The sequence below is a fragment of the Diceros bicornis genome, chromosome 7 (genome assembly GCF_020826845.1).
Source record: "Diceros bicornis minor isolate mBicDic1 chromosome 7, mDicBic1.mat.cur, whole genome shotgun sequence".
NCBI classification, from domain to species: Eukaryota; Metazoa; Chordata; class Mammalia; order Perissodactyla; family Rhinocerotidae; genus Diceros; species Diceros bicornis.
This window is the reverse complement of record NC_080746.1, coordinates 1,933,781-2,038,113: the sequence shown is the minus strand read 5'-3', so window position 1 is coordinate 2,038,113 and position 104,333 is coordinate 1,933,781. Positions and strand designations below refer to the sequence as shown.

At 39.5% G+C, this 104,333-nt stretch overlaps 1 protein-coding gene and 1 pseudogene across 1 annotated transcript; one reads left to right on the top strand and one right to left on the bottom strand.

Moving 5' to 3' along the window:
• Positions 1 to 11,403: 11,403 nt before the first annotated feature.
• LOC131408157 (ribose-phosphate pyrophosphokinase 2-like) lies at positions 11,404 to 13,057 on the bottom strand (annotated as a pseudogene).
• Positions 13,058 to 40,343: 27,286 nt separating this feature from the next.
• LOC131408156 (beta-galactosidase-1-like protein 3) lies at positions 40,344 to 103,716 on the top strand. The gene is made up of 22 exons (XM_058544712.1): positions 40,344 to 40,404; positions 50,624 to 50,702; positions 50,905 to 51,009; positions 51,786 to 51,911; positions 52,086 to 52,298; positions 58,593 to 58,661; positions 59,308 to 59,403; positions 60,687 to 60,795; positions 65,073 to 65,165; positions 66,624 to 66,705; positions 67,647 to 67,711; positions 92,917 to 93,001; positions 94,597 to 94,734; positions 95,324 to 95,404; positions 96,063 to 96,169; positions 97,003 to 97,143; positions 97,480 to 97,551; positions 98,047 to 98,125; positions 98,586 to 98,673; positions 98,981 to 99,092; positions 103,127 to 103,243; positions 103,358 to 103,716. Exons 1-22 carry the CDS (start codon positions 40,344 to 40,346, stop codon positions 103,421 to 103,423), a joined length of 2,184 nt encoding a protein of 727 aa, XP_058400695.1. The 3' UTR covers positions 103,424 to 103,716.
• The last annotated feature ends 617 nt before the right edge of the window (positions 103,717 to 104,333 follow it).

Here is a 104,333-nt window from a genome sequence, read left to right as displayed (position 1 = left end):
GTGGCTCGCTTCTCTTTACTTAAAAGATCAAATCTAAACTGCAAGCTTAGTCTAGGCACTCTGCTTCTGTAACCTCAGCTGCCAAGCCCATCTCCTTTTATGTTCTGCTTTAGGAATTCCAAGGACCTGTATCTCTCTACTTCTGGAAAATCTCTTTTAATTTCTTGGCGTTGTATTTTTGCACCTTTTGCTATGGCCTAAATGTCCATCTACATTTACACACCTGGAGGATTTCTCCCCCTTTTAGGAGCCTGTTGAGGGGAATGAGCGCTTTCCTGACTAAATGAATCCCTCTCTCCACGTAACCTCTGGGGCAGAGCTCTCTCTACTGTGGCGCTTGACACAGTACACCGAGGCTTGAACTTCTCTTTATACGATGTCACCCCGTCACCTCCTCGAGGCTGAAATGCTAGAGGACAGGAAACAAGCCATTGATCTTTGACTCTCCACAGTCTAGCACACAGTGTCACCCAGGAGACACATATTTTTGAACAAATAAAAAAATGGATTATTTCTATATCTTGTACATACTTCTCTAATTGTGTATTTCAGAAAGTAAGGTGATTTTTAGAAAACATATCTATTTCCTCTCGTTAAAGGTAATCTTGTTGAGGACCCGTGCCAGATCTCATTTGTTGCTGCTTCCTCATTGTCTTGCACAGTACCCGACACATGATAGACAATGAAAAAGCGACAATAGGCCTACATTTTCACCATGAGGAGAAGCATCTCAGAGAATTAAGTCAATTCTCTAAAGTCGTGCATTTAGCCAGCTGAGGAGCTGGGGCGAGAGTCCTGGTCTTTGGGGTCCTGGGAAAGACTTTTGGTTCTCTTTGCAAACATCATCTCCTCAGACCCCAGCTCCCTGCAGGCCATTTGATGAGCTTCTCCTCTGTCACTTACAGGTTTCTTCAGTTCTTTACTTATTCTCAGGTAGTATTTTAGTTTTAAAAGGAACTTTGTTTCACTTTTTTTAAGTCAACCTGAATGTCTCTGAAAGCAGGTTGCTAGCTGGGGTTTGTTTTCTGTAGTAGTTACATCAAGGAGCGTGTGCAACATCTCTGCGATTGCTCGGTAATGAGAGAAAGCAGCCACAGGAATCTGGCAAGACAGTCCAGAGTCTTCTGTGGGATTTGTACTCACCGCAGAGTCTGACTCCCACATTGTTGACAGGCCTGCTGTACAGGTTGGAGGAGGGCCTGTGAAGAAAAGAGCAGGGAATTGAAGTCTCCTTTAGTTTTCTCTTTCCTCATTTTCTCTAGATATATTTAAACCAGGGCTGGGGGCCACTGGAGTTAGGGATGGCCAGCAGAGAGTCTCCTCTGTCCTCACTCTGCCTTTCTACAAGCCAGGAACCTGTGCCCGTGTGGATGTTGTCCCTTCCCTCCCCTTCTCAATTTCACCACCCATCAGTTCCAGCGGCCCTTGGGCTTGTCTCCCCGCTCAGCCCCGCCTAACCCCGGCACTGAAACCTGAGACTAGCTTCACTTGTTTACATCCTCACCCTCCAGTGTATTTTCCCTCCTGGTGGGATCATGTACCACGTTTTTATTAAAAAACTTTCTGGACCCCAATCCTAGTGCTGATCTACTTGAAAGGCTTCTTGGGGGAAAATCAGACTGTTCTTTTTCATTATCAGTGTCTTAGGGTCACAACAGTTCAGGTTCTTCCCCGGGCTGCAGTGATTTGTCTCTAGCCAGAATCGTTTCCCAATCTACCATAGATTAAGACACTTTTTTAGAGTGACTGAACAGGAACCTCTGTCATCAAGGACAGCCATCAGACATGTTCTTAACTCTGAGTGTCCCCTTCCGTATGTTGTTGGAAAGCCAGTTTATGGATCATGCTTAAAAAATACCCACTCCCCTCTCCAGTGACAGCCTCTGTTCCTGAAACACGTTCTCACCCTGGCCACACACTCTTTGATGGGTTTCCCTGGGCTACACTCCTCCTTCCTGATAAAATAGACCTGAATCCCATTTGTGCGGAGAGCTGCCAGTGTGCACCGGCTCCCACTGAGTTAAATTTGGATTTTAGAATGCACTAACCTCGGATCACAGAATTAGTTATGGAGACATGAGAACTTACAGTTTTTTGTTTTATAGATATTTTTATTAATTTCAATCTCCATAGTAAAATTAGAGTGCACATTAGTTTCAGTGTGGGAGAACTGTTGCAAAACCAAGAATACCTTTGACCACTCAATGCTAATAGTATTCCTATTAAATCATGGATTTTTTTCCTAGGGTAAGGGTGGTTCACATAATTTGACTAAAGTAGTTTCACAAGACTAATGACTTGCTGTCTTTTTATCTCAAAGTGTAGCCAGTGCTGTCCTCTACTTTTTGCTGCCAAAACTCTTTTCCCGAGACTCCAGAGGCTTTCCTCATTCTGAGTGCTGTACTTCACATCTCAGGACCCGAGCCTCGTCCTGCAGCTGCCTGTGTCACTGCGTCACATCTCAGGACCCGAGCCTCGTCCTGCAGCTGCCTGCGTCACTGCGTCACATCTCAGGACCCGAGCCTCGTCCTGCACCTGCCTGCGTCACTGCGTCACATCTCAGGACCCGAGCCTCGTCCTGCACCTGCCTGCGTCACTGCTAAAGTCAGCAAGCACTGATGGATGGCATGTGGGACGCCAAGCAGTTGTGTAGGTGGTAGGATCCAACAGTGAACTAGACACTCTCTCTGCCCTCACAGAGCACAGATTGGTGGGAATTGAGAGATTTTTTTTAAAGAAAGAGGTAGACAGCATGATTTTATTGAAATGTTTTAGTAATGTTGGAAGATCTTAAAATCCTATTTTCTAAACAAATGCAAGCACTGCAAATGATATGTTCCTGAACCTAGTTGGCATCATATCTAACTAAGGAAAGTTATAATATGAATATTTGGTAGTACTAGTAGACTAATATAATTTAAGTTTGAGGCTGAATAATTTTGGTATATTCATATTTCTCTGGCTCCTGTTTATGGCTAAACTTACTGTGAGTCTACCTCCGTTCGGCAGAGCTGGACAGGACCAATATATTTGGTGTTCTCCCTTAAGTTTCCACACCATGAGCAGCAAAGAATGCGCAAGTTCTGGGATTAAGATATAGTCAGTCTGTACTGCACAACTGGCTTTACTAGGCTACAATACCATTCCTTCTCAAAAGCCATTTTAAGATACAGCAAAATGCTTATTTCTGTAACAACTAAAGTGATTCTTTCTAACTTCACTTCAACCTCTATTGTGGTGAAGTTTGAAACCTTAAAGATTGCTGTTCCGGTTTGTTAATGATGTAAATGGATTTGATTTTCCACCCAGAGTGTAGATCAGGGACTGTGTTCTCTATGAGTTTTAGGATTGAGCAGAAGGAAGAGATTGTTGTTTATTATTCCTAGGCTTTGTCTACACAGATGACTCTTCCTCTTCGGGGGCTGAAGAATTCAGTTGGCTGTCCACTAACGTGCATATAATAAACTTCACAGAGTGCTTGGCTTCTGCCCCAGAGGCAGTGAGCCATCTCACTCAGGAGAATGGTCTAGAGGGCCATCTTGTGATAATGCAATCCTCAGTGAATTTCCCATCCACAATCACTTTTGGGCCACTCTTTGAACATTATCCTAATGGAGCAACTAATGTCTACTTCTTTGTACTTTTTTTCTTAGGCCTCTCCTACCCACAGTCTTCATGTAATAGCTTTAGTTAAAATAATCAGTTGCCTTGAGACTTGCTACTTTCGCTTACAAAAGGCAAAAGAACATTTAATCAAAACTAATGAAATAACGTTTAAATATGCATTTGGTGCCACTTGTAAAAATTCACCCTTTTATTTATGTCAAAAGCAAAATAATGATCAGACTAGTAAATTTGAGGAGATTTAGTGGAGTTTTTATTTTGATGGAAATACACAGTATGAAATTGTTGGAGAAAATGCAGAGTAGGCCAGTCTCTGGGGGGCCCTGGGTTCGAGGACGTGGCTCCCCTCGGGCAGCAAGCCTGTCCCGGCTCCAGAAAACGCACGGACGCGGCAGGGGTGTGGAGGCGCAGGGCTGTCACCCACCCCGAGCGGAAGGTCTTTATATAATAAGGAAAAGAGACCTCTACTAAAATAACTTGCAGTCTGACCTCGCCTAGCTGGAGAACAATTGTCCCAGGAGACTCATTTGAGCACTGACCTATCAAGACTGTTCCATGGATTTAAAAACACTCTGCTGAGCATGTAAAATCAATTTCCATTACTGGCCTTCACCTTTGCAGTTTTATAAACATGTTTTTTCCCTGGGTTTGGAATGTGGTTCATTTGCAATCATAGAAGACTAGAGAATGAGACAGCTGACTTCCACAAGCATTTTAAATTTCTACTGATTGAAACTGAATCAGGATAATTGAATAGCCTTCCCATAACAATTCAAATATAAGTCTTCAACACATTTCTGTCAAGAGCCTTCCAGAATGTTCATGACATTTTCTAAAGGATGAAGAGGATGTTTCCCAGAGTGACGTCAGCATCATGGCGGAGTGAGCTTTCCCGTGAACTCTTCCCCTGACAAGATACAGCAAAAGCAACAGTCACAGACCAACAACGGAATCCCAGACAGTGAAAAGCTAGAGCGGAGGGATCCACACTGCCGCACATCTGAGAGCGGAACGTGCTGGGCCCCCGGAGGAAGTGGGGAGAGGTAAGGAGAACTCTGCTCCCTCCCCATCAGATCAGCGATCCCCATCCGCGTGGCTCCCAGAGAGGGGGGAGGGGCGGCCCTCGGCGGGGAAACCGTGGCTCTTCGGACTCTCTCAGCCAGTGGGAAACTCCCGCACAGAGGACTCAGAGGAGTCACAGGGCTACCATCAACATCTGAGCACCCCAGAGAGCGGATAAAGAGGGGCAAACGAGAAGCCTCCCACGTCAGGGACCCAGAGGGCAAAAGAGAGAGCTCCCCGCTCCCCACAAACCGGACTCTGCAGCTCAACCGACCAGACCAGACCTAGCGATCCGCGGCAGACCAGACCAAGCGATCCACGGCAGACCTGATCAAACGACTGGACCCGTGGATCGCAGCGGGGAAAAAAAAACAAAACAAAACTGCGGATCGCAGCAGAAAAACCGGGGCAGAGCACAGGGGTCTTAGACTACACAGCCCTTTACCACCAGACAGTGGCGGCAGGTGGAAATTGCAACCAGAGATTTCCAGGATGAGGAAAAACAAAACCAACACAGGAACCACAATGCAAAAATATATGAAATCACCAGACCAGAAACAAAATGACAAGCACCCAGAAATCAACCCTGAAGACACAGAAATCCATAAACTAAATGACAGAGATTTCAAAATAGCTATCATAAAAACACTCAACGAAATACGAGACAACACAGACAAACAATTCAATGAGATTAGGAGTTTCTTCACAAAAGAGATTGAAATCATAAAGAAAAACCAATCAGTGCTGATGGAGATGAAGAACACAATGGAGGAGATAAAGGAGAATCTGGAATCTTTAAAGAACAGAGCTGACAATATGGAGGAAAGAATTAGTACTTTAGAGGATAGGAATACAGATATACTCCAGATGGAAGAGGAGAGAGAACTAAGACTAACAAGAAAGGAAGAAAGACTCCGAGAAATATCTGACTCTATTAGAAAATGTAACATAGGAATTATAGGTATTCCTGAGAGAGAGGAGAGGGAAAGAGGAACAGAGAGCCTGTTCAAGGAAATAATAGCTGAGAATTTCCCAAATCTGGGGAAGGAGCAGGAAATACCAGTAAGCGAAGCCAACAGGACACCTATATATATTAACAGACAAAGGCCTTCACCACGACACCTAGTGGTAAGGCTAGCCAGGGTCAATGACAAAGAAACAATATTAAGGGCAGCTAGACAAAAACAAAAAATAACGTACAAAGGAACTCCCATCAGGCTCTCAGCGGATTTCTCAACAGAAACTTTACAGGCTAGAAGAGACTGGAATGATATATTCAAAATACTGAAAGACAAAAACTTTCAGCCAAGAATACTCTATCCAGCAAAAATATCCTTCAAATATGATGGAGAAATAGTAACTCTCCCAGATAAACAAAAGCTAAGAGAGTTCATGGCCACGAGACCCCCACTACAAGAAATACTCAAGAAGGCCCTCAGGCCTGAAAAAAAGAAGAGAAAGGGAACACAAAGCTTGGAGGAAGGAGAAAAGTAGGTAGACAAACTCAGAAAAATAGTAGATCTTTACCGGAATAGGTTAGCAACCACTTAAATACTAAATTCAAAGATCAAAGGAAGAAATTCACCAAAAATAAATTTAACCTCATCACTGTAAACACACAGCCACAACACAAGATAGAATAAGGTATAACAAAGACAACTTAGAAGGGGAAGAGGAAAGTGACTGAAGTGACTTAGTATAAGGAAATAGGAGGCCATCAGATAATGGACTATCTCATACACAAGATTTTTTGCCCAAACCTCAAGGTAACCACTAAACAAATAATCAAAGCAAAACCACATATGATAAACAAAGAGAAAACTAGAAGAGTCATAAGACAGAACAACCAAACTGAATTGGCAGTCTAAAACAAATGGGACAAGAAACAAAGGAAATGCAAAAGAACCAGAAAATAAGTGACAAAACAGCAACATTAAGCCCTCATATATCAATAATCACCCTAAATGTAAATGGATTGAACTCTCCAATCAAAAGATACAGAGTGGCAGGATGGATTTAAAAGCAAGACCCAACAATATGCTGCCTTCGGGAAACACATCTTAGCACTAAAGACAAGCACAGGCTCAGAGTGAAAGGATGCAAGACAATACTCCAAGCTAATGGCAAACAAAAGAAAGCAGGTGTTGCCATACTCATATCAGACAGTGTAGACTTCAAGATAAAACAGGTTAAGAAAGACAAAGAAGGGAAATATATAATGATAAAAGGGACACTCCATCAAGAAGACATATCACTTATAAATATATATGCACCCAACATAGGAGCACCAATGTACATAAAGCAACTATTAACAAACCTAAAAGGAGAAATCAACAACAACACAATAATAGTAGGGGATCTTAACACCCCACTTACAGCAATGGATAGATCATCCAGACAAAAAGTTAATAAAGAAATAGTAGACTTAAATGAAAAACTGGACGAGATGGACCTAGTAGACATATACAGAGCACTCCATCCAAAAACAGCTGACTACACATTCTTCTCAAGCATGCATGGAACATTCTCTAGGATAGAACATATGTTGGGAAACAAAGCAAGCCTCAATAAATTTAAGAAGACTGAAATCATAACAAGCATCTTTTCAGACCATAAGGCTATGAAACTGGAAATGAACCATGAAAAAAAAGCTGGGAAAGTGACAAAAATGTGGAGATTAAACAACATGCTACTGAACAACCAATGGATCATTGATGAAATTAAAGGAGAAATCAAAAACTATCTGGAAACAAACGAAAATGATAACATGCCATATCAAACCATATGGGATGCAGCAAAAGCGGTCCTGAGAGGGAAACTCATAGCGATACAAGCCCACCTTAACAAACAAGAAAAAGCCCTAATAGGCAACCTTAAATTACACCTAACAGAACTAGAAAAAGAAGGACAAACAAAGCCCAAAGCCAGCAGAAGGAGAGAAATAATAAAAATCAGAGCAGAAATAAATGAAATTGAGACCAAAAAAACAGTAGAAAGGATTAATGAAACAAAGAGTTGGTTCTTCGAGAAGATAAACAAAATCGACAAACCCTTAGCCAGGCTTACTAAGAAAAAAAGAGAAAAGGCTCAAGTAAATAAAATTAGAAATGAAAGAGGAGAAATTACAATGGATACCATGGAAATACAGAGGATTATAAGAGAATACGATGAGAAATTATATGCCAACAAATTGGACAATCTAGAAGAAATGGATAAATTCTTAGACTTATACAACCTCCCAAAATTGAACCAAGAAGAAATGGAGAATCTGAATAGACCAATAACAAGTAAAGAGATTGAAATAGTAATCAAAAACCTCCCAAAAAATAAAAGTCCAGGACCAGATGGCTTCTCCAGTGAATTTTACCAAACATTCAAAGAAGATTTAATACCCATCCTTCTCAAACTATTCCAAAAAATAGAGGAAGATGGAACACTTCCTAAATCATTCTATGAGGCCAACATCACCCTGATACCAAAACCAGACAAAGACAGTACAAAGAAAGAAAATTACAGGCCAATATCGCTGATGAACATTGATGCAAAAATCCTCAACAAAATATTGGCAAACCGAATACAACAATACACTAAAAAGATCATACACCATGATCAAGTGGGATTTATACCAGGGACGCAGGAATGGTTCAACATCTGCAAATCAATCAACGTGATACATCACATCAACAAAACAAAGAATAAAAACCACATGATCATCTCAATAGATGCAGAGAAAGCATTTGACAAGATACAACATCCATTTATGATAAAAACTCTCAATAAAATGGGAATAGAAGGAAAGTACCTCAACATAATAAAGGCCATATATGACAAACCCACAGCCAACATCATACTCAACGGGGAAAGACTGAAAGCCATTCCTCTGAGAACAGGAACGAGGCAGGGCTGCCCACTCTCACCACTCCTGTTCAACATAGTACTGGAGGTTTTGGCCAGAGCAATTAGGCAAGAAAAAGGAATAAAAGGAATCCAAATAGGTAACGAAGAAGTGAAACTCTCACTATTTGCAGATGACATGATTGTATATATAGAAAACCCTAAGGAATCTGTTGGAAAACTATTAGAAACAATCAACAACTACAGCAAAGTTGCAGGGTACAAAATCAATCTACAAAAATCAGTTGCATTTCTATATGCTAATAATGAACTAACAGAAAGAGAGCTCAAAAAGATAATAGCATTTACAATTGCATCAAAAAGAATAAAATACCTAGGAATAAATCTTACCCAGGAGGTGAAGGACCTATACAATGAGAACTACAAGACATTATTGAAAGAAATCCATGATGACATAAAGAAATGGAAAGATATCCCATGCACGTGGATTGGAAGAATAAACATAGTTAAAATGTCTATATTACCTAAAGCAATCTACAGATTCAATGCAATCCCAATCAGAATCCCAATGACATTCTTCACAGAAATAGAAAAAAGAATACTAAAATTTATATGGGGCGACAAAAGACCCCGAATAGCTAAAGAAATCCTGAAGAAAAAGAACAAAGCAGGAGGCATCACAATCCCTGACTTCAAAACATACTACAAAGCAATAGTAATCAAAACAGCATGGCACTGGTACAAAAACAGACACACAGATCAATGGAACAGAGTTGAAAGCCCAGAAATAAAACCACACATATACGGACAGCTAATTTTCGACAAAGGTGCTAAGAACATGCAATGGAGAAAGGAAAGTCTCTTCAATAAATGGTGTTGGGAAAACTGGACAGCCACATGCAAAAGAATGAAAGTGGACCATGTGCTATCGCCATTCACAAAAATTAACTCAAAATGGATCAAAGACCTGCAGGTGAGACCTGAAACTATAAAACTCATAGAAGAAAATATAGGCAACACACTATTTGACATTGGGTTTAAAGGAATCTTTTCGGATGACATGCCTACCCAGACTAGGGAAACTAAAGAAAAAATAAACAAGTGGGACTTTATCAGATTAAAGAGCTTTTATAAGACAAATGAAACCAGAATCAAGATGAACAGACAACCAACCAGCTGGGAGAGAATATTTGCAAAACATACATCTGACAAGGGGTTGATCTCCATAATATATAAAGAACTCACACAATTGAACAACAGAAAAACAAACAACCCGATCAAAAAATGGGCAGAGGAAATGAACAGACACTTCTCCAACGAAGATATACAGATGGCCAATAGGCACATGAAAAGATGCTCAACATCACTAATCATCAGGGAAATGCAAATCAAAACAACACTAAGATACCACCTCACGCCCGTTAGAATGGCTATAATCACCAAGACAAAAAACAACAAATGTTGGAGAGGATGTGGAGAAACAGGAACCCTCATACACAGCTGGTGGGAATGCAAATTGGTGCAGCCTCTATGGAAAACGGTATGGAGATTCCTCAAAGAATTAAAAATAGAGATGCCCTATGATCCAGCCATCCCACTACTGGGAATCTATCCAACGCACCTGAAATCAACAATCCAAAGAGGCTTATGCACCCCTATGTTCATTGCAGCATTATTCACCATAGCCAAGAAGTGGAAGCAACCTAAGTGTCCCTCGACTGACGATTGGATTAAGAAAATGTGGTATATATATACAATGGAATACTACTCAGCCATAAAAAAGACAAAATCGTCCCATTTGCAACAACATGGATGGGCCTGGAGCGTATTATGTTAAGTGAAATAAGCCAGAAAGAGAAAGACAAACACTGTATGATCTCACTCATATGTGGAATATAAACCAACACATGGACAGAGAAAACTGGACTGTGGTTACCAGGGGCAGTGGGGGTGGGGGGTGGGCACAAGGGGTGAAGGGAGTCATATATATGGTGATGGACAAACAAAAATGTACAACCCAAAATTTCACAATGTTAGAAACCATTAAAACATCAATAAAAAATGCAGAGTAAAAGCTATTGCTAAAAATGTGATATAAAAGAACACGATGATAGGACATGAGTTGCATCTCAAAGAACTGTCCATCTGGGATGGACAGAGGAGAGCATCAGTGCGATAGTGAACTCAGAGACTATATCTCAAAATGGTTTCTAAATCAGATCTTTTGCTGAACATAATTTTGGAATTTTAGAACATGGCATTTCAGTTGTAACATGTTTTTTAGAAGTGGTAATAAAAAAAATACTGAGCTATATTGCCTCTGATATGTGTAACATCTGCCAAAAAATAAATGTGTCAGTGGCCATCTTAGGCTAAATAAAATTTGGTTTAAATTAAGTACAATAACCAAGATGGTTTATTTGAACCCTGGTTACTAAAAGAAAAAAAAATCAAATTTCACAATATTGTGAATTTTCTAAGGTTCACTCAGAAGTAAAGGGCTAATTCTATACAGGGTTTTATCCAAATGTCTGTAGACATGATCATTATATATCTGCGTAGAAAGCTTTATCCCGAAATCACCTTTGGCAACCCCAAAATATATGAACTATGAACTTCCACCATGGAATTATATATTTGAAAGTTGTAGCCTCAAAGTACTGAAGGAAGAAAGGGAAAAGTTATCTATCAGAACAAGTCAGGATGGCAAAAACATTTCTCACTTAAGACCTTTCACTTATGGTTATAAATAACTACCACCCTCCTCCCTAAAACACTGGAAATAAATGGTCTTGAGCTTTAGAAGGAGAAAAAATAAATCTCAGAGTATACAGAGATCTGATGCTTCTGCCATTCACTATCTTATAAATGCTGAGTCCTGAAGCTAAAAACAACACAAGTCAGACAAACCAGCACAAGTCGGAAACCAGAGTAGGCTTGCTGGACAGTCACATCATGGCTCTGCAGTGGGCCGTGGCTGAAAAGGAAAGACGTGGAATCCCCACCCTGTGTGTGCGTTGGCTGACCTCTGCCAAGATCATGAGAACATCAACAACCTGAATCGTGGAGCAGTGCTTCATTTTGTCCTCTTTCAGAATTGTGTTTGTGACAACAGCCTCAGGGGCTGCATTATTTATTCTGGAAATGTCTGACCCAGAGAAGATCCCAGCGGTAAGGCTAGCATAAACTTTGGTAGCCTTCGCAGAGAGTGGCAGATGGTGCCCCATGTATGGGCCATGTGGTCCAGGAGGACAGCTACTGTGGACCTTCCTGTCACCCACCAGCACCATAGGTCGACTTCATTCATTCATTTCCTTTCTGCTGATGAAAGCCAATGCCATATTTAACCTGTCTGCAATCCATGCGACCCTTTTGGATCCCCCAGTATCGGGTGAAATGATGACACAGTTCCTCCATGCCTCGATGTTGCTGAATCCACTGCAGGACTGTGGGCTTCCAGTACAAATTATCCACAGGAATATCAAAGAATCCCTTATCGGTGGGGCATGAAGGTCCATCATGATGACGTGATCCACCACAGCCACCAAGAGCATATTAGTCACAAGTTTTGCAGAAATCGGAGCGTGATTCTTGTCCTTTTCACCTTGTTAGGAGTTTGGAAAACACGGGGTCACCGTGCCCACCTTGGATGACGATCCAGTCTTGCAGACTGCCGTTAATCTCTGCGCAGCCACTCTGGATAATGTAGACACTTGCCCCTCTCCCACTCTCGCCACTCTCGGCGCAGTTCTCCCGGTTACTGAGCCCTCGCCCAGCGGGCGGCCAAGCGCCTGCGCGGGTTGGGTGCCAGCTGCGCTGAAGCGCAGTGTTGCGCAGGCCAGGCGCGCACTCCAAGGCACAGGGTGTCGAGGGCGGCTGCGGCAGCACCGGCAGCTGCGGCGAGGGAATTCAGTATTATAAACTCCAAGTACTTTCGTTCAGACTTGTTCAAAACGTGTAAAATCCAGCTTACAATTCACCAGGCATTTGAGTTACTTGAGAGAAAATGATGATTGTTGACCTGAGTGCTCTTGAGAATGCACAGCACTGAGCTGGTGTTTCCCTTTGTTACAGAGATAAGGGAGAAGGTTGGGCAAGTTTCTGTGTCATTTCTCATAAAGGCAGGAGAAGGGTGTTAGCTGTATGGGTGGTGGTACTGCTTAAGTTAATGATGGACATTCTCTGTATCTTGTCACCATAAAATGAATTTTCTGGCTTATTTATTTACTGAGGAGGGCAAGAAGCTCTCCTGTGCTATTTTGCATTTTAAAGACTGACTTTTTTTCCTCTGGAGTGTAATTTTTAAATTCCTTAACTTGAAATTTCATTTTTCCTGGTGATTGTAGGAAAGTGAATGCCTCTTGGGTAACCACATTTGTTTCCCAGGATTCTATTGAGTATATTTATTGTAAGAGACTGAAATGGCTCCTCTAAGTGTTACTGTGCCCATCACCTCTACGATGATAACTATGTCATAATCCACGATGTCATTCATTATATTCTGTAACTCTACCATTCTGTAAGTGAATGCTTCACTTGCCAGTCATAAAGCACTAAGGTGCTTTCTTTTCACTTTCTTCCCATGGGATCAATTACATGATTTTTGAAAATTAATTTTTGAATGCAAGGAGCAGCTTGCTTATCTATCCAGTATAGTGGGAAACACACCAAAACAACAAAACAAGAAGTGAGCAGACAAGTAAACAAAATAATTAAACATTCTGATAAGTGCTGTAAAGGAAATACACAAGAAATGATCCAGGAAAGAATGTAATTGAAAGGGTCATGTTCCTTTTTAGATTTAGGATGGTCAGAGGAGGCCACCCTGAGGAGGTGACATTGAATGTTGTACTTAAAGGATGAAAAGGAGTCAGTCATGCAAGTTGGGGTGGAGCAATCATTCTGACCCTGGGAACAGTGTGTGCAAAAGCTCTCGGCCAAGAGGGAAATTGGTAGCTTGAGAAAGTGAACAAAAGCCTAAGTAGCTGGCAGGCAGTGAGCCCTAGTGCGACATCTCCTGACCACGCAGTCCTCATGTGCCGCAGAAAGGACCTTTGGTTTTCTTTTCAGTGATATGAGAAACCACTCACTGGGGACTTATATGGTCTGATTTCTGTTTCAAGACAGTAATTCTTAATGCAAATGAAAACCACAATGAGATACCACCTCACCCCTGTTAGAATGGCTATTATCACAAAGACAAGAAATAAGAAGTGTTGGTGAGGATGTGGAGAAAAGGGAACCCTTGTGCACTCTTGGTGGGAATGTAAATTGGTGCAGCCATCGTGGAAAACGATATGGAGGTTCCTCAAAAAATTAAAAATAGAGCTATCATATGATCCAGCAATTCTGCTTCTGGGTATTTATCCAAAGGAAATGAAAACACTAACTCAAAAATATATATGCACCTCCGTGTTCATTGCAGCATCATTTACAATAGCCAAGCTATGGAAACAACCTAAGTGTCCATCAATGGATGGATGGATAAAGAAAATTGGTGTATGTATACAATGAAATATTATTCAGCCATAAAAAAGAAGGAAATCTTGCCATTTGCGACAACGTGGATGGACCTTGAGGGCATTATGCTAAGTGAAATAAATCAGATAGAGAAAGACAAATACCATATGATCTCACTTATATGTGGAATCTAAAAAAACAAACAAAAAAATCCAGGCTCATAGATAGAGAGAACAGATTGGTGGTTACCAGGGGTGGGGAGTGGGGGATGGGCAAGATGGGTGAAGGGTGTCAAAGGTACAAACTTCCAGTTATAAAATAAATGTCATGGTGATATAATGTATAGCATGGTAACCATAATTAATAATACTGTATTGCATATTTGAAAGTTGCTAACAGTGTAGATGTTAAAAGTTCTTATCACAAGAAAAAAAATTTTGTAACTATGTATGGTGACGGTAACTAGACTTATTGTGGTTATCATTTCACAATATGTACAAATATAAAATCATTATGTTGTACACCTGAAACTAATATAATGTTTTATGTCAATTATACCTCAATTTAAAAAAAAATCACTTTCACTCAAAAAAAAAAAGTTAGTAATTCTTGCTACTCTGTAAAGGAATGATGGGGAAAAGAATAGAAATAGGAAAGAAGAGATAGGAGACTGTTGCAGAGGTTGGTTAGGTGGATGGTAGGAGAACTGGACTGATTCAAAATATATTCAGGAGGTAGAATGGACACGATGTATTGATGGGTTGTGTATTAGTTATCTATTGCTGTGTAACAAATTGTCCCAAAACTTAGTGACTTAAGATAACACATTTGTTGTCTTGAAGTTTTGGTGGGTCAGGAATTTGGGCATGACTTAGCTGGGTCCTATACCTCAGAGTCTCTCATGAAGTCACAATCAAGATGTCAGGCTGTGTCTTATCTCGAGGTTTGACTGAGGAAGGACCCACTTCTAAGTTCACTCACTGGTCTTTGGAAGGATTCAGTTCCTTGCTGGAAGTTGCCCAAGGTTACCCTCAGTTCTTTGCCAGGTGGCCCTCTCTACCAGAGCAACCATGCAGGAGGAGCTAGTGAGAGGAGACCCAGAGAGGGGAGTCATGGTCGTTCGTATCCTAATCATAGACGTGATAGCTCATCATCTTTGCTGTGTTCTGTTCATTAGAAGCAAGTCATTAGGTCTGGCCCACGTCTAAGAGGAGGGGATTATGAAAGATATGAACTCAGGGGGTGAGGATCATTAGAAGCCATGTCACAGGCTGCCTACCACTGGCTAGATACGAGAGGGAGAGAAAGGGACGAGTAAAGGAAGAAACTCAAAGTTCTGGATGGAGAAATTGGGGGATCAGTGGTACTAATACTGAAATAGAAAAGAATGGGAGAGAAAAATAGGTGTGCAGGGTAAAGTTGAGTTTCCCCTGGGAGTTCTAAGTCAATATTATTGAGTTACTGAGTTGTTCATGTGCAATAGGTGAGCCCTTTCCTAACTCCTTGCTGGTTGATGTACCATCAGACAGTTGAATGTGTCACTAATTAGGAATAAAAAGGAGACAACATGTCAAAAGCCATCCTTCTTGCCTTGAGGGATTTTCCTACATACAGAATGACTGTAGGGTACGTGTTTGTTTCTTAGAGATTGGCTTTCTCTCTTTATATTTTTGGGAAAAAAGAACATAAATATTCTATTTTTTTAAGTACCCCAAACCTTATCTGATTATCATTTTCCCTCAGGTCGAGCCCTTGTCAGTGCTCTTACAATAGTGGGTACTCTAGTTCATGGTTAGGAGCGCAGGCTCCCAAGTCAGACCTCCTGGGTTCAAATCTCTGATCTATTGCTCACTTGTGAGATTTTGGGTAAGTTACTTAATAACTCTGTGCCTCAGTTTCCTCATCTGTAAAATGAGGACAATAATAGTTCCCGCTTCATAAAGTTGTTAAACAGTTTGAGTTAATTCCTGTAAAGCACCTGGAACAGTGTTTGGTACAGAATAAGCACTCAGTAATGTTAGCTATTATTATATTCATATATTTACTCAACAAATATTTATTGAGCAGTTACTCTGTACTAGGGTCTGTGCATGTGTGTATGTGTGTTCCTGCTCTCTTGGAGCTTGTATTAGCAATGGGAGGAGACGGACGATAAACAAAACAACTAAAATGTGTGGCATATCATGAAATAGTATGTTAGAGGATGATTTATCTGTACAGCATGTCAACCTTGGAGTTTTGGATCCATTATCAGCGTTATTTGCAGAAGTTCCCAAATACCCACAGTCCATCCAAACAAATATTAATCCTCATTTTCTGTGCTTCTCTGAGTCACAGTGAGAAGTCGTGCTAATGCCGCCTCTTCTGCAGCCTTGGCAACCTTGCTTGGTGATGTATTGTACTTCAGTTTGATCTTTTGCAGTTTTTTCTTTTTCTTTTGTTCAAACAGCTTTATTTAGGTACACTTTATGTATAAAAAATTTGTTCCTACCAAATGAATGATTCAGTGATTTTAGTAAATTTACTGAGTAGTGCAACAACCAGCATTAATGTAATTTTGGACATTTTTATCACCACAATAAGAACCCTCATGCCCAATATTTCAGTCAAGTTGACACTTTGTTCTGCATCTCCTTTTGTTTCTGACTTTGGCAGACCCTGTTCCTCCTGGGGAAGGAGACTTCAGGTTGAGGCAGGAGTAAGGGAGGTGGAAGCACAACCAAAGTTTGGTCCAAGACAGATCACAAAGTCAAGCTCTCTTGCCATCCACTGGTGCCTACTGTCTCCACACTGTCATCTCCACAGAGGAAAATGTGTTTGGTCTTTACATGAGATGTGGTTTTGTTTGGAGCCAGGGCTAGTCACAACACTCAAATCAGGTGCCTGATCTGGTTGCTTGGCAGAACTGAGCTGGTTCCAGGCAGGGGATGTGGAAATCCACATGACATTGGATCTCCTGCACCCAGCGGCTAAGCCAAGGGTAAGTGACTCCGCACCCAGGACGCAATGCCCCAGCTGCACCAATGTCACACTGTGAGTGCAAGTGCGTCACACTGCCACCTATTCCAAAGATGAGTAAATGGCAAAGCAGGCGTGAAAGTGGGGAATGGAAGCATGGACTCCACCCTCTACTGCACTTGGGGACTTGAGTGGCTGGGGTGAGTTTGTACCAGTGCTGTCTCTGAATGAAGGAGGAATGGTGGGGCTTTCAGAGTCCCAGGCTGGTGGGGACATAACTGCCAGCCCCTGGCTTCACCCCTCACTAGGCATTCTGACTTCAGACAATGCATACAATGTTTTACTGCAGACTGTTTTCTAGGAATGCAAAATATATATGGATGAAGTCAAATTTGTTAAATTAAAAAAATATTTTATACTCTTTGTGTTGTATTGAAGCAATCTTGTCAACCCCAAGATCACTAAGATTTTCTCTTATGTTTTCTTCTAGAACTTTTATAGATGTTGCTCCTGAATTGGTGTATGATACAACTTGAGTTAATTTTTGTATATGGTGTGAGGTAAGGGTAGAGGTTTATTCACATATTTTATTGTTTCGGTACCATTTCTTGAAAGATTATCCTTTCCCCATCAAACGATCTTGGTACTTTGGTGGAAAATCAATTTATATGTATGAGTCTATTTCTGCACTCACTATTCTTTTTTTTTAATTATTCTTTTTATTTTTTCCTTTTGTTTTTTTATTGCGGTAACATTGGTTTATAACATTATGTAAATTTCAGGTGTACATCATTATATTTCAATTTCTGTGTAGATTACATCATATTCATCACCAAAGACTAATTACAGTCCATCACCATACACATGTGCCTAATCACCCCTTTCCCTCCTCCCTCCGCCCTTCCCCTCTGGTAACCACCAATCCAATCTCTGTCTCTATGTGATTGTTTGTTGTTGTTTTTATCTTCTACTTATGAGTGAGATCATATGATATCTGACTTTGTCCCTCTGACTTATTTTGCTTATCATGATACCCTCAAGGTCCATCCATGTTGTAACAAATGGCCAGATTTCTTCATTTATTATGGCTGAGTAGTATTCCATTTTGTATATATACTACATCTTCTTTATCCATTCGTCCCTTGATGGGCACCTAGGTTGCTTCCAAGTCTTGGCTATTGTGAATAATGCTGCAATGAACACAGGGGTGCAGGTATCTTTATGCACTGGTGTTTTCACATTCTTTGGATAAATACCCACCAGTGGAATAGTTGGATCGTATGGTAGTTCTATCTTTAATTTTTTGAGGAATCTCCATACTGTTTTTCATAGTGGCTGCACCAGTTTGCACTCCCACCAGCAGTGTATGAGAGTTCCCTTCTCTCCACTTTCTCTTCAACACTTGTTATTTCCTGTCCTGTTAATTATAGCCATTCTGATGGGAGTGAGGTGATATCTCATTGTAGTTTTGATTTGCATTTCCCTTATAGTTAATGATGTTGAACATCTTTTCATGTGCCTGTTGGCCATCTGTATATCTTCTTTGGAGGAATGGCTGTTCATATCTTTTGCCCATTTTTTAATTGGGTTGTTAGTTTTTTGTGGTTGAGATGTATGAATTCTTTATATATTTTGGATATTAACCCCTTATCAGATATATGGTTTGCAAATATTTTCTGTCAATTGTTAGGTTATCTTTTCCTTTTGTTGGTGGTTTCCTTTGCTGTGCAGAAGCTTTTTAGTTTGATGTAGTCCCATTTGTTTATTTTTTCTATTGTTTCCCTTGCTCGGTCAGACATGGTACTTGAAAATGTGCTGCTAAGACTGACGTCAAAGAGCGTGCTTCCTGTGTTTTCTTCTAGATATTTCATGGTTTCAGATCTTACATTTGAGTCTTTAATCCATTTTAAGTTAATTTTTGTGTATGGTGTAAGGTAAGGGTCTGCTTTCATTTTTTTGCATGTGGCTGTCCAATTTTCCCAACACCATTTATTGAGGAGACCTTCCTCTCTCCATTGTATGTTCTTAGCTCCCTTGTCGAAAATTAGCTGTCCATAGACGTGTGGGTTTATTTCCGGGTTCTTGATTCTGTTCAATTGATCTGTGTATCTTTTTGTGCCAGTACCATGCTGTTTTGGTTATATAGCTTTGTAGTATATTTTGGAATCAGGGATTGTGATACCTCCAGCTTTGTTCTTTTTTCTCAGGATTCCTTTGGCTATTCGGGGTCTTTTGTTGTTCCATATAAATTTTAGGATTCTTTGTTCTATTTCTGTGAAAAATGTTGTTGGAACTTTGATAGGGATTTCATTGAATATGTAGATTGCTTTAGGAAGTATGGATATTTTAACTATGTTAATTCTTCCAATCCAAGAGCATGGAATATCTTTCCATTTCTTCCTGTCTTCTTCAATTTCTTTCAACAATGTTTTATAGTTTTCAATGTACAGATCTTTCACCTGTTTGGTTAAGTTTATTCCTAGTTATTTTATTCTTTTTGTTGCAATTGTAAATGGGATTGTATTCTTTTTTTTTTTATATAATTTTACTTATTTATTTTTCCCCCAAAGCCCCAGTGGATAGTTGTATGTCATAGCTGCACATCCTTCTAGTTGCTGTATGTGGGATGCGGCCCCAGCATGGCCGGAGAAGCAGTGCGTCGGTGCGCGCCCGGGATCTGAACCCGGGCCGCCAGTAGCAGAGCACGCGCACTTAACCGCTAAGCCACGAGGCCGGCCCTGGGATTATATTCTTAATTTCTCTCTGCTACTTCATTGTTAGTGTATAGAAATGCAACTGATTTTTGTATGTTGATTTTGTATCTTGCAACTTTACCATATTCCTTTATTATTTCTAAGTTTTTTGGTGGATTCTTGAGGATTTCCTATATATAAAATCATGTCATCTGCAAATAGTGACAGTTACACTTCTTGCTCTCCAATTAGGGTACCTTTTATTCCTTTTTCTTGCCTGATTGCTCTGGCTAGGATTTCCAATACTATGTTAAATAAAAGTGGTGAAAGTGGGCTTCCTTGTCTTGTTCCTGTTCTTAGAGGGATAGATTTCAGTTTTCCTCCATTGAGAATGATATTAGCTGTGGGCTTGTCATATATGGCCTTTATTATGTTGAGGAACTTTCCTTCTATACCCATTTTATTCAAAGTTTTTATCGTAAATGGATGCTGTATCTTTTTTCGTATGTGTGTGAGGAAGATCAGCCCTGAGCTAACATCCGTCACCAATCCTCCTCTTTCTGCTGAGGAAGATTGGCCTTGGGCTAACATCTGTGCCCATCTTCCTCTACTTTATATGTGGGATGCCTGCCACAGCATGGCTTGACAAGTGGTGCATCGGTGTGCACCGGGATCGGAACCCGCGAACCCTGGGCTGCTGAAGCGGAGCGTGCGCACTGTCACCGGGCCAGCCCCTGCTGTATCTTGTTAAATGCTTTCTCTGCATCTGTCAAGATGACCATGTGATTTTTAGTCTTCATTTTGTTAATGTGGTGTATCACACTGATTGATTTGTGGATGTTGAACTATCCCTGCATCCCTGGAAAAAATTCCACTTGGTCATGGTGTATGATCTTTTTTTTTTTTTTTTTGTGAGGAAGATCAGCCCCGAGCTAACATCCATGCCAATCCTCCTCTTTTTGCTGCGGAAGACCGGCCCTGAACTAACAGCTATTGCCAATCGTCCTCCTTTTTTTTCCCTTTATCTCCCCAAAGCCCCAGTAGATAGTTGTATGTCATAGTTGCACATCCTTCTAATTGCTGTATGTGGGACGCCGCATCAGCATGGCCAGACAAGTGGTGCGTGGGTGCGCACCAGGGATCTGAACCTGGTCTGCCAGTAGTGGAGTGTGTGTACTTAACCGCTAAGCCACGGGGCCAGCCCTTGGTGTATGATCTTTTTAATGTATTGTTGTATTTGATTTGCTAGTATTTTGTTGAGGATTTTTGCATCGATGTTCATCAGTGATATTGGCCTGTAATTTTCTCTTTTTGTGTTGTCCTTGTCTGGTTTTGGTATCAGGATAATGTTGGCTTCATAGAATGAGTTAGGGAGCTTCCTCCCCTCCCTCAATTTTTTGGAAGAGTTTGAGAAGGATAGATATTAAGTCTTCTCTGAATGTTTGGTAGAATTCACCAGGGGTGCCGTCTGGTCTTGGACTTTGGGGAGATTTTTGATTACTGTTTCTATCTCCTTACTGGTGATTGGTCTATCCAAATTCTCTGTTTCTTCTTGATTCAGTTTTGAAAGGTTGTATGAGTCTAAGAATTTATCCATTTCTTCTAGATTATCCAATTTGTTGGATATAGCTTTTCATAGTATTCTTTTATTATCTTTTGTATTTCCGAGATATCCATCATAATTTCTCTTCTTTCATCTGATTTTATTTATTTGAGCCTTCCTCTTTTGTTTCTTGGTGAGTCTAGCTAAAGTTTTGTCAATTTTGTTCATCTTTTCAAAGAACTAGCCCTTAGTTTCATTGATTTTTTTCTACTATTTTTTTAGTCTCTATTTCATTTATTTCTGCTCTGATTTTTATTATTTCCTTCCTTCTACTGATTTTGGGTTTTGTTCTTCTTTTTCCAGTTCCTCTAGGTGCACTGTTAGATTGTTTATTTGAGATTTTTCTTGTTTGTTGAGGTAGGCTTGGATTGCTATAAACTTCCATCTTAGAACCACTTTTCTGGTGTCCCATAAATTTTGGCATGTCATATTTTCATTTTCATTTCTCTCCAGGTATTTTTTTTATTTCTCCTTTGATTTCTTCATTGACCCAATCATTGTTCAGTAGCTTTTTGTTTAATCTGCACATATTTGTGGCTTTCTGAGTTTCTTCCTATAGTTGATTTCTAGGTTCATACTGTTGTGTTCAGAAAAGATGCTTGGTATTATTTCAATTTTCTTAAATTTATTGAGACTTGTTATGTGGCCTAATACATGATCTATACTGGAGAGTGTTCCTTGTGCGTTTGAAAAGAATATGCATTCTGTCGTTTTTGGATGGAATGTTCTGTATATATTTACTAAGTCCAACTGGTCTAAAGTGTGATTTAAGGCCAATATTTCCTTATTGATCTTCTGTTTGGATGATCTATCCATTGGTGTAACTGGAATGCTAAAGTCTCCCGCTGTTATTATGTTACTGTCTGTTTCTCCTTTTATGTCTGTCAATATTTGATTTATGTATTTAGGTGCTCCTATGATGGGCACATAGGTATTTACAAATATTATATCCTCTTCTTGTTGGATTGTTCCCTTATCATTATGTAATGCTGTTCTTATCTCTTGTCACATTTTTTGTTTTAAAGTCTATTTTGTCTGATATCAGTATTGCTACCCCAGCTTTCTTTTCATTTCCGTTTGTGTGGAGTATCTTTTTCCATCCCTGAACTTTCATTTTGTGCGTGTCTTTAGGTCTGAGGTGTGTCTCTTGTATTCAGCGTATATATGAGTTTTTTATGATTTTTTTATCCAATCAGACACCTTATGCCTTTTGGTTGAAATATTTAGTCCATTGGCATTTAAAACAGCTGTTGATAAGTATGTACTTATGGCCATTTTGTTACTTTTTTCTGGGTGTTTTAGTAGTTCTGCTCTGTTCCTTTCTTCTTCTCTCATTCTTTTCTCTTGTGGTTTGATGGCTTTCTTTAGTACTATGTTTGGGTTCCTTTCTCTTAATTTTTGGTTTATTCATCATAGGTTTCTGGTTTGTGATTACCCTAAGGTTCATATATTAAAAACCTACCTACATAGCAATCTATATTAAGTTGATGTTCTCTTTAGTTCAACCTCTTTCTAAAAGCTCTACTCTTTTACTCCTCTCCTCTCACATTTTATGTTTTTGATATCATATCTAACCTCTTTGTTTGTCCATGTGTATTCATTACACTTTTATCGTGGAAATAGATAATTTTAGTACTATTGTCTTTTGACCTTCATTATCTTCATAGGTGGTTGATCTGCTACCTTTACTGTATTTTTGCTTTTACCAGTGATTTTATTGCTTTTTTTTTTGATAATTTTCTTATCCCTATTTGTGGTCTTCTCTTCCCTACTTAAATAAGTCCCTTTAGCATTTCTTGTAAGACTGGTTTCTTGGTGATAAACTCCTTTAGTTTTTGCTTGTCTGGGAAATTCTTTATCTCTCCTTCCATTCTGAATGATAACCTTGCCAGGTAGAGTATTCTTGAGTGTAGGTTTTTTCCTTTTAGCACTTTAAATATATCATGCCACTCTCTTCTAGCCTGTAAGGTTTCTGCTGAAAAATAAGCTGATAGCCTTATGGGGTTCCCTTTGTATATAACTTGTTGCCTTTCTCTTGTGGCTTTTAGGATTCTCTCTTTGTATTTGATTCTTGGCATTTTAATTATAATGTGTCTTGGAGTGGGCCTCTTTGGGTTTATCTTGTTTGGTGCTCTCTGCACTTCCTGTACCTGGATGTCTGTTTTCTTCCTTAGGTTGGGAAAGTTTTCAGCTATTATTTCTTCAAATAGATTCTCTGCCCCTTTGGGTCTCTCTTCCCCTTCTGGGTCATGTATAACACAGATGTTGGTGTGCTTGATGTTGTCCCAGAAGTCCCTTAGACTGTCCTCGTTCTTTTTAATTCTTTTTTCTTTTATCTGTTCAGCTTGGGTATTTCTTCTAGTCTTTCATCCAGCTCGCTGATCCGTTCTTCTGTATCATCTACTCTGCTGTTGAGTCCCTCTAGTCAATTTTTCATTTCCAGTATTGTATTCTTCATTTCTGATTGGTTCTTTTTTATATTTTCAGATTCTTTGTTGAAGTTCTCACTGAGTTCATCCATTCTTCTCCCAAGATTAGTAAGCATCCCTATGACTTTTTGTTTGAATTCTATGTCAGGTAGATTATTTATTTCTGTTTCATTTAGTTCTTTTTCTGGGGTTTTGTCCTGTTCCCTTACTTGGAACATATTCCTTTATCCCCTCATTTTGCCTCTTTCTCTGTGCTTATATCTATGTATTAGGTAGGTCAGCTGTATCTCCTGATCTTGGAGAGGTGGCCTTATGTAAGAGATGCCTTATGAGGCCAGCAGTGTGCTTCCCTCCTGTCACCAGTTCCAAATGTTCCAGGAGTGTCCTCTATGCAGGCTGCATGTGTCCTGTTTTGACAGGGTTGCTCTTGCTGCAGGTGCCCAGGGAGGCTAGGCTGTCTCCCTGGCTGGCTGGTTGTAATGCTCAGCTGCATATGGCTAATAGCACATTTCTGTTGCAGTTTTTCTGTTAAGTGAGTAGGCCCCCAGTATAGCTGGTTGCTAAGCTCAGGGGTTTACAATTGCTGTAGACCTCTGGCCTGCAAGGCTGTTGTCAGCTCTCTCAGGATTGCAGCTGAGTGGGGCCATCCTCAGGCATGGGATCACCCAATTTTTTCAGGCTTTGGAAGGTGGGGACCATCCCCTATGTGACCGTTTGAGAAACACAAGTCTGCTGCAGCTGACAAGCCCCACTGCCCACAAGGCCACACACACCGTCAACGTGGTCCTGCCCTATGTGCATGCCCTGACTCACTGAAGTGGATCTAGTCACCCCACTGCAGAGGCCCCACACACTGCACCAATGCCCCAGACACTCCACCCACTCCTCATGCAGGCCTTGCCCCACAGAGGTGGACCCACTTGCCCAGCTGCAGAGGATCCAGGCACCCCCCCATGCGGGCCCACAAGTTGCCCGAGGGCTTGCTGTTTGGTGGGGCAAGTCTCTAGGGTGGGCTGCCTGCCCTGGATAAGCTGGATTAAATCAGTGCTCTAGTGGGTGGGGCAGATCCTGGACTAACAGGCCAGGGGAAGAATTCCAATGGCGTCTACCAGCATCTGTGTCAGCAAGCCTGTACTAGGTCACAATAATGGCTGCCACCAATGTCTCAGTCCCTGAAGAGGTCTCACCTCTCACCAAGATGCACCCAGAGCCTATCAGGGGAGTCTCTTCACCAAAGGACTGTGCATCTTTCTTTTTGGTGATTTTAGGTTGCTTTCCAAATTGGGTGAATTTGGGTGTGGGGCCTTTAAGAGCAGGCCTTTTCCCTGTTATGTAAGATAGCTTTTCTGGGGGCATTCCCTATTGTTGTTAGTAGCCAGTGAAGCTAGATATTATGACACTCATCTCGGTTGTGCTTGGGCCGAATGATGCTTATAGCCGTAATTCTCCCCTCCTCAGGTCCCCCACTCCTCCAGGGAAGGCTTCATACCTTAGGACTGCTCCCAGCCAGCTGTGAAGCACCATGGCTTGTGAAGGTGGCTTTTTTCTCTCCAGAAAGGAATTTCTCCCCCTTCCACTTCAGTCAGCACTGTCCTTTGTTGTGGGGGTTCTTTTTATCCAGTTTTCAGTTCTCTCTCAGGAGTAAATTTCCAAAAATAGTTGTAAATTTGTTGTGCCCATGGGATGAGGTGAGTTCAGGGTCCACCTATGCCAGCATTTTGACACCATCCTCCTCTTTTGTCATATTTATGTGTCCTACTTACATGTACCATGATATAGGGTGTTAAAAGATAAACTGAGGCATATTAAAAGTTATGACTTTATTTGAGCAAAAATCAATTTGAATCAGGCAGCATCCAATCTAGCAGACAGAAAGGAGCTCCAAGACTTTTATGAAAGACTTTTATAAGCATAAGGGAGCTGGAAAAAGGAAGTTATACTGGCAAAAAACAAGTTGGTTGTGGCAAAGTTACCTTCTTAGGGGAGGGCAGGGGTCTATGAGGCAGATGGCCTCACTAGTGCTGACCAGGTGGTTCCTGATTGGCTGGTTTAAGATTCCATTTCTAGGAAAGCCAAAACTGTAATTAAGTCTCAGTTTGGTGATGTGGAGCTTAGCATAAGTGACTTCATTTGGGCCTGTTGTCTTGTTTTTAACAGGGGGCGTTGATACCTGTTAGTTTCAAAGAACATGCAAATTTGCATGTTTCTCTCTCATTTCATTGTTGATTTGGGGTGATTTCCAAGGGGAAAAGGGCAAAACCACAGCCTTTGCTCCATTATTAAACAATGGAAATTCCCCTTAATTCATTTGTTAATCCAACTTTTGCAATTGCTTCTTTCTTTTAGCATTTAGATTGAATTAAACATTTGGCAAGTTATTGGGAAAGACAATGAGAAACATCTTTCTGAACAATATTGTTTACAAAATGAGCATCTTTTTAGTATTACCAGATAGGAAGACTTGAATATCAAATTTGCTTTTTAACTGCAATAAGTTTTATTTTGAGTGAATTCTGCATTCAAGGAACTCAGATTCTGGAAGGGGACAGGATAAAAGGTGTCAACCTACAAAAACAGAAACCAGTTTAAAAGGCAAAAGATTTATTTGGGATCAAAGAATTGTAACTCTGGAAGAACAGATTTAGGTAGAAACCCAAACAGTGTTCTAATTACAAGAGAAGGGCTCAGGGTTTTTATGGGAAAAAGGGAGGGTCAGGTAAGTTGTATTATAGAAGAGTTCATTGGTGCTAGATGAAGTAAGGCTAGGTTTGTACTCCATAGATGGGCTTGAGATTCAGTCATCAGGCAAAATGCTAGACTTGTGCTTCATTGATTAGTTAGTGATTTAGTCATCAGCAAAGTCCAGTTTCATCAGTACCTACAAACAAGATATACTTGCCCTTACTGACTTCTTGGAATGTTGGCGGTTTGGTCCAGTTTGGAAGATAAAGAAAACAAGATGTGCAAGGTAATTTCTCTGAAATGGCTGCTCTGTCTCTATTTTAATGTGGCTCCACTCATATCATCTTTCACAAAAGCATATTTAAAACATATTTTATGCCTTCAAAAGGCTTATAATTTACTAGAGAAATTATAAGACATTTAATATATAGTGTTAGGTCATGATTTATCCATGTTAGAGAAAGAAAGCACATCTGGCTGGAGGGATTTGAAAAGAAAGGATTCATGAAGGAGGGGTAGATTCGAGTTAAATCTTTACAAATAGGCAGAATATTTGAAGTGAATGAGGGAAGTAGATCCCAGCTAGAGCAGGGGTGGGAGGAGAGTTTCAGGGAAAGTTTGGGGAGGCAGCTCATTTTTCAGCTTATGGTGGTCTGGGGCAAGTATGGGGAAGAAAGTCAAATAAAATTGGAAAGGTAAGTTGAGCTTGAATTTAGAGGGTTATATTTGCCAGGCTAAGAAGTTTGAATTTTACTTGGTAGGCAAAATACACTTTTTTTTTTTAATCAGGAGCTATGTTGAGGGTAATGTATTTGAAGGAGAATTGGAAGACTGACTATGAATAGGGAGAGGCAATAGATGAACCCAGTCAGGAGGTGATGATGGTAGTCAAATGTCTAGTAATTTGAGTCTGAACTTGACTTGAGGCGAGAAAGGGTGGATATGAGGAAGGAGGAAGGCTGGTGCTTAAAATGTCCTGCAATGTGACTGTCTCTTGGGAATGTAAACGTAGAAGGCAAATTCACCAGTTATTTTACCCTCCAAACAAGTTTATTTGGGAATAGCCAGAAGAATTGCAATGTGGGATGTGCATGCTGTGGTGAACCATAGAGAAATCCAAAGAACAAAGAAGGGGAGCTTCCTCTTATAGAGAAAGAGGGGGACTATGGAGAGACTATTCTAAACAAATGTCCATTGGGGGAAATAACAGTTGAGGGTGGCAACAGCTTCTCATTGGCTGAGCCACAACGTTTCTCATTGGCTGAGCTGTTGCGAGTTGGGGAGAGAAATCTTCCTTCAGTAGTAAAGTAGTTGTTTACTCCCTGCTGAAGATGCAAGTATACATCTCTTCCTGTTTGGAGTAATTGACAATGTATGATAGGGCATGAGAGCTCCCCCTGCAGACCTTCCTGACTCCAATTTAGTTGAGTTTCTCTTATTAATTTCATGTTTACCTCTTTTGATCAAGATCTTTCTCTGAAGCATCACTGATCGACAGTCAGGTTCTCTGTACATAGTGGTCATGTCCCTCGGTGCCAGAAAAGACCTTTCCTGGTTGATGTGGCCCATGTTGGAGGGAAGGTACATAGTGGTTGGAAACCATTTAGGCCACATTTGAGTAACAAGGAAGGTTAGGAAGGAGAACTCTCAGACATTTTCCATCTAAAGTCTATATTTCTCCAAGGTCATAGGTGTTGGAGATCATCCAAAGTGCTGAGCCAGCATCACCTTGTGGGGCGTGTCATTTTACAGAGGTTCAACAGTCAACAAAACGTTACAACAAGTATACAGAGTAAGATTAAGAGCAATATTATAAGCTCAGTTTGCAGGATAGTTCTAAACCAGGAGCCCAGACCTGAAGGTAACCAGCTGAGCAAAATCAACAGACAGTGGAATGTTAGGTGAAATTTGTTGTAGCCAATATGCTTGCTCTCTAATCTTACTTCCTCAGAGGCATTTATCCATGTGCAACAGGAGATGTTCGCCATTGCACAGACACCTCCTTGCTAAGCAAGTAGGTGTTCAAGGGCTATGTTAGAAGAAGTTATCCAAAACCACTTGGCCAATGACTTAAGTGAGTGTTGCTGAGCTGAAGCTGTCTTGGCTGTGGAGTTGACTAATTTTTCCAGTGTCAGGGAGAGTTTCCTGGTTATTTGTTCATTGGCATTCACTCTGATCCACAGGAAGAAAGCTCTCCTGTGGAGGCATACCCAGAGTCATGTATGCCTCCTGGATATTCTCGTTTAAGGTACTATGGTGATTCAATGGTCGAGACCAATGAGACGTCTCTGTTTGGTGATGCAGAAAGACAAGACAGTGAATACAGCAAAGGCACATTGCCCTTGTACTCTCCAGCTGCCAAGGCAATGAGTCACCCAAGCAGAAAGGCAATTCCAAAACCTTCATAGATGAAGATGTAACCAGAGGTGTACATAATGCTCCTGCATAAGCGATAGTATCTATAGACTCAGTCGTGAGCATAGGGGCATTAGCACAATATAACCAAGGCTCAGATACTATGTTGTTACATACCAAGAGGTTGCCTAAATACATGAGCATGTTAAGAAATATACGAACAATTCAACTTACACTGATAGCCTCATAAAATTTTTTGTAAAAATATTCAAAAGATCTTGTTTTCTCCTCCCCAGGCTGGGTTAAATTAAAGTGAGGAACAAGTTTAGGTGGGCTTAGTAACCTGACTTGGTAAAAAGGACCAGCAGAGCAATTTAGACAAACAACAGCATCTGGAATCCCAGTGAAATTACTTTTAGGGTGAACTAAGGGGTCATTACTGTTTTGGACAGACTGAGGTTTCTGATGGCAAATCCAGCAATCAGAGAGGTTTCCCCCTTTTGCAAGAGGTTGGGAAGTGCAGACAAGAGCATTATCCTTCCAGAAAAGAGAGGGAAAAAATAAAGCAAGAAACAACAATGAAAGAGAGGTATACAAGTTTGGTTCAGTCATCTTGAGAAAGCTGTCTGCCTAAGATATCAGCTGCTTCTGTTTCTAGTCAATTTGATTGGAGGTCCTGACTCTAGACTAGAGGTCAGGTGGAGTCTTCTTTAGCTGTGAGGTGTGTACCTGAGGCTCAAGTCACCGAATTTTGGTTGCCATCTTGGCAGTGAGGAGGGCCTAATATAGTTCCTTCCAAGGATATTTCAAGGGCAGTAAAATTGAAAATATCAGTTTGGAGTATCGTAGCCAGACATTTAAGGAAACTAGAAGAATTTAGGATCCAGTCCAGCTTAGAGGTATATAACAAAATCTTAAAAACAATAGGACTAGAATTTAATATTTACCAAGGTGCAAACATAATTTCTCTCTCCAAAATTACCTCCATTTTTATTAAATATAAACATAGTAAAACTATTTTTTTTGTATTAAGCTTGCCTGATTATTTATATAAATCCATCAAAAATAGTGACCACATAAGCTCTTTTTTAAGATTGCTTTGCTGAAATCTTGTAAACAAGGTACTAGGCTGATTTTTCCAAGCAGTTCCTCAAAGATATCTGTTCATTTCTGAGTCTATGTACGTTTTTCTTGAATATAACATTCTAGTGAAAGCCTTGATAATGTAGCCAATATTTCCAGTTGTGCCTTGTAACAAAGAGAGCAGACCTTCACTGAACCCATGCAAATACATACATTGTCATGAAAAGAACACTTAAGAGTTTCTAATTTCTGGAGGGCTCAGGCGGAGAGAAAAACATAAATGCTTCAACTTTTGTTGCAAAGATATGCTTTACCAAATTGCTGTAATTTATAGATAGCTTAAAGGAGAGGAGAATAAGGGGTCCTTTACCTCTGGAAAACAAACCCTCAAAGTAATCAGTCTTCCACTTGAGTTCCAGAAACTCCCACCCAGTTCAGTGTTATGATCTTAAAGTTATCAAAGCCTGTATTCCAGAGTACTTGTTAGAGTCTTTTCCATGAATCTCTTTGAAAATGAAACATATTTATAAAAGCATCAGAGTAAAACAATAACTGTCTGTAACTGACAAAAGTCTTTAAAAAAAAGTCAATGGGAAATGGAATTGACAAGAAAATTTGGGTAGTTTTGTGACATACATTTTAGATAGTAACTAGAATTACAGGTAATAAAGTTATATTAGGGCATATCAGATTTTTAGGAATTTTATACAATTTCTAGAACACTTTTTAGTAACGTTCACACATACAATATAACCTCAAAAAGTTTATTATTGCTTATTTGACCATGCTTCTCATGTACCATATCAAATAAGCTTAATTAGTGTAATATCTCTCTTTTTATAAAGAGAGGGAACAAATATTTTGAGATGTCCCAGGTACCCTCTGGAAAAATCCCAAAGTTACATCCAAGTTGAAAAGACATCATTTAGAGTTTGAATATTTTGGGAAGCTTGTAAAAATATCCAAAGGGTTGGACACTTGATCAAATAGAATCACAGATCATTACAAAATAATACTTAAGTATCTATTTGACCAAAGTAAAAATAAAGACTTTCAAGGGCCAATACAAAAGGTTACATATACAGTTGTAAGCAAAAATTAACTCCTTCAATATTAAGAAGATTCAGTTTTCATAAATAATTAAAGACCTGGTTGAAAAAAAACACAGGAAATTATTTTGATAAAACATAAAATCTCTATTTTCTTGCCATGTTACTTAAAACGTAAAGAAGCTTTCACAATCTGTTATCAAAAGCAGACCAGTACCCCAAGAAAACCTGGTCCTTTTAACAGAAAAGGAAGCCAAATTTTAATTTTGCATCAGCTTATTTTGGTATTAAAACTCATTTTAATCTTAGCCAGCTTGACCACACATTAAAATTCCTTTCCACAAACCTTCTATACTTTCTTTTTACATTTAGATTTTGTCCTATTTTCTTCTTTTTCCCATTCTGAAATAACCAGCGTCTCTTTAAGACAAAATTATTTTCTTTTCCCTCAACAAAATGCATTTCCATTCTCATACCTTCTTTTATCAAAACACACATCTTACTTTCCCTACATACAGAGATGTTTCCCTTATTACATATAATGATTAGAATTCAATTATAGATCCTTAGAATCCTTAATTCCAAGTGAAAAATAAGAAGTAAACAATTGTGAACTATATTAGCATTTTGTGGCTTGGTGAACTTACAAATACCTTTTATAAATTTCTAGAAACATGTGCCTTTTTTAATAGAAAATTTCTCAGAGTGGCGTAAAACAAGTTCACTAATAGACTCAAATATCCTTAGCCTGCCAAAAGTATATGAATCCATGTTCAGTAATTAATGTTTATCTTATTTGGAAATGATTTATGTATTCAATGACTAACCATTATTTAATTTAACTTAGTATAAAGTTTGATCTTATTTACATTTATTTAAATTACTTGCCTTTAGCAATCTGCTTGGATCAGACATTAAATAGCCAACCATCATCTTAAGTTACTTTCTTGCTGACAAATTTTGTAACAGAGATAACATGAGCTTAATTTAATAAACCTAGGTAGAATCAAAGTTGTATGCATGTGTTATATTCAGTTTTGATAATTCTGAAGACATGCCTGTTTCAGTTAAACCAACGATCTTAATCTAGCATTTATCTACTAAGGATTAATCCCAGATCATGTAAACTTGAAAACATTTGGGTTAGCTTTTATTATTTTTCTGAGGTTTAGGAATACTTAATTTATAAGTGCTTGATTTCAAGCCACTTAGACAGAGCTCTTTACAAATTAGTTTTGGCAATACCATCCAAAGATAGAAAAATATCACATCTCTATAACATATATACAGAGACACGTAGACAGACATAAACAGATCTCATAGCTTTCATTTAAAAACTTTAGCTATACCTCAGGTACAACAATATAAAACTCAAAAGAAAAGTTGGATCCAAGTGGCATTTCTGGCAGATGGACTAAGTTAAGGTTGTTTGTTCAGATGGTCAAAGTCATTTACTAAAGACTTTTTAAATTTGCATGCTGTAAGGATCCTTTTAAAGCTGTTTTTGGAGTCATTTTATCTATTATAAAAAGTCTAGAATAATTTCTATTTAAATTTTTCCTTCTAGTTTGTTTATTTGCTCCAGTTAACTTAGAAATAGTAGCTAGGGGTTTAGCATTTGAATCCTCAGAGGGTCTGATTTTAAAGGGGCAGGTTTTCACAGAATGGAAGAGAAGATAATGTTGGGGGCAGAGCCTGAGCACAAGATGGCTGCTGGGGTGGAGTCTGAGACAAAAGAGTCTGGGAAGACAAACAAGAAGGTGCCTGAGGCAAAGAAGATGAAAGAGGGGAACATGAGGCTTCAGAAGCCATTATGTTCTCAGTTTTTTAGTTGTTTTGGTCAATTTAGACAAGGTATCTTACAGTGAGGCAATTTTAGTGTTTTCTGTGCATTCAGAAATCTCTAGGCACCAATAAAAAGAGTCATACCACTTGTTTTACTTAATTTTAGAGCCATGGTCTTCCAATTTGGTTTTGTTACTGAACACAAACACTGGTTTGTTTACCCACTGCACAGTAAGGCCAATAACTGGAAATACCAAGCTTGTGGCAAGGAAAGAGGTTTACTGTTATCAAAAGGCAGCCAGACAAGGAGATGGGGGTTAGAACACAGATCCACCTCCACAAAGAGAAAAAGTTAGGGGTTTTTATCTGGGGTTTTAGGTAGGAGAGGGGGAGTGTTGCTGGGGCTTTAGGTAGGGGAGGATGTGCATGTGTTGGGGTTTTAGGTAGGGGAGGGAGAGCATGTGACTTTGCTGGTTGGCCTTTTCCCATCAGCCTGCATTTGGCCTTGAAGACTGAATTTCTTTTCCCTTGACATTCTGCACTTTTCAGGTTAGTTTTCATCTTCAGCCTGTGTTTGGCCCTGAAGACTGAATTTCTTTTCCCTTGACTGTCTGGACTTTTCTGCTTAGTTTTCATCTTCAGCCTGCATTTGGCCCTGTGAGGCTGAATCTTGATGTCTGCATGTTGACTTCCTGGGAAAGATGACTCACTCATATACTAAGGAGGGACAGAAAGACCTGGTTAGTTTTAAACAACAGTTGATTGTGCTGAATATGCACAGCTGCAGTTAGCAAAGCTTATCTCAAAGTTTTAGAAAGATTTAGGAAGATTTTTTAACCTCTTCATTTTTGGTTTCAGTTTTGAGAAAAGTGAGTTTGGGGATACCAAAAATTATCCTTAGTGGCCATTGCAATTCTGGATTGCTTTGGTCTGCATGGCCCACTCAGTTTAAAATGTGCATGTAGGGGGGTCCATAGTTCTTAAACATAAACTGAGCTGGGGTCCCTGAAGGAGTGTTTCCCTCAGAACATTTAGATAATTACGATCTCATGTCTGAAATTTCCTCTGAAAAGCCAAGAAGGTTGCTAGAGTCCTAGTTCTGATCCCCAAAGGAAACTAGAAACAAAAGAAAGTTGCTAGATTCCCAGCCCTGATTCCAAAAGGAATTTGAGAATCAAAGAAAAATTCCTGGATTCTCAGTAAGCCTGAGCCCTAAAAGGAACTGTGCTACCTTCAGGAAATAAGTGAGTACTCACCAGGGATGAAGCCTTGAACCAGGAAGGACAAAGTTCCTCCCTCTAGAGGACAAGACCTCTTTCAATCCTGAACAAAGTTGGAGATCTCAGAATGCTGACGTAAGGAAAGTATAAAACACTAACGTATAAAAGGAAGCTATTCTGTTTTAAACCTGATTTGGCCTGAATTTTATTTTAACCAGAGCAGCCTGACTTACAGCCTGACATACACACATTGTACATCTGCTTTAACTCACTATCCCAAAGCAAAGGATGCGCTCTTGGAAGAGAGGGATGAATGCCTCCCTTCCTCTGACATCAATACCACTACTCCTTTGAAGATAAGTCATTTTTCCCCAGAAATCAGGGTCAAGTTGACCTGCTGTGTATGTGCTAAATTGCAGCACATTATTTCCCTGTGACTTTGAAAAAAGCAGTATCCCTGTCATGCTTGATGTGTGTTCTTTGTTCTGAAATGGTATATAATCATGCTGCAAACCACACTTCTCCAGAACACTTTCTTGCTTGGTGGAGACTGCCTTCCCAGCTCAAGTAAAATTCACCTTATCTCTCCCACCTGTAGAATGGTTATTGGTTATTTGTGTCAACAATGCAAAGGGAGTGAAGTTCGGAATCCAAGAGGAGACTCACCAAACCAAAAGCAGGCGGCAACTCACAGAAGCAATGAACTCAAGGGGCTTAGTGCAGGTACCTCACTCAATTCTGGGGGTCGCCATCTCCTGGGGGTCATCTCCTTTGGAACCCCCTTCTGATACCATATATGTCAACTTACAAAGCAAATTTGCCAGTTATTTTATCCTCAAAACAAGTTTATTTGGGAGTAGCCAAAAGAATGACAGCCCTTCTTGACTCCAATTTAGTTGAAGTTTCTCTTATTCATTTCACAGGATTCATATGCTGAGAGGTTTTTACACAGTCTGACACAAAGTAAGGGGCTCAGTGAATGGTTTATTATCTCTTTTCATGGTTTCCTGCCTACTTAAAGATATTTGGTGAAACTGTAACATTGTTAAAAAAAATCATTTCTCATGAACATCCTCAATTTTGTTTTCAGAGAAAGTTCTCAAATGGAATCAACAGCTGGGCAAGGATATGGTGCTAACAGCAGAATATCAGAATGCTTTGAGCTATCTTCTGGCATTTTTAAGTTACACATATCAAAACAACACACACACATAATAAATTGCTGGTTGACAAACTTTTACTGAAGAACATCTTCTGTGTGCCACAGAAGACCATAAGACAAACCTCGCTCTTTCAGAGGCTCATTGTTCTAGGAGAATGGACAGACACAAACACACAATTCCAAAAGTAATGGCAAAAACAAAAATAGACATGAACAAAGATTTGGGCATTACAAGAAGGATTTCAGTAACCATATAGTGACATGTTGGATTTTTAAAAACTTCTCCAATTATCAACTCCTCAAACTGCATTCTATTTTAGTCTGACTAAATTGAGGAAAGAATAGTCAGATTGCTTTAATAATAAAGAAAACAGGAGAATTTTCAAGCCTTCTAATATTCTAATAAAGTTTTCCAGGTTCACCCTAATTTATTTTGTGGATCTGCTAGTTTAGAAGCATTTTATTTTCCCTTTTATTAATCACGTAGATATACGTTCATGTTAGATGCACTTGCATTTTTCCTGGAGCACTGTCCTCTAGGTCATCTCCCTTGGTCTGTCCAGTGTGGCTGCCAGTTCATAGATATCTGCTGGGCTGAGTTCAGCTGAACAGGATTGAATCCTGAGCACTTGTGCAACATGAGACTAAACTTCACTATTAAAGGCCTTTCAAATCCCAGCTGTGTCACCAACATGCTGCGCGGCTTTAGACAAGTCAATGAACCTCTGCACCCTAGCTTTCTCATTGATAAAGTAGGGATCACGATGGTGCTTCCTTTATGAGGCTTGACAGTTAAGAGATAATAAGTGCTAAACACTTAGAACAGTGCCGGGCATATGAGTGCCTGGCAAAAGTTAGCTATTAAGAACAGAGAAAAAAACCTGATGAAAATGAATCACTTTGAAACAAGGCTTTTAATATTCTTACAGACAATGCCCATCTGACTCTTACCTCAGTGGATCAGGTTGTCTGCAAGGAGAGCAGCCTGCTCAAGGTATACTCCGTAGGGGAGATGGAATTCTCCCTTCTCTCTTGTACCATTCAAAGGCCTGGCACTTTTCCATAATCAAACTGCAATGGAGCAGAGAGTGGTCTTTCTACCTCCACCTGCTCAGACTGGTTAACTTCAGCTCGAAGGGAAAACACTCCACTTAATGCCTGCCAGTGAAAATCTCTTTTCGAGATTCCTGCACCTGATGACCATGCTGCTGAGGGATGGCACTGAGTCGTCGGCTTTGTTTCCCTTTGCTAGGAGCTGCCCCATGTGATATGCAGCATATCTATTTTATTTACATCTGAATCTGTTGGAAGAGGTTATTAATTTACTTGAAGTTTGAATTTCTTTAAGGAGAAAACCTAAAACTAAGGATCTGAAGACTTCTGACTAGCAAGAACATGGCTGTCATCTGTCCCTCTAACTGTCTTTTCTATCAACCACACGTGATCGGTCGGATTAATTATTGGAAGATGACTGAGTTCATTTTATAGCTCAAACGAGAATTTTCCACTTCCTATAATAAACATCTTGTAACGTAAGTAAACAAATAGTTTTCTAAAACAAGCATGGTTTACAAGTAAAAGTGGCTAAATTTTCACTTTTACAAATTTTGCTGCTTTTCACTATCAATAAACCTAGTGTCTTCATCTGCTCAGGCTGCCATAACAAAATACTACAGACTGACTGGATTAAGCAACAGACATTTGTTGATCACAGTTCTGGAGGCTGGAAGCCCAAGATCAGGGCACCAGTGTGGTCAGGTCTGATGAGGACTCTCCTCCTGGCTTGCAGACAGCCGCCTGCTTGCTGTGTCCTCACATGGCAGAGAAAGAGCAAGCTCTCTGCTCTCTTGTTATAAGGGCACTAATACCATCATGAGCACTCCATCCTCATGACCTCATAAGTGCCTCTCGAAGGCCCTGTCTCCAAATCCCATCATATTGTGTGTTAGGGCTTCAACACATGAATTTGGTGGAGGGAATAATTCAGCTGATAGCACCTAGGAAGATAGACAAGAGATTTTGCATACTTTAATCTTAAAAATACTTTTGTCTCAATTGGCTCTTTGTTCAGTTGTTCTTAGATCAGCACAATATTAATAATTAATAATCTTTTCATTTAATTTTTCACTGATAATATCAGTTTCTAACCCACATTTTTGGATTTCATAGGTTTCTTATTAAATACAATTGTTATGCACACTTTTTTTTTTTTTGTGAGGAGAACTAGCCCTGAGCTAACATCCATTGCCAATCCTCCTCTTTTTGCTGAAGAAGACTGGCCCTGGGCTAACATCTGTGCCCATCTTCCTCTACTTTGTATGGGATGCTGCCACAGCATGGCTTGACAAGCTGTGTGTCTCTGCGCTCCTGGGATCTGAACCTGCAAACCCCGGGCCGCAGAAGCAGAGCATGCACACTTAACTGCTATGCCACCAGGCCAGCCCTGCACATTTCTTTAAGAAGGTCGGTCTAAGAGGAAATCAAGTCTTGTCATTTTGGATTCATACACTAATTCCTATAGGGCCATTACAAATATGGTGGAAAACTCTGTCACCTTTTTCTGGAAGCTGCTGTTATTATGTAGAGGAATTTAGGAGCAGGAATTGTGCTTAACATTAAAGTGCTAGCAAAGGAGGTTTGCACAGTCAGGGCTGGAAACCCATTGATAGTCTCCCCTGCTTTAAGATTACAGATTTAAGCTACAGATTAACTTGTAGCTGCATCATCAGTTAGCTGGATAGGAACTGAAGGGGGAAATATTAACTTTTTACAGATGGTCTCTGGAATTTGGGTCTCCAGGTCCAGGGCTGGTTTGCTTTGGGAAGTTTGTGTGTTAGAAGTTTGTTTTCAGACTATACTGGTTTGCTTAGGCTGCCATAATAAAATATCACAGACCAGGTAACTTAAAAACAGAAATTTATTTTTTCACAACTCTGGAGGCTAAGAGTCCAAGATCAAGGCATCAGAATGTTTCTCCTGAGGCCTCTCCCTGGCTTATAGAGGGCCACCCTCTTGCTGCTGCTTCACATGGTCTTTTCTGTATTCCTGGTGTCTCCACCATTTCTTATAATGACAGCAGTCATATTGGATCGGGGCCTCACCCTTAGGATCTCATTTAACCTTAATTACCTCTTTAAAGGCCCTAGCTCCAAATGCAGTCACAATGGGGTTGAGGCTCCAACACAGGAATTTTGAGGGAACACAATTCAGTCCATAACAGAGGTTTACTCCCTTAATCTCAAGACATAAACTGACAGCTTTGTTTGATCAAAATCTTACTTCAGGGCCAGCCCTGTAGCCTAGTGGTTAAGTTCAGCATGCTTTGCTTCAGTGGCCCAGTTTAAGTTCCCAGGTGTGGGCCTGCACCACTCATCTGTGGCTGTGCTGTGGTGGTGACCCACATATAAAATGGAGGACGGTTGGCACAGATGTTAGCTCACGGCGACTCTTCCTCAGATTAAAAAAATCTTAGTTCACCTTACACCTCCTTAGAAATTCTACAGGTTTAATTTATGTGAAAGTCTGGGAAACTTACAAACTCTTTCCAGGGTTCATCTGCAGAGACCCTCAAATAACCGTTGTCAGACGGAACCCAAAGATGGCAAAAAGATACAGAATCAGTCTTTCTTAAAACGAACTTATAACTCAGTCTCTGAATCCTCCAGTCTTGTTAAAATTCCTCTATTTGACTCCATAGAAATCCTGATTGTCGGTACACAGTTTGTTTCCACAGGTACATCAACATTGCAGGTGACTGTGGACCCAGCCATCAGATGCATAGCTGAGGTACTAAATGCTCAGTGCACATGGAAGTCAACTTCACCACTCTTTTCTAAGGAAGATACAGAGATGGACGAGAATAGTGTAGTTTTTTCTTAGCTTGTAATTTAAATTATTTATTTATTTCACAAAGTTTAAACCACATACAAAAGCATAAGAAAAAAGTGAATATCATTCAAAATTCTATCATCCAGAGATAAATATTCTTAAAATGTTGATAAACAGTATCTCACACATATTTCTAGGAATCTGTACTTATAGATATATGCATTAAATTTACATAAGTGGATTATTGCTTTATATCTATTCTTCAATGCCTTATTTTCACAGAAAAAATGTGATTTTGAGAAGTTTCATGTCAATAAATATAACAATCAATATAGATCTATAAACTTTTAAACATTTATTTAGTATTTTATTGTGTGTATATATATATATATATATATTTTTTTTTTTTTTTTTGGTGAGGAAGATTAGCCCTGAGCTAACATCTGTTGCCAATCCTCCTCTTTTTGCTGAGGAAGATTTGCCCTGGGCTAACATCCATGCCCATCTTCCCCTAATTTATATGTGGGACACCTTCCACAGCATGGCTTGACAAGCCATGCGTTGGTACATGACCAGGATCCGAACCTGTGAACCCCAGGCCGCCAAAGCAGAGCATGTGCACTTAACCACTATGCCACCGGGCCAGCTCCTGTGTTCTTTTTCCTCTTTAATCTTTGGTATATGTGAAACTTATGATGTAAGGAATGAGGTAGGATCAAGTCTGAGGAACATTTCTTGACTAGTCTGTCTTTTCACCACACTTCTCACAAAGGCAGGAGTACATTTTAATATTTAAGAGCATGGACTTTATTGTTAGACACACCAGGGTTTGGGTCCCAAGTTGGGCCCCCTACAGGCTATGTGACTTAGGGTAAGTTACTTTTCCTTTCCGTGTTTCAGTTTCTTCATGTAAAGTGGGGATAATATTAATAGCTGCCTCATATAGTTGTTGTGAGGTTAAAATAAGAAAGTTCATATGAAGTGCTCATCAAAAAGTCCAGTAATAAATGATCAATACATTTATTAATTATTAATAGCTATTATTAACATTAGTGTCTAAACTCCCTCGTATACTTAGATCTCTAGTGTAGTTATTAAAAGCAAGGGCTTTGGAACCAGAATACTAGGGATCAAAAACCTTTCACCAAGGGAGTAACATCAGCATCATGGTGGAGTGAGATGTTCCCTTTGTCTCTCCCCTCTAAATTACAACCAAACAGACATCCATTAACAAACAGAGGATCCCCCATACAGCACAACAGGAAGCTTAAGACATCCAGGCAGCTATACGTCTGAATGTGGGTGGACTGGACCCCCAGGAAGCAGTGGAACTAGGGGAGCAGCCCCCACCCCCACCCCCAGCTGCAGTGGTCTAGGAGGTGGTTCCTCATGCAGTGGCCAGTGTGGCAATCCTGAGTGTGAGTGCACACCTGGGAGGTGGCAGCAGTGGCTGGCAGCAGTCCTGCATGCACAGGAACACCCGGAGGATGGCACAATGGCTGGTGAACACTCGAGCCGCAGCAGCAGCAGCATGGCAGCAGCCCCACCCCACGATGGTCAGTGGAGCTGTGGGAGAGGCAGTGGCCCGATCTGCACAGTTGCAAGCAGACAGGGCAAGAGCACCCAGACACCAGTGGTGGCACCCCTGACACCAACTCCACCAGCGGTGGGGGCTGCATACAAGTTCCCAGATCCCTAGGCTTCCACTAGTAACAGTGACACCTGTGAACCCAGACCACTGGCAGTGTCGAAACCAGCACCCCCAGACAACTGAGGAACAGCAACACAGGTGGTGCATGGGACAACAACATCTGAGGCCATGGAGAGCCAGTGGAGGAACACAAGTCCCAGGCAACCAGAACCAAGGTAACCAAAGGCATACCCCCAAAAGAGAAGGTGATTACTACCACAAATGTGCCAGCAGAGGGTCAATTCATCAAACACCATGAAGAAGTACAGCAACATTGCAGGATAGAAGGAAAATGACAACTCTCTAGAAACCAAATCTGAAGTCACAAAAGTTTACGCTCTAACTGACAGAGAATTCAAAATAGCTGTCATAAAGAAACTCAATGACCTACAAGAAAACACAGAAGGACAGTTTAATGAGATCAAGAATAAAATTAAGGAACAGAAGGAATACTTCAGCAAAGAGATTGAAGCTCTAAAAACAAACCCAAACAGAAATGCTGGAGATGAAGAACACAATTAATGAGATAAAAAATAATATAGAAAGCATAAAAAATAGAGCAGACCTTATGGAGGAAAGAATTAGTGTGCTCGAAGATAGAAACCTAGAAATAATTCATGTGGAGGAGGAGAGAGAAATAAGTTTCAAAAAACATGAAGAAATTCTTAGAGAAATATCTGACTTAATTATGAAAAGTAACATAAGGATTATAGGTGTCCCAGAGGGAAAAGAGTGGGAGAATGGAGCAGAAAGCTTATTCAAAGAAATAATAGTGGAGAACTTCCCAAATTTGGAGAAGGAACTAGACATACAAGTACATGAAGCTAATAGAACTCCTAATTACATCAATCCAAAAAGACCTTCTCCAAGGCATATAATATTAAAACTGTCAAAAGTCACTGACAAAGAAAAAATATTAAGGGCAACAAGAGAGAAGAAAATAACATACAAAGGAACTCCCATCAGGCTTTCAGCGATTTCTCAGCAGAAACCTTACAGGCTAGGAGAGAGTGGAATGATATATTCAAAATACTGAAAGATAAAAACTGTCAGCCAAGAGTACTCTATCCAGTGAAATTATCCTTCAGATATGATGGAGAAATAAAACCTTTCCCAGACAAACAAAAGCTGAAGGAGCTCATTGCCACTAGACCTGCCTTACAAGAAAGGCTGAAGGGAGCCCTTCTACCTGAAACAAAAAGGCAAAGGTTTACAAAGCTTTGAGCAAGGAGATAAATAGACAGACAAAATCAGAAAATTACAGCTTTATATCAGAATAAGTTAGCAAACTTTTAGTTATAACATAAAGGATAAAGGGGAAAAAAGCATCAAAAATAACTAGAAGCACTTCAATTTGGTCACAAACTCACAACACAAAAATGAATAATTTGTGACAACAAAAACATTAAAAGGGAAGAGGAAAGGGATGGAACCTGCTTAGGCTAATAGAGTTAAGAGGCTATCAGAAAAATGGCTATCTCATCTATGAGATCTTTTATACAAATCTCATGGTAACCAAAAATCAAAAAATCAGAGCAGTGTCACAAATCATAAATAAAGAGAAAACTGAGAAAACCAGCAGAGAAAACCACCAAAAGGAAAAGGCAGACAGAAATACAAAGAAAAAGAAATAATGGAAATATAGAACAACCAGAAAACAAAAGATAAAATGGCACTATTAAGCCCTCATATATCAAAAATCACTCCAAATGTAGACGGATTGAATTCTCAAAAGACATAGAGTGGTTGGATGGATTAAAAAACAAGACCCAATAATATGCTGCCTCTGGGAAATGCATCTCAGCTCTAAAGACAAACATAGGCTCAGAGTGAAGGGATGGAAGATTATACTCTAAGCAAATGGCAAGCAAAAGAAGGTGGGTGTAGCCATACTCATCAGACAAAGCAGACTTCAAGATAAAAAAGATAATGAGAGACAAAGATGGGCACTATATAAAGATAAAAGGTACATTCCACCAAGAAGACATCGCACTCGTTAAGATATATGCACCTAACTTGGGAACACCAAAGTATATAAAGCAACTATTAATAGAACTAAAGTGAGAAATTGACACCAGTACAATAGATAGATCATCCAGACAGAAAGTCAACAAGGAAACAGTGGCCTTAAATGAAACACTAGACCAGATGGACTTAATAGAGATATATAGAACATTGCATACAAAAACAGCAGATTACACATTCTTCTGAAGGGCACATGGAACATTCTCAAAGATAGACCATATGTTGGGAAACAAGGCAAGCATCAATTAATTAAGAAGATTGAAATCATATCAAGCCTCTTTTCCAACCACAATACTATCATACTAGAATCAACTACAAGACAAAAGCTGGTCAAGTGACAAATATGTGGACTAAACAACATGCTAGTGAACAACCATTGGATCAATGAAGAAATCAAAGGAGAAATCAAAAAATACCTGGAGACAAATAAATGAAAACACAACATACCAATTTTTATGTGATGCAGCAAAAGCGGTACTAAGAGGGAAATTTATAGCAATATAGGCTTACCTCCACAAACAAGAAAAACCTCAACTAAGTAATCTTAAACTATGTCTAAAAGAACTAGAAAAAGAAGAACAAACAAAGCCCAAAGTCAGTAGAAGGAAGGGAATAATGAAAATCAGAGGAGAAATAAATGAAATAGAGACTAAAAAAACAACAGAAAGGTTCAATGAAACTAAGAGCTAGTTCTTGGAGAAGGTAAACAAAATTGACAAACCCTTAGCCAGACTCACTAAGAAAAAAAGAGAGAAGGCTCAAATGAAATCAAAAGTGAAAGAGGAGAAATTACAATGGACACCACAGAAATACAAAGGATGATAAGAGAATATTATGAAAAACTATCAACCAACAAACTGGCTCCTGGAGAAATGGATAAATTCTTAGAATGATACAACCTCCTAAAACTGAATCAAGAAGAAATAAAGAATCTGAATAGACCAATCACAAGTAAAGAGAGTGAAAGTTATCAACAATCTCCCAAAAAACAAAAGTCCAGGACCAGATGGCTTCCCTGGTGAATTCTACCAAACATTCAAAGAAGATTTAATTCCTATCCTTCTCAAACTCTTCCAAAAAATTGAAGAGGAGGGCAAGCTTCCTAGCTCATTCTACAAAGCCAACATTACCCTGATACCAAAACCAGATGAGGACAACACAAAAAAAGAAAATTACAGGCCTATATTGCTGATGAACATAGATGCAAATATCCTGAACAAAATATTAGCAAATCAAATACAGAAATACATTAAAAGGATCATACACCAGGATCAAGTGGGATTTATACCAGGGATGCAGGGATGTTCAACATTCACAAATCAATCAATGTGATACACCACATTAACAAATGAGGAACAAGAACCTCATGATCATCTCAATGGATGCATTTGACAAGATATGGCATCCATCAATGATAAAAACTCTGAATAAAATGGGTATAGAAGGAAAGTACCTCAACATAATAAAGGCCATATATGACAAGCCCACAGCCAACATCATACTCAATGGTGAAAAACTGAAAGCCATTCCTCTGAGAACAGGAACAAGACAAGGATGCCCACTCTTGCCACTCTTATTCAACATAATACTGGAGGTTTTGGCCAGAGCAATTAGCCAAGAAAAAGAAATAAAAGATATCCAAATTGGAAATGAAGAAGTGAAACTCTCACTATTTGTGGATGACATGATTTTATATATAGAAAAACCAAAACAATCCATCAAAAAACTATTAGAAATAATCAACAAATACAGTAAAGTTACAGGGTACAAAATCAACACGCAAAAATCAGTTGCATTTCTATACACTAATAACAAACTAGCAGAAAGTGAAGTCAAGATTACAATCCAATTTAAAATCACAACAAAAAGAATAAAATATCTATGAATAAATTGAACCGAGGTGAAAGACCTATACATCAAAAACTGTTAGATATTATTGACAGAAGTCGAAGAAAACATAAAGAAATGGAAAGATATTCCAGGTTCCTGGATTGGAAGAATAAGCATAGTTAAAATGTCCATATTACCTAAAGCAATCTACAGATTCAATGCAATCCCAATCAGAATACCAATGACATTCTTCATGGAAATAGAACAAAGAATCCTCATATTTGTATGGAACAACAAAAGACCCTGAACAGCTGAGGCAATCCTAAGAAAAAAGAACAAAGCTGGAGGCACCACAATCCCTGACTTCAAAATATACTACAAAGCAATAGTAATCAAAACAGCATGGTACTTGTACAAAAACAGACACACAGATCAATGGAACACAATTGAAAGCCCAGAAATAAAACCACACATCTATGGACAACTGATCTTTGACAAAGGAGCCAAGAACATACAATGGAGAAAGGAAAATTTCTTCAATAAATGGTGTTGGGAAAACTGGACAGCCACATGCAAAAGAATGAAAGCTGATCATTTTTTTACACCTTACACAACAATTAACTCAAAATGGATTAAAGACTTGAATGTAAGACCTGAAACCATAAAACTCCTAGAAGAAAACATAGATAGTACACTCTTTGATATTGGTCTTAGCAATATCTTTCGAAAAGCATGTCTACTCAGGCAAGGGAAACAAAAGAAAAAATAAACAAATGGGACTACATCAGACTACAAAGTTTCTGCAAGGCAAAGGAAACCAGGAAGAAAATGTAAAGACAGCTCACCAACTGGGAGAAAACATTTGCAAATCATATATCTGAAAAGGGGTTGATTTCCAAAATATATAAAGAATTCACACAACTCAACAACAAAAGAAACAAATAATCTGATCAAAAAATGAGCAGAGGATATGAACAGACATTTTTCCAAAGAAGATATACAGATGTCCAACAAGCGCATGAAAAGATGTTCAACATCACTAATTATTAGGGAGATGCAAATCAAAGCTACAATGAGATATCACCCTACATCCGTCAGAATTGCTGTAATCAGCAAGACAAGAAATAACAAGTGTTGGAGAGGATATGGAGAAAAGGGAACCCTCAAACACTGCCGGTGGGAATGCAACCTGTGCTGCCACTATGGAAAACAGCACGGAAATTTCTCAAAAAATTAAAAATAGAAATACCATACGATCCAGCTATCTCACTACTGGGTATTTATCCAAAGAACTTGAAATCAATAATACAAAGAGAGTTATTCACCCCTATGTTCATTGCTGCATTATTCACCATAGCCAAGATGTGGAAGCAACCCAAGTGCCCATCAACTGATGGATAGATAAAGAAGATGTGGTGTGTGTGTATATATATATATATATATATACACACACAATGGAATAGTATTCAGCCATAAAAAAAACACAAAATCATGCCATTTCCCACAACATGGATAGACCTTGAGGGTATTATGTTAAGTAAAATAAGCCAGACAGAGAAAGACAAACACCGTATGATTTCACTCATATGTGGAAGATAAACAAACACATGGGTAAGGAGAACAGACTGGTGGTTACCAGAGGGGAAGGGGGGAGGGAGGGTGAAAGGGGTAAAGGGGCACATATGTATGATGACAGATAAAAACTAGACTATTGGGGGTGAAGAAGATGCAGTCTGTACAGAAACTGATATGTAATAATGTACACCTGAAATACAATGTTATAAACCAATATGACCTATAAAATCATTTAAAGAAAAAAAAGAACAATAAACAACAACAACAAAAAGAAGATGCGGTATATACACACATAACAGAATAGTACTCAGCCATATAAAAAGACAAAATCTTGCCACTTGCCCCAACATGGATGGGCCTTGAGGGTATTATGTTAAGCGAAATAAGCCAGAGAAATACAAACACGATATGATTTCACTCATATGTGGAAGATAAGCAAACACATGGATAAGGAGAACAGATCGGTGGTTACCAGAAGGGAAGGGGTTGGGGGAAGGATGAAAGGAGTAAAGGGGCACGTATGTATGGTGACAGATAAAAATTAGACTATTGGTGGTGAACACCATGCAGTCTATACAGAAACTGATATGTAATAATGTACACCAGAAATTTATACAATGTTATAAGCCAATAGGACCTCAACAAAATAATTTTAAAAAATTATTAGATATGAAAGATCTGAAAGATGTGGAAATAATAATAAGAATAATAAAAGTAATCACGATAAAAAAGATGCTCCACATCATATGTCATCAGGAAAATGCAAATTAAGACATCAATGAGATACTACTACACACCTATTAGAACAGCCAAAATCCAGAACCACGGACAATACCAAATGCTGGCAAGCATGTTGAGGAAGAAGAATTCTCGTACACTGCTGGTAGGAATGCAAAATGGTACAGCTACTTTGGAAAACAGTTTGGAGGTTTCTTACAAAACTTACTCTGACCATACGACCCAGCAATCAAGCTTCTTTGTATTTACCCACATGAGTTGAAAACTTATTTCCACACAAAAATTAGCCAAAACTTAGAAGCAACCAAGATGTCCTTCAGTAGATGAATGGATAAATAAATTGGTACATCCAGACAATGGAATATTATTCAGCACTAAAAAGAAATGAGCTATCAAGCCATAAAGAAACATGGAGAAACTTAAATGCATATTAATAAGTGAAAGAAGCCAATCTGAGAAGGCTTACATATTATATGGTTCCAACTATACGACATTCTGGAAAAGACAAAACTATGGCAGCAATAAAAAGATCATCGGTTGCCAGGGGTAGGGGATGGGAAGAGATGAATAGGTAGAGCCCGGGGACTTTGGGGGCAGTGAAAATACTCTGTATGATATTGTAATGGTGGATATATGTCATTACACATTTGTCGACATTGATAGAATTTACAACACCGAGAGTAAACCCTATGTAAACTATGGACTTTGGTGATTATGATGTGTCAGTGCAGCTTCACCTCTGGTAAAAAACGTACCACTCTAGTGAGCGATGTTCATAGGGGAGAGGCTGTGCATATGTGGGAGCACGGGGTATATGAGAAATCTCTGTACTTTCCTCTCAAGTTTATTATAAACCTAAAACTGCTCTTAAGTCTTTTTTAAAAAATTAAAACACTAAAACAAAACAAAACAAAAAAAGAAAAAGTAAAAGAGAACTAAAAATAAAGAAAAAATCTTGAAAGCAGCCACAGAGAAATGATGCATTACCTATAGGGAAACCCCCGTTGGAATTATAGCCAATTATGAGACGTGGAATACAACCCCATTCTATGAAAGTCAGAAGGAAGTAGCACAATATTTTTCAAGGGCTGAAAGAGAAGAAGTACTAACTTCAAGGAAAACTCGTTTCCCTTTAGTCATATAACACTTCTGACACCAAATGTTTCGGTTTTTCCACATCATGCAATTTTCCAGTTCTCAGCAGATACCAACTTGTGTGTCCTACAATTTAACTCAATTCTGATACTAACTTCCCAGAGTTAGCACAGACTCCACAGGTTAAGGGCTCAGTCCCACATGACTACCCCCACTTTCAGATACCAGTCCTAGGTTGTCATCTCTACTTCTGATTGACCCGTTATAAATCAGGGTTTCCCGCAACCCCTTCCTCATGTTCAATAATTTGCTAGAACTGCTTACAGAACTCAGGGAAACACTTACCTAGGTTTACCGGTTTATTATAAAGGATACAACTCAGGAACAGCCAGGGAAGAGCTGAATACGGCCAGGTGTGGGGAAGAGGCATGGAGATTCCACGCCCAATCTGGATGCACCACTCTCTGTATGTTCACCAACCTAGAAGCTCCCTGAAGTGTTCCCCTTTGGTTAGGGTTTTTATGGGTGCTTCATTATGTAGGCACGATTGACTAAATCATTGGCCATTGGTAATTGACTCAACCTCTAGCCCCTCTCTCCTCCTCAGAGGTTGGAGTTGTGGGGTGGGTTGAGGCTGAAAGTTCTAACTCCTCATCCTTATAGGGGCTTTTCAAAAGTCACCTCATTAACATAAACTCAGGTGTGTTTGAAAAAGGCTTGTTATGAATCACAAAAGATGCTCTTCTCATCCCTATCACTCAGGAAATTCCAAGGGTTTTAGGAGCTCTGTGACAGGAACTGGGAACGAAAACCAAATATATATATTTCTCCTTATATCACGATATCACACAACTGCAAATTCTCTATCTGTCAAAAGTATCTTTCAGAAAGAAAAGTAGGATGGTATTGTTCTAGAAAATGAAGAGATGGTTTAAGCATTTGACAAAATCCAACACCACTCATAATAAAAAATCTCAGCAAATTAGGAACAGAAGGGAACTTCTTCAACTTGATTAACAACGTATACACAAACTCCACATCTAACATCGTACTTAATGGTGAAAGAGTAAGTGTTTTCCACCTGAGACTGGGAGCAAGGATGTCAGCTCCCACCACTCTTATTCAACATAGTACTAGAAATTCTAGCTACCATCATAAGATAAGAAAAAGAAATAAAAGATATACAGATTTGAAAAAAAAGAAATAAAGCTGTATTTGCAGATGACATGATTGTCTCTGAAGAAAATTCCAAGGAATTGGATTTTCAATTCCTATAACAACCTCCTAGAATTAATAAGTGAGTTTACCAACGTCACAGAGTACAAGATCAATACAAGAAACTCAATTGCGTTTCTTCTATATGCTAACAATGAACATGCTGAAACTGAATTTGAAAATACAATCCATTTAAAATCGCTCAAAAGAAAATGAGATACTGAGGTATAAATCTAACAATATATGCATAAAATCTGTATGTTGAAAGATCATAAAATTCTGATGAAAAAAGTGAAAGAATACCGAAATAAATGGAGAGACATAGCATGTTCTTGGATTTGAAGACTCAACATAGCAAAGATGTCAAATCTCCCCAACTGGATCTATAAGTCTAATGCAATTCTCATCAAAATTTTAGCATGGCTTTTTGTGGAAATAGACAAGCTTATTCTAAATTTTATACAGAAAGGCACAGGCCTTAGAATAGTTTAAAAGATCTTGACAAAGAAGAATAAAATTTTGTGGCTGTGAAACCAAATTTATAAAACAAGGTGTATTCAAAGAAGTTAAATATTATACATCTGTGTAAGATGTAGAAAGTCTCAAGAATCCATTGCTTCCAACCTAAGAATGAGAAAAAGATGGATAACCTACAAAATTCTCCAGGAGCTGAGGTTTCAAGAGGAAAGTATACCTGTAGAGTGAGACAAGAGAAAAAACCCACAGTAGTCTCCGAAAACTGTAGTTTTCAGCTGTATTTGCATGATGTCAGCTGATTTCAACCTGATGCCACAGGCCTTGTTCTTCCAAACGGGAAAAGAAAAGCAAGGGCTTCAAGGAGAAGAGATCAGATTTCTCTTTTCCTCACAGGTACTTCAAATCCAGCAGTCCAAACCTGGGTTCATCACTCTTGTCCCTCTATTCAAACCTTCATCACGTCCTGTGTTTCTGATCTCTGTAAATGTCACCACCATCTACGAAAGTCACTTAAGCCTGAAACGTGGGGGTCATCCCAGACCCCTTTCTCTGTATCACTTGCCTCATCCGACCAACTGTCAAGAGTTACCAACTTCACTGCACAGATTTTTCTTACATCCACTCCCTCCTCTTGCATAGTATTACCAGCGTGAGAAACACAAGAGCCCTATCCACGGGTGACACGTCTGTTGGGATGACTTGTCTGTTTCTCATCCAGCCTCCACCTTGTACCAAGTAATCTCCATAAAAGTATTTTCCGACCTAGTTCTTGCTTGAAATCTCTGGAAAAAGACTGAGCTGCTAGGTATTGCATCCTCAGCCCTCCCTGACCTGCCTCCTCCTGATCTGATCTCTCCAGCCCCAACTCAGGCTACGTTGTAACCAAAGAATTCCAAACTGTAGTTTCTTGCACATACTGTGTAGTTACTTTTCAGTATTCCCAAGGGTAGGAACAGCATTCCCACTTTTCTTTGCTCTGATAATTCTCACTCTTTTACCAACTCAGTTTGAGAAAACTACTCCTCCAGGGTAGGCTGTACGTCGTCCATTACACCCTGCAGAATCTTTATTTTAGCATTTACTCATCGTATTGAAACTGTTTTATTGCGTGCACGCCCCCATCCATTTAGTCCGAAAGCGCTGTCTGGAACCAAAGGGCCACTCACTAAAGTTGCTGAACCGGCGGAATCAGAACTTCCCTGCTCTCGGGTAGGCTGGGCTGTCCTCGTCCTTTCCTCCCCCTCAGCTCCGCCTTTCCGTCCCAATTGGCTGGTGACACACAGTTTAGGAAAATCGAGGTCAGGGCTATAACCCAAGACCCTCCCGCCTTACCTCCACCAGCTGAAAGGCATCTGCGCAGACAGGCGGTCGCACATCCCGGGTCTCACGCAGGGCTCTGCCCTTCTTGCAGCCCAGAGCCCGAGACCTTCTCCTTGCGCCGCCCGGCAGCCCCGGCTCCGTCCCCGGGACCTCGGCTCCTCCGCTTCACGGGGATGGGTTCCCCGCCGCGCTCCAGGTGACCGTCTCCGGCGTTCCCTGGGCCGCGCCAGGCCGCAGCCCATGCCGCCCTTCCAGGCGCGGGCGTCCCTTGAGCCCCATCCCAGCTTCCCGATCACCCGGGAGCCTCCTGGACCTCCCTCCACGTCTGTCAGCCAGTCAGCCACAGGCATTTATCGCGCTGGGCCCTGGGGACATTACTGGGGGCAACGGCCCCTTTGGATTGGGGTGCCCTTCTGGGCCCTCAAACCTGGCCAAGACTCGCATTATCAACTCCCCTTTCAAGCTTTCTCTCCTCCACTCTTTCTTCTGCCGGTACCTGAGCTACCCCGCCCTGCTGAGGATCTGTCCATTGCCCCAGATAGAAGAAAATCAGTGTGGACGCTGACAAAGGGCTCCAATTGCCAGACACTGTCCTTCCTGAACCTGGTGGATGAAGTGCTGGCACCTCTCATGGAGCCCCTTACCCCACCTCCACCTTCTCCCAGGACCCCCTCCCCCAGGGCCCAGCCCAGTCCTGATCCTGGCTGCAGGCTGCTGGGACTGAAAGTCTGTTGGCAGCTTTCTGTCCTGACTGAGGGGGACTGTGGGGCCCCCCGGGTGTGCAGGGACCTGAGTTGACCTGGGTAAGCCAAAGGCTTCCCGCACCTTAGGCCCGCCTAGGAGTCCCGCCTGCGAGGAGAGCCTCCTCTGAGGCCCTTGCCTCTCACCTGCCTCTAGAGCAGCTTTCTGGTCCTTGGAGCTTGACGAGGCCACTGCCTTCCCCTTGCCATTGTTATTTCTTTCTCTTTTCAGCCCGTGTCTCTCCTGGAAAAGAATCCTGTGCATCTTTTTCCTACCATTTATCTTATCAGGTTTTCCTCCTCGAGTGAAACATAAAAAGAATCTTATATCTGGAAACGCGTGGCCTCAGCCACTCCAGTACAGGTTTGCTTGAGTGGGGAGAGGGGAGCTTTCTCTCCTTTCTTGGAGAAAATACTATTGGAAGCATGCATAAAGCATGTCCTGCTAACAAGAACTTTTTCTGCTAGGGCTTTGGCAGGCTCTCTCTCTTTCTATTTCTCTCTCTCTCTTAGTCTCTCGCTCTCTCAGCAGGTTTAATTGGTCTCATCTGACCCCTCTCGAGCTGAAGGACCGATCTGTGGGACTTCAGACTCAAAGCACAGTTGGGAGTAATCCGTACTTCACCCTGGAGGGTGACAAGTTCCTGATCTTAGGGGGCTCCATCCACTATTTCCGAGTGCCCAGGGAGTACTGGAGGGACCGCCTCCTGAAGCTGAAAGCCTGTGGCTTCAACACCGTCACCACGTGAGTGTTGGCCCCTAGCCCTCCGTGGCCTTGCTACCTTATGAGGGCTCATAACATCTGCATCCAGGCTCAGAGCCTCTGGTTTGGGAGCGTGGCCTGAGGGTTTACCTTCTGAATAGTCATTTGCAGCATGTGCCTGTTGTGCTTAAGCGCCACTTACATCTGGTACTTAGTTTGCTGTGGTCAAAGCCTTGGATAGGGGTTAATGGGAGAAATGGAAAAGGAGTAAGTGATCCCCTCAGGAATCTCTCTAAAGGGAGAGTTGTTGGCTCCCTTAGGAGCACTCAGTTTAATGATGTATGCTCCAAGTATACTTACAGATAAACACATTTTTTTTATTGATGTCATAATAGTTTATAACATTGTGAAATTTCAGTTGTACATTATTATTTGTCAGTCACCATATAAATGTGCCCCCTCACCCCTTGTACCCACCCCCCGAAACCCCGTTTCCCTGGTAACCACCAAACAGTTCTCTCTGTCCATGTGTTAGTTTATCTTCCACATATGAGTGAGATCATACGGTGTTTGTCTTTCTCTGTTTGGCTTATTTCACTTAACAAAATACCCTTCAAGTCCATCCATGTTGTTGCAAATGGGATGATTTTGTCTTTTTTTATGGCTGAGTACTCTAATGTGTCAATTGTCATAAGCCACACTGAAGCTAGTATTTCTTAACCTTTGCTCTTTCGGGCAGATTCCTTGACCATAAACCTGAGGGGGAACGTATAATTGTACAGGAGGAGAGACTGGTCCAGAAGTGGCGAGTCAGGGGAAAGGAAGGGCACGCAGGTCCTTGTATTCCATTGTATATATATACCACATCTTCTTGATCCAGTCATCAGTCGAAGGACACTTGTGTTGCTTCCACTTCTTGGCTATAGACAATAATGCTGCATAGGGGTGCATAAGCCTCTTTAGATTGTTGATTTCAGGTTCATTGGATAGATTCTCAGTAGTGAGATAGCTGGATCATAAGGTATTTCTGTGTTTAATTTTTTGAGGAATCTCCATACTGTTTTCCATAGAGGCTGTGCCAGTTTGCATTTCCACCAGCAGTGAATGAGGGTTCCTGTTTCTTTACAACCTCTCCAACATTTGTTATTTTTGTCTTGGTAATTATAGCCATTCTCACGGGTGTAAGGTGATATCTAAATGTGGTTTTGATATGCATTTGCCTGATGATTAGTGATGCTGAACGTCGTTTCATGTGCCTATTAGCCATCTGTATATCTTCCTTGGAAAAATGTCTGTTCGTATCCTCTGCCCATTTTTTGATCAGGTTGTTAGTTTTTTTGTTGTTCATACGTGGTATTTTTAAAACAATTTTTATTTATGTATATGGAGACGAACATGTAGAGGAATATTAGCAGTATCAAAAAACGAACATATCAGGACATACCCGAATCACTAACATATTTCACAGCATAAAGGGAATGAGTCCTGCAGCTTGCTGAGTAAGAGGGTCTTCAGTCCCAGCTCCGCCTCCAGCTGTCACATCTCAGGGCCCTGGTATCCTCGTCTGTATATGGGCAGAACAATAATTGCCTCAAAGGTTGTGTTGATGATTAAATGACATAAGACCTTTATCTTATTTATGTGAAAAATCCCTATCACAATGCCTGGCATGTATATGTACTCAATTATGGTGGCACAAAGAAATATAAACCCAGTTTAGTGAATCAGAAGAATTTAAATATAAATTTAACATATTAAATATAAATGTAACATGATAAATTTAGCATGCTATCTAACACAATTACATGTATAGTGACAAAAGGTAACACGTATTTGGGATGTACTGATGGCCAGGCATTTTCTAAGCATTTTCACACAATCACTTAGTCCTCACAGACGTGCTGAGATGGATGGCGTAATTCCCACCGTGCCTGCTAGAGAGACAGAAGGACAGCAGGTTTAATGAGCACCATCAGGATGGGCGTCTCCTCCAGGCAGGACTACGCAGTCGTGAATGCGGTGCCGCCAAAGGCATGTGCAGAGCAAAAGATCCTGTCTGCGCACGTACTAATCAGATAAAAACCACGCCCAAAGCAAAAGTCATACTTGAATTAGCAACAGTGGAGCTCCTTTCATAACAGACCTACTTCCAGAAAAACCGTAAAACTCAAGAAATTAGGAGTCAGTAAAGGAGGATTGAAGGGTGAGCCCGAAGAAAAAGTTCTGTGGAAGGTTGCATTGTGGAAGCTGCATCTAAAAGGATGTGTGGTGAACTTCACGGGAACAGTCTTCTGCACGCGAGGAGAAAGGCAAGGAAGCCCACCCTTGGTGGGACAATCCTGCCGTTCCCAGAACACAGCGAGGCTGTTTTACATATGTCTACCATTATACAGTAAGACAACCAATTTCCGTCATTCAGTGGACATGCAGTCTTTACACACAGCCAGGCATGTTCTCAACCTGGAAAGTATTCATTCCCTTTATCCCTATAGCAATCTTGTATGGTGAGCAGTGTTATCACTACCTTTCGTCCATGAGGACACTCGAGTGAGGAGAGCTGACAGCCCTTCCCACAGTCACACAGCTGGTGGCAGCGGAGCTGTGCTTGAGTTCAGTCCGGCTCCAAGGTCCAGCTTCTAAACAGTTCAGCCACATTTCATGGGTGAGGATTTTGCTTACAGGCTGAGAATTACACTCACAGCAGTTTGCAACCCTTATTGCAGAGTCTTGTTGTAAGGTCTAAGTGCCCTTTGCAAGGCATTTTATCATTTTATGGTGCAGAATATATTTTTCTGTTTCTTGATGAGATGTTTGTCATCAGCAGTTAGAAAGGTCTGTTGTTTTCAGGTCAAGCTGTGGGATTTATTAGTTAACATCAGGGAAAAGTAAAGGCAGTCCAGAGAAGCTCAGACCCACACTATAGAAAGGGAAGAGCAGAAGAATGCTAGCAAAACTCTGTGGGGCATGTAATGTAATGTTGTGCATCTGTATCTATATTAATTATGTTAATTCAAAATATTTAGGTTCCCTTGCCTTTCTGGGTTAATTCTACATTGCTTGTTGTGGATTATGCTTATAATATATTGAATTAAAAAAAAAGAAAGAACCACTGGATGTCCTCACATGCCTACAGCCTGACCAGCAGTGCAGCAGGACCACAGAAATGCAAAAAGCAGAAATCCGAGAAGCCCCTTTTCTCTTGAATGTCCCGCCACCGCCCTCTTGTGGCAAAGCTAAGCATCTTACTCACTGTAAAGGAGAAAATGCTTCCAGTGCTCTGTCCGTTATTGCAGAGCTGATACTAAAGGATGAAATTGAAGCTGACAGGCAGTAAATTGATAATTGCCTTATCTAATATGCAAAGAATTTAATCATAAATAATTGTTGAGTTTTATTGAGAGCCTTTTTTACACCTATTGAAGGGATTAAATGTTTTTTCTACACTCTTCTCTTAAAGCAGTAAATTACATTGACATTTTTTCTGATATTCAACCAATCCACAGCCCTGGGATAAATTCTGTTTGGTTATGAGACATGCACATGGGCATGTGCGTCCACACACACACACATAGATTGCTAGACTTGATTTGCTAGTGTTTTATTGCAGGTATGTATATTTATGATTATAACTGAAATTGATTTAAATTTTATTTCTGTTAGTGTCTTGTCCAGTTTTGATATCAATCGTATAATAAACTCATTGTCGACTGAAGTAAAGAGTCTAGGTAAAGGTTAAATGAAGGAGTTTATTCTATAATCAAACTGAGGCACTCGAGTCCCAGGAAACAGTCCAACAGAGGATTCTGAGGAGCTGCCCCGAGGTCTACGGATCTGAGTGCAGTTTATATACTTTTCACAAAGTGGTGTGCATGCAGGAAAGGGCTCACACATCTCATAGTCAGCTACTCCAAGGATAAGGGGAACTTTTTGGTTACGTGTCAAACAAGGCTTGTAATGTTGCTGTTCTCTATGTGTGGAGGGAGGCAAGGTCCAGGGTCGTTACTTTTTGCCTCAATCTCTAAGAAACGCAGCTGGGAAATGTGAGAGCAAGGCACCCATTATGTGTCCCTGTTGCTGATTCATCCTGCTGGCGTCTTCAGTCCTGAGGCGAGGACTTGCAAGGTCATCTAGAGACAGGCCTCTGAGGCCTGCGTGGTTGCTTCACGGCGCAGTGGGGATTTCATTGCGCTGCTTGAAGCCTATGAGGTTTGCTTGTTAGATTCGCCTGTTAGACCAGGGAGGGGGTCCCAGCTTCCTTCATATCATCAAGTGACTATGTCTTCCTTTTCTATTCACTGAAGATATTTTGCTAAAGATTTATCTTTATCCTGAACGTTTCTTAAAATTCACCTGTAAAACTCTGTGACTACCATATTTTCTGGTTGTGAGGTGAAGATTTTGGGGACAATATAACTTTCTTCAGTGGTTATTGTTTAATTCATGTTTTCTATTTCTTCTAGAGTATATCTTATTTTTATTCTATGGATCTTTTTTCCTTTCCTTTCTTCTTTTGGATTGACTGAGACTTGAAAAAAATCTCCTTTCCTTCTTGGAAGTTATACATCATATTGTGTATTTGGGCTTTTTTTTCTTTTTCGTTACCCAATTTTGTCTAAGCTTTTAGTCTTCAAAGAACTAGCTTGTAGCTTTATTAATCTGCTCTATTTCTTTGTTTTCTATTTCACAATTTCTGAGTTACATTTAATTTCCTTTCTTCTACTTTATTTGTTTTGGTACCTCCCCGCACTTCTCTTCTTCTTGTCTCCTGAGTTGAATATTTAGCTTATTTTCTTTCCAGGATTTTATGATTTCTAATATATTTATTCAGGGATATGAGTGTACCTCTAAGTAATGCTTGGTTAGATATCCCACAAATTTTGCTATATAGTCCTTTGAAAATCATTTTATTTCAAACGTTTCGGCTATTTGGGAATATGCTTTGTGTTTTAGTGATTTTTTAATTTTACTTTTTACTATTTTTAAAGTGTAATTTTCTAATTTAAGTTGCATTTGTCTTGAGATCACAGACTATGTGGTGTGGATTTTTTGGAATTTGTTGAGATTTATCTTGCATTTTACAACTGTTCCATGTGTTTTTTAAGAATGTATTTGCTCTATCTCTTGGCTACTGAGTTTTCTATGTATTTATTAGATCCAGCCTTTTAATTTTGTTGTTCAAATCTATACCCTTACAATTTTTTGCTGTTATTATCTTTGTTTCTTAGAGAAGCATTTTAAATCTTCCCACTATGACTGTGGATTTATCCATTTCCTCTCTGATATTCCTTGAGGCTCTGTTATTAAGAGTGTGGAAGGCCATGATTATTATATCTTCTTGATGGATCATTCTTTTTATTATTACTTGATGCCTCTCTCAATATCTATTTGTGAGGGTTTTTTTTTTTTGCCTTAAAATCCATTTTGCCTGCTATGTAAGATTGCTAAAATAATTTTGCCTCATCTATATCTTTTTCTGTATTTGTGTTTTCAACTTTTTTCAGCAATTTTCTTTAAAGTAAATCACTTGTAAACATCATTTAGCAAAATGTTTTCCTTCTGTTCTCTCAGTGTAGAACCATAAACTTTACCATGCATAATTAAAGTCTTCAGCAAACCAACTTTTCATTCCTCCTCACAACAAAAGATTTTGAAATACAGTAAGTTCTGCCATAATGCAACATATGCATTCTTAAAAACCTCTGTACTATGCAAAACTGTGTAATAAGAACTATATGACTCGTGAGAAACAGGCGATTAGGGGCACGACGTTCGAAAATTTGTTGGTGACACACAAAAAGGATAGTCACCTAGTAAAAATACCACCTAATAAAACTTTTACACATGTCCCTTTGGCCCTACACACTCAGCCCTCTGGGGGAGGCCCCTGGGGGGGTCCCTCTTGCTAAGGTCTAAAGGTGCCAGCTTCCTTTACTGTATCTCCATTATCTTCATAGAAATTCCTCTTCTATTCTTGTTTTGATCAATTCTTAGCAATAATTTCTTGCACATATGTAGACATTTGTTTTTTTTTTTTCGTTTTCTTTATGTTTTTAAGGGGTATTGCAAAGAATGAGGTGGTGAGTAGGATAATTTATGTATGAATCCAAGGAATCTAGAATAAAATTATTGGCAGCTTGGACTGCCGTTGGGTAATAGAGAAAGAAACTATTGAAAATAATCACTGTTCGTGTAATAAAGGTTTAGTTGCCATTGGAAACTTCAGCTTATTCCAACATAGAGCTGTCTTAGGTTCTGACGTGGGTTTGGGGTTGACCTAGGAGTTTAGAGGAAAGAAATAAGAAGATGCTCATTGTGCTTCTCTCTTCCCTCTTACAGCTACGTTCCGTGGAACCTCCATGAGCCAGAAAGAGGCAGATTTGACTTCTCTGGGAACCTGGACCTGGAGTATGTGCTGTTGCTGCTTCTGTGACCTGGCCTGGGGTGGGAGGCAGAGAGGTAGCTCCTTGGGGTTGATTAGGAGCCGTAGGGGCATCTTGGCTCTGCTCGAGAACCAGAGAGAGACCAGGGTCTGGAGCCTCGTTCTCAGGACAGTGGGAAAGGCTCTGCATCCAGGTCAAGGTCAGCAGACGCTCTGCAGCCCTGACCCTGTTACTCCCGGGGTCTGGGCCTGCCTCCTCTGAGCCCAGACCTCTCACTGCAGCCCAGAGGTGCCTAATCCCAAGTGTCGACCCCATTCTGCAGTGTGGCCTAGCCACCTGGGCTGGGACAGGGGTTGCCCCTCTGGGGTGGCAAGGCAGTTGGGGTCAGGTTCACTGTTAGGGCCCCCCTGTACCCTGTCTGCTGCCCTCCTCTTCATGCCCCAGTGGGGCTGTGCAGACGGTCCTAGGCTGGGAGCTGGTGTAGGGATTCCCTACTCTGCTGGGGGCAGGGGCTGCGGCCTCCCCTTCACTCACCCCAGTCTCCCTGGTTGGCGAGGAAGGCAAGCGAGGAGAGGAGCTGGCAGCTCCGCCACCCTGCGATGTGATGTGTGCTGGCTGGGCCTCGCCCTCCACTCTGAGGGCGTGAGAGTTGCTGACCTTGACCTCCCTAGGGCCTTTGTCCTGACTGCTGCGGAGATCGGGCTGTGGGTGATTCTGCGTCCAGGCCCCTACATCTGCAGTGAGATCGACCTCGGGGGCTTGCCCAGGTGAGTGGGCTAGGGGTCCAGAGTTGTGATTTAGTGAAGTAGTTTGCTTTACTAAAAAGTAAAACTTCAGTCTAATAGAATGAGCATGTATTCTGTGTCTTGCACTGTTCTGTGCTTTATACACATCATCTCAGGTAATGCTTGCAGTGGTGTGGTGAGGGGTAGGGACTATCGTAATCCCCATTTTACAGATGAGGGACTGGAGACATTGGTCTTGGTGCTTTGGGCTTATGGCCAAGAGTGTGTGTACGGGAGGCGAGGGGGACACATCAGGATGTTCATACTCTTCTTGCTCCGCAGGAGGGAGGGATGTCCCTCTTTTACTCCTCAAGTGGGAAGAATGGGAAGGGAAGCTTTAGAGAGTGGAAGGGAGGGTTCTGACAACTTCTGGGCTTGTTCTGATTTTTCTGACTTCTGATTTTTCTCTTTTTCTGTTAATGGAAGACCGAGTTCTCCAATGTGCTGAGCGTCCTCAGCTCCCCTCCCTTCTCTCTCATTTTTCTTTGCCTTGTTCTCTCATCTGTGATGTTGGCCCTCAGTCCAGATAACTAAGGTTCAGGATGAGAATTCAAGAATATTCTGTTATGTCTGCAAGCTGACAGGATTCCCTGTTAGTCCATGGCTCTGCCTCCGGGTGAGCACCTTCGCTCCCCTCTGTCAGGTAAAGGCTTTGCTTTTCTCCAAGATGAGCTTGCTCTCCCATCCCAGCTCAGGAGCAGAAAAAGCCTGACCTTGAGGGCAGTGGGTGTTTGAGAGAAGCAGCGATTCACCGTACAGGTTAGCTGGAGGCCCCGCCCAGCACCTTACAAGTCACACACTTGGGGGCGTGCTTACCAGCTTGTAAGCTCCTAATCTGTGCTTGAAGTCTTAGGTCTTAGAGGAAAAGTAACCCCGTGCCTAAGGTACATATGCTGTGCTCACGAAAAATGCTTTTAATGAGCTGTAAAAGAATGGAGAGGAGTATTCAATGAAAGGTTAAAACACCCCTCGTTAAGACAAGGTGTCTGAGCCTTGATGGCGCTGAAAGCGTCTCCTCAGTTGTAGAGTGTGATGTTGACAAAGGGGTATCTTTTCTTCTAAATCCCACAAGTCTGTGAGAATGGTCCCAAGAAGCTCACGTGGTAACGTGGCTTTAGGACCTTGCTGCTCCAGGATTGTGGACGTGAGATGAAAAGATGTAGCACTGTGCAGAGGGAGCTCTGAGAAGGGCTGGCCAGCTTCTGACTCGTCCTTACCCCTGTCCTCTCACCTCAAACACTGAGCTTGTCTGCTTTTGCCCCCAGCTGGTTACTGCAAGACCCCAAGTTGAAACTGAGAACCACCGACAAGGGCTTCATTGAAGCAGTTGATAAGTATTTTGATCATCTGATTTCCAGAGTGGTTCCTCTCCAGGTGAGGCCAAATGACCTTTCCTTCTTTCTTATATTTGTTTTAGGAAAATAGTTTGTAACGGCTTGTTTATGGAATAGGCCACGCAGTCTCTGTGAGAAAGGGAGCTGACATTCCTGCAATTTTAAGTTCTAGACCCTCGTCTTAAGTACAGTCTTCACCCCAGAGCCTCTAGGAAGGCACATCACACAAGACAGGGACTGACAAAGGATATTGGTTTGTGTTTGTCATCGATGTTCTGAATGTACTTGATATGCGCTAAACTCATTGATCTTTATACTGCTTATTTCTACTCTTAAATTTTCTTTGTTGTTTTAAACAGTTAATACAAACGCTTGGTGAAAAAGCTCAAAAGAGTACAGAAGAGTTTATGGTGATATAAAAGTCTCTCCCTCCTACCCTGTTCCAAAGCCATTCAGTTGCCTTTTCAGGAGACAACCAATTTTTTTCAAAATTTTTTTTTATTGCTGCCATAATAGTTTATAACATTGTGAAATTTCAGTTGTACATTGTTATTTGTCAGTCACCATATAAATGCACCCCTTCACCCCTTGTGCCCATCCCGCCACCCCCCTTGCCCCTGGTAACCACCAAACTGTTCTCTCTGTCCATGTGTTGGTTTACTTTCCACATGTGAGTCAAATCATTTGGTGTTTGTCTTTCTCTGTCTGGCTTATTTCACTTAACGTCATACCCTCAAGGTCCATCCATGTTGTTGCAAATGGGATGATTTTGTCTTTTTTTTTATGGCTGAGTAGTATTCCGTTGTATATATATATACCACGTCTTCTTGATCCAATCCTCAGTCAATGGACACTTGGTTGCTTCCACATTTTAGCTATAGTGAATAATGCTGCGATGAACATAGGGGTGCATAAGCCTCTTTGGATCGTTGATTTCATGTTCTTTGGATAAATAGCCAGAAGTGGAATAGCTGGATCATAAGGTATTTCTATGTTTAATTTTTTGAGGAATCTCCGTACTGTTTTCCATAGAGGCTGCACCAGCTTGCTTTCCCACCAGCAGTGAATTAGGGTTCCCTTTCATCCACATCCTCTCCAACATTTGTTATCTTTTGTCTTGGTGATTATAGCCATTCTCATATGTGTAAGGTGATATCTTAGTGTGGCTTTGATTTGCATTTCCCTGATGATTAGTGATGTTGAACATCTTTTCATGTGCCTATTGGCCACCTGTAAATCTTCCTCGGAAAAATGTCTGTTCATATCTTCTGCCCATTTTTTGATCAGGTTATTTGTTTTTTTTGTTGTTCAGTTGTGTGAGTTCTTTATATATTATGGAGATTAACCCCTTGTCAGATGTGTGATTTGCAAATATCTTCTCCCAGCTGGTGGGTTGAGGAGACAAGCAATTTTAGATTTTTGTGTGTGTTTCCAGATATTTTCTACACACATGGAAGCAAATTATTTATGCACATAATTGCATATATGTATGTGTGTGTATGTGTATACTTTTTTATATAAAAATATGCAATTCCCACTGGGCGTTTTTCTTTTGTCACTTGAAAAAATATTTTTGAAACCTGCCATTCTTTTTAGTGGCTGCATAGTATTTCATGATATCAATATGTCATAAGTCATTTAATTAGTGTCCTTGTCACGGACATTTGATTTTTCAAGTTTATGCTATAACGAATAACTTGGTTCGTGTGTCATTTTGTACCTGTGTGACTATATTTGCTATTGCTTACATTTCAGTTTGTTTTAATTTCATAAATGCGTAGAGCACAGACACCGTGCATTTTCCTTTCTTCATGGAGTACTCTGACCCTATGCACTTGACAAGAAATGCCTTTATTTTCACAATGTGAACCTACAGCAGGTAGAACAGTATGTAACAAACAAAGAACATTATACCCTGAAGTCTACAAGGCAATAATTGTTTGATCGTTGTGTTTGCTTTTTAAAATATAACTCTCTTCAAACAAGAGGGGGCACATGGTTATTATTTAAATAAAAATAAATCAGAACATATCTCTTGATATAGCCTGAGATGGGACAAAACCCAGAATTATTAGATAGTAGGCTAATAGCTTATTATCTTAGGCTCTTCTATTGGGGGAAAATATGATGCAGATCCAGCCCTCTATAACTAATTCTGAATTGTGAATTGATGTTACTCTTATTAGGATAATTATAAAGAGAAGAACTGGGGGATTAGGAATGGAAATGAAGTGAAAGAGTAGAAATAACGTTTCTGCAATACAGCTTCTGGGGAGGTGAGAAGCACTAAGGGAAGAAGACTTTGTCTTTAGGATGAAGCTCTGGGTCTGTTAGGTGGAATTGAGGTAGGTCTTTTGTAAGAAGGGCTTAAGCCATATGTTTGTGGCTGCATTTCTGCAATCCAGATGGGACTCAACGGCAGGAGTCAACATCTCTGAGCCTTACAGCTGGAGAGACTTTGAGTGTGTGGAAGGGAGCTGAGGCACAGCAGCGCTTGCACAGGTGCAGGAGGGAAAGCAAATTTATAAACACCCCACTGAAGTCATGAGGTGGGAAATCCTAGGAAATTTTAAGAAGTAAGGAAGTATAAGTGCAAATGAAATGCATAGGGCTCATTATTACTAAATTATTAGCATTTTAAGGTCTTTCTGTTCGATTGGTTGTCTTCATTGTTTTAATTATTATACTTAAATAATTTTTAGAGTGTATTTACTGTTTTGCTTGGGACCTTTATTCTTCTAATCCTGTTTATTTCATAACGCAACTGTGAATTCTCCTGCAATGGAGTTTTTAGAAATCTCACCCTTCAAGTTGGGGAGAAGATACTGTTCAATAATATAAACAACTTTTCTCAATTCATCAGTTCAGGATACTTATGTTCATTCGACAAGTAATTATTGAGCACCTACCATGTGCCAGGCACTGTGTAGGAGCTAAGCTTCCAATGGCGAGAAGGACAGACATGTCCCTGCTGTTTGGAGCTTGCAGTGCAGCATAAGAGGCAAACAGCGCTTATAATATGAGTGATACTTGCCACAGTGGAGGAAGTGCGGGACGTCCCTAACAAGGGAGAAAGGGAGGTTTGGAGCATGTTTTCCGGAAAAAGTATCTTAAACAGTGACTTGAAGGGTGGGCAAGCATTAGCTAGGCCAGGGGTGATGGTCAGGAGTCTTCAACACGGATGAAGACCAGATGGCAAGAGAGAGAATGAGGAGTTTGAAGAACTAAAAGAAGTTCAGTGGTCTAGAGCATAGAGTGTGAGGTGAGAAAGAAGCAAAAGGTGAGGCTGTAAAGGAAAACCCACCAAACATGCTCATTCTCCTCTGTTCCAACTCAGGAGCTAGTGTCCCATTGTCAAAAAGAGAACACTCCACTCTAAAACTGGCATTTACTCTGTAGGCAGTCGGAGCCACGTGGGGAGGGAAGTGATCTGACGTTCACTGTCAAGAGCTCACTCTGCCTTCAGTCTGGAGAGGCTTCAAGAAACAGTTGCCTTGAGTGTGGAAGACATTGAAAGATTAAACTAAACACTGAAAAGTGTTATAAATTTCAGCACAACTAGGTTAATGTTGATGGCTTAGATGATGTGACGGGGGTGGAAGCTCTCCCATGGGGGTTTGAGTAGTAGGGTAAAAGTGAGAAAGCAGAGAAAGTGAGTGTAGACAACTGATACCTCTCTCAAGAAGTAGGGTCTTTAGGGAGGAGAGAGCAAGAGACATGTTGCTGGGGGCGGGGGGAACAGTCTTGGAGGACTCCCTCCCTCTCTCTCTCTCTTTTTCTGATGTGAGGGTTCTGAATAAGTTTCCATGACTATGGAAGTTCATCAGTTTGGAAGAAAAGGTTGAAAGTACAGAAGGGAGAGGTAACAGTGCAGAAAGCTAAGTTCCTGAGCAGGTGTGGGAGGCATGGGGACTCTGCGCCTGAATGGTGGCATTGCCCTAAGACAGGAGGAGGGACACCTCTTTTCGTTTGTCAGCTGGGAAAGTGGGTAGAGTGGGCGAGGAAGCAGGTGAGATTGTAGGTTTGAGATTTCATATTTAAGTAGCTAATTTGTATGAGAAATAGAGAGGAAAACTGTGGGAGTGGCTTATCTACAAGGACTAGCCAAGGTAGGACTCCTTGCAGCAGCTCACTGAAGTGCCTGGACTTGACACTAACTATAGGACCCCAGGGGAGGAGAAAGAGTGCCCGAACTAAGGTACAACTTGGATCAAAGCATACTGAACCAGGTGTGTTATCTTCAGCAGCAAACCCACAGACTCCACGCTTTTTCCACCCAGTAGCTTCACTCTCCCTCATCATCTGCTTGTCTCTCAGTATCGCAAGGGAGGCCCCATCATTGCAGTGCAGGTGGAGAACGAATATGGTTCATTCGATAAGGATAAAGACTACATGCCCTATGTTGAAAAGGTAAGAAACACTTGGTTTGTCTCCATACTTACATGCTTTCTTCTCCAGTCTGTCTCTTTCACAGCATGCGTTTCTGAGTCCTGGCTACATGGGGGACTCTGTGTGAGGCACTGTGGGATATGAGATCAAGTTCAATTTCTTTGTGAATCTACAATATGGTCAGGGTGATCAAGATGTACTCAGATATCTTTATTATGAATAAAACATGATGTTAAAACATTATTCCTTTCTGTTGCTATCTCTGTGATCTACAACTCTCATTAAAGCTGAGGGTTGGTGAATCTACATCCACAGAAAATAGATAATGCTTCATGAACTTAATGATGATGGCCATCATCTTGCAGCTTTCTGACCCGTAGTATTAATATTCTTTCTTCTGTTGCCTTTGCTCCTCCCTGGGCGGATGTCTCAGGCCAGGGAGTAACTGCAGTCCTGCCTTGTGTCCTTTCTGGCAGTCAGGCCTCTCCTTCCCTGACTTCCCACATTCAGGAAGGTAATGAGTTCTAGTCTAAACTGGATTCCTTCCCTAGGTTGCTAAATAGGATGCAGGGGTTCCATTTTAGCTCTGTCCATATAGAGACCTCTGAGTGGGATGACCTGGAGAGCAGTGAGGGAAGGAGTTGCCAGTTGGGCAAAGAAGAGAGAGCAGGTGACAAGAAAGGGAGGAGGCAGGGCTGGACTCCACGGATGTCCTGGCTCCTGCCCTATAGCTGGAGCTTCTGGAGCTGGACAAGGTCTGTGAGAAATTCCGCTCCCTGACTTTTCTCAGGAGCGTCATCACATCAGATCCCCTCAAATCAATCTCATTCAGCTAGCATTATTTCTTCTTGATTTTTAAAATTTACCACTCGACTTCCCTCCCAGGCCTGGATATGGCTCACTGAACACGTAGGACACACAGATAGGGTCCTCTCACCCTCTGGCCATCTGTCCACTTCCTATGCCCTCAGTAACTATGATTTTCAAATTAGATCTCCCGCTTCCCCAAAGCGACGGCAGGCTTCCTTGCTTCCTTCGAGTGTCCAGGTAGGGCCTGAGTTTTGTGAAGTTTGTCTCTGATCTTTCTTAGGGCCCCACAGCCTTGGCTGTCCCCCTTCAGGCACAAAGACTTTCCCAAGTCTTGTCTCTCTCTTTCTCTCGGATTTGGGTCCTCCCTCGGGGTGCTTCCTCGTCAACTTGGCCTGTGCTTTTCCCCTTGAGGCTATGACCATGGAGTGTCAGAGCCCATGCTTAGCTGCTTTTGTAATCATCCCTGGGAGAAACACCAGACGGGGATGGAGACCATGATTCCCCCAATTTACTGAGCTGCAGATGGTCAGACTCTCCATGCAAACTTTTCTCTTTAGCTCACATGTTGCCCATCTGAGCCCAGTTGTATTTATTTCCTAATTTTCTTATAGTTCCTTCTTCCCTTGGCAGCAAGGGAAGTGGGTTCATTTTGTCCACTTTTCTCAACAGGCCTTGCTGAAAAGAGGAATTGTGGAGCTGCCCTTGACCTCAGATAATACGAAAGATGTGGTAAAAGGCTCCATAAAAGGAGGTACAAATTTAGAATTATTTTAAGAGATAACTGAACCAGCGAATTTGAGTCTTGAACATGCCTCAGGAAAAACCAAGAGTGTCTCTGATGCCTCTCTTTCCCATGTACATTGAAATAGACCCCAGAGATTTGGTGTTACAGCAGATAAAGACTCAAGGTCAAAGCGAAGAGTTCACTCACCACTCTACGTCTTTTCCTCGCTCCTGTGGTCTCTGTTTAAACAGAGCCATAGTCGAGCTCTTCTGTCCTCAGTATACCTTTCCATCTCTCATAATTTTTCTGTGGCTAAGAATCTCCCTTGGTGCTGGGCATGGGTTAGAGTCAAGACCTTCTCCACCAACATGGAGAAGCGGAAGATAGGTGTTGTGTCAGGAAGCCGGCCTAGGGCAAAGTCCCAGTCCTGGGATCCTGCAGCCTGAGGCTCACTGTGGGCTCTGAGTAGGTCCTGAGAAGAAATTAGCAGAACAATTCAGAAGAAAACCATAAGGTGATGACAGTGAGGGAAATGGCCATGGTGTGAGCAGCCACGTAGGTCCAGGGGAATGTCTGTCAGCTAGTGCTGAGCGTAAGACCTGCTGTCTCTCCTCCTTCCTGGTGGCTCCTCCTCACATTATTTCCATGGTGTGGTAGAAAGTGTGCTGAACTTGTCAGAAAACCTACATTCAATTGCTAGGTCTTGTCAAGTTGTGTGACCCTGGCCTGTTCCACTTCTCTGCACGAAATATGGTCAATTTTAACCACCTTTCTTACCTCACTTTGTCTTTGCAAGTGTCCAATTATATGACAGCCTTTTGTACTTTGCAAAGTGGAACACAAGTAGTATCTCATTATCCTTACTACTCAGCACACCTTCCTTCCATGTTCAAGGTGTGGGCTTGCGTCCCTCCTCTGGTGGCACTTGTCACAGTGCCTTTTGCAGCATCTCTCCCTTCTCTCTACAGTGCTAGCCACCATCAATATGAAAACATTTCAGAAGGATGCTTTCCAGCGCCTTTATAAGGTACAGGTAAGGCTGTCTTAGAGATGAAGAGTCTTTGCCCCTTCGCCTATCATGACCTCTGTAGCCTGTGCAACTGGTGTTCAGTGAGAACAGGAAACTCGACAAGAAGAGTGCAGCTTTTGTGCTGGGGCTGAGCTGCTTTCCAAAGCAATTTTGGGAGTTTATGCCTTTTGGCATGGGGAATGAGGAGAAAATCCTGCTTCTGTCACCTCTGTTAGTGGAGCACCTCATGGAGATGATCAGTAGAAGGGTGAGGGGGTTATGTGAGGTAAATCAGAGGGAGATGACATTGTCTTTCCTCTGCAAGGACAGAGCTCAGAAATGGGTTATGGGTTGCTGACAGGGGACTCAGCCCTGGCAGTGGTTGGGTCAGCCTTTTTTAGCCAGTCTGTGTGAATTATGGGAATGAATGACTATTGTACATGGATTCCTTTAACAAATATGGATTGAGTAGCTCCCGTTTCCTCTCAGTGGGTAACCCCCTGTGATGGTTACAAAGATGGGCAAACTGTAGTCCATGCCTTCAGGTAGTATATGCTTTCTCCACAGAACTGCTGGACTGGCCTCTGACAGACCAAATGGGATTATGGTTTCCTCTGCTTAACACGCTTTCCTGGGTTTTCTTTGTGGCTAAAATAATATCCGAGACCCACGCTGTGGTCTGTAAGCCCTGGTGTGACTGACACAGTCTTCATTTCCAGCCTCAGCCCACGCTGCTCTCCTCCCTCAGGAGGCAGTCTGCAATGCCTGCTAAGCAGGGCGCTCTTGCTTGGCCAGAGCCCCCGCAGTGCCCCCTCCAGTGGCCTCTCTTCAGCCTTACACCTTCCTCCACAAGTCTTAATTAAGAATGAGTTAATCTTATTTCCATGTCTTACTAATTTCTCACAGTTTCTGACCTAGTAAAAAGAAAGACCTCTTCCAGGGGTGGATCTATGGCTGTTCCTAATGTTTAATGCCTTTAATAAGTCTTTCTGTTTTGGTTTCTTTTTTTCTTGTCACTTCTTTTTTAACAGCTTTATTGAAATATAATTTATACACCATTAAATTCACCCACTGTAAGTAAAGAGTTTAATATATAGAATTTTACAATCATCACTACAATTAAAAAGTTGCCTCATGCTCATTTGCGGTTAATACCCTGCTCCCATCTCCAGCCCCAGGCAACCGCTGATCTGCTTTCTGTCTCTACCGATTTGCCTTTTTTGCACATTTCCTGTAAACGGAATCATACAGTATCTGGCTTCTCTCATGCACTTTGAGGTTCATCCACATGTGGCGTGACTCAGTTCTTCATTCCTCCTGATAGCTGGGCGGGTTGTGCCTTTGCTGTCATATGTTTAGACTCATAGCCGAACCCGAAGTCATGCAGCTTTTCTCATATGTCCTTCTTTTGTGTGCCAATACGGTTAATATGGTTTTGAATGTTGACCCTGTCTTGCCTTCCTGGGGTGAGCCCACTCGATTGTCGTGTATTATCATTTTGTTTACTACTGGATTCAATTTGTCCATATTTTGTTGAGAATTTTTGCTTCTGTATTCATGAGGGATAGGCGCTTTTGGTTCTCTTTTCTTGAAATGTGTTTGTTCAATTTTGGAATTAGGGTAATGCTTGCCTCATAAAATGAGTTTGGAAGTGTTCTTTCCTTTTCTATTTTCTGAAAGAGATTGTGTAGAATTGTTAGTATCTCTTTCTTAGTGTTTGGTAAAATTCACCAGTGAAACCATCTGGACCTGAAGTGTTTTTTTTAGAAAGTTTTTAACTTTTTAAAAAAGTTTTTAACTAAATTTAATTTCTGTTGGGCCAGCCTGGTGGCTTAGCGGTTAAGTGCACATGCTCCGCTACTGGCGGCCCGGGTTCTGATCCCGGGTGCGCACCGACGCACCGCTTCTCTGGCCATGCTGAGGCCGCGTCCCACATACAGCAACTAGAAGGATGTGCAACTATGACATACAACTATCTACTGGGGCTTTGGGGAAAATAAAAAAAAGAGGAGGATTGGCAATAGATGTTAGCTCAGAGCCGGTCTTCCTCATCAAAAAGAGGAGGATTAGTACGGATGTTAGCTCAGGGCTGATTTTCCTCACACACACAAAAAATATATTTAATTTCTGTAATAGATATAGCATAATTCAGGTTATTTGTTTTTGAGTAGACACAAGACAAACTTGTGTCTTTCAAGGATTTATTCTATTCTATTTCATCTGAGTTTTTGATTCGTGGACATAGAGCTATTTGTAACATTTGTTGATGTCCTTCTAGTGTCTTTGTTGTCAGTAGTGATGGCTTTCTTTCATTCCTGATATTGGTAATTTTGTGTCTTCTCTCTTGTTGTCTTGGTCAATATGTCTAGAAGTTTATCAATTTTATTGATATCTTTAAAGAACCAGTTCTTGTCTTGTTTTCTTTCCTCTATTATTTTTCTGTTTTTTATTTCATTGATTTCTGCTCTGATCTTTAGCATTTTCTACCTTCTGCTTCCTTTGGATTGAATGTGCTCTACTTTTTCCAGTTTTTTTTCTGGTGGAAGCTTAGGTTACTGATTTGAGACTTTCTTCTTTTCTAATACAAGCATTTACCCCTAAAAATTTCCCTGTATGCACTGGTTTTGCTGCATCCTATCAATTTTGATATGCTGCATTTTCATTTTCCAAAAAATGTTTCAAAAAATTTTCAAAATATTTTTAAATTTCCCTTGAGACTTCTTTATTCCATGTGTCAGGTTGAAGTGTGTTTCGTTTCTCAATCTTTGGGGATTTTCCAGATATCATTCTGTTATTGATTTTTGGTTTAATACTGTTAAAATTCAAGAACATACTTTGTATGATTTCTGTCTTTTTACATTTGTTAAGGTTTGTTTTATGGCTCATAACATTCTTGGTGAATGTTCCATGTACACTTGAGAAGAATGTGTATTTTGCATTTGTTTATAAATTTCCATTAGATCAAGTTGATTAATGATATTGTTCAGGTAATCTCTATCCTTACTGATTTTCTGCCTACGTAGTCTGTCAATTATTAAGAGAAGAGTGTTGACATCTCTGAATATAATTGTGGATTTGTTTATTTGTACTTTCAGACCAGTTTTTGTCTCATGTATTTTGAAGTTCTGTTTTTAGGTGCATACACATTTAGCATTGTTATATTTTCCTGGGGAATTCACCTCTTTATCATTATTTAATGTTCATCTTCCTGTTTTGAAGTCTACCTTGGCTGATATAACTATAGCCACTCCAGCTTTCTTTTGGTTAGTGTTTGCATGATGTATCTTTCTTTATCTTTTTGCTTTTTACCTATCTTAAAGTCTTTGTATTTAAAGTGGATTTCTTGTAGACAGCATATAGTTACATATTGCTTTTTTAAAGATTCAATCTGACAATTTTTGCCTTTTAACTAATGTGGTTACATAATTCACATTTAAAGTGATTATTGATATAGTTGGATTAAAATCTAGCATCCAACTAGCACTGCTGTTTCCAACTAGCAACCCAATTAGCATTGCTAATTCTTTTCTATTTGTTGAATTTTTTTCTTTCCTTTTTCCCCTTTTCTTGGGTTAATTGAGAATTTTTTTATGATTTCATTTTATTTCCTCTATGGACTAATTACTTTTATCACCTTTTAAAGCTTTAGCTGTTGCCCAAGGATTTAAAATATACATTTTAAAATAATCTGAAACTGGGGCTGGACCGGTGGTGCAAGCAGTTAAGTGCGTGAGCTCTGCTGCGGTGGCCCGTGGTTTGCCAGTTTGGATCCTGGGCGTGCACCGACGCGCCGCTTGGCAAGCCATGCTGTGGTGGCATCCCATATAAAGTAGAGGAGGATGGGCATGGATGTTAGCCCAGGGCCAGTCTTCCTCAGCAAAAAAAGAGGAAGATTGGCAGATGTTAGCTCAGGGCCGATCTTCCTCACAAAAGAAAAAAATAAAATAAAATAAAATAAAATAAATCTGAAACTATCTTCGAATATTAAACTGCTTCACATGTAGTGTTAAGATCTTACAACAGTGTATTCCTAATTCCTCCGTTAAAGATGTCATTCCATCGTCTTTTGCTTCCATGGTTTCTGATGAGAAGTCTCTATTAATTCTCATCTGTGGCTTTTGTAGGTGATTTGTCTTTTTTTCTCTAACTGCCTTTGGAATTTTCTCTTTGTCTTTGGTTTTCGGAAGCTTGAGTTACTATACTTAGGTGTGGTACATTTCTTAGAATTTATCCTGCTTGACATTCTCTGAGATTCTTTGATCTGTGGTTTGGTGTCTGTCATTAATTTTAGAAAATTCTCAGCCATTACTTATTCAAATATTTCCTCTGTTCTGTCTCTTCTTCTGCAGGTCCAATTACACATACATTAGATCATTTGATATTGTCTCACACCTCTTGGATGCTGTTTTCTTTTTTCCTGACTATTTTTCAGATGGGTTTGGTTAATTTCTATCAACTTCTCTTTAGTGCGCTGATTCATTCCTCTTCTCTGTTGAGTCTGCTCATGAGCCCACTGAAGGCATTCTTCATTTCTGTTACTGTGTTTTTGGTTTCTAGTATTTCCATTTGATTCTTTCTTGTAGTTTCCATCTTTCAGCGAAAATTGCCCATCTGATTTTGCATACTGCCCACCTTTTCTATGATAGCCTTTAACATATTAATTACAGTTATTTTAAATTCTCTTCTAATTATAACATGTGTGTCTTATCTGACTCTGTTTCTGATGATTACTTTATCTCTTCAAAGTGTGCTTTTTCCTTGCCTTTTTATGTGGCTCGTAGTGTTTCATTGGAAACTGAACATCTTGTGTGGGACAGAGATACTGTCTTGGAGATGAGCATGCCTTTCCTCCAGTTATGCTTTTAATGTGAAGTTTTGTGTTAAGTCTGGTCAGGAGTTGAGCTGAATTTGAGATTTGTTGTTGCTATGGTTATCCTCCATGCATCACAGCCTTCAAATTCCTCTAGTGACATCTTGTGTCTAGGGTAAGGGCTGGTTTGGCAGAAGTATATTCTCCATGTTTGCACTCCTCTTGGCTTTGGGTCTTCCCTTTGCATTGGACCCCAGAGAGAATCTGTCTTTTCCAGTGCCCCCAGCTATACTACAAGTTCTTTTCACTCTACACTGGTTAGCCTGATGGTGAGGGAGGAAACACATTCTCTGAAGTTCTGATTAAGCCTCAGTCTTAGGTAGGCACGGTGTTCCCAGGTCTGAGGGGTGTGGCCTTTTCAAGTTCTCCTGCTCCTCCTCTAGCTGTAGTTCTGGGCCAAGCATGTGTTCCTATTTGTCTCCCAAAGGGGATGTTTTTTTCCCCCTGCTCCCTTTTCCCAGATGCAATAGGTTTTTACCAGTGCCCTAAGGTGACAGCTTTTGTTGCTCTTCTCTCTGCACATTAAGGCTTCATTCCCTAGGGGAGATGGCGGTGGGAGATTTGACAGTGGCTCCTGCTCCCATTCCCCAGCCAGTACCAGGAAGGAAGCCAAAGTACCACAGACTGTGTAGCTTAAACAACATTTATTTCCTTAGATTTCTGGAAGCTAGAAGTCTGAGATCAAGGTGTCAGCAGGTTTGTTTCTTCTGAGGCTTCTCTCCTTGCTCGTAGATGGCTGACTTCTCCCCACATTTTCACATAGTCTTCCCTCTGTGTGTGTCTGTATCCTAATCTCCTCTTCTTATAAGGACACCAATCAGATTGGATTAGGACCCACCCTAATAACCTCATTTAACCTTAATTAACTGTTTAATTACTCTTTTTATGAATACAGTCACATTCTGAGGTACTGAAGGTTAGGACTTCAACATATGAATTTGGGGTGGAAATTAACAGAAGCTTACTGAAGATTCTCCCCAATCTTCCCTCAGAACATCTAGTGGGATTTGTGGAGGTAAAACCTGCAGGAATGTATAAGACCCACTACATCTGGGCCCCCAGGGGCTTCACACTTTCAGGCTAGTCCACACTCAGTCTTTACTAATTGTTTAAAATTATGTATTTCTATCTTATAGGCTCCAGCCCCAGGTAAGCAAATGATTAGGTCCTGTTTCTCCCAAGTATCAGGTTTACAACAGATTTTGATTTATTTGGTTGCTCTGAGACCTCAATTTTCTGATGGGTTCAAGGAAAGTAATTAATTTGTAGTTTTTCAAGCTTTGTCCTTGTTGTAAGTGTGGGATTTATGTTCCTTCCAGCTCTCTACATCTCTGATTATAAGCAGAAATTTCCCTATTTTCTTCTGAGTAAATATTGTTGTTACGGTTTTTCTATGTTTTAATATAAGCACTTAAGTGTATAAATTTCTCATTAGCCCATAAATTTTTATATTTGTTATACTATAATCAGAATAATTTGAATATTCAATAAGATTGCTTCTTTGACTAATTAGTAGTTCTAGAAGTGAATTTCTTAATTTCCAAACATATGGAGTTTTTCTTTTTTCCTAATTACACTGCAGTCAGAGAACATACTTGGTACCATTTTAAACATATGTAGAGTTTTTCTTTTATCATTAACTCATGACTTTTTAATATATATAAAGCATTTTCATCAATTATAATCAATATATTGTTGAAGCTTTAATTGCCTTCTTGTTGGCTATTTGGAAGCCAAGCTGGATCCTGTTTCCTTCTAACTTGACACCATCAGTCTTCCATAGTTTCCTTGGTTTCTGGCAGAGTTAGATGTCCGGATTCACCTTATACATTTCCAATCCTAGACCTGGAATTAGCTATTTCTCCCAGGAGTTCTGCTGCTTCTGTAGAGCACAATCTGTGCTGACTACTGAATTGCCATGGCTTCCAGGTATAGTGGGAGTGTAGGGTCAGGACATAGGTACATTTTAAAAGAGGAGAAAATTATGAATTTCCATTGATTTGTTAAATACAAATTTAGAATTATAGGGTTTATATTTAACTTCTTTGATTTATACTTTTATTTTTTCTCTCACTCTGGAAATCATAGTTGCTGACAATATTAACAGTTTTATTATTTAGTCAATTCTACAATATTTAATCAATTCTACAATAATAGATTTGAAATAACAATACTGATAATATTACTGAAAATAAGAAAACCTGATGGTCTTTAAGATTTCTGTGGGTTTTCTTTTATCTTTAAGGTGTTTCCCACAGGGAATGTGTAGTCAAAATTCTATGTACTAAGGTTACATGGAATAATTTCTTTGTTTTATATAGTTATTTTACCAATATGGTGTAGAATTAGGTTCATTTAAATTTATTTTCAATTTTTAGATATTGTTCTCTATTTTTAAATTTTATTTTATTTGTGTTTATGTCCTATCAGTGGTCACGTTTTGCAAACACTGTGTGCTTGAAATGAAGATATTTTGCACTATTGGGTGTGGTATTCTCAATAAGTTCTCTATGTCAATTTTATTTATTGCATTGTTCTAATTGTCTATTCCCTAAATGAATTTTTTTGACCTATTCTATCAATCACTGATAGAAATGTGTTAATATTTCCTACCATGATTCTGGATTTGCATATTTCTACCAGTAGTCCTTAATATTTTTACCTTCACTTCAAAAGATTTATCAAAGTTTTTAAATACATTTTGAGGCTATGTAAATTTGGAATTCTTTTATATTCATACAGATGAAATGTTCGTCATTAGGAAATGACCCTCTTTTTCTGTGTCCTTTTTTTATCCTCATTTTTTAGTTTCACTTTCCTGTTCTAAATGTTTACTTTTTATTTATGCTATTCTATGTTATTTAAGCCCCCTTAAATTGTTTTTGGATTGTGATGGGAATAGATAGTTAACTAGATAGTTGTCCTTATTAGTATCAATTGATAGAACTACCACAAACTACTTGTCAATTTCTGGAAACTAACAGCCAAAAAAGCATTGATCTTTTGCATTCAGAAACAATATTTTGTTGCCTCCTATTCAAAATGCAATTATGGTTTCTAGCATACTGCAACTGTTATACTTTACCTTAGTTATGTCTCTTTTTGTTCCAAAAAGGATTTCAGTTCAGCTGAATAAGCAGGTATTATTCTAAATTACAGAAATCAAATGTCCTAGGTTGTTCTAGTCTAGCATTCTGAGGAATCCTTTAAGTGAAGCCTGAAAAATGAACATTGAGTTACTATAATCGCAGAATTTTAGAGATGAGGGACATTAGAAGTTATCTAGGGAAGGGAAAAACACCAAGAGGTACTGAATGACTATGGTCCCACAATCAAGAAAGGTCAGAAGTGTTGTGTGAATCCAGACAGTCCATTACTCTTACCTCTGTCCCATGGCCCTGTGCTCACACATCTTTGTCCCTCCCCCGTTACAGCACATGTTATCTAAGAATACAACTGCCTGGTGTTAAAGGTATAAGGATAGACTTTCGTGCCATTGTGTTCTGTGTGCTTGAATAGTTAACCAAGACACTGACCTGTTCCGTAAGCTGACGCTATCATAAGCCAAGGACGTTTGTATTTTTCTGTAACTCCAGTCTCTGTTTGTTGATGAACAGGAGAATCACCAAACCTATCATCTTTTCTTGATAAATACTTTAAGTAAGAAATCTTTTCACTTCTCCCAAAAATCCATATCAAATAATGCACTTTCTCTGTGAAGCACTTTACACAGTGGAAATCTTTGAGGAAGCTAAGCAGAGGGCTCCAGAGTTTCAATAGCAGGCATGGTACTACCGCATTTTTCACTGGTCAGTCACAGAAATTTTCTTATTAGAACAATTATTTCTTCAATCTCATTGTCTGCTGCATACTCTTAATTTGAGTTAGGAGATTGATGATTGCAGGAATGCTTGTAAACTCAAACCCTGGAGTTATGAAACGCCCTGCTTGGTGGTGTGGGACCAGGGCACTCCCTGCCTTGTTCTCCAGTGTGTCAGAGAGGTCTCGGGGTGCTAATTGAGCTCTTCACTATGGTTTCCTTTTCCACATCTTTGGAGGCAATCTAAAAAGGCGATGAGAAATGTGTGAAGATAAGAGAATAACCCACATTCAGGATAAAACTATCATTGTATTTGCTTACGATTCACTCATTTAGGGGTGTTCAATAGATTCTTCTCCCTAAAGGTTTATTTTACTTTTTTTGGTTATTGTTGTTTTTTTTCTTTATGGTTTCTTTTTTATTGATGTATAATTGACATATAACGTTATATTAGTTTCAGGCCTACAACATAATGATTCAATATTTGTATAAATTGCAAATAATACCCACTAGAACTCTAGTTAACATCCGTCACACACATAGCAGCATTTTTTTCTTGTGATGAGAACTTTTGAGATCTACTCTCTTGGCAACTTTCAAATGTACAATGCAATATTATTATTATCATTTCTTATTGAACTGACATATTATATTAGTTTCAAGTGTACAACATAATGATTCAATATTTGTATGTATTGCAGAATGATCACCACAACATAAGCCTAGTTAACATCTGTCACCATACATAGTTACAAAATGTTTTTCTTGTGATAAGAACTTTTAAGATCTACTTTCTTAGCAACTTGCAGTATGCAAAATAGTATTGTTAACTATAGTCACCATGCTGTACATTACATCCCCGTGACTTGTTTATTTTATGACTGGAAGTTTATACCTTTTGACTCTCTTAATTCATTATACTCACCTTCTACCCCCCAAATTGTAAACTCAACAGATTGGCAACCACCAATCTGTTCTCTGTATCTATGGGCTGGGCTTTTTTGTTGTTATTGTTCATTTATTTTCCACATATAAGTGAAATCATAAGGTATTTGTCTTTCTCTGTCTGCCTTATTTCATTTAGCATAATGCCCTCTAAGTCCATCCATGTTGTTACAAATGGAAAGATTTCATTCTTTTTTATGGCTGAATAATGTTCCTGTGTATGTGTGTGTATGTGTGTGTGTATCACATCTTCTGTATCCATTCATTCATTGATGGACACCTGTCTTGGCTATTGTAAATAATGCTGCAATGAAGATGGGGGTGCATATATCTTTTCAAGTTAGTGTTTTTGTTTTCTTCAGATAAATATCCAGAAGTGGAATTGCTGGATCATACAATAGTTCTATTTTTAATTTTTTGAGAAGCTTCCGTACTGTTTTCCATAGTGGCTGCACCATTATAATTCCACCAACAGTGCATGGAGGTTCCCTTTTCTCCACATCCTTGCCAACACATTATTTTTAGTCTTTTTGATAATAGGCATTCTAACAGGTGTGAGGTGATATCTCATTCTTTTTTTGATATGCATTTCCCTGATGATTAATGATGTTGAGCATCTTTTCATGTACTTGTTAGCCATCTGTGTTTCTTCTTTGGAAAAATGTGTTTTCAGATCTTCTGCCCATTTTTTAATCAGATTGTGTTTTGCTATTGAGTTGTATGAGTTCTTTATATATTTTGGATATTAGCCTGTTATCAGATATTTGATTTGCAAATATTTTCTCCCGTTCAGTAGGTTGCCTTTTCACTTTGTTGATGGTTTCCTTTGTTGTGCAGAAGCTGTTTAGTTTGATGTAGTCCTACTTGCTTATTTTTGCTTTTGATGTCAGGTCCAAAAAAATCATTGCCAAGACCAATGTCAGGGAGCTGATTGCCTATGTTTTCTTTTAGGATTTTTATGGTTTCAGGTCTTACATTCAAATTTTTAATCCATTTTGAGTTAATTTTTGTGTGTGGTGTAAGATAGTGGTCCAGTTTCATTCTTTTGCATGTGACTGTCCAGTTTTCCCAACTGCATTTATTGAAGAGACTGTCTTTCCCCCACTTTATATTCTTGGCTCCTTTGTTGTAAATTAATTGACAATATATATGTAGGTTTATTTCTGGCTCCATATTCTGTTCCATTGATCTATGTGTCTGTTTTTATGCCAATATCATACTGTTTCGATTACTATAGCTTTGTAATATAGTTTGAAATCAGGAAGCATGATGCCTCCAGCTTTGTTTTTCTTTCTCAAGATTGGTTTGGCTATTTGGGGTCTTTTGTGGTTCCACATAAATTTTAGGATTTCTTTTTTCTATTTCTGTGAAAAATGACACAAATTTTAATAGGGATTGCATTAAATCTGTAGATTACTTTAGGTAGTATGGACATTTTAACAATATTAATTCTTTCAATCCATGAGCATGGAATATCTTTTCATTTATTTGTGTTTTCTTATTTCATCAATGTCTTATAGTTTTCAGTGTACAGGTCTTTCACTTCATTGGTTGTTTATTCTTAGGTATTTTATTCTTTTTTTGTGTGAGGAAGATCGTCCCTGAGCTAACATCTGCCAATCCTCCTCTTTTTGCTGAGGAAGACTGCCCCTGGGCTAACATCCATGCCCATCTTCCTCCACTTTATATGGGACACTGCCACAGCATGGTTTGACAAGCAGTGTGTCGGTGCGCGCCCGGATCCGAGCCGGCGAACCCTGGGCCACTGCAGCGGAGCACGTGAACTTAACCGCTTGCGCCACGGGGCTGGCCCCGGGTATTTTATTCTTTTTGATGCAATTGTAAATAGGATTGTTTCCTTAATTTCTCTTTCTGATAGTTTGTTATTCATCTATAGAAATGCAACTGACTTTTGTATATTGATTTTGTGTACTGAAAGTTTACTGAATTTGTTTATTAGTTCTAACAGTGTTTTGGTGGAGTCTTTAGCGTTTTCTATATGTAATATCATGACATCTGTGAATAGAGACAGTTTTAGTTCTTCCTTTCCAATTTGGATTGCCTTTTATTTCTTTTTCTTGCGTAATTGCTCTGGCTAGAATATTCAATACTATGTTGAATAAAAATGGCAAGAGTGAGCATCCTTGTCTTGTTCCTGATCTTAGAGGAAAAGCTTTCAGCTTTTCACCATTGAGTGTGATGTCAGTTGTCATATATTGCCATCATATATGGCCTTTATTATGTTGAGGTACTATACCCACTTTGTTGAGAGTTTGTATCATGAATGGATGTTGAATTTTGTCAAGTGCTTTTTCTACATCTATTGAAATGATCATAGGATTTTTATCCTTCATTTTGTTAATGTGGTGTATCACCTTGTTTGATTTGCATATATTTGCATCCCAGGGATAAATCCCACTTGATCATGGTATATGATACTTTTCATGTAATGTTAAACTCAGTTTGATAATATTTTGTTGAAGATTTTTGCATCTATGTTCATCAGGGATATTGGCCTGTAATTCTCTTTTTTTTTGTAGCGTTCTTGTCTGGTTTTGGTATCAGGGTAATACTGGCCTCAAAAAATTACTTTGGAAGTATTCCCTCCTTCTATTTTTTGGAAGAGTTTGAGAAGGATTTATATTAGTTCTTCTTTAAATGTTTGGTGGAATTCACCAGTGAAGCCATCTGGTCCTGGACTTTTGTTCATTGGGAGGTTTTTGATTCTCTATTTCTTCATGATTTAGTCTTGGTAGGTTGTATGTTTCTAGAAATTTATCCATTTCTTCCAGGTTGTCCAATTTTTTGGTATATGATTGTTCTTTGTAGTCCCTTATTTTCCTTGTATTCCTCAGTTGTAACATCTCTTTCATTTCTGATTTTATTTATGTGAATCTTCTCTCTTTTTCTTGATTTGTTTAACTAAAGGTTTGTCTATTTTATTTATCTTTTCAAAAACCAGCTCTTAGTTTCATTGATCTTTTCTATTGTCTTTTTAGTCTCATTTATTTCTGCTCTGATTTTTGTTATTTCCTTTCTTCTATTAACTTTGGGCTTAGTTGGTTCTTTTTTTTAAGTCTCTTGAGGTGTAAAATTAGGGTGTTTATTTGAGATCTTTCTTGTTTCTTAATGTAGGCATTTATCACATGAACTTACCGCTTATAACTGCTTTGGCTGCAGCCCGTAAGTTTTGGCATGTTGTATTTCCATTTTCGTTTGTCTCAAGATTTCTTGATTTCCTTTTGGTTATCCAGTAGCATGTTGTTTAATCTCCACATATTTGTGACTTTTCCAGTTTTCTTCTTGTAATTGATTTCTAGTTTCATACCATTGTAGTTGGAAAAGATGCTTGATATTATTTCAGTCTTCTTACATTTAAGACTTGTTTGGTGGCCTAACATATGATCTATCCTGGAAAATGCACCATGTGTGCTTGAGAAGAATGTATTCTGTTGCTTTTGTATGGAATATTCTGTATGTGTCTATTAAGACCATCAACTCTAGTGTTTGTTTAAGACCAATGTTTCCGTATTGATTTTCTGTCTGGATGATCTATCCATTGATGATCTACTATTGTTATACTATTGTCTATTTTCCCTTTAGGTCTGTTAATATTTGCTTTATATATTTAGGTGCTTCTATGTTGGATGCATAAATATATATAAATGCTATATCCTCTTGTTGGATTAACCACTTTATCATTATATAATGACGTTTTTTGTCTCTTATTACAGTATTTGTCTTAGAGTCTATTTTGTCTGATATGAATATAGCTATCCCAGCTTTCTTTTGGTTTCCATTTCCATGGAGCATCTTTATCCATCCCCTCACTTTCAGTCTGTGTGTGTCCTTACATGTGAAGTGAGTCTTTTGTAGGCAGCATGTATGTGGGTCTTATTTTTATATCCATTCAGCCACCCTGTGTCTTTCGATTGGAGAATTTAGTCCATTTATATTTAAAGTAATTATTGATAGGTATGGACTTATTGCCATTTTGTTAGTTGTCTTCTGGCTGTTTTGTAATTCCTTTGTTCCTTTTTTCTCTCGTGCTCTCTTACTTTGTGATTTGATGATTTTCTGTAGTGGTATGCTTAGATTCCTTTCTCTATCTTTTTTTTATCTAGGATTTTGCTTTGTGGTTACCATCAGGCTTACATAAAACAGCTTATATTTATAACAATCTATTTTAAGTTGATAACTTAAGTTTAAGCACATTCTAAAGCTCTACTTTTTACTACCCTATCCACACTTTATGTTTTTGATGTCACAATTTATTTCTTTTATCTTGTGTAGTATTGATTTTTTTTTACTCTCTGTATTTTTATTTTCCAGTAACTTTGAGATCATAATGGTTTATAACATTGTGAAATTTCGGGTGTACGTTATTGTTTATCAATTTCTGAGTAGACTCCATTGTGGTCACCCCAAGCAGTCTAATTATTGTCAATCACTGCACATGTGTCCCTTTACCTCTTTCACCCACCCCCCACCCCTCTTCCCCTCTGGTAATCACTAATCCCTTCTCTTTATCTGTGTATTTGTTATATTCCATATATGAGTGAAATCATGCAGTATTTGTCTTTCTCTCTCTGGCTTATTTCACTTAACATCATACCCTCAAGGTCCATGCATGTTGTTGCAAATGGCAAGATTGTGTCTTTTTTTATGGCTGAGTAGTATTCCATTGTATATATATACACCACATCTTCTTTATCCAAACATCAGTTGATGGGCACTTGGGTTGCTTCCACATCTTGGCTATTGTGAATAATGCTGCAATGAACATAGGGGCACATAGATCTCTTTGGATCATTGAGTTCTTTGGATAAATGCCCAGTAGTGGGATACCTGGATCTTAATATTTCTATTTTTAATTTTTTGAGAACTCTCTATACTGTTTCCATGGTGGCTGCACCAGTTTGCATTCCCACCAGCAGTGCATGAAGGTTCCCTTTTCTCCACATCCTCTCCAACATTTGTTGTTTTTTGTCTTGGTAATTATAGCCATTCTGGCTGGTGTAAGGTGATATATCGTTGTTTAGATTTGCATTTCCATGATGATTAGCGATGTTGAACATCTTTTCATGTGTCTGTTGGCCATCTGTATGTCTTCTTTGGAAAAATGCCTGTTCATATCCTCTGCCCATTTTTTGATTGTGGTGTTTGTTTTGTTGTTGTTGAGTTGTATGAATTCTTTATCTATTTTGGAGATCAATCCCTTGTTGGATAGGTGATTTGCAAATATTTTCTCCCTGTTGGTGGGTGTCTTTTCGTTTTGTTCATGGTTCCCTTTGCTTTGCAAAAAAAAAAAAAAAAAGCATTTTAATCTGATGTAGTCCTATTTGTTAACTTTTTCTTTTGTTTCCCTTGCCTGGTCAGACATGTTATTTGAAAAGATGCTGCTAAAATCAATGTCAAATAGTGTACTGCCCATATTTTCTCGCAGGAGTTTTATGGTTTCAGGTCTTACATTCAAGTCTTTAATCCATTTTGATGCAAGATGATGGTCTACTTTCATTCTTTTGCATGTGGCTGTCCAGTTTTCCCAACACCATTTATTGAAGAGACTTTCCTTTCTCCATTGTATGTTCTTGGCTCCTTTGTCGAAGATTAGCTGTCTGTTGATGTGTGGTTTTATTTCTGGGCTTTCAGTTTTTTTCCATTGATCTGTGTGTCTGTTTTTGTACAAGTACCATGCTGTTTTGATCACTATAGCTTTGTAGTATATTTTGAAGTCAGGGATTGTGATGCCTCCAGCTTGTTCTTTTTTCTTAGGATTGCTTTGGCTATTTGGGTTCTTTTGTTGTTCCATATAAATTTTAGGATTCTTTGTTCAATTTTCATGAAGAATGTCGTTGGTATTCTGATTGGGATTGCATTGAATCTTAGATTGCTTTAGGTAGTATGGATATTTAACTATATTGATTCTTCTGAACCATGAACATGGAATATTTTTCCATTTCTTTGTGTCTTCTTCCATTTTTTTCAATGATGTCTTATAGTTTTCAGTGTATAGGTCTTTTACCTCTTTGGTTAAGTTTATTCCTAAATACTTTATTCTTTTTGTTGCAATTGTAAATGGGATTGTACTCTTGATTTCTCTTTCTGCTAGTTCATTGTTAGTGTATATAAATGCAACTGATTTTTGTAAGTTGATTTTGTACCCTGCAACTTAGCTGTAGTTATTGGTTATTTCCAATAGTTTTCTGATGGATTCTTTAGGGTTTTCTACATATGGGATCATGTCATCTCAAACAGTGAGAGTTTCACTTCTTCCTTTCCAATTTTGATTCCTTTTATTTCTTTTTCTTGCATAATTGCTCTGGCCAAAACCTCCACTAGTATGTTGAATAGGAGTGGCGAGAGTGGGCACCCTTGTCTTGTTCCTGTTCTCAGAGGGATGGCTTTCAGTTTTGCACCATCAAGTATGATGTTGGCTGTGGGTTTGTCATATATGGCCTTTATTATGTTGAGGTATTTTCCTTCTATACCCATTTTGTTGAGAGTTTTTATCATAAATGGATATTGACTTTTGTCAAATGTTTTCTCTGCATCTATTGAGATGATCATGTGATTTTTATTCCTCATTTTGTTAATGTGGTATATCACATTGATTGATTGGTGGATGTTGAACCATCCCTGCACTCCTGGAATAAATACCACTTGATCATTGTGTATGATCCTTTTAATGAATTGCTGTATTCAGTTTGCCAATATTTTGTTGAGGATTTTTGCATCTATGTTCATTAGTGATATTGGCCTGTAATTTTCCTTCTTTGTATTGTTCTTGTCTGGTTTTGGTATCAGGGTGATGGTGGCCTCATAGAATGAGTTAGGAAGCATTCCATCTTCTTCATTTTTTTTTGGAGTAGTTTGAGAAGGATAGGTATTAAATCTTCTTTGAATGTTTAGTAAAATTCTTCAGAGAAGCCATCTGGTCCTGGACACTTGTTTTTTTTGGCAGGTTTTTGATTATTGTTTCAATCTCTTTACTTGTAATTGGTCTATTCAGATTTTCTATTTCTTCTTGATTTAGTTTTGGGAGGTTGTATGAGTCTAAGAATTTATCCATTTCTTGTAGGTTATCCAGTTTGTTGGCGTATAGTTTTTCATAGTATTCTCTTATAATCCTTTGTATTTCTGCAGAATCTGTTGTAATTTCTCCTCTTTCATTTATAGTTTTGTTTATTTGAGCCTTCTCTCTCTTTTTCTTCGTGAGTCTGGCTAAGGGTTTGTCAATTTTGTTTATCTTCTCGAAGCATCAGCTCTTAGTTTCATTAATCCTTTCTGCTGATTTTTAGTCTGTCTTTCATTTATTTCCACTCTGATTTTTATTATTTCCCTCCTTCTGCTGACTTTAGGCTTTGTTTGTTCTTCTTTTTCTACTTCTGTTAGGTGCAGTTTAAGGTTACTTATTTAAGATTTTTCTTGTTTGTTGAGGTGGGCCTGTATTGCTATGAGTTTTCCTCTTATGACTGCTTTTGCTGTATCCCATAGGAGTTGGTATGTTGTATTTTCATTTTCGTTTGTCTCCAGGTATTTTTTAACTTCTTTGATTTCTTCATTAATCCAATGGTTATTCAGTAGCATGTTGTTTAGTCTCTATATATTTCTGACTTTCCCATTTTATTTTTTTGTAGTTGGTTTCTAGTTTCATAGCACTGTGTTCAGAAAAGATACTTGGAATGATTTCAATCTTCTTAAGTTTATTGAAATTTGCCTTGTTTCCCAACATATAGTCTGCCTTTGAGAATGATCCATGTGCACTTGAGAAGCAGGGGTATTCTGCTGTTTTTGGATGGAATGCTCTGTATATATCTATTAAGTCCATCTGATCAAGTGATTTGTTTAAATCTACTATTTCTTTGTTGACTTTTTGTCTGGATGATCTGTCCATTGATGTAAGTGGGTTGGTGAGGTCCCCTACTATTATTGTGTTGCTGTTAATTTCTCCCTTTAGGTCTACTGATAGTTGTTTTATGTATTTTGGTGCCCTTGTGTTAGGTGCATATATATTCATAAGTGTTATGTCCCCTTAGTGGAGTGTCTCTTTTATCATTATATAATGCCCCTCTTTGTCTTTCATTGTCTTTTTTAACTTGAAGTCTGTTTTGTCTGATATAAGTATGGCAACACCTACTTTCTTTTGTTTGCCATTTGCTTGGAGTATCATCTTCCATCTGTTTCATCTGAGCCTATGTTTGTCTTTAGAACTGAGATGTGTTTCCTGGAGGCAGCATATTATTTGGTCTTGTTTTTTAATCCATCCGGCCATTCTGTGTCTTTTGATTGGAGAATTCAATCTATTTACATTTAGAGTGATTATTGATATAGGAGGGCTTAATATTGCCATTTTATCTCTTGTTTTCTGGTTGATCTACATTTCTGTTGTTTCTCTTCCTTTGTATTTCTGACTGCCATTTCATTTTGGTGATTTTCTGAGTAAGTTTTCTCAGTTTTCTCTCTTTTTGTGAATTGTGGCTCTGCTCTTATTTTGTTTTTTGCTCTTATTTTTGTGGTTTCATGAGGTTTGTATAAAAGATCTCATACATGAAATAATCCATTTTCTCATAGCCTCTTATCTCCATTAACCCAAGCAGGTTCCATCCTTTCCCTTTCCCCCTTCTGAGTTATTGTTGTTACAAATTATTCTGTTTTTAATGCTGTGAGTTTGTGACTAAGATGAAGTGTTTATAGTTAATTTGATGCTTTCCTTCCCTTTATCTTTAAGTTATAACTGAATATTCATTTCCCTGTTCTGATAGAGAGCTGCAGTTTTCTGATTTTGTCTGTTGGATTATCTCCTTGCTCAAAGCTTTGTAGGCCTTTGCCTTTTTGCTTGCAGTGTGAGCACATCTTTAATTATTTCTTGTAGGGGAGTTCTAGTGGCAATGAACTTGCTCAGCTTTTGTTTATCTCGGAAAGATTTTATTTCTCCATCGTATGTGAAGGAAAGTTTCACTGGATAGAGCATTCTTGGCTGAAAGTTTTTGTCTTTGGGTATTTTGAATATATCATTCCATTCTCTCCTGGCCTGTAGACTTTCTGCCGAGAAATCTGCTGAAAGCTTGATAGGGATTCCTTTGTATGTTAGTCTCTTTTGTCTAGCTGCCCTTAATATTTTTTCTTTGTCATTGGCTTTTGCCAGTTTTACTATTATATGCCTTGGGGAATGTCTTTTAGCATTGATGTAATTAGGCATTCTATCGGCTTCATGTGTTTGTAAATCTGGTTCCTTCCCCAGGTTTGGGAAGTTCTCAGCTATTATTTCTTTAAACAAGCTCTCTCCTCCTTTCTCCCTCTCTTCTCTCACTGGGATACCTATAATCCTTATGTTGTTTTTCCTAATTGAGTCAGATATTTCTTGAAGAATTCCTTCATTTTTAAAAAATCTTGTCTTCTCCTCCACTTGTAGCATTTCTATATTTTTATCCTCTAAATGACTAATTCTTTCCTCCACAACATCAACTCTGTTCTTTAAGTATTCTAGATTATTTTTCATTTCATTGATTATGTTTTTCATATCCAGAATTTCTGCTTGATTTTTTTAATAGTTTCAATCTCTTGGGTGAAGAGGTTCATTTCATTCCTGAGCTCACTGAACTGTTTTTCTGTGTTCTCGTGTAACTCGTTGAGTTTCTTTGACAGCTGTTTTTAATTCTCTGTCATTTAGATTGTAAATTTCTGTGACTTCAGGGTTGGTTTCTGGAGAATTGTCATTTTCCTTCTGGTCTGAGCTGTTGCTATGGTTTCTCATGGTGTTTGATGGACTAATCTTTTGTCGGGGCATTTGTAGTGGTATTAGGTTGCAGATTCCACCTGCTACTGCTGGGGAGAGCAGGAGCAGAGTTTCTGGTCCCACCCTGTCTGCTGGAAGTTGTGGGGGTACTGCAGGCACTTGCACCAGCCTGAAAAGCATTCAGGCACTTGTGTGGACTTTACTTGGTGGGAGGGGCTTCTTGTGTGAACCCAGCCAGGGCCACTCTTTGGGGCTGCAGGGGCACAATGGGCTCCGCTCCCGCTGGGAAAGCTATCACCAGTGGGCTAAGGGCTGCCGCTGCCTCTTCCCACAGTCACCCTGGGGCACGTTCCCACTTTTGGGGCACTTGTGCCAGGCTGGAAAGTGATCCTTTGTGTGCACAGGGCTGTCGGGGGAGGGTAGAGAGTGCTCATCTATCTCCACCACTTCCCGGAGAGTCAGTCCGTCCACCCTCAGATGTATAGCTGCGTGTGTCTCTCAGGCATTCTGTTGTGCTGTGTAGGCTTCTTCTGTTGGTCGATGAATGTCCATTTAGTTGTAGTTCAAAAGGAGGAGAGACAAAGGGAACAGCTCACTCCGCCATGTTGCTGACATCACCTTTTGACTGCTTTGTGTCATATTGATTTTTATCTTAAGGTCAGTTTTGTCTGTTATTGATATTGCCACACCAGATTTCTTTTGTTTAATATTTAAGTGGTATATCATTGTTTGTGTCATCATTTTAATTTTACTGTAATTTTTTATACGTCTCCTATGAACAGAAATTACTTGAATATTTTTTATCTTATTCTGACACAATCTTTTATTTGGAGCTCTTAGTCATTTATATTTAATGTAATTATTGATATATATTGCATTTAAATCTATCACCTTATTTTGTGACTTCTTTTTGTCTTTTCCTTTAGAATCTTGACTTCTTTTTATGGATTTAACTATTTTTAGAAATCAGTTCCTGTTTTTCCCCATACCAATACGGGAGTTGTAAACTCTTTTTTTATCTTTTAAAAGCTATCCTTGAAATTTTGACATAAGTACTTAACCCACCACAATCTAAAGTTAAGCAATAACTTTGCACTCTACTCAGAGTATGCAAGTATCGTAGAACACTTTGACTCCATTTATCCCTTGAGACACACATTCTATTTTACTCTTGCATTTGACTTCTATTTTTTGAAAACTCTAAGAAATATTATTATATTTGGTTTTATGCAATCAATATTCATTCAGTTTTAGCCCAATATTTATCATTGTTTGCTACTTATTTCTTGTATCCCAGACAGTGTGTTTAGGATTATTTTTCTTCTGCTTGAAGTATATCCTTTACACATCCCTTTAATGATATCTACCTATGGCAAACTATTTTTTTTTTTTTACCTCAGTCCTTTACTGTCTGTAGAATTCTAACTTGGTGGTTGTTTTCTTTCAGCATGTAGTCTGCTAACTTCATTGTTGCTTTTGAGAAGTCCTCTCTCAGGCTACCTCATATGAAAGTAATTTTTCCCCCTTTGTTAAGAATTTTTGTTTGTTTGTTTTGGTTTTTGCAGTTGTACTATAATCTGTCTATGTGTGAATATCTTTTATTTATTATTCTTGCAATTTGTTTGGCTTCTTGAATATGTCTATTCTCAGCTAGTATCTCTTCAAATATTGCTCCTTCCCTGTTGTCTCATTCCTTTCATTCTGGGATTCCAACTAAAGTTACCTTAGACCTCACATGTGCTCAATATCTGTAATTAATTTGCGTATTTTTTTCCCCTTATGTTGCCTTTTGGATACTTTCTTCCGATTTGTCTTCACATGGATTAATTCTCCTTTCAGCTATAGCTAAGATGATATTTTTTTTTTAAATTTTATTTATTTTATTTTTTCCCCCCAAAGCCCCAGTAGATAGTTGTATGTCATAGCTGCACACCCTTCCAGTTGCTGTATGTGGGACTCGGCCTCAGGATGGAGAAGTGGTGCCTCGATGCGCACCCGGGATCCGAACCCGGGCCGCCAGCATCGCAGCTCGCACATTTAACCACCAAGCCACAGGGCCGGCCACTAAGATGATATTATATTTTATCCGACATCTTTTCTTGTCCTCAATGAGAAGGTTGGTCCAAATAATATAGATCATCATTATTGGAAATTGTGTTTTCTATTGTATCTTTTAATATTTTTTTAAATTTATTTTTTGTTTTTTTTTTCTCTTCAGGGACACAAGTTATGTGTAGTGCAAAGTTATTTTGTCTGTCTTCCACATCTCCCTCATCCATTTCTCTCTAATCCTTTCTTCTCTATGTTTATTTCCATTTAATTTTGTTCACCTTTTGCTACCTTTCTTTTCGTGTCCTTTACAGTGTTTATTTTCCTTTTAGCTGCTTCCAGTTTTGACTTAATAGTTTCTATTTTATCTACTTTGTTTTTTTTTTTTTTTAACTCTGCCAGGTTATATTTTAGCTCCTATGTTTTTTTTTTTATCATATCAGTCTTCCTTGAATACTTTTAGTTCTATTTTATGCTCTCAGTTTATAGAGGTGATTGTTTCATTGAGATTTGTGACTTTACAACAATATTTTTGGACTATAATTTTGACCTGTCCCATGGCAAGTTTTTGCTGTTTCTCTTTTGTAATTTCTTTTCCTGTTTTTGTCCCCTTTTTAGTGTAAATTTTAAAAATAGTTTCTCTTTTTATTCTTTTTTTATTATTATTCCTCTTTGAGTTGAGTAAATGTTGGCTTCTCTTGTAGGCTGAAGTACTTCAGAGAAGTTTCTGTGAGAAAGAGTACATGGCTGCATTCCAGGCTAACAATATATCTTATGGCTCATTGTTGTATGCAGGGATGAATTGCTTTTTTTACCTACCTCTGTTTTCCCATTCCCTGCTCTTCCAGGGAGCCAACCAAAATTATGGGCCTGCTCTCAGATGCCTCACAAGCAGACTTCTTCCTGATAATAATTTTTATCTGTGATTCTTCAATAATTACTTCTTTCCAAGCTTCTGATACGTGGAATTATGCAAAGTGTACTCCTTCTACCAGCTTGTGCATCCCATTCTGTAATTGCAAATAAGAAATTATTGGTATCACACTGTAGAGTATTCTTCTTACCTCGAAGAAATTTGTCCTGCTACCCTTTCCTAAAACCTTCAACAAAGAGTATCTTGTCTCTGCATTTTTGAATCCCTGATAGACCTTCAATGAGTGCTTTGGCACTCTTTTCTCCTAATTTATATTTTGAAGTTTAAGATGTCTCTTAGACCTATGGAAGATACTGTTTGTGTTTTCATCTCTCATTCTTGATTTTGATTTTGAAAGTTTCCAAGAGGAGAGTGTCAAGTGGACTGATAACACAGTGCCACTTTAACACCAGAAGTCAGTCTTTCCTCTTAAATACAAATGGAAAAGTCAAGGATCTGTATTTATTTAGTAAAAGTTCCTAGTGAAAAAATAATTAAACTACCAATAAAGAAGAAAATGGAAACTGGGGAATATAGAGTTAATTCAGGAAACAGAATATAATATTAAAAATGCTTATTAGTGTGCATAGAGCTATGGATAAGATTATTTATGCATGAGACAAGAGTGCAATATTAAGAAAAAGGGATAATCAGAGAACCAAAAGAACACCTTGAAATTAAAATCTAATATTTTAAATTAAAAATTAAATATAGGGGGGCCGGCCCAGTGGTGCAAGCGGTTAAGTGCGCGTGCTCTGCTGCGGCGGCCCGGGGTTCGCTGGTTCGGATCCCGGGTGCGCACCGACGCACTGCTTGGTAAGCCATGCTGTGGCGGTGTCCCATATAAAGTGGAGGAAGATAGGCACCGATGCTAGCCCAGGGCCGTCTTCCTCAGCAAAAAAAGAGGAGGATTGGCGGATGTTAGCTCAGGGCTGATCTCCTCACAAAAAAAAAAAAAATTAAATATAGGAGTTGGAAGGTAATGAGGAAATTTCCTAGAAATAGGACAAGTCAACAAGTAATAAAGGATAAGAGACAACATAAATGTCTTAAAAGAACAATTTAGGAGCCCTAACATCTTACTAATAGTAGTTACAAAAAGAGAGGACAAAGAACACAGAAGAAAGGAAATTACAAATAACTGAAATAAGAAAATTTCCTTTAACTGAAGGATATATATCTGTAGATTGAAAGTTGCCCCTCAAATGGTCAGGACAATAAATGATAAAAAGACCCGTATTGTAAAATTAACATCTTACAGAGAGGAAAAACTATAGGCTTACAAACCAAGCAACAAGAGTCAGATATATAGGAGTTTAAAATATCGACACTGGATGATAGAAAGCAATGGAACATGCCTTTAAAATTATGAGGATAAATGAATTTCAACTTAGAATTTTATACCCAGCCTAAATATTAAGCAACTGTATTGGTAAAATAAAGATATTTTTAGATATTTCATGACTCAGAATAATTATTTTCCATTTACCCTTTCTACGAAAGTGTTTGGAGGATGCAGGAAATAAGGGATTAAACCAAGATGGAAAAACACATGGGATCCAGAAAACATTGTATCTACCCCCAGGGATCAGCTAAGTTCTAGGATGGCAGGTCTTCAGGCTTACAGTGTGACCATTTTTGATTACAGCAGGATGCTGGAGGACTCCAGGAATGCAATTGAGAATGCATAGTGTGAATGCCTGACCTATTCCCCAAGAGAAGCCCAGCCATAGTTTTCCATTTTAATACACACGGCACAACAACAGCTAGTCCTGCTGTGGAGAAGATGTCAACTTTTAAAAAAAGAACTTACATTCTTCATCAGCCTTGAAAATGCTAGACTAGAAGTGGAATGCAGGTATCAGGCTGAAAGCCTGTGGCATCTGACAGTTTAGGCCACAAGTAATATGAATTTTAAGAGCTACCTATGTTTTAGGCAAGAGTTAGTTTAGAAGTTTTGGACAATGCAATTGCTTTGGTATGTTTTCTTCTAGTTTTAGATAGAAGTCATTTGCAATCCAGAGACAATATAGTATAATGGTTAAGAGTGTGGTTCTGGAGCTAGCCTGGCTGAGTTCAAATCCCAGTTCTAGCACTTCCTAGAAGAGTGAACGTGGACTGGTTACCCAACCACAATTTCTTCTTTTGTAAAATAGGAACTGATAGTACCTACTTTATAGGTTGTTATACAGAACAGTTAAGTAAAGTACTTCAGATAGTGCTCAGCACATGGTAAGAATTCAATAATTATTAGTAAAAGGTACAATCCATAAAGACATGATAACATTTATGAATTCTTACGTATAATTGTTTATTAACAAAAATATACAAAGTAAGAACTGTTAGAAATGAAAAAGAAATGAATAGAAACACAATTACACTGGACATTTCAATGCAGATGAGGTAGAATAAAATTAAATAAAGGTATCGAGAAAATGAATGATATACTTAATCTATTAACATAACTTAGTGGCTGGTAGTTCAGCTCAGACCTGGATTTGAGTTGTGGCTCTGCCCCAACCAGAAGTGTGACCTCTGAGCCACAGTTTCTATGGGAGGAATTGCAGTCAGGTCCTTGTGTATCCAAAGCTGATTCTTTTGACACCGGCCTCACATATGACAAGGCTGGGATTATTGATGATGCTATCCAGGTATAGCAGGGAGGCGCATAAAGCTAGAAGGAGTCCGGAGACAACGAACGTTGAGGAGGCATGGGAGAAACAAAGCCATGGGTGGTGGCAAAGGTGCAGTGGGTGAGGGGGAGTAGGGGTGGGGGTAAACGCTGAATTGGGAAAAAGTGAAAAGTATGAGTTCCTCAAATTCTCATCTGTTGTATTTAGTTTTTCAGTTTTTCTTTTTGCTAGACTTAATGTTTGATTTGGTTTGTTTCTAGAGCAATAAGCCTATTATGATTATGGAATATTGGGTCGGCTGGTTCGACACATGGGGAAGTAAACATGTGGTTAGAGATGCGGATGGTAAGTGTTTTGCAGTGTTTGACCCCAAGTAGAGATGGCCCTGAGTCATGGATCATTCATACATTTCTCTGCTAATTAATCAGCTCATTCAACCACAACTCCTCACTCAGCCCCTGTTATGTACAGGGACTTGGCTAGGCCTGCGAGTGCCCTGGTGAATAAAAATCACCGGGTTTCTACCCCCAGGGAGCTTGTAATTTGGTGGAGTTGACAGATGATTAAGAAGTAAAAGAATCAATATAGAATTCTACATCTGTCAAGTGCTTTGAAGCAAACAAACAGGAGGCAGTAATAGGAAAGACAGTGCCGACCTGCAGAGAGATGGCCAGGTGGTCATGGAAAGGGTCCCTGAGAAGATGACATCTCTGAAGAAGGGGATGCGTTTGCTAAATGTCTCAATCATCTCAGAAAATGCACAGGCCATTTGCTACGGAGTTGTCAACTAAATGAGAGTAATTTTCAGAAGAGGACACGCAATGATGGCTGAGAGTGCAGATCCTGGAACCAAAGAGACCTGGATTTCAATCCCAGCTCTGCACACTAGCCACGTGGTCCAAGGCAGCTTTCTTCCACTTCTCTGTCTCAGTGTCCTCATATAAAAATGGGGATTATCATGTAACCTACTTTATAAGGTTGTCGTGAGGATTAAATATAGTAATCCATGTAAACCACTCAGAAGAGTGCCTGGCAGATGTTGTTAATAAAAGTATTTTGTTCCTAAAGATATTTTGCCATCGCTATTATGAAAACAAGCTCACTTGTACCTGAAGTAAAGAAGACTGTTGAAAAGTACTCACTAACTGAGAAAAGCCTGATTTGGGCTGAAAAATAGGAAAAAAAAAAAGGCCACCACCCCCACCACCGAACAACAGTTTTCTGATCACTCATGTGTCAGCACTATGCCATATTTCCTACATATGCTCTCTCATCAATTAATTCTCTCACCAGTCCTATGATGGAGTAGCAATTAGGACGTTCACTTAACAGATAAGGAAGCAGAGGTTCTGGGAGAGACAACAGGCTATCTGAGGTCATACAAATAGGAAAGAACACAGCCAGGATGGAATCCCACATCTAACTTTTAACCATTCTGCTCCCTATTACGGCCAGGCGAAGGATGATCATACCTGTGAAACCATGGTGACAAAAGGAGAGTTTCTGTGGCTAAAGATTGAGAACAGCCACTCATGAACTAGTACAGTGATTCTAAACCAGTGTCCCAAGAGATATTACCCAAGAGAGTAGTGAATGTATACTAATTATTTGTACAATTTCAAAAAAGTTTAATGAACATTAGAAATTTAAGTGACATAAGGGTTCTTAGGCTATTATTTAATAGATGTAGCTTGGAGTCAAATTATGTCCATACTCTGGGAAAAGTAATTTTTAAAAAGGCTCTTGGTATTGACAAGACTTGGTTTCCTAGAGTAGTTCTGGCCAGTTGCACCTCTTTGCTGGTTAGAATCTTAGTGGAGGTTGAAAGACAAAACAGTTAAGTTGATTGTGGGGCGGGGTTGGGAATGATAAGATTTCACCAGAGACTTCTGTCCTTTCTTAATTTTTAATTTTTTGTATATCTTCATCTTCATCTACAGATGTTGAAAAAACTGTGTCTGAATTTATCAAATTTGAGATCTCCTTCAATGTATATATGTTCCATGGTGGAACCAACTTCGGTTTCATAAACGGGGCCACAAATTTTGTGAAGCACAGTGGTGTCGTCACTAGCTATGGCAAGTGTTCACTGGTATGGTCATCTCCCAGCGTAGGTGGTGTTGGAGCTTCACAGACTAGGCTCCAAAAGCGTGTTCTGGCATCGCTGGGTTCTTGATCTATGATCTATGCTGAGCATTGAGGATTTTCCTTTCTTCTGTGATGTTCATAATGTCCAACAGTCTGTCATTGCAGTAGACAGGGCTGCATGTGACCCAGAGCTCTGCTCCACTCATTGTGTACACTGTGTACTCCTTGACTTGAACCTTCCAAGAGACACAGAATGCAAGTGGTGATCACCATGCCCAGGCAACGATAGGCACAGCTGGGCAATCCAAGTTGAGGAAAGAAGACAGTGTCCATTAGAAAGTGACACAGAAGGATGAGCCCAGTGTTGTGACAGCCTCAGATCCCAGGAAGGCTTGTGGGGAGTGTTGCTACATTGGCATCACTCTCCCACACCCCAGCCTGCGATGGACTGGGCCAGGGGGCGAGGAAGATGTGTCTTCTGTCTCCTGCTGGTGGTCCTGGCCCGTCTCATGCAGAAGTGCTGAAACGGCGTGCTGTGGAGGAGTGCCTGGCCCCTGACAGCACCCTGGTGTCTTGCAGACTATGATGCTGTGCTGACAGAGGCTGGGGACTACACAGAAAAATATTTCAAGCTTCGAAAACTCTTTGGATCCATCTTGGGTACTAAGCAAATGTTTCAATTTGTGGGGTGGTCCTCCTCGTGAAGTGGAAGGGTGAGGAGAGGGGAGGATTTCTTCTACAGGTAGAAGCTTAATGGAGCACTTAAGAGTAAGGGCAATCTTAAGTTCAAATCCTGGTTTTCCCACTTAAAAGCTGTGTGATTTTGCATGAGTGTTTTTAAGCCCGTTAAGCCTCAGTTTCTTCACTGAAACATTAAGGCAGTGATACTCATCTCCTATAATGATTGTGAAAATTAAGTAAGTTATTATTTGTAAAACTCTTATATGATATATGGCATAATACCCTCATATACAGTAGCAGAAATCATCCTATTTAATTTTATTTAAATAAAGTTAATTAACCATCTACTATGTGCTAGAAAGTAGATAAGCACCAGTATTGCCAAAAGGCATAAGGCAGAGTTCTTGCTGCCTAAGAGCCCTCCGTCTGTATGAACATCTTACTCCTTAGAGGGCTGTGCATACAAAATGGCTCCAAGTTAGTTATTGCGGGTTTTTCCATCACTCTTGGAGAAGTATACCCATGTGTTAGGATAGGACCCATTTGTCTTGTTGGCTCTAGGATACAAGAGTTCGTGGATAGGAAGGGGGAGGCTTGGAGAAGGCAGTAGTTATTTCATGGCCCATTTTCGTTGCAGCAATTCCCCTGCCCCCCTTACCTGCGCTCACTCCTAAGGCTGTGTATCCCTCTATGAGATCATCCCTTTACTTGCCACTGTGGGATGTCCTACAGTACTTAAATGAGGTGAGTACTGCCTGGTCACTGGAATAGGGCGGTGGCCACTGGAGACATGAGGGACAAGGCCTTAGGCCATGGAGTATAGATTCTTTCAAGGGCTTTTTATTGGGAAGTGTGAAAACTCATCCTCTGCGTTTTGTCCAAATTTAGAACTATGGGACAAGAACCACAAGCTCCTTCTGGGTGGACTGTGAAGGGGTTTGAACTTGAAGAATGAGTGGGGGTGAGGGGAGAAGCAGGATCTTAGAGGATCCTATTTCCCAGCTCAGATGAACCCATCTGGTGAATGCTCTTGTGTGAGACTGCATGATCCGTATGGGAAAGGCTGCTGAGCTAGGAATCCAAGAAGCTGAGTTTCTGACTCCTCTTCACCGTTAACTAGGCCAAATCACTGAACTTCTTTGGGTCCTTGCTCTCCCTTTAAAATTAGATTACCTGTCCTACTTTGAAGAAAAGGTGAAAATTGTTTAGAAAATGTTAAGTCTTGAATTCGTATTGGTTTCACACCTGCTATCAGTGTTTTAAATGCTAAATAAATGTTTGCTTAGTGCATAATTCGTTACTTGACTTCAGTTATGTTAGAATATAACTTATTAACTCTGTTAATTCTCATGATTACAGCAATTGTTCCCTCTACCATACCCCCACCATCCCCTGAGTTTCCTGGTCGGTGGGGACATAAAGCACATGAGCGTCATCACGTAGCATCTGTTTTAGTAGTTTTCATCCAAAGACTGCTTGGGGACTATTAGGAAGTACTACAAAAAATGACAAGAGTCTTAGAAGTATCCTGACTCCTTATCGCCCTGGCTGTTGTTTCTGCCATGTCTCTCTCACAGCCAGTCATATCTAATATACCAGTCAACATGGAGAATCTTCCTATAAACAATGGAAATGGTCAGTCCTATGGATTAGTACTCTATGAGACTTCCATCTGCTCTGGAGGTCAGCTCCATGCTGATGTTCATGATACAGCACAGGTAGGGGTCAGCATGCTGTCTACGGAGGTAAGCAGAACATTTAGCCTAACTCTGCTATTGGGGAGGGTAATTAGTCACTGGTCAACTTTAGTATTTGATAGTAATTTTAAGCACCTACTCTGTGTGAGGCATCGGGAATATAAAGTCAAACCAAAGAAACTTCCTTTCTGCTTTATCACAGCTTAAGTCTGTTGGAGCCTCTCGGTCAGCTTCTAGCCATCTGTGAGCACCAAGGCTGGACCCTTCCTTCTTAATGACCTCCTCTTTAAACCAGAGCCTCTCTTCTTCCTTTCTTCAGGCGGGCCTATCAGTCTGATGCTGGCTCTTTTTTTGCAGGTGTTTTTGAATGAGACAAGAATAGGAATCCTGTATGATAATACTCAGAACTTGAACATTCCTGAAGTCAGGGTATGTAATTCAAGCGTCTAGGTGCTGCACTAGACCTCCGATTCAAATGCAAACATAGCCCAGTCCTGAGATAGACTGCCTCCTTTCTCTAGCACTACTGCTCCTCACTTAGGGTCCCTGCAGGAAGTGTTCAGGGCTCTAAGCATAAATGCATCTCCCAGGCCCAGGTACAGCATGGGCTGCAGCATACATGCTTTGGTGTTAATGGAATTTTCCCATTGAGCCCTGAGTCAATCATCAGCCCCTGGGGGGTCTCTGATCACAGGCATGGCTGAGTCTCTACCTTTCCTAAGGCTGACCAGAAGAGGAAAGGGAAGACTGAGTGTGGAACAGGAACACAGAGAGTCCTTGCAAGAGAGAGAAGACAGCTGGGCTCTGGAGCCTCCGTTTCTCCCATTTTCTTGTCTTTCCATCTGGGACTCAGAGAAGAATGGGTTCTAGAGTAAAAACCCTCCTTGGCCATGTAGTCCCCAAGAGCTTGTCTATCCCAAGCAGGAATGTCAGCTTTTAAGGATCCTGGTGGAGAATCAAGGACGAGTCAATTTTTCATGGAAAATTCAAAATCAGCGGAAAGGTAGGCTCTAGGCCTGAGAAACAGGCTGTAATCTCTCTTCATGGTTCCTTGGATCCTAAGATTGGGGCTATGTTGGGACTGGGAGGAAAAAATAAGCCCCTCAGGCAGTGGGATACCTAGGTCCTAGGACCAAAGATGCAAACTCCTTCCCTCTCCCTTGTCCTGCCTTCTCCAGTTCAAGGTAGGAAAGTAGAGCAGTTTGGTTGAGTCCTGGCTTGTCCTGGAGCAGAGTCCAGTCTCCTTTTGGGAATTTCAGGGAAAGTTCTGATACTAACTGGGGAATTTTCTTGGTACTGTGGAAACATACAACAAGAAACCTTCAGTCACAGCAGGTCAGACAAGTGTTTGCCCTTCTGGCTGAGCCCTTGTCATGAGGCATATAGGGTCTGGATTTCTTTGTTCAGGCACTGTAGAATATCCAGTCCCTGTCCAAATTCTCTTTCCTACCTCCCACCTGCAGGATTAACTGGATCTGTTACCATCAATAATGTTCCCCTGGAGGGTTTCACTATCTATTCTCTGGAAATGAAAATGAGCTTCTTCAAGAGGTACATTCCTACTTATGCCCAATAGACCCTTTCGGGGATCAGGGAACTCAGAGATTTCAAACTCTTTGCTTTGCAGATGAAGAGCCCAAGATTCAGAGAACTGAAGTGATTTACCCAGGCTATAGAGTGCTTTGGAATCAGGACTAGAACCCTAGAATAAGTCTCCTGATTCCAATTTTAATGCTTCTAGTCTAATATATCTCGCTGAAACAGATGCCTAGTTCCTGTGTGGGAACTCTAGGGTGGATATTGGGACTAGAGTTGGGAAGGGGCTTTCCTCTCCCTCAAAGCTTGGCCCTTCTTCCAGGCTTCGCTCTGCCACCTGGAGGCCTGTCCCAAATAGCTATTCGGGCCCTGCCTTCTACCTTGCTACCTTGAAGGCTGGCTCTTCTCCCAAGGACACCTTCCTGAGACTACTGGTAAGTGAGCCGCCCTCTTCTGCTCTGGTGCCCCAAGCACCTATTGTTTTTTAAAGGGTCTTGAAGCAAAGCCATAGTGTTCCTGGCAGGAATACTTCCCTTCCTTCCTTTCTTTCTCTTTCTTGCAAACCTTCCAACATTTCTCAATCTTCCTAATTTATCATTGTTTAAAAAATAATACATCAAAACACAATGGAAAAATTCAAATATAGCAAGATGTAAAGAGCAAACAGTAGAAGTTCTCCTTCAAACCCACCCCCATTCCAATTCCTCTCTTCTCAGAGCTAAGCACCACAAGGTTTGTGTGATTTCGTATAAAACTTTGCCTAAACACATACACAATTACACTAATGGGAGCATTCCATGAATTATATTCTGCAACTTGCTTTTTTTTGGGGGGGGTAGTTTTGACCTAGTATATCTTTTTATGTATGAACACACATAGATAACATAAATGCACAAAATATGGTTGTACAGATCAATTAATTATCACAAAGTCAACACCATATAATTATCACTGAGATAAAAATAAAATATTGTCAGCACCCCTCCCAAGCACTGCCTCCCCTTCTTCCTAAAAGGTAACGGTTATCTCAACTTCTAATACTAATTCAGCATTTTCTCCTTTGATTTCATGTATATTGAATTATATAGCATGTCTTCTTTTTTTATATAGCTTCTTTTGTTCAACACTGTTTGTGAGATTCAACCATTTAGCGATGTTGTGGTGATTTGTTCATTTTCACTATTGTATAGGCGTCCATTTATAAATATACGATACTTTATTTAACCATTCTATTGTTGATAGACATTTGTATTATTTCCAGTGTTTGGTTATTACAAATTATTAAGACTTCTTTTGTGTTTATGTATATACTGAGATATCTTTGTCAGGTTTTGGTACCAATGTTTAAGACCCTCATCAATGATTTGGAAGTAGAGTTTGTGTGAGACTGGTATTGTTTCTTAAATATTTGGTAGATTTCATTAGTGTAACCATCTAGGGCCAACATTTTCTTTGTGGGAAAGTTTATAAGTGTGGATTAAATTCCTTCAAGATTAAAGTACTATTCAGTTTCTTTAAAAGTCAGTTTTGATAAAGTATGTTTTTCTGCGAATTTTTCCATTTCATCTAAATTTTCAAATGTATGGTTTAAATTGTACATTTTTAATGTCTAGTGACATCTCTTTTTTCTTGATAAGTCTTACCAGAACATTACCAATTTATTACTCTTTCAATGAAAGAATATTTGGCTATGACTTTTACTATATTATGTATTTCCTTTCTGTTTAATTTCTACTGTTATCTTTATTGTTTTTTAAATTCTTTTTATCTTAAGATTTATCTGCTTTCGTTTTATAATTTCTTGAGACAGCTGCTTAGATAACTTATTTTTAATCTTTATTCTTTTTTAATATATGAATTCAGCTATTACTTTTCATTTTAGCATGGATTTGGTTGTATCCCATAAGTTTTCAAATTTAACATAAAATTAACTGTTTTAAAGTGAACAATTCAGTGGCATTTAGTACGTTCACAATGTTGTGCAACCGTTCCTTCTGTCTAGCTTCAAAATATTTTTATCACCCTAAAAGGAAACCCGTACAGTTAAGCATTTACTTCCTCATCTTCCCCTCCCCTCAGCAAACAATACTCTTCTCTCTGTGCCTATGGATTTGCCTTTTCCGGATACGTACTTCATAAGTTTTTATATGTTTTATTTTCATCATCAATGAATTCAAATATGTTTTAATTTCCCTTGTGATCTTTTCTTTGGCCTCTGGGTTGTTTAGAAGTGTATTTCTTAATTTCCAAATACTTTGATATTTTATAGTAAATAATCCTATAAAATAGTCATCAATAGTAATAGTTAATAGTAATTACGATTAATAGTAATCAATACTATTTTGTTATCAATTTATGTTTAATTGCACTATGGTCTGAGAACTTTAAAATCTTTTAACACTTGTTTAATCCAACCTATGGTCAAATTTGTAAAGATTGTGATGTATACTTGAAAGAATATGTGTATTTTGCATGCGTTAGATCAATGTTCTATATATGTCAATTAGTTTGATTTTAATTATCTTGTTTCAAATGTTTTATGTCTTTATTGATTCCTGTTTGCTTTGTCTACTAGTTGTTGAAATGCTATATGAAAATTTTCCACTATGGTCATGAATTTTGTTTCTCCTGTTATTATGTCAGTTTTGCTTACATATTTTGAATCTATACTTTTAGCCTCTCTATATATGATATATACATTCATGGTAAATTAAGAATTTGATCATTAGGAGATTTTCTTCTTTGTCTCTAAAGATATCTCTTGGCTTAATGTCAAGTTTTTCTGATATTATTAGGGCTATAGCAATTTCCTTTTGCTTAAGATTTACCTATTATATCTTTTTCCATTGTTTTTCTTTTATTTTTTCAATGCCTTTATATTTTAGAAGATTTTCCTATACAGAGCATTTAACTGCTTTATTAAAATTCAGTCCAGAAAGCTTTGTCTTTTTTTTTTTTTTGCGAGGATGATCAGCCCTGAGGTAACATCCATGCCTATCCTCCTCTTTTTTTGCTGAGGAAGACTGGCCCTGGGCTAACATCCATGCCCATCTTCCTCCACTTTATATGGGATGCCGCCACAGCATGGCCTGACAAGCGGTGCGTTGGTGCGTGCCCGGGATCCGAACCCGGGCCGCCAGCAGCAGAGCGCATGCACTTTACCGCTTCGCCACCAGGCCGGCCCCTGAGAAAGCTTTGTCTTTTACCTGGAATATTTCAGAGACTCCAATTTTATATGTTAGACCATTTTGCTATATCCCTTTTGTCTCTTTCTGCCTTGTATGTTTCTCATTCTTTTTCCCTCTGAGTTTAATTTTGGAAAATTTCTTCTTTCCTATTGTTCAGTTTACTAATTCTCTATTTAGCTATGTTCTCTAATTAGCTATATCTGATCTGCTATTCAAAATATTTGTTAAATTTTTAGTTCTAATTATTATATTTTTTTAGTTCTAGATTTTTATTCTATAACTTTAGCCTTTTCTGTAGTTTCCACTTCTCAGTCAAAATTCTAAGTCTTGTCTTTCATCTCTTTGAAGATTATAATTTATTAGGCATAGTTATTTTAAAGCCTGTGACTTTTAAATCTGTTATCTGTATCACCGTTGTATCTATTTTTATTGTCTGTTGTTCCTTTTGGTTGTTTATTATATTGTCTTTTTTTTTCCCTCATCTGCTTGATTATTTTTTGATTGAGTGCCAGACATTAAATGTGAAAAATGCTAGAAGTAATTCAAAGCCTAAGATGATGTCAGAGGATTTACATCCACCCCTGGAGGTGACCAGGGCCACTAATAATCACCTTTCTACAATTACAAGGACTGAAATGATTTGAATCAAGGCTTCCATCCAATGACTGGATTATTTCTAGTTAATTCTTAGCCTAGAGTATAGCCCCTCAGGGTCCCAACCCAGAGTGTAGATTACTTGGGTTCCCTGGTACCTAATTTTTGTTCCCCTAAACTTGTGAGGCTATGAAAAGTTCTGCTCAGCTTTTCAGCCACCTCTTCCTGAATAAGCAGTTGCCTCTAGTGGAAAAACTGCCTTAGTGTCTTCTTGTCTCTCAATTTTCTTCTAGATTTTGGTCCTGTAATTCTTCATTGTATTGCAAGCAGGTTTAAAAAATTGTGTAGCTCTTATAGGTGTTGTCAACAGTGTTCATCTCTATGACCTAGTAGTTATTTCTGGAAGTGGAAGACCTGGTTCTTTAATGCTGTATATATTACAGCATTATATATCACAGGGTAGGAACAACAGTAGCATTAGCATTAAAGCACTGGTTCATGTTTTCCTCTGTCATCCCTGGACCAGGTACAGCAGGGCAGAACTTCTAGAATATGTCCCATTCTAAACTCACTTCCACTTTCAGTGCCATAAAGCATCTCAGTCTTGCTCTCACTCCCCAAGTCCCTTAGGTTTTACCTTGCCAGTGTGAATCTGTTGCTATATCTCAAGGCACCATCCCTTCCAGAGCTGGAATTATGGATTTGTGTTCATCAATGGACGTAACCTTGGACGATATTGGATTATTGGGCCTCAAGAAACACTTTACCTTCCTGGTGCCTGGCTTCATCCAGAAGACAATGAGGTATGTTCACCCCCACCCCTGACTATTATGTCTCATAAGTGTTCAGATCTGCCTTCATCCCCAGAATGCAAATTGCAGTCTTGCTGATCCTGTACAGTCAACTTTTCTTCCTAGATCATTCTGTTTGAGAAAATAAAGAGTGGTTCAGACATCGAAACTACAGACCAACCCAAATTGTAAGACTGTGTTATAACACATTTCTTGGATTGTTGGAGTTCATCTACAAGCAATTTTTCAGGAGGAAGAATGTCAAGAATATCAAACAAAGTGTTCCTTACAATAGCAAAAATGTGAAAATACCTAAAAAATCAACAGGGAAATTGTTATGTATACCATAGTATATCCATATGATGCCTTTTTTAGTCTTTAAAAAGTCTTCAAAATCTTCAGTGACTGATTTACCTAGTTAAATGCTTAATCCTTAGCAGGTTCTTCTCTAATCAAATGTGCCTTTAGGCAGATATGAATAAAATAAAAACCAAATTTTATTTCTTCCTCTCCATACTCAGTTGGGAGGAAGGGAAGGGTCTCTGGCCTAAGAGAGTAAGGATTACTGCTCTCTCCATGCCAGGAGAGTATGGTATATGCAACTCCTAATGTGTGTGTGTGTGTGTGTGTGTGTGTGTGTGTAGGAGAGGGGAATACAGGGGACAGTGAACAATGATTTCAGGCATTTCCCTGAAGCCTGTGTATCTCCAAGGTGACCTGGTGGGTCACATCCAATCAGAGAAGGAACAGCAATTTAGTTGTTTGGTTCTGACATGTGACAGTAAAGCCTGGCATGGAGCACTCTGTGTCTTATTACTCCTCAGCTACCTGGGTATAGGCAAAGCTCTTACTGATAGTGGACAGATATTAGTGACATAAGCCACACATGCATGAATAACCCAGCCAGTTGTCTCAAATGACACCATTGGAAACTAATCACATTCTTATAATCAAAATATAGCACTTGGCTTAAATTCAAACCATTGTACTATAACAAAATCTTATCACCTTATTAGATATAGTGCCTGGGGTCTTCAAGAAATCTAGAAAATAGGGGCCGGCCCGGTGGCACAAGCGGTTAAGTGCACGTACTCCGTTGTGG

Bases quoted from the DNA above. Each gene is read 5' to 3' on its own strand.
- LOC131408156 (XM_058544712.1), top strand. From the start codon at position 40,344: ATGGCTGGTGAACACTCGAGCCGCAGCAGCAGCAGCATGGCAGCAGCC. The intron at 51,010-51,785 runs GTGACCGTCTCC...TTCTCTTTTCAG, and splicing joins GGTTCCCCGCCGCGCTCCAG to CCCGTGTCTCTCCTGGAAAA. The intron at 97,144-97,479 runs GTAGGGGTCAGC...CTTTTTTTGCAG, and splicing joins ATGTTCATGATACAGCACAG to GTGTTTTTGAATGAGACAAG.